Source organism: Molossus molossus, unplaced genomic scaffold, assembly GCF_014108415.1.
Source record: "Molossus molossus isolate mMolMol1 unplaced genomic scaffold, mMolMol1.p scaffold_m16_p_6, whole genome shotgun sequence".
NCBI lineage: Eukaryota > Metazoa > Chordata > Mammalia > Chiroptera > Molossidae > Molossus > Molossus molossus.
In genome coordinates this window covers 56,737,702-56,881,880 of record NW_023425399.1, presented here as the reverse complement: position 1 = coordinate 56,881,880, position 144,179 = coordinate 56,737,702, and the positions used below count along the sequence as shown (strand labels likewise).

The following is a 144,179-nucleotide window of genomic DNA, read 5'->3' as shown; positions in this document are numbered from 1 at the left end:
AATGCTCACACAGCCCTATAGAACAGGTACTCTTATGGTCCTGTTGTCTAGAGAAGAATATTAAGGTACGGAGAGGTGAAGTAACTCATTCCAGGTGACATGCCTCAAAGGTGGTAGAGCCCAAATTTGAACCCAGGTCGTCTAAAACCAGACTCCAAGCTCTTGAAGAACACACTTTAAGACAGAACATTCACAACCCCCATCCTGAGGAAAGAAGATGTTTGTAAAGAAAATAGGACATTGGGCACTCATTAGAGAGATGGGCCTCAAAGAACAAAAGTTCAGGGTCTTGTCTGACTGCCAGGCAGTCCTGCTGTACCTCCTCTGGAAGTGAGAAATCAGGCAAGCCCATCAAGCTCCCCAACTTTCCAGTTCCTCTTGGAAATGGGAGCCTGACAATAGTACCTGTCAGGGTGCTGCAGAGGTTCAAATACCTCAGGCATTAAGGGGTATTGTACTCACATCCACAAGGGATTTTAAAATTGCCTAATTGAGTGAGCAGGTAAGACTAGGGATGGGACTACAGGCAGAGGAAGCCTGGGCAACAGGACCTGGGAGCAGCCTTTGGTAGACAGGAGCCCAGAGTAGTGGTCATGAGGGGGATGCTCGATGACAGGGGTGGGCCTGCTTTGAGTCTCTAAGGGATATTGACCAGAGTGACGCAGAATGATGCCCGAGACATACAGATCTAGCTCAGAGGCTCACCAGCAGTGTGTGCTTGACATGTTTGACTTCTCTAGGTCTCAATTTCTTCATTGTAAAATAGAGAAGAAACATTCCAGCTCCACTAGAAACCCTCTTGGCTGCACACTGCCAACAGCTATAAATCTGGGCAGCTCACTCAGCTGGTTGTGAAATCCTTTTGTCTTAATCTCCCCCTACTCGCAGAGTTTCTGTCACTCTGATGCTGTTTCTTAAGGATAAATCTGAAGCTCAAGTCTTTGAAATAATTTCTATTTCTGCTGGAAAGCTTTTAGGGGTTAGGTTATTTATTTTGAAATGCAGAAAAATGCCCCGCTGTATCTTGGGGCTGAGTTTTCATGTTTATTTTACCTAGATCATTGGTGGGTATATTCTAATCCACACTGGCTTCTTTCATTTGTAATATTTTTCCCCCTCTGGAACCTTAGTTTACAAATTGCAACCATTTTCCCTGGCTGTTTTGGCTCAGCAATTAGAGTATTGGCCCACGGACCAAAGAGTCATGGGTTTGATTCCCAGTCAAGGGCACATGCCTTGGTTGCAGGTTCAACCCCTGGCCCAATTGAAGTCATGAGGGAGGCAATCAATTGATGTGTCTCTCTCACAAGGATGTTTCTCTCTCTCTCTCTCTTTCCCTTCCACTCTATCTAAAAATCCATGAAAAAATATCCTCAGGTGAGGATTTAAAAAACTACCAACAAAAAACCTATTATTTAAAAAACAAAAAACAACTGCAACCATTTGTTTTGCCATGTTAGATGTGGTGGGGTCACCCAGTTTTTCATTCTATAGACCATTGTGTTCTACGTTCCGGATGTTTGTCAAGTTCATCTCTCACTTTCACTGGTCCAATCATTATTCCAATATTATGGCTCAACTTTGATCCTTCCTGTCTATGTGTTATGAATTTGGGGACTTTTTAAAAATCTCATTAAATGACATTCAAGAATCATTGACATTTTTATACAACAATAATGAACACACAGAAAGAGAAACTAAAAAATCGCATTTACCATTGAAATAAAAAAAAAAATTAAGATACCTAGAAATAAACTTAACCAAGGAGGTAAAAGATCTGTTCTCAGAAAACTACAGGACACTGAAAAAAGAAATAGAGAAAGATATTAAAAAGTGGAAGCATGTACCATGTTCATGAATTGGAAGAATTAACATCATTAAAATGTACATACTATCCAAGTAATCTATAGACTCAATGCAATCCCCATTAAAATACCAATGACATATTTCACAGATCAAGAACAAATATTCCAAAAGTTTATATAAAACCAAAAAAGACCCTGAATAGCCACAGCAATCTTGAAAAAGAAGAACAAAGTGGGAGGAATCACAATTCTGCATACGTATCAGGTTATACTATAAAGCTATTAAAATCAAAATAGACTGGCACTAGCACTGGCACAAGAACAGGCATATAGATCAATTAAACAGAACAGAGAACTCAGAAATTGACCTAAGATATTATGTTCAATTAATATTTGACAAAGGAGGCAAGAGCATACAATGGAGTAAAGACAGTCTCTTCAATAAATGGTGTTGAGAAAATTGGACAGTTATGTGTAAAAAAAATGAAACTAGACCACCAACTTACACCATGCATAAGAATAAACTCAAAATGGATAAAAGCCTTAAATGTCACTTATAAAATCACAAAAATTCTAGAAGAAAATGTAGGCAGCAAAATCTCAGCCATCACATGTAGCAGAATTTTCACCTATACGTCACCTAAGGCAAGAGAAACCAAAGAAAAATTTAATAAATGAAATTAAAAGGCTTCTGCACAGCAAAAGAAACCAGCATCTAAATGAAGAGTGAAACCACTGTATAAGTGAATATAATTGCCAATGATACATAAGATAACAGAATAATTTCCAAAATATATAGAGTACTTATACAACTCAACAAAAGGAAGACAAAAATCTAATTAGAAATGGTCAGAGGACCTGAATAGACTCTTTTCCAAACAGGACAACAAATGGCCAAGAGACATACAAAAAAATGCTCAAGGAAGATGGCGGCGGGCAGGATCAGAGGGAGGGTGAGTGTGTGAGAGTGAGTGAGAGTGAGTGGACCTGAAGGTGGATGACCAAACCCAAGCAGTGCAGAGCCACAGAGCAAAAAGTTCCTGTGCTGTGGACGGGAGCAGCTGGCTACCTCAGTAAACGGCCCTTCAGGGCACTTTTCCCTGCGCCATAGGAAGGTCCCACCATTTTGGAAGATCCTGGGTCTTCCCTGGGATGAGGCAGTGGGAGTGGCTAGGGCCCAGCAACCTGAGCCCACCAGCACACCTGGCACCATCTGAACAGTGGACACTCTGTGTCAACACAGACTGGTACACAGTAGTGGAGCTCCCAAGGTGCTGATCACAGAAGCCTCAGACAGCCTGGAGCCCAGCACCATCCCTCATTGTAGAAGCCTGATCAGAGTCCAGATATAACCCCAGCAACAGAGGCTGGGGAGCAGATATCCATCCCCAGGCAACAGAAGCACAGACCAGCAGCTAAGACCCATCCCCAAAAATTACAGCAAAAGATGAGCAGGACTTGAGCCCCACCGGGCAGTAGCACTACCCAGCTGCCAGCAGCAGGACCTGGAGCTCCACAGAGGCCTGTGCAGTCCAGTAGCTCACAAGAGCAGTGGGAAGCCTGAGCCTGAGAGAGACTGGTGCAATCCAGCTGCCCGCCCTTGGGAACTGCAGGGTGTGGGGGAACTAGAGAGGCCTGTGTAACCCAGTAGGGACTGTGCCATCCAGTTACCCACGGGACCTGTGAGGTGCTGAAGCACCAGAGAGGCCTGTGCGATCCAGCAGCCCATAACATAGGTATAGAGCGAGGTCCACAAAGGGAATGTGTGATCCAGTTACCTGTGGGACCTGCAGGGTGTGGGGGCATCAGGAAGGCCTGTGAGACACAGCTACGCACAAGATAGGCATAGAGGATGTGAAAATGGAGGAGGAGTGAATAGAAGCTACACAGATGATCTCCCAGGACCAAACGGGAATTACAACTAAAGTAAAGACAAATCCTCAGAAAAAAGCAACAGAAAAGCAGCAAGACCAGACTATATAACCAAGGACACGGTAGGATCTGCGGAGGCACCAGACGGTGGCGGGCTGGGAGCCCACAGACAGCAGCAGTCTTAGCTGTGAGCAGCAACCTCAGGGAATAAAGGCCAAGCTCACTCCGCAGCCCAGAGAGCCAGGACAGAGCACTAAAATGCCATAGCCACTTACCTGGGGGATACGGCAGAGGGAGGGCAGACTGGGCTGGAATTCTGTGGGGACACCCAGGATTTGGAGGGCACTCAGAATTTTTGCTGACTTGCAGCCACAAAGGACGATGGCCAGTGTGCTCCTTCACAGAGCTGTGGGGAAAAGCAGTAGCACCCGCCCTCTGAGATTCAGCCTTTCCCAGGTGAGGCAAAGAAATGCAAATTGAGGCTCATTAATAACCAGCATCTATCCCACCCTCTGGAAATCTTCTTATGCAGAACACCAGGCCTACATTCCAAGGAACTGAGTAACTGAGACTACTAGCCTCCAGGAAAAAGATAGAGGATAACTGAACCCTTCCTGGGCTTGCAAATCTACCCAGGAAAGTATGACTTGACAGTGGTGTTTAACATGGACATACCCATGCTCATGCAAACCCAGTAGAGGGAGCCAAAAACACCAGAACACCAACACCCACAGGGAAAATTTGGCAGGCTCCAAAACCCACTGAGATAGCCAAAATGGTGAAACAAAGAAACAAATCCCAAATGAAAGAACAAGAGAACTCTATCGAAGATGAGATAAATGAAATGCAGTTCAGCAAATTATCAGAGGTAAAGTTCAGAACCATGATAGTGAGGAAGCTAAACAGCATCAGTAAGGACATCAGCACCATGAGTAAAGATATAGAAACAATGAAAACCAATCAAGTGGAAATAAAGAATGGCATAGCAAAAATTAAAAACACATTGGAAGGACTAAACAGCAGAGTAGAGAAAGCTGAGGACTGGATCAGTGGATTAGAAGACAGGGTAGAAAAAATCAACCAATCAGAAAACCAAAGGGAAAAAAAAAACAATAAAAAAAAAAAAAAACAAGAAGATAGCTTAAGAGAACTGTGGGACAACTGGAAATGTAATAACATTCACATCATAGGAGTCCCTGAAAAGGAAGAAAATGGGAAAGGTTTAGAGAATATATTTGAAGAAATAATGACAGAAAACTTTTCTAACTTGGTGAAGAAAGAAGGCGTTCAAGTTTAAGAAGCACAGAGAGCCCCAAGTTAGAAGAACGCTAATAGGCCCACACCAAGACACATAGTAATAAAAATGCCAAAAATTAAAGACAAAGAGAGAATCCTAAAGGCAGCAAGAGATAAGCAACAAGTTACCTACAAAGGAAACCCCATAAGGCTCTCAGCTGACTTCTCACAAGAAACACTACAGGCCAGAAGGGAGTCCCATTAAGTAATCAAGGTCATGAAAAACAAGGACTGAATCCAAGACTACTCTATCCAGCAAGGCTACCATTCAAAATAGAAGGTCAAATAAAGAGCTTTCCAGACCAAAAAAAAAAAAAGGCTAAGGGAATATTTTAACACCAAACCAGCACTGCAAGATATGCTAAAAGAACTGTGGTAATTAGTAGAAGAAATAGAAAGAAAAATAGAACCACACTAAACAAAAATGACTAAAAATAAGTACATATCAATTATCAACTTGAATGTGAATGGTTTGAATGCTCTGATAAAAGGAAAATGGAGTAGCTGACTGGATAAGAAAGCATGACTCACATATATGTTGTTTACAAGAAACCCACCTCACAACAAAAGACTCACGTAGGTTGAAAGTGAAGAGATGGAAAAAAATCTTTCAAGCAAATGGAAAGAAAAAAAAGCTGATGTATCAATACTCATATCTGATAAAGTAGATTTCAAAATGAAGGCCATAACTAGAGACAAAGAAAGCCACTATATAATATTGAAAGGATCTATCCAACAGGAAGATATAACCTTGGTAAACATATATGCACCCAATTTAGGAGCACCAACATATATTGAAAATTCATTGGATGACTTCAAAGGAGAAATTGATAGCAATACAATCATAGCAGGGGACTTTAATACCCCACTGACATCACTGGATAGATGTTCTAGACAAAAAATTAACAAGGAAACACACTCTAAATGAAGCACTAGATCAAATGGATTTAACAGATACCTACAGAGAATTACACCCCAAAACCACATAATTCACATTCTTCTCAAGTGCACATGGGACATTCTCAAAGATAGACCACATGTTAGGGCACAAACTCAGTCTCTACAAGTTCAAGAAGACTGAAATCATATCAAGCTTCTTTTCAGATCACAATGGCATGCAAATAGAAATCAATTGCAACAATAATGTGCATAGACATTTGAAACATGGAGGCTAAATAGCATGTTATTGAACAATGAATGGGTCACCGAGGAGATCAAGGAAAAAATTAAAAACTTCCTGGAAACCAATGAAAATGAACACACAACAACACAAAATCTATGGAATGCAGCAAAAGCAATTCTGAGAGGGTATTTCATAGCACTACCGGCCTAACTCAAAAATCAAGAAAAATTACTAATAGACTATCTAACCTCACAACTTAAAGAACTAGAGAGCAAACAAAAAGAAAACCCCAGAGAGAGTAGAAGGAAGGAAATAGTAAAGATCAGAGCAGAAATAAATGACATGGAGACCAAAAAAAAAAAAAAGTTCAAAGATCAATGAAACAAAGAGCTGGTTCTTTGAAAAGATAAACAAGATTGATAGACCCTTTGCTAGACTCACCAAGAAACAAAGAGAATGAACCCAAATACACAAAATCAGAAATGAAAGAGGAGAAATGATAACTGACACCACAGAAATACAAAGGATTGTTAGTAAACATTATGAATAATTATACAGCAACAAATTTGACAATCTAAGCAAAATGGACAAATTTCTAGAAACACATAGTCTCCCAGAACAGAACCGGGAAAAGATAGAAAATTTGAACAGACCAATAACAACAAAAGAAATTTAAGAGGTAATCAAGATTCTCCCAGCAAACAAAAGCCCAGGCCCAGACAGCTTCATGGGGGAATATTACCTAACAGTCATAGAAGAACTAATACCCATTCACCTCAACTATTTCAAAAAATTCAAGAAGAAGGAAGACTTCCAAACTCATTTCATGAGGCCAGCATAATTCTAATCCCAAAACCAGAGAAAGACACTACAAAGAAAGAAAACTACAGGTGAATATCCCTGTTGAACATAGATGCCAAAATTCTGAACAAAATACTAGCAAATCAAATCCAGCAAATACATCAAAAAAATTATTCACCATGACCAAGTGGGATTCATCCCATGAATGGAAGGCTGGTACAATATTCTCAAATCAATAAATGTGATATACCACATAAACAAAATGAAAGATAAAAATCACATGATCATATCAATAGATGCTGAAAAACCATTTAACAAAATCCAGCATCCATTTCTGATAAAAATGCTCAGCAATCTGGGAATAGAGAGATCATATCTCAACATAATAAAGGCCATATAAGAAAGACCTACAGCCAACATCATGCTCAAAGGGCAAAAATTAAAAGCATTTCCCTTAAGAACAGGAACAGCACAAGGCTGCCCACTATGGCCATTCTTGTTTAACATAGTACTGGAAGTCTTAGCCACAGCAATCAGACAGGAAGAAAAAATAAAAGGGATCCAAATTGGAAAGGAGGAAGTGAAACTATCATTATTCACAGATGACATGATACTATATGTAGAAAACCCCAAGGACTCCATCAAAAATTTACTAGACTTAATAAATGAATTTGGCAAAGTAGCAGTATACAAAATTAACATCAAGATATTGATGCCATTTTTATACATCAATGATGAACTCACAGAAAGAGAAACTAAAATAACAATTCCATTTATCATTGTGGCAAAAAGTTAAGATACCTAGGAATAAACTTAACCAAAGAAATAAAGGACCTATTTGCAGAAAACTACAGGTCATTGAAAAAAGAAATAGAGGAAGATATAAAAAGTGGAAGCACATACTTTTTTTTTATGGATTGGAAGAATTAACATCATTAAAATGCCCATATTACCCAAAGCAATCTATAGATTCAATGCAATCCCCATCAAAATACCAATGACATACTTCACAGAACTAGAACAAATACTTCCAAAGTTCATATGGAACCAAAAAAGACCTTGAATAGCCACAGAAATCTTGAAAAAGAAGGACAAAGTGGGAGGATCACATTACCAGATTTCATGTTATATTACAAAGCCACTGTACTCAGAACAGCCTGGTATTGGCACAAGAACAGACATAGAGACCAGTGGAACAGAACAGAGAACCCAGAAATGGACCCAAGGCAATATGCTCAATTAATATTTGACAAAGTTGGCAAGAGCATACAGTGGAGTAAAAACAGCCTCTTTAATAAATGGTGTTGAGAAAATTGGACAGCTACATGCAAACAAAAATGAAACTAGACCATCAACTTACACCATACACAAGAATAAACTCAAAATGGATAAAAGACTTAAATGTGACTCATGAATCCCTAAATTCCTAGAAGAAAGTGTAGGCAACAAAATTTCAGACATCATACGCAGCAGATTTTTCACTGATACATCACCTAAGGCAACAGAAACAAAACAAATAAATGAAGACATGGAACTAAATCAAACCAAAAAGCTTCTGCACAGCAAAAGATACAATCATCAAAATGAAAAGGCAACCCATTGTATGGGAGAGCATAATTGCCAATGATACATCAGATAAGTGGTTAATTTCCAATGTATAGAGATTGCTCATACAACTCAACCAAAGGAAAACAAAGAAACCTATTAAAAAATGGGCAGAGGAACTAAATAGACACCTCTCAAAACAGGACATGCAAATGGCTAAGAGACATATGAAGAAATGCTCAACATCACTAATCATCAGAGAGATGCAAATTAGAACAACAATGAGGTATCACCTCACACCTGTCAGAATGGCTGCCATCCACAAATCATCAAACAAGTGTTAGTGAGGGTGTGGAGAAAAGGGGACTCTAGTACACTGCTGGTGGGAATGCAGACTGGTGCAGCCACTATAAAAAACACTATGGTGTTACTCAAAAAACTAAAAATTGAACTGCCAGTTGACCCAGTGATCCAACTTCTAGTGATTTATCCTAAGAAGGTTGAAATACCAATCAGAAAGAATATATGTACCCCCATGTTCATAGCAGCACTATTTATAATAGGTAAGATCTGGAAACAGCACAAATGTGCATGAATAGATGAGTGGATAAAAACACTGTGGTACATATACACCACGGAATATTATGCAGATGTAAGGAAGAAAGATTTCTTACATTTTGAGATGACATGGAGGGACCTAGAGAGTATTATGCTAAGCAAAATAAGCCCATCAGAGACAAAGAAGTATCACATAATCTCACTTATTTGTGGAATATAATGAACAAAATAAGCTGATGAACACAATAGACCCAGAGACATTGAAGTAGGGAACAGACTTACAAACCTCAGAGGGAGGGATGGGTGGGAGGGCAGGAAGAGACAAGCCAAAGAACTTATATGCATTTATGCATAACCAATGGACACAGACAACAATATTGTGAAGGTTGGGGGGTGGGGGAGGGGTGATGGGACCAAGGAGGAGTATCAAGGAACATATGTAACAAAAACAAATAAAAAAGAAAAAATCTCATTAAGTAATGAAATCAGCCATTTTCTGATATTTACTTGTTTCAAGCAGCATATATATTAAAAGAATTTCTTTCCCTTGCTGCCACTGAATCATTAATTCAACAAAGACTTGTCGCTGGTACTGTGTTATGCCTGAGACAGGCCTTTTCCAAGTGACTTCATCAGTGTTTGTGGCTTTTTTCCATGTTTTTGCCAGTGACTTTCAAATTTCTATATCCTGCCAGGATTTCTCACTGAATCCCAATCTTTTCCATTCAGCCACCTGCCTGCTATCTCCACTTGGTTACCATTCAGACAAAACCAAACCTCAGTACCCTCCAACCCCAGCAGTCTCACCCCTAATACTTGTGGAACCCGGGGCACCTTTTCTCTCCCCACCCCAGCTCCTTCCAGAGTTGCAGGGCCTTGCCCAAATGTGCATGACACCCAGGGCTGAGCACAAGTTCTGTACATCATACATCTGTCCCTGCAAACAGCACCCCTTGCTTTTCCCAGGCTAAGGAGGCACACCCCCATAGCACAGGGCCGTTTGGGAGGGTCAGGGCTGGGGACAGGCTCCCAGTTGTCTGAACAGGGAACTCTGGGGTCCAGAAACCTGAGAAGTCACCCTCAGCACTTTCTCTTCTTGGCCCAGCAGTGGTCTAGAGGCCTGTCACCTAGTCCAGCAGATTCTCTTTCTGCCTCTCCCTTCCCCAGTTCCTGGGGCTTGGTCCAAGTCACCACTCTCTCGTCCTAGGACAGAGCAGCACCTCTTCCCACACCTACTCCGGTCCACTTCAGTCCATCTGATTTTTGAAAAGTTTTTATTAGATTAAGTCTTTCCCACTTCAGCAGTTTCCTTTTGCACTTGGAACTACATGAAGACTCCAATCCCTGTGGCCCCACCACAACCCTGCTAACTCTCAGCTCCAGATCACTGGCCACGATGGATGCAGCACAGCCATCATCCCCACAGCTCCTCCTGTTCAGATATAGAGACTGCTCCTTTGTCCCTTGAGTCTGGGCCGGACTGTGACTCACCTGAGTCCACAGAAAGTGGCAGTAAGTGACACTGTGTGACATTGTGCTGCTCTGAGCTTGGACTTACCAGGCTTTGCAGCTTCCTCTCACACCCCTGTCAGCTGCCCTGGGACAGGCTCAGGCTAGCTCTGGGGAGCAGAGACAAACTCTCTCACACAAGACCTCCAGGGATCCCCAGCTCCAGCCCACCTGCCAGTTGACCTCAGACATGCCAGTGCACTCAGGTGGGCCCAGCCAGAGAACCACTTGTCAGAACAATGCCCAAATTGCTGATCCAGCATTGTGAGCAAAACCAGTGATCATTGTTTTAAGCACTCCATTTTGGGGTGATGTGTTACAAAGCAAAAACTGTCTGACACTGTGGTGTAGTTCCTCAAACTAACCAAGGCCTTCCCAACCTTTGGGGCTGCACAGGAGCTTTCCCACTGAGGTCCAGCTTCACCCTGATCATGCCAGCCCAACTCCAACTCAGCCTTTACACTTCTCCTTAAACACCTCTGTAAAAAGGCCTCTCTCACCTTCCTCTGTGTCAGCTCCCTGTTGTCCCTCTTCTTGCCCCTTCTGTTCCTTTGTAGCCCCATCTTCCCTGTCATTACACACACCTCTTACCTTCCTCCTTTCATCCTTGCCCTCTCCAGGACTGTAGGTGGTGAATGGAGGTCCTTCCCCCTGGTGCCTTCTATTTCCTCCACAGTCAGGGTGAAGAGAGCAGCTCAGGCAGGACCGCCTATTCTGTTCTTCTGACTCACTATATTTCATTCCTTCATTCAGATTAACCTCCCTCTCTGCTGTTGGGCTGTAGCTTCATGGGGACAGAGACCATCTCACACCCCCGCCTCCTACCACATGCCTGGCATATCGCAGGAGCTGAATAAACAATTGCTGAGTGAATAAATGACTGAAAAAATGATCTAGATCTGAATCCTCAACATGGGAATGCATGGGTGAGCTGGAATCCTGCTAAGTGACAAGCATGCCCCAGGGGCCTGGAAATGAGCGCACTTTCAGAGCCCAGAGCTCTCTCACCATGTGCTCTGGTCCTTCCCAGGTGCTCAGGTCAAAATCATCTCTGAGGCCCTCACAGGCTCCTCTGCCTCATGAACCATACCCAGTGTGTTACTCACAGTGTATCTGGGACTCGGACACTATTCATCACATACACTGCTGCCTCCCTGCTTCACCATCAGGTCCTCTTTGTCCTGGATCATTGCCATAGCCTCCCAAAGGCCATCTGAGAAAAGTTTTATTATTCAGCATTGTCTAAAAAAACAGGTTGCAGGAAAGTATGACTAGGATGATCCCATTAGTGAAAGGATGCAAGTCCAGGTGCAAAACTGAGAGTTCTGAAGAGATTGCAGGCAGGAGGACATGGTGGCTGGTGAAGGGGGACATCTGTGATGACCACCTTCATTTGTATCACTGGGATTTTTACACTACAAAGTATTAATGCATTTTCTGACTTTTTAAAATTATTATTAATTTATTTTTGTTACAGGTGTTTCTCCTTTTTCCCCACATTGATTCCCTCCTCCCTGTCCCCTCCCACCCCGTCCCCAGTTTTGTTGTCTGTATCCATTGGTTGTGTACACATGCATGTAAGTTCTGTGGTTTATCCCTTCCGTCCCCCCACCTCTTCTGAGAAATGTCAGTCTGTACCCTGCTTCTACATCTCTGGGTCTATTTTTTTCATCAATTTGTTTAGTTCACTATATTCCAAAAATAAGTGAGATCATGTGGTATTTGTCTTTCTCTGCTTGGCTTGTTTCTCTTAGAATAATACTTTCCAGGTCCCTCCATGTTGTCTCAAAGGATAAGATATCTTCCAATTGACCCAGTGATCCCACTTCTAGGAATATACCCCTAAGAAGCCTGAAACATCAATCAAAAAGAATATATGTACCCCTATGTTCATAGCAGCACTATTTACAATAGCTAAGATCTGCAAACAGCCCAAGTGCCCATCGGTAGACAAGTGTATAGAAAAACTGTGGTACATATACATACTGGAATACTATGCAGCTATAAGAAAGTTTTGGGTTTTTTTTTAAACAGTGTTCTGAAGTGTTTGTGAGACCATGGTTGGGTGTGGAGTTGGTTCACATTGGGGTTGGGTTAGGTTTTGTTACTATTGGTTTAAGAAGTGCTGTGGCCCTGGCCGGTTTGGCTCAGCGGTTAGAGCGTCGGCCTGCGGTTCCCACTAAGGGCGCGTACCTCGGCTGCAGTTTGTCCCCGGCCCTGGTTGGTTGTGCGGGTGGCAGCCACTCGATGTGTTCCTTTCACATCGATGTTTCTCTCTCTCTCTCTGTTTCTCTCTCTCTCTCTGTTTCTCTCTCTCCCTCCCACTCTACCTGAACAAAAAATGGAAAAATGTCCTCGGGTGAGGATAAAAAAAAAAAAAAGAAGTGCTGTGGACATCAAAGTTACAACTAAACTACAGAACAACCATCATTCAAAAACGCCTGAAACCAAGCTGAATGGAAGTCCTACAACTACGAAATTAAAGCAGCAGCCACATTCAGACTGGTAGGAGGGGCGGAGGCGCGAGGGGCAGGTACCACACCCAAGTGTGGTGGATAAAAATCAGGAGGCTACCTCAGTTAGGAAGGTCCTTCCTGAGGACTGAGGGGTCCCCGTCCCATACCAGGTGCCCCGCTCAGGGTTCCAGTGCCAGGAAGAGAAGTCCCCATAACTTCTGGCTGGAAAAACCAGCGGGAACTGAGGCTCAGGGAAGCTGAAGCGGCTGGAGCCCTAGGCAGCTCCCTAAAGAGCCCGCGCACAAACTTATCGGACTCTCTCCCTCTAAGCTTGGAAGGGAGGCAGCTCGAGGGGCACCAGAGTCATACAGGGAAGAACTGAGCTGTTTGGCACTGGAACGAGGGCTGGAGAGGGGACTTCCTCCAGGACAACCGTGCTGTAAGAGGCCTTGGTTCCTTTGGTGAGCCCTTCCCGGGGTGGCAGACAGTCGCCATATCTGGGACTCCAGCAACCTGGCTCACACTGATAGCCCCACCCTGGTGACTCCCTGAGGCCCCGTCCCACCCCACCCAACTGTCAAGCCCACCCAAGCTGTTGCCACTTGCTTAACCATAGGATTGGCCTGTCTTGGATCCTGCTTCAGGTTTTTCCTAAATTCGTTCAAACGAGCAGCATCTGGTCTCACCGAGCCCCATACTTCTCATTAAGTAATACACTGAAACAAACACAGGGAGGCAGCCAAAATGAGGAGACAAAGAAACAGGTCCCAAGTGAAAGAACAGAACAAAACCCCAATAAAAGAACTAAGCGAAATGGTGATAAGCAACCTAACAGATACTGAGTTCAAAATACTGCTTATAAGGATGCTCAATGAACTTAGTGAGAACCTCAGTGAACTTAGGGAGGGCCTCAAGAGCATAAAAAAGGACCAGTTAGAAATCATGGATACACAGTTAGAATTGAAGGAGGCATTAACTGAAATAAAGAATAATTTAAACAGCTTCAATAATAGAGTACGTAAATCCAAAGAGCAAACCATCGATTTGGAATATAAGGAAGCAAAAAATGCCCAATCAGAACAGCAAAAAGAAAAAAGGATCCAAAAAAATGAGGATAGTGTAAGAAGCCTCTGGGACAACTTCAAGCATGCCAACATTCACATCTTGGGGTGCCAGAAGGAGAAGAGCGAGAACAAGAAATCAAAAACCTGTTTGAAACGATAATGGCAGAAAACTTTCCTAACTTGGTGAAGGAAACAGACATACAAGTCCAGGAAGCACAGAGAGTCCCAAACAAGATGAACCCCAAGAGGCACACACCAAGACACATCATCATCAAAATGCAAAAGGTTCGAGACAAAGAGAGAATCTTAAAAGCAGCAAGAGAAAGGCAGCTAGTTACCTACAAGGGAGTTCCCATTAGGCTGTCAGCTGATTTCTCAAAAGAAACTTTGCAGGCCAGAAGGGAGTGGCAAGAAATATTCAGAGTGATGAAAAGCAAGAACCTACAACCAAGATTACTCTATCCTGCAAAGCTGTCATTTAGAATTGATGGACATATAAAAACTTTCCCAGACAAGAAAAAGTTAAAGGAGTTCATCACCACCAAACCGTTATTATATGAAATGATGAAGGGTCTTTTTGAAGAAAAAGATAAAATGTATGAACAAACAAAATGGCAATGAATACATATCTATCAACAATGGAATCTACAAACAAAATGAACAGGTAGAACAGAAACATTCTCATAGATACAGAGAACATTTTGTTGGTTGCCAGCTGGGAGGGAGGTTGGGGGAATGGGTGAAAAAGGTGAAGGGATTAATAAGTACAAATTCATTGCTAGACTGACAAACCTCAAAGGGTAAGGGGTTGGGGGGGTGGGAAGAAATAAACCAAAGAACTTATATGCATAACCAATGGACACAGACAATAGTGTGGGAAAAGGTGGGAGTGGGGAGGAGGGGGTCAATGGGGGAAAAATGTGGAACATCTGTAATACATTTTACATCCAACAATAAAGATTAAAAAAAAAAAAAGAAGTGCTGTGATTTGAGTTAGAAGACTGGGGTCTGGTGATAGGAATGGCGTTGGCACTAAAAGGCCAGCAGGGTAGGTAAAGACGCTTTGGATTAGTTAGTGTTTGGGGACAATGGGGTTCAAAATGTGAGCCTGAATCAACATTTGAAATAAATTTGGATTCTGATGGAGCCAAGGCTAGGAAGGGCTGGAGTGAGGTGGGAGTTTGAGATAGGGTGTAGATTTCCCAATTAAGTTTGAAATCAGGTTAGAATGTAAAGGTGTGTGCCTTTGGCCAAAGAACTGCACAGGGTTTGAGGCATCCCCATTCCCAACCCCACCGCCCGAACATCTCCCTGCGGCTTTCTGTTTCCCAGGGAAAGAGACTTCTTCGGAGTTCACAATCCGGTATTCTGCAGCAGCGCAGACTCCTGACACCAGGCTCAGTGCATGGCCTCCCCAACCCACCCTCTGCCAGTTGCAAGCGAGCAGAGTCAAAGTCGTGGCAAGGCTGTTTGCTCGGTGAGCTAGCTGCGCAGCGTCCTTTCCTCTTGTTTACAAGCCTGGGTCACCCGGGAACTTTTCATCGCTGCCTCCCACAAAAGATCCTCTGAAGTCCGCTTTGGTAGGTCAGAAAAGGCATTCTAATCACGCACTCAAACTGGTGCAGGGCGACACCCCGTGGTAGATTCCGACAGCGCACACCCACCCATTCCCCTTTTCCCCATTCTTCCATTTATACTGCACCCACACCTATAATCTGCCCACCATACATCATCTATGCATATCATCCATCCACCCATCCATTGCAGGCCCTCACATCCATTCACTACATAGTAACTCATTTATACATACACTTTCTACCCATTCACCCATCCACTCATCCTTCCACTGGAATTTTCATCCTTTCATGTAAATATTTATCTTTCCAGGCACTATCAGTTCACCATCCACTATCCATTGATTCATTTGAAAAAATATCTATGAAACACCTTCTGTATGCTAGGCCCCAGCAAAGCACTGGAGTCACGGGGTCACAGAACAGTTCTTATCCTTATGGGACCTATAGGGTAGCAGAGGAGACATACCCACAGAGGCCCTTGTGAAATGGCCATAGTGCTCACAGAGCTGTATGAGAATGTGTTGGCCTAGACTTGAGAGTCAAGGCTGGCTAAGTGAGCAAACAATTTCTAAGCTGAGATTTAAAAGTGGCTGGGATGAGCCAGGAAAGGAGAAGGAAGGAGGCCAGAGGCCAGATCCCTCTCAGAGTTTACCTCAGAGTGGATTCTGAGCAGAGGGTGTGGAAGAGTCAAGAGAAGAGAAGCCGAGAAGCCAGACATATAAGCCCTTCTCAGCCCCTCAGAGGGCTTGGACATCACCCCAGGTACCTGTGCCACAAAAGAGTTTCTTCTCCTTTTAAACTATTTTACTTTTTACATAAATAATACATTTCTAGAACTTCATTGTACCAAATACAGACCAGTAGGAAAAAAAGAAATAACCTATAACCCTGCCACACAGAGCTAATATTGTGGTGTGTATGCATATATAGAGATATCCTGTGCACCCATAGGGCAGCCTGTGCTGTGTTCCTCAGTGCTAGATGGTAGGGTGACAATGAGCAAGGCCATAGCCCCTGCCTCAAGGTCTCATAGATGACCCACTGTGAGGATGTCTTGAAATGGAGAGTTATGGGTATAGTAGATGCCATTGGGGACAAATCTATCATCCATTCAAATCATCCTATCCCCTTGTTAACACAACTGAATGGTGTCTAGTCACCTGCCCTTGTCCCTGGGTCCACATGACCCAAGACAAGGTCTCCCACAGCATTCCCATCTCTATGCCTACATTGTCTTAGGCATGCATAAAAAATATTTGTGCTAAGCAAGCATGACAAGAAGTACTCTGAGGAGCTTCTCAATACAGTGATACCTCGGTTCTCGAACATAATTCGTTCCAGGAGGACGGTCGAGAACCGAATTGTTCGAGAACCGAAGCAATGAAACCCAATAGGAAAGCATGACTCCACAAAGCGTGACTCTCTCTCTGCACTCACACTGATGACGCAAGCAAGGCGCGCTGGGCCGAATGAACGCCATTCGGCTCAACTCGGCTCATCTCGGAAGTTCGAGTTCCAAATATTTGTTCGGATTCCGAGACAAAAGTTTCTCGAATCTCCATTTGGTCGAAAACCGAGGCGTTCGAGAACCAAGGTATCACTGTATATGAGGTGATATTGCCTTATCATTTAAGTCATTTCTTGTGGAACTTTCTGTTTCTTGTATCAAAATGCAATCTAGCCCAGCCAGTGTGGCTCAGTGGATTGAGTGTTGCCCCATAGACTGAGAGGTCATTGTTTGATTCCTGGTCAGGGCACATGCCTAAGTTGTGGGCTCAATCCCCAGTAGGGGGCATACAGGAGGCAGCTGATTGATGTTTCTTTCTCACATCAATGTTTCTGTCTCTCTCTTCCTTCCTCTATCTCTAAAAAATCAAAAAGATATTTTTAAAAAATACACCTAAATGATGTTAGGAACTATTGTTGATAAACTCCTTGTGCTGGACTCTTGAAGGTAAATGACACCTTCCTGTGGGGCACAGTCCAGAAGATGACACCCTGCCACCTCAAATCTCCTGTCACAATGGAAGGAATGTCTTTCCCTCTCATATCTGGACCCTATCCTCTAGCCTCCTCAGCTCCATGGCCCATTCTTCTTGCCCTCTTCCTCTCTCTCTCTCCTGTCTCTTTTCTTTCCTCTATGCACTGAAACATAGTCTAGTCTCAGTCCCTCTTCCTTGCTGACCACAATGCCAGTAAGAACCAGGGGGACCCCCACCCCCTCCCCACTCCACCAGAAGTCTGTGGAACCCAAGCGCTGTAGCACCACCTCTGATCCAAGGCTAAGGCAACTTTCCCACTCAGTGTGCTGTACCTCTCAAGCTTTGCCATCTGACCCCTGAGCTGTGGCATTGGGTCTGGCTTTGATAACCTAGTTTCCACACTGTGAGTCAGTGCCAGCCTTGCCCTGAAGGGAGCAAGATAGGGCCTTGGCCAAGACCCTCATGTGTCCTCCTTCTCATCACCCATACACACTCTCCCCACCACCAGTATTGCCTGAAACTTCTCTCACCCAACTGCCATAAGTCTATTTGGCAAATCCAATGAATACTTTCCAATTCTTAACCATTGGAGAGCAGTTCTTTTTAGCATATATATTAAGATATAACTCACATACCAAAAGTTTTACCCATCTAAAGTATATTTAATAAACTCACAGAGTTGTGCCAACATCATCATAATCTAATTTTAGAAACTTTTATCAGCCCAAAGAAAAACCTACATATCCCTTAGCTGTCACTTCCACTTTATTCCAAACATCACTCCACCTACAGCCCCTGGCAACCACTAATCTGCATTCTGTCTCTGTGGATTTGTTCATTCTGGAGATTTCATATAAAAGAGAATTAAAGATACGGGGTCTTTTGGGACTTTCTTCTTTCACTTTGCATAATGTTTTCAAGGTTCATTTATGTTGTAGTATTTATCAGTACTTCATTTACTTTCATTGCCAAATAATATTACATTGTATGAGCCATGTATGTTTTTTTATCCATTTCAGTTGTTTCGACTACTTGGCTATTATAAAGAATTCTATTATGAATATTTGTATACAAGTTTTTGTGTAGACATTTGTTTTCATCTTTCTTGGAAATATACCTAGAAGTGAAATTGCTGGATCATATGGTAACTCTCTGTTTGACTTTTCAGGAAAATGCCTGGCTGTTTTCCAAAATAACTGCACTATTTTACATTCTCACCTGCTGTGTATGAGGATTCCAATTTCTTACAACCTCATCAACTAGGTATCTGTCTTTTTTATGATAGTCATTCTAGTGGATATAAAGTGATACCTCATTGTGATTTTGATTTGCATTTTCCTAAAGATTAGTGAAGCTGAGCATGTGCTTATCAGCCACTTATATATCTTCTTTGGGAACTATCTACTCAGCTTCTTCACCAAATAATTGGATTATTTGACTTTTTTTTTTTCCCCAATACTCACCCTAGGACATTCCTCCATTCATCTTCAGACAGTGGGAAGGGGAGAGAGAGAGAGACATCAATGTGAGAGAGACTCATTGACTGGTTGCCTCCCACAGGACCCCAACCAGGGCCAGCACCAGGAACTGAACTGCAACTGAAGCATGTGCCCTTGACAAGAATTGAACCCGTGACTCTTTGGTCCATGGGCCGACGCTCTAACCGCTGAGCCAAACTGGCCAGGACTATTTGCGTGTTTATCACTGAGTTGTAAGAGTTCATTCTATGTTCTAGATACAAGTCCCTTGCCAGATACACATGCCTTGCAAATATTTCCTCCCATTCTTTTCACTTTTTTGATGACATTGTTTACAACACAAAAGTGTTTACTTGTGATGGAAGCCTGAACTATCTATTTTTTTTTCTTTTTCACTTGTGCTTTTGATATCAGAGCTAGCTAAGAAACCATCTTGTAACTCAAGGTCACAAAGATTTACTCCTGTGTTTCCTTCTGAGAGTTTTAGCTCTTTCATTTAGGTCTAGTTCATGTTGAGTTAATTTTTTTTTTTTTTAATCCTCATCCGAGGACACTTTTCCATTTTTTGTTCAGATAGAGTGGGAGGGAGAGAGAGGAAGAGAGAGAGACAGAGAAAAAAACACCTACATGAAAGGTACATATCGAGTGGCCGCCACCCCCACGACCAACCAGGGCCAGGGACAAACCGCAACTGAGGTATACGCCCTTAGCAGGAACAGAACCGGGGTCTCTCTGGACCACGGGCCTACGAGTTAATTTTTGTGTATGATATAGGGTGCAACCCAACTTCATTATTTTGCATGTAGATATCCAATTGTTCTAGTACCATTTATTGAAAAAATCAGTCTCTCCCCACTGAATTGTCCTGACACGCACTTTCTTCTTTAAACTCTCAGTGCCTGTGACTTTCTAAAGAACAAGCTTGCTGTCTTTCTTCCCACCTCTTTGTCCCTTCTTTCCCTTTCTCCTGTGAGACTCTTCTTCTCCCAGGCTGTCCTCTTCCCATTCAAGATATCCTCATGGCAAGCTCACTCATGACCTTCAAACTACACTCTCTTTGCATCTTAACCCCTGCTCCAAGGATGTCCTGCAAGCACCTCACATGCAGCCCACCTACAACCTACCTTGCTTTTTCCCCACCCTTACTGCCCATGCCATTGCAGTCTGCAGAAAGAGTTCCCAGTGGCTGGGAGTGGCTTGGTGAAACAAGGCCTCAGTGAAGCCACTCTCCTCCTAGCAGCTTCTCTCTAGAAAGGAAGTCTGAGCACACCCCCCTCCCACCCCATTCCACAACTCAGCAAATGTACTCAGGCTGCCTGCATCCAGTCACCTCCCCTGACCCTACAGCTAGTTCCCCAAATGTCACTTGTATCAGCCTGTCTTCATCCTAACTACCTCCACCCAATGTACGTCAACATTATCTCTTCCTTGGAAATGGCTTTCCAATGTCTCTCTCCAACCTTCCCATCCTCTCCATGAAGCTAAAGATGGAACTAAATACCAAATCTGGCTGTGGCTTTGCCTTCTTTGTGCCCTATGGGGGCAGGGAAATAATGAATCCCCACCCCGCCACTAGAACTGCTGTTTCCCTCCCACCACTGCCTTTGTCACCACTTACCCTATACCCAGGCTCACAGGGTTACTTTTGCTCCCTGGACTAAGGCTCAAAAACTTCCATGCTCCTCTAATTTTCTTACTCATGACCCTATATGTGTTTAAATCATATGCAGCCTTTAACCCAGTCCAGATAATGCTATCCCCAGGATGCCTTCCCTAATGATTCAAGCCAACTGAATCTTACTTTGGGTTCCAACATCTTTCTTACTATCCCACTCAACACTTTCTCTTGCACTGTAGTCAAATGTAGAAGCCAAAGGCACCCATTTTTCCCCTAGATGCGAATCAAATGATTTTCCCATCTGAGTTGGCAGAAAAGCAGTCTGATGACCATGACATAAAAAGCATGCCAGGCCAGAATACCACAGGGCAGGTGAGGGCACTGGAGTGGGGAGAGACCTCTGAGAGGGGGATAGAATGGTGCGTCAGACTCATTTCCAGGATTTAACAGCTTCCCCTGACACAAGGCAGACTAGGACTCTACAGGGACTAATGGTTACATATAGTTGGTAAAATGGAAGCAGGGAGCATGGTCGATACCACGCTGAAAAGCCCTGATGTGAAAACCACAATGAGATATACCTCATACCTGCCAAAATGGCTGTCATCAAAAAGATAATAACAAGTCTTGATGAGGATGTGGAAAAAAGGGAACTCCTCATTCACTGTTGGTGGGAATATAACTGGTGAAGTTATTATAGAAAACAGTATGGAGGTTCCTCAAAAAATTTAAAGTAGAACTACCATATGATCCAGCAATTTCACATCTAGGTGCTTATCCAAAGGAAATGATAACACTAACTTGAGAAGCTATGTGTATCCTCATGATCAATGCAGCATTATTTACAATAGCCAAGATATGGAAACAGCCTACGTGTCCACCAATGGACAAAGAAAGTGGTAGAATGGAATATTATTCAGCCGTAAAAAAGAAGGAAATCTTGCCATCTGTGACATGGATGGACCTGAAGGCACTGTGCTAAGCGGAATAAGTCACAGAGAAAGAAAAATAATGTATGATCTCACTTATATGTAAAACCTAAAAAAAAAAAATCAAGTTCATAGATACAGAGATAAAATTGGTAGTTGCCAGAGCTGAGAATTGGGGAATGAAACAAAATAAATGAAGAGATTCAAAAGGTACAAACTTCCAGTTATAAAATAAATAAGTCCTGGGATATAATGTACAGGATGATGACTATAGTTAACAACCCTCTCAGACCATAATATAATATTAACAGACAAGCATTATTTGAGGCCCAACTAAATGCCAGGCTCTGTGTTAACCACACAACATCCCTCTCATTATTAGCATTTCCACTTTATAGGTGAGGAAACTGATGACCAGAACACTTAAATAACTTGCCTAAAGTCATATAGCCAGTGAGGGACAGAGCTGGAATTTGGACCCGGCCCAGACTGATGCCACTGTCAATCCTCTTAGCCATCATGCTCTCTTGCCTGTCATGGATATCAGTCAATCTTCTGTCTGGAAAACAGAAGCCCTTGAAGAGTTTCAGAGAGCGATTTAATACAGGGAATTGGTTACACACTTGATGGAAGTAACTAGATGCCAAAATAGGAATAGTGAAGCCATCATAAATTAGCAAGAACATTCCCAAAAAAGTAGGGGAAGGGAGGCAGGGTAAAAACAAAGTCATAGATATAGGGTTGGGGTCTAGGTAGATGAACAAAATGTAACCTTAATCTATTCATTCTCAGGGCTTGGCCAGCCAAAGACCAAAGTATGCATGATGGGTTGGAATGCTGCCCAAAAGAGTGTCAAAGAGTGTCAATGGGTTGGAATGCTGCCCTGAAATTGTCAATAAGTTTATGGCCCAAGTGTGAATGTGTTTGTTATGTATCTCTGCTGAAAACAGCTGAGGGGCAGCTGGAACAGGAAGAATGCTGCACTTGGCTGAAAGCTCAGCAGAGATGCTATCTCAAGAACTTAATTACCTAAAACACCATGTAACCTGGGGAACTGCTAAGGGAATAAATAGGGCTGCATCCAGATATCGGGAGCATTTGCTGCCTTGCAATGTTCCCTTGCAATGCTCCCCCTCACTCCAGGCCATGTCTGCTTGTAATTCATTGCATTGCAACAACCCCCAACAGGCCGAGAGTCCAGCACATAGAGTCAATGCTGCAAGAGTAACCTGAGACCTGGTGCAGTAAAGAACAGGCACAAGCTGCTTGTCCTGCTGGTAGACTGCCTGTACCTCTGAACACCCTTCCTGTGTTTCAAAGGATCCCCACCCCCACTGTAGAAACTCTGTTTCCCACCTCCCTTACAGCTAGGGTGGAGGCAGTGACTCTAAGTCTCTTACCTATAAAACATAAGGTACAAGCAGGTGACCTAGGTTCTGCCTGTCAGAATTGCACTGCCAGACCCAGAATCACAGACACAGTGTCTCCACAAGCATGCAGTTGCAGCTGGCTTTGGGCTCCATTCCTGGCTACACCATCTCCCAGCCTGGTTTCTCATTCCCCTGCAGATTCTGGGATTTTCCATATACTTTTCCCCTTTAACTAACTGTAGCTGATTTCTATTGTCTGTTCCCAAAAACCCTGACTAATGCACCTTCTTCAAGGAGGAAAATATAAAATCATAAATACAAATTTCCCTTTTAAGAAGATCCTCAGTTTGGCTGGCCGGTGTGACTCAGTAGATTGAGCATCATCCCATAGAGTGAGAAGTCCCAGTTTGATTCCCCATCAGGGCACATGCCCTGGTTGCAGGCTCAGTGCCCAATGGAGGGTGTGCAGGAGGCAGCCGATTGATGTTTCTCTCTCACATTGATGTTTCTATCTCTCTCTCCCTCTTAAAAAAAAAAAAAAAAAAAAAAAAATCAATAATAAAAGAAGATCCTCAGCATTTCTCCCAAACATTTTATTATGAAAAATTTCAAACTTCAAACACAGAGAAATATTGAAAAAAAAAAAAAAATGTAGTGAATACCCACATTCCCACCACTTGGATTCTACAATTAGCACATCACATAGCTACCCATCTAGTTATGGCTCCATCATGCCATTTTATGATTAAAATTAGCTTTTAATCTGTACATTCATGTTGCTAGTTAGATTTGTTAGGCTAAGATTAAAGTTCCAAAGCAGGACCCATTTTCTAGATGGTTTTCTTTTTAACCTTCTAAATAACTGACAGCTAAACCAAAGACAAAACACACATTGACCAGCGAACTTATCTTATTATGAACTATACCTTTGGACTGCTTGGGCTTTTTTCAAAGTGTATGCATAATTGTTTTTGAATAATTGCATAAAATTATAGAACAATTCCTGGTGAGAGGCAGTGTGTGTCTGGTTAAGAGCAAAGATGAATTCCCCTGCCAGTGAATCCTGTCTCTGGTGCCCCTGGCTCTGCTGGGCACATCTGTCAACCTCACAGTGACTCAGTCTCCTCCTTTATGTGAAGGTGATGGTAATAACAGGACCTACTTCCCTGAGAGGTCTGAGGTAAATGGGCTCCAGCACAGAGAACAAATGCCTGGCACACAGAAATACTATGTAAGGATTCATGGAAAATTCACAATGGTCCATAAACTTCCTGTGGATAACAGTAAATTGGAAGTATGCCCAACAACTTTGCTCTCTTTGGGTCACCTCTTTTCTAAATTCATAAATGTCTCATTAGAACTTCTGGTGCTTGAGAGAAATAATTTCAAAACTGTTTGCTTTCCTACCTCAGTCACTAACTAACAGAGTACTTGTTGAAATCTAACTGTAGTGCACAGCATTCTGTTCTGTGACAGTCAGTAGGGAAGTAGGACTTCAGAGACAGGCAAGGGCTAGATCACTTAGTATTTTGAGTGACAATGTAAGGAGACTCTATCCTGGGGGTTAGGGGAGACACTTGTCTGTTTAGGGTATTTAACACTGGCTTCCTTAACAAACACTCCCCCATGCATATATGCACACACGCGCAGGTGTGCACATGCACAAATCATATATGTGGCTTAATACAATAAAACTCCCTTCCTCCCTGGATACAAAGCCTATTGTGGATACTGCTAGTGGAATGCTGTCACTGCCAGTGGGACACTATCCTCCAGTGGTGATTCAGGCATGCCCACTCCTTGCACCTCTGGAACCCCTCCACATTCCCTCCCCTGGCTCTACCAGAGTTCCTGCAGTGGGACTGATCTGCCACCCACTACAACTGCAGTGGGCAGGGCTAGGCCCTGCTGGCGTTCTCACTGGCACCACATGACTAGCCTGCAGACTGCTCTAGAGACCCCTAAATGTCCTTGAAACGACAGAGTCCTGACTCCAAACAGCCTTTATCTATCCATAAATCCCCTAAATACATGGGAAAATCTGTGACCATGATCAGAATTTAAGGAGAGTTCTGCTGCTTTTAAGGGACATAGGCCCAGAGTTTCGGAAGACCCACAATAGCTGGTGAATCTGGAGGATGTAAAGTGGATTCCAGAACTTTATAACCTCATCACCTCTCCTCTGTTTATTGATTGTTTATTGACAGAACTTGTTACTCTGCGTCTTTATACTTCGTCTCATGCACCCTCTGGAGCAATGGTTCTCCAACCTTAGCTAGCTTGGGAATCACAGGGAGGGCCTGCTACACCTCAGTGCTCCACCCAGTGCTTCTGCTACAGGAGCCGGTGAACATTTGCTTTTCTAACAAGTTCCCAGCTTTCTGAAGCTATAGGTCCCAGGACTACACTTTAAGAAGACCCTTGAGAAAACGTGGTCTACTCTGCAGAAAGGACCACAAGCATATGAAGGCGCATTTTGATCAATGAATCAGGGAATGAAAAAAAAACGGAGGAGAGTGAATATAATGAGTGACAGAGGAAAGAAACTTCTGTTCTCAAGACCCGATCTGGGGTCGGGTGCGGTCCTGGCGGCTCCCCTGGAATTGAAGTAGTAGGACTCGGGGCCTCCAGGTACCCCTTGCAGCGCAGAGGCCCCAAGCCAAGGCGGCCGGTCTCCACGGCTTTTGTGACGTCATGATCCCGGCCCTCATAAGAATGGTTGCCATGGCGACGTAAACCAAAGGCCCGGGCGCTTTGAGTCTGGAACCGTGGCGCCGAAGCTTCGGATCAAGCTCGGGTGCGTGGGAATGGTGGGTGCGCGGGGCTGTGATGTGGGCATGCGGGGTTGGGGCGTGCTCCGGGTCAAAACACAAGACTCCTTTGCAAGGTTCTCCGCACTTCCTTCCGTATCACTGTACTTGCTTTATCACTCACCTAGCCATCTCTCTGTCCCAGGGCCAGTCTGCACTTCCCCGCAGAGATGGGGTGGGGAGTCCAGGTCTTACTAACCCGTGCCTGTCTGGCACCTGGATTCCTGTCCGTGAGAGTATAGCAGGAATGTGGCAGGAAGGGCTCATGCTTTAGAGTCAAGGAATCAGGCTGGAATCTCAGCTTCTGCCCTTCCTGGCTGTGTGATTTTGGACACCTCTCTCTAAATCTCTGCATTGTTTCTTCTTTTGCAAAATGAAACACATTCAATGTTAAGGACATGCCAGGTACTTTGATAAGCGCATGAGCTACAAATCAGAAAAGACACCTGTTCTCATGCAGCTTATATTTAAGGGGGAAATAGGCAATAAACTGATTTTTTAAAGATAGTGAGTAATTGCAGAGAAGAAAATAAAGTGAGGTCTTATGGGGATGCAGATAAAGAATCCACTTTAAATGGGGTGATGAGGAAAGGCTCCTCTGAAGGGGTGAACTTTGAGTTCCAATCTGAAGAGACAGTGTGGGAGCTGGGTATGAGAGGACATTTTTTATGTTTGCTGAGGAGACAACAATAGCAGACCATGAAGCAGACCTCGGTTGGTTCATTCTAGCAACAGACTGAACCAAGTCAGGGAGGGGAGAGAGGATGGGATGTAGAATAGGGAAGAGAAAGGGAGTTGCAGGTGTTGGCCACATGGTGAACCCTCAGAAAATGGCAGCTGTTCTCAATCACCCAGAGGGAGGGAAGCTGTGGGCCTGGAGACCATCTGGCTCAAGCAATGTGTCACTCCTCAGGTTGGAACCTCCTTTAGCCAAAGTCAAGTTTTGCAGCAAGCCGTGTTCCTCTGCAGGGATGTCCAAGGTCCTGTCTACTATCGTCTCCAAAAACACATACAATAGTAAGTACCCAGCTGGCATGGGCTATCTCAAAGATCAAAGACAGCCTTAAGAGCCTGGGACAGTGAGGTCTAGACTTATCCCAGGGTTCAGGTGATTCTAAATCAAACCATGAGGCAGAAATCAGTTTGCCAAGTTTCCTAAAAAACCCATGTACTAGTGTCCTAAGATTGCTAGAACAAAGTACCACCACAGACTGGTGTCTTAAACAACAGAGATTTATTAGCTCATGGTTTGGGAGCTGGAAGTCCAAGTTCAAGGTGTTGGGTTCAGCCTCAAGGGTTGGCTCCGAGGGCCATGAGGGAGACTCTGTCCCATGCCATTGTCTTAGCCTCTGTTGGTTTGCTGGCAATCTTTGATGTTCCTTGGCTTGTAGACTACAGTCTCAGCCTTTATCTTCACATGGTGCTCTGCATTTATGTGAGTGTTACAAATTTCCCCTTTTTATTAAGGAGAGGAGTCATACTGAATTAGGCACCCATACTACTACAACATGACGTCATCTTAGTTACATCTGCAACTACCCTGTTTCCAAAAAGGTCACATTCTGAGGTGCTAGGAGTTAGGATGTCAAATATTCACAAACATTAATTTTGTGGAGATGCAATTTACCTCATAACAGGCCTTGAGGAAGGTGCCATCGTGGAGGTGGGCCTCTCTCAGCTCTCCTACAGCCAGGCTACAGGACTGAGCTCAGAGGACGTACCAGCTGGCCTCAGTTCCTTGTGTGAAACATCTGCCTCCCCACCTCCAAAAAGTCACACACAGGCTTCCTGACACTCCCACTTGGGGTGGGGGCTACAGAGGGAGGCTGCTGAGGCACATCTGGAGCTGCTTGGGCTGAGGCAGGCAGACCAGGCGATACCATCTATTGTCATATACTCTCAATAGGCTTTAGCTTTTTATTTAATGTGGTTTTTGATTTAATTTAATTTAGTGTATTCAATAGGTAAAATATAACCATGGTTCAAAATTCAGAAGTGTGTTCAAAGCCCCGCCTTGTGAAAAGCCTAGCCCACCTGTTCCCAGACACCCAGTGTCCCCTCTTCAGAGGCAGCCAGTGTCAGCAGTGTCTCTTGTATCCTTCCAAGTGTGCACATGCTCCATGCACATACAGCTAGGAGTTCCTACACTTTCAGTGTTTAGAGTAATCCTGTGGTGTAGATGTATCCTAATTTATTTAGCCAGTCCTCTGTTAATGAGTATTTAGCTTATTTCAAAGAGTATGCTCCTGTCAACAGTTGTCCCCACATCACACTTGTGTGCTCAGTCTCTTTCATTCATGCTACTCCAGAGGAAATTGAAAAATGAAGAAAGGCTAAAATAGGGTTACCAAAAAAAAAAAAAAGAGAGAGAGAGAGAGAGAAAGAGAGAGAGCGAAAGCTTTGCAATTTACAGATAACATACTAACTCAAAACACACACACACGCACACACACACACAAAAAACATTGCAATATAATTGCACTATCACAAGACAATTGAAGACTGTATAAACTATACTGACTTATCCTGTGGTATCAGGAGGGTGCCCTGTGACTCTCAAGATATTGAGTATATCACCTCCAAAGGAGGTGACATGCAAACAGGAGACCTCCCTGAGATGAGTATCCTGGTCTGGGTTCAGGGTCTGTGCATTTGGGAGGAAACTAGGCCAGGCAGGTACTTCTGAGCTGACATATTCAGGGCATTGGCAGGCCAGAAGGGCGGGGGCACTGAGCTAGGTAGCCAAGTGAAGTTGGCCTGGGCGGGAGCGCACTGGCCAGTGGCTCAAGCCAGGAAGATTGCTGAGCCTGAGGTTCTGGGTTCAACTGCATGAGCCAGGGGCAAAAGTGGGGACCAGGAAGACTCCTAAGCCCTGGAGGTATGAGGGGTTTGGGGACACTGAGCTCCAAGTCTGGGCCAGGTACAAATATCATGTCTGGACCCCAGCCCCAACTGGAGGGCTGAGGGCAGAGGAGGGGGATCAGGGCAAAGACGTAGCTAGAATTTGACTCAGAGGAATGAGCTCTGGGTTTGTTCTTCATCCAGAAACACTTAAGTGCCAGTTGTACATGGGCACTGGGGATTCAGGGAGAGTAAAACAGATGGAGTATTCCCTCATGAGACTTAAAAACAACCAGTTTATATTTACAACAGCCAAAAAGGGGTAGAAAGGAAAAACAACTGGAAGCTTTGAACAGGAGGTGGGATAATTTAAATGGGAAAGACAGTCAGGGAAGGTCTCTAGGAGAGGTGACATTTGATACCTCACTAACAGTCTAAAGCAGGTTCTCAACCTTTCTAATGCCATGACCCTTTAATACAGTTCCTCAGGCTGTGGTGACCCCCAACCATAAAATTATTTTTGTTTCTACTTTATAACTGTAATTTTGCTACTGTTATAAATCGCCATGGGAAATATGTGTTTTCCAATGGCCGTAGGCAACCCCTGTGAAAGGGTTGTTTGACCCCCAAAGGGGTTGTGACCCACAGGTTGAGAACCGCTGGAAAAGATAAAAAAGAAGAGCATCTCTGTTGAGATTGTTGGAAGGGTTTAAGCAGAGAGAATGCCCAGTTTCTAGTTTTTATGACTTTCATGACTAGGGGCATCATTCCCTATGACACAGGCAGAAGGGTTGGTTCGCTCACAGCCTCCAAGACACCAGGGCAAGGCCTTACCCCTCATGCAGAGGACAGAGGAAGGACCCTTGATAGAAACATTGCCCAGGAAGAAGAGCCAGGGAAAGCTCAGAGCTGACCCCAACCAAGGCTTCCCAGTCAGGGCTGATGGGTGCAGGGACTACAGGACATGCATCCAACTCTGGCTCTCAAACCTTCAGTACTCCATCCCAATTCAGAGCCAGTTCAGAAGACCTGGCCTGCAGTTGGTCCCTCCATCTCTAGGACTCCTGACATCTAAGCTGGAACCTAGCCTGAGCCTCATAGGGGCAGGAGGAGTTGGTGTTCATTGACTGGCTGAATTTATTTCTCAAGAGGCCAGGCTATGGGTACTGGGATGGGGGAGGAAAGGCTCATCCTTGTTTAAAAAGCCTCTCTCTCCAGGTGCAAATACTGAGCAGACATGTGTGCTGCCCCTCAAGTCCACACTACCCATGCTGGAAGCATCAAAGAAGGATGTAGGGTCCACAGAGACTTCTTAACCATGTAGATGCCCAGGCCTTCCCTCTGTGTGACTCTGGGATGGGGAAGGGATAGATGCAGAAGTTGAACTTGCCTATTTTAAGAATTATGAATTTTTTTGTTTTGTTTTTTGCTTTTCAAATCCTCACTCAAGGACACCTTTCCATTTATCTTCAGATAGAGAGGGAGGGAGAGAGGAAGAGAGAGAGAGACATCGATTGGTTGCATCCCGCACGACCCCAACCAGAACTGGGACTGAACCACAACCTAGGCACATGCCCTTGACTAGGATAAAACCCACGACGACTCTTTGGTCAGTGGGCTGACACTTTAACCACTGAACAAAACTGGCCAGGGCAAGAATTATGGTTTTAATTTACCCAAACTTCATCTGGGGAGCTGCCATATTGGGCTATTTGAAGCCCACCCTAGTGGCCACATGGACTATTTGTCAGGTACTCTTACTAGACCACTATTAGTCATTTGGCTGATGTTTATTGAGCACCTACTATGTTTCAGACACTGTGTTACACTGGTGGTGCAGAGGTCAATGAGACAGAGGTGGTACCTGCTCTCAAAGAGTTTGCAGAGATGAACAATAAAAGTCTCTCTCCTCTGTGCCCACTCCTGCCACTCTGGCCACCTGTGTTTCTTGGGATAGGCCAGGCACACTCTCCTTGGCATCTTGGCACTGCTGTCCCTCTGCCAGGAATGTCCTCCCCCTAGGTTTCCTTGTAGCTCCCTCCCCTCTTCTCTTCCTTCAAGAGTTTATTGAAACATCACCTTTCAGTGAGGCCTCCCCTGAACATCCAACTTAAAATCTGGAGCACCCTACACCTTTCTCTACTTTCCTCTTCACTCTTCCCTGATTCAGTTTTCTGGTTAGCACTTCCCACTGTTGACCTACCTCACCTTTTTTTGCTTATCTTCTTTCTCTCTCTCTCTCTCCCAGTAGACTGTAAACTCCCTGGGGCAGGGGTATATGTCTGTCTCATGTGCTGCTGTCTCCCCAGAACCTGGCACATAATAAACCCTCAATAGAATTCTGTTAGTCTGAAAGCCTTTCCCAGAGATCAGGAATAAGAGATAGATGACTTCTGTTCCACTCTGTGCTGAGAGTAGTAGCCAGAGCATTTAAACAAGGAAAATAAAAGGCATCCAAATTGGAAAGAAAAAAGTAAAACTCTCTCTAATCACAGACAGCATAATCCTACATAGAGATAATCCCAAAGGACTCACAAGAAAGCTACTAGTGAATTCAGCAAAGTTACAGAGTATAGATCAACACACAAGGATTAGTTGCATTTTTATACACCAGCAAGGAACAGTCCAAAATGAAAATTAAGAAAGCCATTCCATTTACAATGAAACCTAAAAGAATACAATATCAAGGGTGATACCGTAAGAGATAGCAGAGTAGGAAGACCCAGGAATCGGTCTCTCCACCAGAACAACTCGAACTGGCAGAATCCAGAATAGGAACTCTAGAGTCTAGTTGAACACACAGTGTCCAGAGTAAAGTTGATAAAAAGGCTGGTAAATTTCAGCATTTTGTGGAGAAGCTTCCAGCCTCAGTGGGGAGAGTGACCACATTCCTATTGTGGCTTTCTGGTGCCTTGTCCTCCCCAAATTGGGGGTATATGTTTGATTTCTGAGGGACTTCATTGAGGTTGGTCATTATTTCAACCCCCAAAGGCTAGAGTGACTTCCCTACTACATCTTTCCACAGGGATTTAAAGAGATAAGATCTTCCCTCCCCATCCTTTGGGAACCAGACATTTAAGGAAATCTTAGACAGGAGATTAATATCCAGAATATATACAGAATTCCTAAAACTCAACAACAACAATCAAAACCAAAACAACTGAACTCACAAAACGGGCAAAGGATTTAAATAGACATTTCCCAAAGACATATAAATAGCCAATAAGCACATGACAAAATGTTCAATATCATTATTCACTAGAGAGGTGCAAACTAAAACCATGATTATATATCACTCCATACCTACTAGGATTGTTAATTTAAAACAAAACAAAAAGACAAAGAGTAACAACTCTTAGTGAGAATGTAGAGAGATTGGCACTCTCCTGCATTACGGGTCAGAATGTAAAATGGTGCAGCTGCTGTGGAAAATAGTATAGCATTTCCTCAAAAATTATACATAGAATTACCATGTGATCCAGCAATTCCACCTCTAGAATGAAAGCAGAGATTCAAGCACATATTTGCACATCCTTTCTTATAGCAGCATTATTCACAGTGGCCAAAAGGTGGAAACAACTCAAATCCCCATTGACAGATGAATGGATAGACAAATGTGGCATATCCATACAATGAAATAATATTCAGCCTTTAAAAAGGAGGAGATCCTCCGCGGCCAGTGTGGCTCAGGGGTTGAGCATCAGCCTATGCTCCAGGAGGTGTCCAGTTCAATTCCTGGTCAGGGCGCATACCCGGGCTGCAGGTTCAATACCCAGTAGGTGGCATGCAGGAGACAGCCAGTGGATGTTTCCATTATCATCCATGTTTCCATCTCTCTCTCTCCCTCTCCCTTCTTCTCTCTGAAATCAATAAAAAATGTATTTAAAAAAGGGGGGGGGAATCCTGATACATGCTACAACATGGTTGGATCTTGAGGACAGTGTTCTGAGAGGAATGGGGTGGGTGCTCTTGTCCATCACAAGCCACAAAAAAATGCCAGGCAGACAGTCAAGCTTATGTCATCTGCTGTGCTTAGCTGGGGCCACACAAATACAAGCAGAAGTTGTGAGTGGGGTGAGTGTGAGCACATGTGTGTGTATATATGTATACAGATGTCTGTGTGATATGTATGCTACAGTATGGCTTATGGTGAGGGGAGGTACTATCTTCTCTCTCCATACTTAGCCAGGAAAGAGGGCAGCAATATGTTTCTGAAGATCTGAGGGGGATTCACAAAGGAGGCTCAGAAAGGGAAGAAAATAGGCCAATGTTTGACATTGAGGAGGTTAGGCCCTTAACAGGAGAGAAGGATAGGGGAGGCAGGGGGAGGGTGTCCATGCCCTGCTCCTGGGCTGCTCCCTGCTTCCTTCCACTTGTGTAAGTTGGCATTGCTGGGATTTCAGTGGCAAGCAGCATGATTCAGGGCCCATTCCTTCCTTCTGCTATGCTCAAGATTGGAGGGGAGGTTAAGTGACTAGGCTGAGTTGCCTGCAGGTATAGTATGGGTAGCCAAGCAGAGGCATATAGGCTTGCTGTGTTTCCTGCACCTGAAGGCTGTGAAGGAATGTTTATACCCCCTCCATGTACATCTTTGTTTTTGCCAAATCATCTAGTATTTATATTGGGTACCAGGGATGCTGTAGGCACAGCTGTGAACAAAACCACCCTCATGAGGTTTAGATTCTAGGGCTAGGAGACAGAAAATGAGCAATGCTAAGATGATTCAGATGCCTTCAGATATGGAGATATAAACTGAGAACGAAGTAAATTCAAGTGGTGTTGCACTGACATGGGAGTGTCTTTGATTGGGTGTCATGGAGAAGACCCTTCTGTGCATGCAGCACTTGAGAGAGACAGAGCCCTAAGTGCAAAGGGACAAAGGAGGTGCATTCCAGGTAGAGGAGCAACCAATGGAAAGGTCCTGGGGCAGGTGTTGTTGGGCCTGTGTGAGGACCCCAAGGAGGCTGAGTGACCAGAGCAGAACAAGGGAGAGGGTGGTAATAGAGGACAGGGCAGAGAGGTCTCAGCAAGTGCATCTCGTAGGGCTGCCAGGCCCTGGTGAGGAGTGGGACTTAATCTGTGACCTCACCCTAAAGTGCTGTGGTGCCAAGTTTCTTCATTTAACTCTAGGTATTGTAGATCTTTCACTGTCTGTACACATTCGTGCTCCATGCTTTTTAAAGATTGCAGAGATGCCCACAGTGTGACATAGCAGCAGCATTCACTGGACCTCTCTCTACTGCAGGCTAATTCCAGTGTTTGCTTTTCCCAACAGTGCAGCAGCAGACACCTATACAAGCATTGCCCCCTCTCCCCCATTTCATGTCTCTGGGATAAAATACAAGAAGTGTCTTGGGGGTCAAAGGACTTGAAAGTTTATTATTTGCACAGCTACTGATTAGTGAGACTGCATGAGGACCAAGGCTGGCTGCTTGGAATGGTGCCCAGAAAGCAGGACTTGCACAGAGCACAGAGTGGCAGCTAAAGCTGGTTTCTCTCCCATCTTGCTGCTCTGCTGACCTCATGGTGCTCTCCTTAACAACCTCTGCCCAAGTCTCCAGTCTTAGTCACATGGCCAAACCGAGTGGGAGGAGGCCAGGAATGCAGTCCTTATCCTCTTGTTGTGATGGAAGGGAAAGCATGGAGATGGTTCTCTGGGACCCCATCCTGGTGGTGCCCGCTCCCTGCAGAGCCCCATCCTAAAGACAGGGCCAGACTCACCTTTCTGTTCCAATACCTGGGCTACCTAGTTTCTAGGCCAGCACTGCCAGTGGTTAGGGGCAGGCAGGGCACTGGATCCCAGCTCCACCTCAGATAACACAGTCCTCTGAGTCTCATTTTCTTCATTTTTCTCTGTTGCTGAGAAAGAAGGAGGATGCAGCATGTACAGAACTTAGCACATGGTGGTGTAAGCTCCGGTGGTCCTGTAGGTGGGCTGCCCACAGGAGCCAGGCTGGTTGGTTGAACTTGAGCAGGTAGAGAGGGGAAGAGGCACTCTGGGAAGAACTGCAGGCAAAGGGACAAAATTGGGCTTATGGGGGGTGGCCACGCCATTAACTAGAAAGGTAAGTTGAAAACAACCACAGAGGCCTCATACACCAGGCTGGACCTCAGTGAGCAGTGGGCAGTCACTGAAGGCTTGGGAATAAGAAATTACCCTGATTGGTGAAAGGAGAGCAAGCAGGTGAAGACCTAAAGCAGGGCAAGCTAGGTGAGGGACAGGAGGTAGGGTGGAGGGCAGGAGAGCAGCTCTCTGGGGATGGTGGAGCAGGTTAAGGGTGGAGCTTGCAGCACCCTTAAGCAGAGCTTGAGGTGCCTGCCGGATCCCCCATAGTATGCCTGGTGGACCATTGGTGCTTTAGGGAAATTCTGTAATACTAATTTGGGACTCATCTAAATAAAATGACAAACTGGTGACAGCCACACCACGTCTACCTACTCAAGGTGCTGCTTCCCCTCAGCTTCCAAGCTGCTACACTTCCTTCCTGCCTCTGCTCTCTGCCCCTTCTCAGTCAACCCTGCAGACTCCTGCTCAGCTGACTGATCCTAACCCGCAAATTCCCTAGCTGTAACTCTTCAGATTCTAAGGATCTTTTTGCAGTCCTGATGCTTTAACACTGCACTTCATCGAACTCCATACTCATACCTAGCTGCCTGCTCTGCAACCCCTTGAGTGTCCAGTGGCATCGCAAACTTACCACAAACCTCTATCCCTCCCCGCCTCTCAGCAGACATTTCATCACAAATTGTCACCTAAGTGCTCAAGTCAATAACCTGGGAGTCTGCCCTATCCCTCTCTGTCCTCATAGACATCCAAGGCCCAGCACATCCAACTCCCCACCAGCTGTCACAAACCTAGTCCCAGCTATGACAACCTCCAAGCTCTTAATATTACAACTGAATCATGTCATTCCCCTGCTCACACCCTTTGTGTGATTTCACATTGCTCTTACAATCTAACCTAAGGTCTTTCTGTAGCTCACAGGGCACCAGCCACCTCTCTAGCCTCATCTCCCCAACTCCCTAAGCACTGTTCAAAAAAGGGATAACCATACTAACCTATCTGCTTTTTTTTTTTTTCTTTTTTTGCCTCAGTGACTCCATGTCAACTTCCCTCAGGTCTCTGCTCAAATGTCCCGTCTCACTGAGGTTCCCCCTACTTCCCTATTTACCAGAACATCTCTCACTTGCCTTTTACCCTGCTCCATTTTTCTGTATAACATGTATGGCCACCCAATACTCTGTCTTATTTTTGTCTGTTACCTGACTAGAATGTTGACTCCCTGAAGATATTCCAACACCTACAGCAGCACAGACACCTAGAAAGTGACTATAAACATTGGCTGGGTGGAGGCTGAGTAAGCTTTCATCATACCTGATCCCACTGGTCACAGATGGCCAGAGTCCCTCAGCACCACATTCCACAGGGCAAGCGCAGAGAGGCCTGGCTTCTCTCTTGATGTCACTTGGTTAGGTGCTGGCAGATGGTGATGAAAGAGATGAGTGTGGTTCCTGTTGTTTTAACATATAGGTTTTATTATTATTCAGGTTTAGGGAGGCCAACAGATCAGGAGATGACTGTTGTTGTATTTACCCACAGACCCCTAGAAGCAGGATGGAGAATATAACACAGGGCAATGCAAGGAAGCACCAGGGTGCTCAGGAGGCAGAGGGAGTAGGGGAACTGTGGGCAGAGCCTCGATTGTGTTTTTTCTGCAAGGAATAAATGAAGCAGGATGAGCAGATTTAGGATTGACTAGTTTAAATAATTTGGGGGCTCTAAGGCATAAGGCTGTCCCTGGTATGGGGGCCCTCTTAGATGATGACTACCACAAAGGACATAAACACATTATCAGTTTTGTGAATCATATTTTTTAATGATTTGCCACGCTGCTGAGGTTGGGGGTCAAATTCACCGAGAAGAGGAAGTTACAGAAGACAGAGAGTGGCTTAGATGAGGGTGGGAGTAGCTGAGGTGAGAGGGATGTGGATGGAATCTGTGCTTTTTAAGAGAGAGTCTGGGATTTGGTGCCTGATTGAACATGGGCATAGAAGAGAAGGGAGTGTCAAGATGACTCTGTCTCTTAGGTAAGAATACCTGTGAATCATGTGCTATTTGCTGAGGTGGCAAAGAGCAGGGGAAGATGAGTCTGGGGATAGGTGAGGTAGATGTGCACAGATATGTGTGAGAACAGCCAAGTGGAGACTCAGAAGAAGCTGCTGTTGATGGAGGTGTGGAGGTAAGGAGAATAGATGGGAATGTCAGTGTTATCAGCAAATAGATGGAAACTGAAGTCATGGTCCTCAGAGAGAGAGAGAGAGAGAGAGAGAGAGAGAGAGAGAATGGCCTGGGCACAGCCTGAAGAACACCGCCATTTGGAGATACTTGCAAAGGAGGCAAAGAGAGCAGCTGGACAGTCCACATGGGAGCCAGAGCCCAGGGGAGAAGAAGGAGCACATCTGAGGGGCAAGTGGCCTCCACCAGAGTGAATGGAGTGCTAGCAGGTGGGTGGGGTGACAGAAGCCAAAATTCCCTGGGTGAGGGGTGTCTAAAGGAGGCTAGTGGAGACGGTGACTTTGGCCAGCTCTCAGGGGGTGGCTGTGAATGACAAGGAGTGACACAGCTGTCAGAAAGGGCCCAAGCAGCTGGGAAAGTGTCACCACCACTAGAATCCCAGCAGGACACAGGAGGTTCTCGTAAGTGGAGTAATTTGAGGAAATTTTGTTCATTGATCTTAGCCTATTGATAATGTTAATCTAAAAACAAAAGGGTCTTTCAAAGAGAAAGGCAACACCTATTTACAGAGATCAATAAGAATTGCTATTTAAAAGTACTAATTCAGGCAGAAGCCTAAACAGTATTCTGATTAGGAAACAAAGGCATTGGATATTTATGAGAAAGTGAGGAGGAACAATTACATCAACAGAAGGAAGGCATTTCTATTGGTGCAGATAAACTAACATAGTGATATTTCTTTTTTCCATTTTTCTTCAGATAGAGTGGGAGGGAGGGAGAGAGAGAGAGACAAAGAGAAACATTGACATGAGAGGGACACATCAACCGGTTGCTTCCTGCACGACCCCGACCAGAGTCGGGGACAAACTGCAACCAAGGTACGTGCCCTTGATTGGAATCGAACCCGTGACTCTTTGGTCTATGGGCCAAGGCTGTAACTGCTGAGCCAACTGACCAGGGCTTAATTATAACAGTTTTTAATTTTCAGTCCTATATTCATCTACTTTCTTATAATCTTTGTAAACAGTCTTTTTAGCGCACAATGTTGTTAAGGTCCAGTCCAAAGTTATTTTGCTGTTTCTAACATTCCTAAGGTTTGAGGCGTAAGACACTCAAGGCATTTCCTCTGGGATGGCAGCTCTGGCTTCATTTTAAAGTGGCCCCATTTATTTATTTATTATTTTGACAATGACCAATGTATTGGCTGGACCAGCTTTTGTGATTCTTCTGTTACAAGATGCCCTTCAGCAATAAACTTTGGGGGAAAAAAAAGGTTTATTACTTAGAGGACCTGGAAATTACCCTGCACACCTGGGTCCACACAGTGAGAAGAGAGAGAGCTAGAGAGAGACAGAGAGGCTAGCCCTTTCATATAAGGGACTGGGGCTTTGCTTTTATTGGGGTTCTGGGTGGGGCCTAGGGTTTGAGGGTTCACTCTTTATTGGTGAATTTAAAACATAAGAGCAAAAACATAAAGCAAGGGAAGAGAAAACAACTAGCCCAAATGATCAACTATTGAACTCAACCAAGATCTCTAAAGCAGGAGCTTCAGGGAGGGAGGCAGCCTGGCTCTAGTCTCCTTGGTGACAACAGGTTTGAGATGGAGGCATCTTTGAAGGGGATGCCTCAGCCATCAAAATTTAAATCAAGCACTTGCGTTATAAAAAGGGAAAAAAAACAACTCTCAGAGTTTATGGTACAGGAGCCCTAAGGAAGGGGCTATTTAGGGATGGGGAAGCACTGAGGGGTTGTGCAGTATTGGTAACAGAGGGAGCCATGCCCACCCCTGGGTCTGAGAGGACAAAAGGAGAAACCAGTTCCCAAACCCAGAAGTCATGGCTGTATGAAGAGGACCACTTGGTGTGGAGTAGCGCAGTTTCCAGAGAGAAAGGCAGCCGCTGCAGCACCTGGCAGAGAGCTGAGTTCCTAGACCCTGACCCATCTTTCCTTTTCATGCATCTCCTGCTGCTGCCTTCCAGAAGGTAAGGACCACAGCTGCCCTTCCCTACAGTGAGCTCAGCACAGGGCAAGGGAGGGGGAAATGAATTATATGGTACAGTGAACACATATATTTGGAAACAGAATTAATCAGAGAATTTCATGTTAGGGATCAAAGTTAGTAACCAGAATTAGAATTTTAACTCAAATGCAAATTCAAATAAAAGTCTCCAAAAAACATTAGCTTTTCTCTCTCTCTCTCTCTCTGCTTTTCTCCCTCCTTCCTTCCTCCCAGTTACAATTAGTTAGATTCTGTGGACAAGGTTAAATGCCAAGCATCAGGCTTGGGGTGGGACAGGTAAGTAGTGTTCAAGGAGTTCTCAAACTTTAATGTACATTCAAATTGCCTGAGAAGCTGGTTGGGATGCAGACTCTGATTCAGTAGGTCTGGCGTGGCCTGGAACTCTGCATTTCTAACCAATTCCAGGAGATGCCTGAAGAGCCTTTTTGGATCTGGAGGACCTACCTGGACCCAGAGAGAGAAAGAGAACAGCTTTGAAGAGCAGAGGGCCCAGAGATGGAGGGGAAAGTTTGTGGAGTTTGTGCAAAGGTTGATCCTCTGCTGAGATGGTGGCAATGGGTCAAGGAGGCCAGATAAGGCCTCGCCAAGGGTGATGACTGAGCTAGGGAAAGGGCACGTGGTCTGGAGAAGTGGGAGATAGGAGGGTGCTGGCAGCAGGGAGGTGTGTAGTTAAAGCATAAAATCCCAGAGTAAAAGAGAAGGATGGTTGAAAATGGGGTCCCCCTGCAGTGTCCTGTCCCTCTTGCAGCTGGAGGCTGCAGCCCCAGGAGTACAGAGAAAATGGCTCTGAGGAGTAACGTAGAGAAAATAGCTGGGGTGGGGTAGAGCAGGTTAGCAGGAGGCCTGAGAGGCAGCTTGCTCAAAGAGTTGGCAGGCTTCTCTGGTTTCCTCTGTAAGCAGCAGAACCTTCTCTGTGCTATGATTCAGAAGGTGTGAGGACCTTCTAATGCTCAGAGTTCACACTAGATCTCTCCTTGTCCAGAAGGGTATGTATTTTATCACTTTTTATGAGGTTATTTTGCACCCAGCTCACCTTTTCCTATTTCTCCCGGAGAATTATTTTAAAAGTAGATTTATGTTTTTAAAACTTTTTAATAAAAATTTTAATTTTGTTAAAGCACTAGAAAAAACAAATAAATTTTAAAAATTTAACCTTCAGCCCTGGCCGATTTGGCTCAGCGGTTAGAGCGTCGGCCTGCAGTCCAGAGAGTCCCGGGTTCGGTTCCCGCTAAGGGCACGTACCTCGGTTGCAGTTTGTCCCCGGCCCAGAATGGGTCGTGCGGGTGGCAGCCACTCGATGTGTCCCTTTCACGTCGATGTTTCTCTCTCTCTCTCTCTCTCTCTCCCTCCCACTCTATCTGAACAAAAAATGGAAAAATGTCCTCGGGTGAGGATTGAAAAAAAAAAAAAAAATTTAACCTTCAGATTCAGAATGCCTTTTTAAGCTGGACACAAAAACCCCACAGTATCTCACTAAACAAACATTAAAATGTCCTGTAAAGAAAAGACATGATAAACAGTCCAAAGATAATTGACAAATCGTCTCAAGGAAAAATATTTTTAGCAGCTCTGACGAATGAGCCAATGTCCTTTAATAGATAAAAATTCTTAAGAATCGTTTAAAAATTACAACATCCCAACTAAAATGGGCAAAGGACATTAACAGAAAGGAGCAAAGGGATAATTAACATCTGAAAAGGCAACACAATCACATTCACAATAGGAAAATGCAAATGAAAACTGAGATGCCTGCCCTGACCTGCGGGGCTCAGAGGTTGGAGCATCGGGCTGCGCACTGGAGAGTCGTGAGTTCGAGTCTGGTCAAGGGTATGTACCCAGGTTGTAGGTTCTATTTTGTGCCCTGGTTGGGGCACATGCAAGAGGCAACCAATCCATCTCTCTCTCCTGTGTTCTCACTCTCTCTCTCTCTCTATCCCCCACACCCCTTCCCTTCCACTCTCTCTAAAAATCAATGGAAAAAATATCCTCTGGTGATAATTAACAAAAAAATTTAAAAATTAAAATTAAAAAACAACAACTGAGATACCATTTATCAGATTGACAAAGTTCCTGGTGTGTAAGGAACAGTCCAACTCAGCTTAGTGATGGAGAGTGACCATTGTAGAAGTTTGGAAATAACTTCAGGGTCCATCGGGGACTTATTAAGCAGTAATGAATCTTGTGCATGAACAGATGTATTGTTTGAACTTTTTAAAATTGTGGTAAAATACACATAAAATGTAGAATTTTTATTTTTAAGCATTTAAAGCATTTTCATGTGTACAGTTCAATGACATTAAGTACATTCACATTGTTGTGTAACCATCACCATTGTCCATCTCCAGAATTATCTTCATCTTGACTCTATACCTATCAAACATTAACTCCCTATTTTCATTTCCCCAGCCTCTGGTACCCACTATTTTACTTTCTGTCTCTATGAATTTGACTCCTCTAAGGATCTCATATAAGTGGAATCATACAGTATTTTCCCTTTTGTGACTGATTTCTTTCACTTAATATGGTGTCCTTGATGTTTATCTATGTTTAGCATGTGAGCAGATGCATTTTTAGTGAAAAAGCAAGTGGCATCTAAGTATGTTTATGTATAAAATATCTCTGAGTAGATATACAAAAATCTGTGTGCTAGTAAGGGCTTCAGGTAAGGATTTATCATATCCACACATCAAACATGCATTATTAAAAAAAATTTGTTATGTATATGCACTGCTTTTTCAATTAAGAAACAATTAAATTTCACTAGGGTCTCAACATTTTCACTAGGTAAGAAACATTCAAACCTATTAGAGTTTTTGTGAGTTTATTTAAGCCAAACTGTCGACAATTGCCAAGAAACAAAATCTCAACAGATTGAGATAATGCTCTGGAGAATGGCAGTTTTCCACCTTATTTTATACATAACAATCAAAAGAGAAGATTCAAGTGAGTTACATGAAATCCATTGGTGATAGCTTAGGGAGGTGGGAGAAAGCAAAGGGAGAAACCTCTGGGATTGGATGAAAAGTAAAATGATAAACACATACATCTTTTACATAGTGAGTATAGGACAGTTAACAGTCAACGATTAACTCAATAACAATGAGGAGATTTCTGGTCTCTGCGGAGTGGTGCCTATGCTTTTAGGGATCCAGAAAAAAAGAAAATTACTTAGACATTCCAAAGATGTGCTATCATAGATGCAAAAAGACAATAGACAGGCTCAGTTAAAGTAAAGATTGACCTTTGTCATGGAAGATGCCGGCCTAGGACATAAACTGCTTTTAGTTCAAAAGTTTTCATTTCAGACCATCCTTTGTGGTTACTTTAGTTCCCTGAGTTTGCAAGACCACCATGCAGGCTTGCCATGCAGGCTTCCCCTGCATTTGTCAGGTTAGCATGTGGCCCCTTTCCATCCACAAGGGGTTTAGTTTGTTTGCTTTTGGTCTATTTAAATTAAAGTGGTATATTCTGATGTTTATGGTACGTTTAATTAAAGTTTACTTCCTATAAATCTAATCATTTAGTCACTAAGAAAGATAGTTAGAAAATAATAAAGATTCAGCAACCTGTACCCCTGAGTTCTTCACAGGCCTCATCATTCCCTATAGCCTCAGCCTCCTTCCCCTTTACCATTATATGTGCTGCCTGGCCCTGAAGGTATTTAAGTTTTCAGCCCCAGATCCTGACCTTCCTGCCAGTCCTACAGGACTCCTCTCTTCCTCAGTCTTCCCACACCCCATGACCCATCTCCTCAGGGCCCAGCCCTTAGTAGTATACTACCCATCTCCCAGGCCCTCACTTTCCCTCCATCATCCCAGGTCACCCTCCCCAGCACTGGTCCAAGAGAACCAGCTCTCTGAGCTTTCCACCAAAGCATATCTCTATGCTCTCCAGCAGCCCCCACCCCATCTGCCCTCTGGGCTGGCTGCCCTCCCAGGCTGGCATACACTGGAATCTCCAAGCTACAAAAGATTCCTGAGTTGAAGTTGGAGGAAGTATGGGATCAAATACCTCCTTCCTTCCCTATGATTATCAGTTGAAGAGAGAATAAAGAAATAGGAGTCTCTGATGTTCCAGCCCTAATAAAAGAAACTCAGCAGCTCTAAGCAAAAGCTCTGGCAGGGCAGAAGGGAGACACTTAGGGCCCCTGACCTCCCTATAATAACCGTGTGCTGCTCTTCAACAACACATTGAAGGAAGTGAAAGGGAAGACATTTTCTGTGTGCCAAGCATATGTTCTAGGAATTTTGTGGCCATTTTCTGGCACAGTTCTTACAACTTCCCAGCAAAGTCAGTGTGATTATATCAGACATGGAAACTGAGGCTCAGAGAAGCTGAGAGACTTGCCGAACCCACTCAGCAGGCAGGTGAGGGTGCTGATGCTGGAGCCCTATAATGTCTGTTTCTCCCCAGCCTCATGCTGTATTCACAATTATCACAAAATATGTCATTTGGCTATGGTCCTCACTTTTGTGTCTCCCCAGAGAACAGCCTGGAATCCACAGACAACAGTTCTTCAATCACTGAAGAAACAAAGAAGCATAGGAAAAAAGGTACCTCTGGAGCCAGGAGCTGAAGTCCCAGGTGGTGGGGGGCACACTCTCTCCTTCAGCTCCAGATGCCTTTAGACCTAGTCTTCAATATGAAGGGTAAAGGTAATGTTTTTGTTTCCATCAGTAAATGGGTTACTGAGACCTGAAATAACAGGAACATAAAGTAGGATATGTTTCCTTCAGTAATAGGAAATGTGGGAAACAGTCCATGGCTCCATGAGGCTCTACCAATAGCAGTTCTACAAAATCAACCAGGTGACCATATCCTAAGTCTTTCTTCTCCACTGTCTTTATCTGTAGGGCTTTCAACCACGAGGTTGTCACATGGTCACAAAATGGCTGTTGCAGCTGCAGCCATCACATCCTATTCCAGACAGGGAGAAGAACCAAAGAGAGGGGCAAAACTGCCCATCTTCCAACTCAGCCCTCCTTTGGAAAAGATCTTTCCCAAAAGCTCCATCCAACAGTTTCTGAGTACATTTTTTTTTGGTCACAGGGCCATAAGTATTTGCAAGGGGGGCTGAGAAGTATAGCTTTAGAACTAGGTACATGGCTGCAACCTACTAGGAGAAGAAGGGCAGGCAGCTAACTGCACATGCCTCTTCCTCTGAGCCCCTGCTTTGTTACTCCACACTTTGGATTCCTGGACTCCCTCTTGGTTTCTGTACTGCTTCCACCCACCCCGAGACCCCTGGGCTTATAGGCCAGTCTGGTCTTTCTGCAGAGGTGTGCAGATGCAAGCATGTTCCCTGTGCCTATCTTTCGCAGTCCAAGCTTCCACCCCTCAGCCCACCCTGCCCACAATTTTATCTTTCTTTTAATTATTAAAATCTAAACCTGCCCAGAAATAGAGACCACTGAACTCACATGTCAGTCACCAGATTGGGCAGTTGACAAGTTTTGCCACATTGGCTTCATCTATCTCTTTTCTCCTTTTCTTTTAAGTCTCTGCCAAAATATGTTAAAGTAAAATCCAGATGTGTCATTTCATCCCTATATACCTCAATGCACATTTTTCAAAAATAAGGACATTTTCTTACAAGCTCTCAATGACATTAACCAGACCATCATCAGATTTACCCAATTATCTAAGAAATGTCTTCCTCCAGAAGATTTGTTTTAATTGGGATTCAAATGATACAGAAACATCTTCCATCTCTTTTAATCTAGCAAAGCTGCTCCCCCACATCCTTACATTTTCTGTACCTTGAGTTGTTGAAAAGTGGTGCTAATTATCCTGAGAATGTCCTTTGTAATGTGTCTGCTTCCTGATGCTGTCGTTATAACTGTTTCTCTGTTCCCAATATTTCTTTTAATTGGACACTAGATGTTTGATAGGATGAATCCATGTTCCGCTTTGTCTGCAGACTCTTTCCTATGTGGGCTGTGTACTTCCTACCACCTTTCATAAGAAGCCCACATATCCAGCTGTCTCCCTGTTGGCCATCCTGCAATGGTAGGTTCTGGTGATAGCCACCTGACCCTCCATCACAGATCTCCATCAGCCATTCACCCAATAGTTTCTTCTACCTATGGGTGCTTGTGCTGAGCTGGTTGTTAAACTAAGGGTGAGGGGTCTGGGTTTGGGATTTGTTCGGTTTCTTCACTGAAATATAATTCATATACAGTGAAAAGAATAAATCTCAATTATACAGTTTGGTAAGGTTTTTAAAATTTTTATTGATTTTTAGAGAGGAGGGCGGAGAGAGGGCTAGAGAGACATCAATGTGTGAGAGAAACATCAATTAGCTGCCTCCTACATGTGCCCCGACCAGGGATCAAACCTGCAACATGGCTAGGTGCCTTGACTGGGAATCAAATCTGCCACCTTTTGGTGTGTGGGACAAAGCTCCAATCAACTGAGCCATACAGGCCAGGGCCAATTTGATAAGTTTTGACAGGTGTATATAAATTCTTACCCTCTACCCATTCATCATCTAGAACATTTCCATCTGCTCAGTTCTCTTTTCCCCAAAGATGGCCAGTGTTCTGCTATCATAGAATCATTTTATTCATTCTTGAGCCTCACATAAATGGAATCACTCAGTGCTCTTTTGGTCTGGCTTTCTTCACTCAACCTCACGTCTGTGAGACACATGCAGCAGGAGTCCCTTCTCTGTTGTTGCTATGTATATTCTGTTGTGCACATATGCCAACAATGTATTATTCTTTCTAGAATCGATGAACATTTGAGTTGTTTCTGGGTTTTAGCTTCTACAAATAATAGTGCTATGAATATTCTTGCACATGCTATTTGGGGGACATAAGCACCCATTTCCCCTGGGTGTATACAAAATAGAGGAATTGCTGGTCTTTAGCAGATACAGCTGGACAGTTTTCCAGGGTAATTATGCCAATTCACAATCACACCAACAGGTGTGAATTACAGTTTCTCCACATCCTCTCCAAGAATCGGCACTTGGTTGATCCATTTAATATTACCTGGTTATTTGGATATGTATCTTATGTTCCCTAGTGACCACCTAGGGTGACTACCTGTTTATGGGCCATTGATGATTCTGTGTTGTAAAATGCCTGTTTCTGTCTACTGCTAACTTTTCTATAGGGTTGTCTGTCTTATTTTAATGATTTCAGGGAGCTCTTTATATAATCTGGATATAAGTCATTCACTAGTTTTAAGCATTGCAAATACTTTCTCCTACTTTGTGAATTGGGTTTTCACTCTCTTACTGGTGACTTTTAGGGAACAAGAATTCTTGATTTTAATGCAGTTCAATTTAACAAGCATTTCCTCGTGGTTAGTCCTTTTTTGCATCCTTTTTAAAAACTATTTGCTGACCCCCAAGGTCATGAAGGTTTCTGTTTATTGTATGTTCTATAAGCAATATTTTAATTCTACAATAAGATCTATAGACCATTCTAATTGATCTAACTGCAAACATTTTGTTTTTAGATTTTGAATTTTCTGCTGTACCATCATGTCATCTTGAATGACATTATTTTTCCTTTCTTTCCAATTCTATACCTTTTATTTCTTTTTCTAACCTTGCTGCAGTATCGAATAGTGCAAAGATAGGCAAAAATAGGCATCCATGCCTTGTTCTTGATCTTGGTTGGAGGTGACATTCAGTATTTCACCTAGATCTTTCTTATACATACCTGTATGTATTTTCTATTGCTGCTGTGACAAATTATCACAAACTCAGTGACTTAAAACAACACAAATGTGTTATCTTTACAACTTTTGAGGTCAGAAGACTGATATGAATCTAACAGGGCTAGCATCAAGGTGTCCCACGGCTGTGTTCCAATTAGAGAAAAGGATTTGAGAGAAAATCCTTTTTCTTGCCTTTGCCAGCTTCTAGAGGCTGCTGGGACAGGAGACCGTTACGGGTTGGCTTGGAGAGAGGGTTCTTGTCCCATGCCTATCTGTGATTTTCTTTTGCACACTGACTTTGGTTCTGACAGGCTCCAGGAGAGACTTCCAAAGAGCCCCTCTGTCAGCCTCAGGAGGCTAAGGAGGTAGATGGAGATAGTAAACTGGGCACATGGCTTCCCCCAACCCTTCCCACCTTCCCACAGTCCCCTCTCAACTCTCAGAAATGACGTAACAGATTTAGAAATGATGGACAGCTCTGGACAACAAGAAGAGGGTGACACCGGGGAGCGGAAACTGATAGGGAGCTTAGGGGGAGGGAAGGCAGACAGGGTGGGGTTAAGTGGGGGACAACACAGCTCCAGAAGGAAGGCACAAAGGGATGAATGGCTCTGAAAGGAGTGGGAGGGGCCTGAACAGAATGACCACAGCCAATTCCTTCCTCAGACCTCACTTCACTCTCTCACTCCTGTTCCTGGCCAGCAACCCAGGGCAGAGGCATTTGCCCTAAATTCAGAATGGTGAGGACTAAGCTTGGTCAGAATGGTGGGGCAACTGAGAGTCTTTATGTCCCCAAACTGGCTGGCAGCATACATGGGCTGCACCTCCCAGTCTCCATCAGAGAAATTATGATAGTTAGCAAGCACTGAGCATTATCATTGGCCAAAGTAAAGACTTTACATGACTTAATTTTCTTAACAACCTATGAGGTGGGAATTATTCTTACCCTTAATAAGGAAACTGAGGCACAGGGAGGTAAGAAGTTCACCCAAGGCTATGTAGCTATACTCTATGTGGAGACTGGCTCCAAAACCAAAATTTGCATTTGCAGTCACGTGAGTAGGGCTGTTTACTATTAATGTGAAGAATGACCCACAATCAAGAATGGCAACCATTTGAATCAAGAATGGCAATCATCCCAGAAGTGCAAAATTAGTTTAACATTTATAAACCAATCAATGTAGTATACCCCACAAGAGAATGAGAGAAAAAATTATATGATCATTTCAATAGATGCAGTATAAGTATTTGATAAAATTAAAAACTTATTTTGAATAAAATCTTAGCAACCTAGGAATAGAGGGGACTTCCTCAATCTGACGAAGGGAACTGAGGTGGGCTGAGCAATGGCTCCCAGAGATGTCCATATCTGAATCCCCAAGCCTATGACTATATTCTCTTATATGGTAAAGGGGCCTTTGCAAATGTGAGTAAGTTAAGGATCTGGAGATGGGAAGATGATCCGTGATTATCCAGATGGGGGGGGGGGTGCACAATATAATCACAAGGGTCCTTATATGAGGGAAGCAGGATGATCAGAAGCAGAAGGAGAAGGTGTGACATGAGAAACAGAGGTTAGAGCACAGGCTCTGTTCCCTCCTCAGCAGCCAGGCTAAGAATTGACTGAAGGCCTTCTGGCTTCCTCCCATCAGCTAGGCAAAGGAGCAGATAATCTTTATTCTCATTCTTAGCATAGCTCAGACAGGAGTTTTTACAGGATTTAAGACTTATGGAAAAGAATAGTACAGAGGTGTTGTAGAATGCCCATGAGTGCTGGGCTTTTCCATGATGCAGTCTCCTCAGGGCGGACTGCAGGTGAAGCCTCCTCGGCAGGACTGTCTGAGTGACATGCTAGGTTCCCTTTGGAGAGAGTACCAACTCCTCTCTCTTACCAGTGTTCACTTTGCTCACTTGAGTGACCTGAAGTCTGCCAGTCTCCACTATACAGTTCCTTTTTTCTTGTTAATAAGTATATTTTGCAGAGGTATTTTGAGGCTATCATAACTTCGAATCCCTTTAACAGTGCCCTCTTTTTGCTGATGACGGTGAAAAATGAGATAGACCTCCCTCCGGAAGGCTGGTCAGCATTGTCTCTGAAGCCTGGAAACTGCCTGCAGCCCTTGGCCTCTAGTCTCCCTTTGGAAAATCAGTTCCCCAAAACCCATCAGTGGTGGTCAGTGATGTCCTCAGGACTTCTGGGTGCTATGAATTGCAATGCACACCGTTGCGAATGCACCCTGATGACATGGTATGTCACTGCAGCCCTTAATGTTTCCTTACAAGATCCACAAAGAATTAGTAATTTCACAGAAAACTGCTAATGGTAAAGTGTTTGTTTGTTTTATTTTAAGGAATATATGGAATTATTTAAAATGTGTGTTGAGCCCTGTCCTGTTTGGCTCAGTGGTTGGAGCGTCGGTCTGCGGACAAGAGAGTCCCGGGTTCAGTTCCCGCTAGGGGCACGTACCAAAAAAAAAAAAAAAAAGTGTGTTGAAAAGTACTGGAAGAAAATACCCCGAAAAATGTTAACCAGCAGCTGATTCAATGCAAAGTGTTGTTGTTGTTGTTGTTGTTGTTTTAAACTACATTTTCTTTCACCTTCAATAATTTGTTTTGTTTTGTTTCCAATGAATCCTGTTTATTTTCAATCAAGGATAGGGGGGAAAGCAACCATATTTTTAAGTCCCTCGTTTGGTGCCTTTTGGCTTCTGCCCTCCCTGAGACCCTCTGAGCTGAGCTGTAGGGACCTCTCCCTAAGCCCTGGGGGTAGAAGTAGCAGAACTGGGATCCTTGGTAGTCCTCACCTCCCCAGGCCTCAGGCCCTAGTCTTCCACTGGGAGGCTGGTGGAGACTCCTGAAAAGACAAAGCATATTCACCTCGAGTGCCCACCTCCCACCCCCATGCAGGCAGGCACCTCAGCTCTGTAGTCAGCAGGCTCTTGCTTCCCTCCTCTACAGAGTAGAGGTTCCTGAGATTTTAAATGAGAGATGACAGAGGACCAGGGACAAAGCAGATGTCTGAGACACAGGAGGGGCTGTGTTCACAAGGTCTCTTTCAGATGCCAGGGACAGAAGCCCAAATTCCAACTAGGTTAAAACAGACAGGTGAGTTTATGAAGCTGGAAGGTCCAGTGGTGGACTTCAGGCACAGCTGGACCCAAGAGAACATTTTCCACTTGCTCCTGCTTTCACTGAAGCATCCTGTACTGGTCTGGGTGGGCACCGGGACTCCAGAGGCACAGATCTCAGCTTGGAAGAGCTGGCTCATCTCTCCAATGAAGTATCTCTCTCCCCAGTGTCTGTGATTGTTCCTGACCATTCAGCTAATCCTTTCCATATGTCTGGGGATGTGGATTTCTTCCTGCTCAGAGATCAGAAGCGGAATAAGTCTCACTCAGTGAGTATCCAGGACCAATGCCTGCCCCCAGCTCTTGCTTCCCTTACACAAGCAGCAGCCAGCCAGATTTCCAAAGAGCATTTTCCTCAGGTCACTCTCTCACTTTAGAATTGTTCACTATTTCCCACAAAATCAACTCGAAACCCTGCCTGGCTCTCAGGTCTCTGACCTGTCCCACTGTCTTACCCAATTTCATCACCACTGTGCCTGGGCCTTTGAAGTTGCTGTGGCCATAGCCTTAGCTATCACACTTTTGCTTCTGCTGTCCCTTGCATGAGATTCCGTCCCCTCTGGGGCTCTCCTTGGTCTTCAAGGCCCATCTCAGATCTCAGGGATGCTCTCACTTCCCCCAGGAAATTGCCCCACCCCTGATTGCTCTGGTCTTGTACAGTCCCCTGGTTGGAATCCTTAGAGGCTAGATATGCACACAGATACACACACATGTACACATACACATATGCACGCCCCTCAACAGTACGTGGAAGTCCTAGGGCCAGCTCTGACCCCAAGGCTATGCCTTGTCTCCACCCCAGCATAGTCTCTCTTGTCTCCCAATCCCAAGAGCCCATGTGCCCAAATAGCCCACTCTCCCCATGTGCACGCATGCGTACACACACACACACACACCTGCCACAGCATGGCTGGCCAAGGCAAGCAAGCCTCACTGCAGCCAGGCTTGGGGAGAGCTCACCTGGTGCCCATTTTACCTGGAAGTGGCCAGCACAAGCCATATTTCTGGTCATATGCTCATGGCCAGTGTTGTGGGCTCCCTCCTGGACTGACTCTGTGACCCCACTTCAGGGCTCAGAGTCTGAAATTCCTTAGAGCAGTGGTTCCCACTACAACTCCAACCAGTAATGATACCCCAGACCTCTGGCCTAGAAATTCTGAGTAAGACACCATCCATCATTGTCCCTCCACTTGTGCCATGCTGTGTACACTCATGCCCTGGAAGGAAGAGTTCATGAAAAGCCACACTAAATAGCTCACACTTCTCTAAAGCCTCCAGAGTAGGGAGATACTGCAAAACACACACAGATTTTTCTCTGACCTTGGCTTAGAGACCTTTCTCTTTCCTCACCAGTGCAGAATTTGATTTTCTTCTCCTAGCTTCGCCCTGCTTCAGGGTTATCTCCACCTTCCTCCAAAAGCCCCTGCAATCTCACACTCCTCCCACACCCCAGCAGAGACCACCCCCAACCTCACACTCCTTTCCCATGTCCCAGCATAGCTCCCCAACCTCCAACTTCTCCCCGCACCCTGCACCACAAAGCCCCTCAACCTCGCCATGACCAAAAGCAACTGCCCAATGTTTTCTAAACACAGTTCTGCCACTGGGATTGTAGAAGGTGACATTTTCTCAATTTTGTTATTATACAGGGATGTACAAACTAGTAGCCTCACATTGGATCCTGCCACAGCTAGGTTTCCCCTAAGCAGCATTCTTTAGAAGCTGAATTGGGTTTTGCACCTGCCAGGCCTAGCAGGAAATAGAACCCACCCAGGAAAGGCCAAATGAAGAGTTCACATGAGGCCTATCTAATGGGGTGGGCTGTGATGCCCAGTTTATGAGGGATGTGGAGACCCCCAGGGTCTGAACAGCAGAAGGGACTGGGCACCCCAGCAACCATAGATCTGAACTAGGCCTCTGGAAGAATGAGCTCCCCCACCCCCCATCCTGTGATCCCCCCAAGAGAACAGCTGGAGCCACAGGCCAGGGCAGGGCAGAGAATAGGTGGGGAGGCACAGATCCCCAATGACAACACAGCCTCCAACTCTGAGGAGCTTGCAGATCAAACTCGGGTTTTCAAGTTTCTTTTGGAAACTCAAAAGATCTAGTTTCTCTGAACTTTGGAATGTCAGATTTAGCAAATCACAATACAAGGCACTCAGATTCAGTGTGAATTTTAGATAAACCAGGAATCATCTTTTAGTGAGTGTGTCCCTTAACTACTGATCCAGAATGCTCATGTAACCGGTGGGCAGCCTGTTCTTCATCTGGCTGCCCTCCTGCACCCAGCTCTCCAGAGGTCGATCCTGCCCACTCCCTCTGAAACCAGGGCAGTTGTGCACAGGACCCCAGGGGACTCACACACACCTACAGCTCCATAGCTTTTCCCCCCGCATGTGACACATGGGCACACCCCTCCTCTACCCCCCGCCGCCCAAACTAAGTGTGGACCACCTCAAATCCACGGGGCAACGCAGAAGGAAGGCAACTGGACCCCGCCTGACCTACTTGCCCCCCAGGAGAGGGAGCAGAAGAAGAAGCTGCGGGTGCATCAGAAGATGACCTACTCGTCCAAAGTGTCAGCCAAGCACACCAGCTTACTGCGTGAGCTGCAGCTGGAGGACAAGACAGAGGACCAGGAGGCATGCACAGAGGCCGAGCAGCTTCACGCCTTCCACGAGCACACTGCCTGGAAGCTCTCCATGACCAAAGGTGCTACTCCTCCCTCCCCCACATTGGATCTGCGCTCCCCACAAGAAGGCAGTGTTTTAAAAGTACTTGAAGGGGAAGGGCTGCAGTGCAGTGGGGAAGAGGGTCTTCTCTGACTCCTGCCTCCAGTGTCACACAGATCAATTCCAGACGAAGCGCAAGTCTAAGAAGAGCCTTTGAATCCCAGTATCGCATGCATGCTGAGTGTTGACTATGCGTAATGAATGCAGGTTGTATAAATATAGGCATTTAACTTGGAGATAGAGTCAATGTAGAATGAAATTGCCTGGCTTCAGCATTTAATGGCTGCACTGTCCTGGGCAAGTTCGCTAACTCCCTTGCATTGCAGTTTTCTCTCCTGTCTGATGACAGTAGCAACCTCATGGTTGTGCAATTCAACCTTGTTTGACACTGCACGTAGTGACAAAGAACTGTGTGTGTGTGTGTGTGTGTATACTTTTATCAATCCAGATGATAAAGTATAATATTACTAAGCTAGAAAGAAATAGTTGGGATCAGAGAGTTCTGGAATCCCCAGGACTACAGGTGTACTGGATGTGAATATGAACATAAGGAGACCCACAGCCTCCACCCAGATACCCATGGCTTGTTCTTTGGGGTAGGAAGCTCTGCGTTTGCTTTGATATTTGTGTGTCGAGCTCTGCAATGGGGGGAGCAGCACAGAATGTGTTTTCTTTCTGCCTTCACCCTTTATTCCTAGGAGAGGCAGGTGGTATCTGGATGGGGAAGCCTGGACCCAGTGTGTTTGAACACAAGACTTGTCAGTGTCCCAGTTTTGGCTTCCACTGAGGAGCTGGCTCCTTGAGGGCAGGACTTCCCCAGGGTAGATCAGAAAGGCAGGGGCCTAGTGGGCTCACTGCCAGGCATCTAGACTTAAAACGACTCCAGCAGCACACCAGCTTATTCTGGAAAGGAGATGATTTGAGAGACAAGACAGAGAGCCACATGGTTCTGCAGTTGTTTCTATAGTCCCTGGGCTCTCCAAAATTGGTGAGTGTCTAGGTCTTCCTTTCCAGAAAGGCCAAGGAAAGAGGCCTCCACAGCCCTTGGCCCCACTGGACTGCCTCTCTGCTTGGACTCTGGAAGGTCATCCAGAAGCCCACCTTAATTTCCTCTCACCTGGTTTAAACCCTGACAGTGTAGACTTAGCTGCTGCCCAAATTGGGCCCTGGGGGGTTAGGGTACCCCAAGTTGAGATAATGCTGCCCCATTTTTCTCTCAGGTCCTGGGCAATAGGCCTTTTGTTATGAAGTCCAGTTGGGTGAAAGTTTCAGGGTAAAAATGTCCAGTTTCACTTCAGGTGAGAGGAGTAGACAGCGAGAGGCTCTGCCCATCTGGACCTGCCTCTGGGCATGGAGACACAATACCTCCACAGAGCGTCCCTCCTTTTGCTATAGGCAGGCTCGTTCTCCCATGGTCCCTGTAATAACCTGGGGCTTACAGCATAGCACTGCACCAGGAGCAGCTGACCAACTCCCCATTTCTGACTATGAGCCCATCCTCAGTTGTGAACCTGGGTCTCTTCCACTGCCCACCCCATCCCCAGATGCCTCCCTTCTCTCATTGCAGAAAAGAAAGGGGAATCTGATAACATAAACAAGTACATCAATCAGAAACGACAAATGTTCCTCATCCAGGTAGGCCCATCTGCTCCCATGTAGGAGACCTGGGTGGGCTGTCCAGTGAAGAGTGTAATTCCTACTCTGGTGGCCCTCAGTATGCCCTGGATATGAAGCGGAGCGAGATCCAGAGGCTGGAGATGCTGGCAACTAAGGAAGAGGCAGAGCTGGAGCTGGCTGAGAAGTCCCTGGAAAAGGATTCAGCCCTCTTCGATGAGTTCCTCAGGGAAAATGACCGCAGCTCAGTGCAGGCCCTGAGAGCGTGAGCCTGTGGCCAGAGGGGCTGTCTGGCCGTGCCCCCAGGGTCCTCTGGGCCTATGCACACCCACCCAACCAAGCCTGGACCCAGCCTCAGCCCCTGCCTCCACCCCTGCTCCTGACTTCAGACCCCAAACCAGGCCCCTTGTAGCTCTCCCATCTCCAGCTTGGCCTGAGGGCAGTTTGGACACCCCTCTTTAACACTCTGAGATTAGCTCCCTGCCCCCACCCCACCCTCCAGGGCAGAGAAGGAGACCAAAGTGAAGATGGAGAAGATCACTGAAATCCGAGATCTGACCACCCAGATCATGAACATCAAAAGGTAAAGTCAGAGGCAAACTGGGCCCAGGCTGGCCTGCTCACATTTTTTTCCATCACTTCTCCCTAACCAAAGGGTATTACCCCACAATGCAAACATCATTTCTCACTGAGCCCTAAACATCCCAGGGCTTTGAAGCCCTGCAGGCTGATGCCCATCTTACAGATGAGGTGACTGAGGCCAGGAGAGGTTCACTGACTTTCCCAAGGCCACAACACCTAGGACACACATGAATCTGAGGCTTCTGGGCTCCACCCTGGGGATGGGGGCAAGACGGAGTCCCTGAGGGCTGTCACTATGGAAGGTATAACCCACATTGGTCCCTGCAGGTTGGGTGTCCTCTCCCGGGCACAACAGTGCTTCTGTGCCTGCCCTTCTTGGCCAGGGTGAATTGGGGTCCCTTCTTGAGGGGCTTCCCAGGGGGCAGAGGCTGACCTCACCTGTGACCATCTGTCTCCTCCCCCGGTTTAGTGAAATCTCCAAATTTGAAGACACGCTGAAACATTACAAGGTCTACAAAGATTTCCTGTACAATCTCTCGCCCAAGGACTGGTTAGAAGAACAAGAGAAGAAACACTTGGCTTTCAAACATGCCAAGGAGGTCGCCAAGGCCCCCAAAGAGAACACTCTGTTCTTCACACAAGGGGACAAAGGTAGCAGAAAAGACAGGTCCCTGGATGCATCTATACCCTGTGCCCAGCCAGTAGAGGCCTTGGAGGGTGTCCAGGCTGCAGGCTTGGCCCCTTCCATACCCTGCAGAGCCCCAGTTTGGGGCACCAGCTGCCCCTTAGCCACTCGTGGCTCAGGACAAGCACTTGCTTGGGGAAGTAGATCTGGCTCTCAACTCAAACCCAAGGGGCTTTTCTCCTATGAACCTGCTTCCTTCTGCCACTGAGGAGTCCCAGGGAACCCTGTGCCCCCAAGCAGTGTTGCTGCAGGCCTAGTTCCAGCCAAGGCCATCAGGGACTCCTCCCTTGCTTCCTGTAGGACCAGAGATCAAGGGCAAGATGGGCTCCAGAGGTATGTGGCAGCTCCAGGCTGGAGGGGCCCCACCCTGGATTGGTGCAACTAGAAACTATTCCTCTGCTTCCTCCAGAGGGGCAGGGCCCAAGGAAGCCCTGGAAAATGCTGCATTTGATACGGGCAGGGCAGATTCTGTCCAGTGCCATCAGCCTCCAGCAGGGCAGTCAGCCCAGCGTGAGTGACAGGCTGGACCCCAAAGGGTGAGTGGGTTTGAGGGAACCGAAAAGGTGGCTGGGGCCTGGTGGGGGTGCTCTCCAATAGCTCCAGGCCAGGGGTCCCCAGAATGGGCCCAGATTCTCTGAGGGGGGAGAGTGTGAGGAGGGGCTATTCCCAACCTAGAGGATATATAGTCTGACTTAAGCTGGAAAATCAAGAGATTTCTAAAAAAGGTTTGTTTCTACCTGATTCAGTAACCTTAAGGCTGGAGTGGCCCACTCAGGTGTTAATAGACTAGTCAAATATGAAGAGGGCAGCCAGGTAGGCACACAGAACAGGATGGCACATGCCCCATGCCAGCCCTCTGTGGCCAGGGAGTGCTGGCCAAGGGGCCAGAGCTCCAGAGCTGTTCAAGAGAAGCCAGAAGTCTAGACTTCTTTATACAATTACCCAGGTTTAAGGGTAACAGTTACTTTCAAATCTTCTAAAAAACACAATGAAAGACAAACAGAAACTCCAAACAGATCCGTGGGCCAGTGCAAACCTGTCCCTCCACTCCTTTACCTGCAAGGCCAGAGATGCCCCCAACCTACCCTATCTGGTTCACATGTTCAGCTGCTGGGTTACATAGTCACTCCTCCACTGAAATGTTCATAAAAGTCACAACTCTGTAGAAAGTGTAAGCTGAGAAGTGTCAACCTCCCCGTCTCAACACCCCGAACCTCCTGCTAGGCCGTTGGCCCAGGGATCCACAGGGAGCGCTGCAATGAGTTTTATTATTTCCTGCATGTCCTTTCAGTTGTTTCTAAGCAAATAGTATGTTGAACCATATAAAGTTGCTGTGTAGTCAAAAAGAGTATGGGCATGTCTTACGATTCCAACTAAACACAAGCAAAGGCAATTTTCTTATGCCTAACCTTCCTTTCACAAGGGAGCCAACCCTGCAAGTCTCACTATTTCTCCATTAGCAATATTGCCAAGGGGTCTAGAGGCAGTCCTCCTTAGCCAGGGTTCAAGTTTCCCTGGTGGTCTGTCTAGCCCCTGGCCTCTTGATGTTGGCTGCAGTAAAATTCACAAGATACAAATATGGAGCAGGGCACTGAACACAGCATTGCATGGCTGTCTGGCATTGGCCTTCACAGTGCCAGGGCCAGCACTAGGGTGCTCACCTGTCCCTGAAATCTGGATCCCTTCAGGCCAGAGGGATGAAGGCCTGGGGAGCCATGTGGGGAGCCGGAGCAGGCAACTGGCAGGCCTGGAGCTGGGGCAGAGAAGTAGAGTTTGATTGGCTCGTGTGATTGAGGGGCTGGTGAGTCCACAATCTGCAGGACAGTTGGCAGGCTGTAGATCCAAGGAAGCAAAGCTCCCACTTGAGTCCAAAGGCAGGGCTGGCAGAGTTCCCTCTTTTTGGGGACGAGGTCAGTATTTTTCTATTGAGGCCTTCCACTAATTGGGTGAAGCTCACTCACATCATAGCTACTTTATGCAACCTACTTATTTAATTATTAATCTCATCAAACACCTTCACAGACACATCTAGAATAATATTTGACCTAGCCAAATTGACACACAAAATCTACCATCATAGCAGCTCAAAGCTGGGTCTCCTAGCCATGCAGAATCATCCCAGTGTCTGACAGCTCCGTTAGTCATCCTGGAGACTAGCTGAAGGCCAGGCCTCTTTCTGGGCAAGCTCCAGCTCTAATGACTTTTGTCTTTTATATAACCCCTCCAACTCTCACCTCTGGGACAGCCATGTACCTCTCAGACACCTGGATTTCTGCCTGCAATGCTCCTGACATGCCACACACAGTCCCTCTGTTCTCCAGCAGTGACCAGTGAACATAAGAGAGATCTCCTCCCTCCCCAGCCAGCCCCCAGTCCTCACATTGCCCCATCCTCTTACCACCCCTCCCTCAGGTACTCCCTACACCCTTGTTCCTCCAGCTCAGCCACCCCAAACTCTAGCACTTTCTGGAGGGTGAGGAACCAGGCACAGAGCAGCCAGTTGGAGTTGGCACCCTGGGCTCGGGCTCCACAGTCCACCCTTGGCTCCAGGGCCTGCAAAGGTTGGGAAGTTTCTGCACAGTGGTAACATGATCAGATTTAGGTTTTCTTTACTTTTTTCCTCTTACTTTGAAGTGTTACTAATATCACAAAATGAACAAATCTTAAATGAACATTTGGCTTTTTACACACATACATAAACTCATGTGACCATACCCAGATACAGAAAAACATACTCAATGTCCAGAATTCTGATGCCCTCTCCCAGTTAGACCCCACAGTGGAAATTAACCACTGTTTAGATCTCTATCACTCTGGGTCGCTTTTCTATTCTTGAACTTGATGCACTTAAAACCACAATGCACCTCTCTGGGTCTGGCTCTTTTCACTTCGCACTTGCCTGGCTTTGTGTAGCCACAGGCTGTTCTTTGCTCCTGCTGTTTCATATCCTGCTGGGGGGAAAAGCCCCCATTGTCTTTCTTGGTCACTCTCCTACTGGTAGCCGTTTGAGTTATCTCCAGTTCTTGGCTACTTTGATTAAAGCTGCTACCACATTCTTGTATTTTCTATCTAAGCATGTTTTATGCATAAGCACTATTTCTATGGAAATAGAGGTGGAATTTTTGGTTCATGGGGTAGGCATATGTTTAATTTGAGTAGCTTCTGCCATACAGCCCTTTACAGTGGCTTCCCTGTTTTACACTCTCGCCAGCACATGTGAGAGTTCCAGCCTCCCCACTTCATCAAATTGTATTGTCTGTCCCTTTCATTCCAGGTGTTCTGGCAGGGTTGTTTTAAAATAGTGTGTATTGGTAGAAAATTTGAGGTTTAGTGAGGCCAACAGATCAGATGACTGCCAATGAAAAAATAGTTTGTTACAGTTCCCAGAGGAAGAGGCATGCCATGCCCTGGGACCACCTGGGGAAACACCAGGGTGATCAGGAGGCAAAGGGAGCAGAGGAACTATGAATAGGAGCCCTTATTCTGATTTCTGCAGGACGGAAGAGGCGAGGCAGGGTAAGCAGGTTTAGGATTGGCTGGTTTGAATAATTTCAGGTCTCTGGGGCATGGTGGCTATCCCAAGTTGTCTGGTACCCAGCTCTGTGTGATGAGATAGCACCTCCAGTGTGAGAGCTTGGGATGTGGGTTCTAGGTTGGTTGCTTTGCACTTGAAAATCACATTCAAGGATGTTCATCCCTCCAGAGTCAGCATGGCCCCAGAAGTCAAAATATCAGAATACAGAAAATCAAAGACAGAGTTAATACAGGGGTGAGGTGGTATCTCATGATTTTAATGACAGTTTCACAATGAAAAATATGACCATTCAGATATCCTCCTTTGTGAAAAACTGTTCAATTTTTGTACCTTTTCATTGGATTCTTAGCCTTTTTTTTCTGGTTTTCTATTAGTGCTTTATATATTGATTCCAGTCCTTTATGTAATAAGCAAAGTATAAGTATCTTTGTCCAGTTTTTTGCCTTATTACTTTTTTTAAACCCTCAACCGAGGACATTTTTGCACTTATCTTGAGATAGAGCTGGAGGGACAGAATGTGGGAGAGAAACATCGACGTGAGAGAGACACACTGAGTGGTTGCCACCCACATGACACCAACTGGGCCGGGGACAAACTATAACCAAGGTATGTGCCCTTAGCGGGAACCGAACCCAGGTCTGTCTGGTCCATGGGCTGACACTCTTAACTGCTGAGCCAAACTGGCCAGGGCTCTTGCCTTATTACTCTTAACGTTATCTTTTGAGTACAGTTTATCAATCTTTGCTTTTATTATTGGTGTATTTTGTGTCTTTCTTAAGAAATCTTTGTCAACCATAAAGTCACTAAAATAATCTTCTGTTTTGTTCTGTATACTTCATGGTTTATCAGCTTGGATGAGTGGGGATGGAGAAAGTGGGTAGCTCGGGAGCCCAAGAGTCTTCCCCCCTTCTCCTTCTCAGGGTCTATATCTTCCACTCATCCCTTTATGTGCTCTGTCCTTCCCTCTCCACAATGACCTGGCAACCCCTCCCATGGTTCTGTCTCCCACTGTTTCCTGAGCTCCAGGCCCCTATGGATGTCTCCCATTAGATGTTCTCTACACTCAACCTCTCATATCCCAAACTGATACTTCTCAGACTAGAAGGAAACCCAAGCACTACCAATTTACAAGCTCATGTTCATCTTTAAGAATGGTCATACCTTATGGAGAAGAGCAGCCACCTTTGGTGGGCCAGGCACATGCCATAGGTTAACTCTGATCTCTGAAACCCCTGGCAGTGGGGGCTGCTATTTCCAGTTCAATGTTGAATTGAGGCTCCAAGAGGTTAGATAAGCATGCTTCCTCTGCGTAGGTTGCCCCTTAGACCTAGAGCTCTCATTGTAAGGTCCCATGTTGGGACAGTCACTGAGAATAGAGGTCTGGGAGAACACTTTGGGCCCCTCCACCTATTAGCCATGTGACCAGGCCTCTGAGTAAAGTTAGGTAGGGTGTGATTGCACATGGCACTTAGCCAAGAGGTCAAGCGGGGCCTAAAGTCCAGCCCACATCCCAGGCTATGTCCATCTGTAGGACAGATTCTCAAAAGCATACCTCATGGGCCAACAATACCCTGCAGGTGACCTTGGGCAGGTGACCTGATTTTTGAGCTGCATGTTCCTTATTTGTCAACTGAGCATCAATGTGTATACAATATGAGGCCCTGGCACAGTGAGTACTTAGTAGCTTCTCCTGCAAGGCCCTGCATTTATTTATCACTTGTCTACTGCAGGTAGGTCAGGGCCTAGCCCTAGAGTGTCTCAGGCCTCAGCCTAGGTTCCTCTGGCTGTGAGCCTGCCCTGCCCATTCTTCAGCTACCAGAACCTGCAAATCCGAGTAACCTTGGGCAGTGAGGGGGCTAGAGCAGGTGCAGAGGGTGGTAAAACAGGTCTGGATGTTGGGAAAATAGGCCCCATGCTGAATGCTCCAAGCCCACACAGTCTTTTCGGTACCCCTGAGGGCTGCCCAAGATGATCTCTGCTTCTGTGGGGTGCTCAGGGTCAGTTGAAGATGGCTGTGTCACAGGATAGCTATGAGGACCATCAAGGACAACTGCCATGGCCAAATCTAGATAAAGGATATGGGCAGAAAGGCCCTGAAAGTGGCTTTTTAAAAAAGGATGACAAATGAAGAGGGGAAGCCCCAGTAATGGGAGCCACAGGTGCCAAGGCCCTGAGCCAGAGCTGCACCTAGAGAGACAGGAAGGTAGTCGGCAGGGCAGGAGCCGAGTAACCTTGGGCAGTGAGGGAAGTGAAGGTTGGAAGGGTGACAGGGTCCCCACAGCTCCTGGGTGGAGGCCAAGTTTTATTCTAACTAGAGAAAGATGAGTTAATTGAATTTTGTAACTATCCCCCTGGTTGCTGTGACAGCTGGGGGATCAACAGGAAGCTGGTGCCACCACTTGGGTAACTTGTGTGATGGACAAGGGGACAAGGGTATAGGGGTGGAGAGATGCTGTAGACATGCCAGGAGTCTACACCACTGGGGTGGGGAACAACAGCCCAGGCTGAGCTCTGGCACCCTGAACCCACATCTCTCCACAGGTCCAGCTCTGCCCTCCCCATGCAAGAGGACCCAGACAGTGATGAGGAGGTCAGTGGTCCCATTCTTGGCAGGGCTTGTGGGACCCAGGGCCCCACCACTGCACTGCCGGGGGCTTACCCCCCCCCCCATACCCCCACCCCACACAGCTCTGGTTGCAGGAGCTGGAGCTGTATTTCACGGAGCCACAGCAGCTCCTGGATGTCTTCACAAAGCTGGAGGAGCAGAACCTCTCGCTGATCCAGAACACACAGGAGATGGAAGAGACCTTGGAGGAGCTGAGCTTCACCCTGAAAAACACCCAGATCCGCATGTAAGTCTTGAATGGGGCTGCCTAGGCCAGTGAGGAGTAGGCTCTGCCACTGGTTGTGATCCTGGGACCTCCACAGCCACTGGGAGCTGGACTGTAGCCCCCCCCCCCCCTCCTCTCTGTCCATTGCCCTGGCCCTTCCCTGACTTCTAGTTTCTGGAAAGTTCCATTTGAAGTCTGTGCCTGGCTCTGGTGAGAATATGTGTTCTATTGGGCAGGGAAGCTGAGGGTCATGGGATCCCAGGAGAAGCCTGGGAGTAGGTGATGTGGGTGGAGCCACACCAAACTGGTCCATCCCCACCCTAGAGCAGTCTATAGCCAGAGGGGCACATCTTAAGAATCTCTCATCCCAGGTACATTCAGGGGAGCTGGACTAGGCAGGGTCAGGTGGGGGCACTAGGTAAGGCCTGTTGGGAACAAAGAATTCACTCCCAAACTCAGACTGAGCACCTATTCTGGGTCAGGCCTAGGTCTAAGCCCTCCAAGGATAATATAAGGCCCTTTCTCACTGAGCTGACATTCCATGGGGCAGACAGACAACAGATGGGCCCACAGATTTGACTTGTAGTTACTGACACATGCTAGGAGGAAAATTAAGAGAATGATATGAGCAGAGGGCTAAAGTGGAGGGTGGCACAGATTGATGAGGGCAGGGAGGATTTCTAGGGAAAATGTCATTTGAGCCAGGCACTTCTTGAGTTCTGGGAAGCCACATGGTGATCTGATTAGAGGGTGCCAGGCAGAGGGAAAGCAAGTGTAAAGACCCTAAGGTGAGAGCTAGCTCAGGCTTCAATATCCCACAGAGAAATAATGTTCCTGAATACCTATGTCCTTTTGGCCCATGTCCTGCTATGGAGAATAACCTATGGGAATTTCCAGACTTATGTGAAACTACCAGCTCTCAGGCAAGTTTGTGTTTCCCATAAAGCTGGGAGGTGGCAGAGACACACATAGAGATGAGCTGGGGAGAGGCAGGTAGCCTCCCAGATTCCAAGAACCTGGTAAGAGGACACATCCATGCACACATACACCTCATAGAATCCTGGAGGTGTTGTTCAGTGACTGGGCTTCAGCTAGTTGAGCCACTTCAACAACTGAGCCATACTGAACACCAATGCTTTATTTCCAGGGAAGGCACAGCTTATATGTGTTTAACTTCCATGAACTCAACTATCCTTCCAAAGGAAGATACAATTTTTAAATATACAATAAATAAACCATCTAAATAGGTCTATCTATTGAGGAAATTAAATTAATAATTAATAACCTTCCAAAACCAAAAGCATCATACCTAGATGGGTTCACAGATGAATTCTACCAAACATTTTAGGAAGAAATTATATCAATTCTGTACAATCTTTTCCAGATAATAGAATACTTCCTAACTCATTTTATATGACTAGTATTACCCTAATACCAAAACCAGACAAAAACATTACAAGAAAACTACAGATCAGTATTTCTTATATACATAGATGTAAAAATCCTTAACAAAATACTGAATTCAACAATATATAAAAATATTTCTATACCATGACCAAGTGAGATTTTCCCCAGATATGCTAGGCTGGTTCTGCATTTGAAAATCAATTTGAAAAGCAATCAACAAGCTAAAGAAGAAAAATCACATGATCATATCAACAGATGTAGAAAAAGCATTTGATAAAATCTAATCATTCACAATAAAAACTCTCAGTAAATTAAGAACATGGGGGAACTGCCTGAGCCTGATTAAGGACATCTACAAAAAAACCTTACAGTTAACACTGTTCTTGAAGCTTCCTGCTAAAATCAGGAACAAGGCAAGGATATCCTCTCTCTATATTTCTTTTTAACATAACTGGGAGTCCTAGCTAATGCAATAAGATAAGCAAATTAAATAAATGGTATACAGATTGGGAAGGAAGAAATAAAGCTCTCTTTGGAGATGACATGATTGTCTCTGCAGAAAATCTGAAAGAATCAACCAAAAAAAAACACACCCCTCCTAAAACTACTAAGCCACTGTTGCAAAGTTACAGAATACAAATATACCAAAGTCAATTCTTTCCTATGTATCAGCAATGAACAAGTGGGACTTGAAATCCAGACACATGGAAGTAGGGCACAGACTGACATCCCTCAGAAGAGGGGATGGGGGGTGGGGGGGTGGGAAGAGATAAACCACAGAACTTATATGCATGTATGCATGACCAATGGACATGGACAACTAAGCCGGGGACAGGGTGGAGGGGGGGTGGGGTGGGGGGTGCCAATGGGGTAAAAAGGTAAAATATCTGTAACAAAAAAATAAATAAAAATTCATTTAAAAACAAAAACAAAAACAAAATACCATTTACATTAGCACCCCAGCTAATGAAATAATTAGGTATAAATTTAACAAAAAATGTACAAGACAATAGTAAGAAAATGAGCAACCTAAGTAAAAAATGGTCCGAAGACCTTAACAGATACCTCATCAAAGAAGATATACAGCCCAGCTGGAGTGTCTCGGTTGGTTGAGTATTATCCTGTGCACCAAGAGGTTGCCAGTTCAATTTCCAATCAGGGCACATGCCTTGGTGTGGGTTCGATTGCCGGTTAGGGCGAGTGCAGAAAGTAACCAATCAATGTTTCTCTTTCACATAGATCTCTCTCTCTTTCTCTCTCAGCATGTCCTCTGGTGAAGATTAAAAAAATAAAAGACATACAGATATACAGATGGCAAATAAGTATATGAAAAGGTGTTGAAGAGCAGATGTCATTAGGGGACTGCAACCTAAAACAGTAAGATAGATAACTACTGTACACCTATTAAAGTGGCCAAAATCCAAACTGGCACCAACAAATGCTGAAGGATGTGGAGCAACAAGAATTCTCATTTATTACTGTTGGAAATGCAAACTGGCACAGCCACTTTGGAAAAGTTTCTCATTTTCTTAGAAAACTAAACATAATCTTAAACATATAATAAAGCAATTATGTTGCTTAGTATTTACCCAATGGAATAGAAAACTTATGACCACTTAAATACCTGCACATGGATGTTTATGGCAGTTGTATTCATACTTGCCAAAATTTTGAAGCAACCAAGATGTCCTTCCATGGGTGAATGGATAAACTGTGGTATATCCAGATAATGGAATATTATTCAACACTAAAAAGAAATGTTATCAAACCATGAAAAGACATGGGGGGTATACCTTAAATGTATATTACTAAGTGAACAAAGCCCATCTAAAAAGGCTATGTACATACTATAAGATTCTTAACTATTGGATATCCTAAAAGGCAAACCTATAGAGACAATGTAAAAATCAGTGGTGCCTAGTCAGTTTGGCTCAGTGGATTGAGCATCATCCCATGCACCAAAAGGTCATCAGTTTGATGCCAGATCAGGGCACATGCCCGGGTTACAGGCTTAATGCCCAGTAGGGGGTGTGCAGGAGGCAGCTGATCAATGTTTCTCAATGTTTCTATCTCTCTCTCCCTCTTCCTTTCTCTCTAAAAAACAAATAAAAACATATATTTTAAAAAATCAGTGGTTCCCAAGGGTTAGGGAGAAGGAGGGTGAATACGTGGAAGACAAGATTTTTAGGGCAGTGAAACTGCTGTGTATATTGTAATTGTGGATACATACATTTTTCAAAACATATAGTATGTATAATACCAATAGTGAACTTCACGTACACTATAGACTTTGGGTGCTAACAATGTGTCAGTGGAGATTCATCGATTTTCACAAACACACCACTCTGGTGCAGGATGTTGATAGTGGGAGAGGTGGGGGTGCAGAGGGAATTTGGAAAATCTCTGTACTTCTGCTTAATTTTGCTGTGAACCAAAAACTGCTTTAAAAAAAGTCTCTATTTAAATACTATACACAACAGTTAACGATCAGTTTGTTCCAACAATGGAAGAAAAAGTGGCTGTTAGAGACAGTGTACAAAACAATCCCAGGAATGTTCACAGCAAAGTTATTCATACTAGCCAAGAACTGGAAAAACCCTACATAACATTAAACATTTTAAACATTATATATATTTGGTATTTTAAAATTACAGTTGATGTACATTATATTAGTTTCAGGTGTACAGGCATAGTGATTATTATATAACTTACAAAGTGATCACTCCAATAAAGCTAGTACTCATCTAACATCATATATAGTTATTATACTATTACTGACTATATTTCCTATGCTGTACTTTTACATCCCCATGATTGTTTTTATAATTGGCAGTTAGTACATCTTAATCCCTTCCTCTTTTTCACCCATCCTCCAACCACTCCTATCTGGCAGGCAACCATCAAAACGTTCTCTATATCTATGAGTTTGTTTCTCCATTATTTTTTTAGATTCCAGATAAAAATGAAATTACATAGTATTTGTGTTTCTCTAACTTATTTCACTTAGCATAATACACTCTATGTTCATCCATGTTGTTGCAGATGGCAATATTTCACTTTTTTATGGCTTAGTAATATTCCACTCATATATTGATAGACACTTAGGTTACTTTCATATCTTGGCTATTGTAAATAATGCTGCAGTGAACACAGGGATGCATGTGTCTTTTCAAACTAGTATTTTGGGTTTCTTCTGATAAATACTCAGCAGTGGAATTGCTGGGTCCTTCTTTGTCTTTTGTTATAGCCTTTAAGTCTGTATTGTCTGATATAGGTATTGCTATTCCAGTTTTTCTTTGTTTTCATTTGCATTAAATATTTTTTTCCATCCCTTTACTTTCAGTCTGTATGTTTCAGTGTGAAGTGGGTCTCTTGTAGGCAGCATGGATCTTCTTTTCTTATGTATTCAACCATCCTTTTGATTGGAGCATGTAATCCATTTGCATTTAAAGTAATTATTAATAGATAAGTCATTATTACCATTTTATTATTCATATTTTTCCTCTTTTTGTTGAAGTCCATTTAACATTTCTTTTTTTTTAATTTTAAAATAATTTTATTGATTTTAGAGAGAGAGGAAGGGAAAGAGATAGAAACATAAATGAGAGTGAACATCAACTGGTCACCTCCTGCATGCCCCCCACTGGGGATTGGGCCCACAACCTGAGCATGTGCCCTGACCAGGAATCAAACCAGTGAACTCTTGGTGTATGGGTCGATGCTCAACCACTGAGCCACACCAGCCAGACTAACATTTCTTGTAATACTGATTTAATGGTGATGAATTCCTCTACAGTGTTTTTTGTGCTGCTGTAAATGTAATAGTTCTTGTGTTTTCCTTTAGATTGTTCTTTATTTGTGTATAAAAATAAACAGATTTTGTTGACTTTGTATCTTGCTACTTTGCTAAATTCACTCATTAATTCTAACAGCTTTGTTGTGGAGTCTTTAGGGTTTTCTACGTGTAAGATCATATCACGGGCAAAGAGAGATAATTTGACTTCTTCCTTTCCAATTTAAATAACTTTTTATCTCCTTACCTAATTTCTCTGGCTAGAAGTTCCTGATCTTAAAGGAAACACTTTTCAGTCTTTTACCACTGAGAATAATGTCTGCAGAGGGTTTCTCATATATGGCTTTTATTATGTGGAGGTAGTTTCCTCCTATTCCTATTTTGTTGAGTGGTTTTTCATGAAAGGGCACTAAATTTTGTCAGATCCCTTTTCTGCATCAATAGAGATAATCTTGTGGTATTTTCCCTTCATTCTATTAATATGGTGTATAACCTTGATTTTCATATTATGAAACATCTTTGCATTCCAGGAATAAGTCCTACTTTGTCATGCTCTATAATCCTCTTAATATGCTGCTGCATTCTGTATGCTATTATTTTGTTGAAGTTTTTGCATGCATATTCATAAAGGATATTAGTCTGTAATTTATTTTCTTGTGGTGTCTTTGACTGACTTTGGCATCATGATTATCCATGGAATGAGTTAGGAGGTGTTCCCTTTTCTTCAACTTTTAAAAAAATGTTTCAGAAGGATTTGAATTAGATTTTTGGTTACTGAATCAATATCCTTACTAGTTACAGGTCTATTTAGATTTTCTATTTCTACATTTAGTCTTGGTAGATTTTGTTTCTAGTAATTTATCAATTTATGTTATCCAATTTTGGGGTACAGTGTTGTTCATAGTACTCTTATAATTCTTTTTATTTCTGTAAAATCAGTAGTGATATCCCCATTTTCATTTCTGATTTTAGTCATTTGTGGGTTTTTTTTTTTTTTTCACTTAGTCCATCTAAGCTAAAAGTTTGTCAATTTTAACCTTTACAAATAACCAATTGTTTTCCTAGTCTCTATTTTGTTTTTCTCTTCTAATTTTTACTACAGTGATACCTCGGTTCTCGAACATAATTCGTTCCAGGAGGACGGTCGAGAACCAAATTGTTCGAGAACCGAAGCAATGAAACCCAATAGGAAATAATGGAAACTGGATTAATTCGTTCCAAGCCCCAGAAAATGCCTATTTACTGGCCTAATTTGTATATAATATGTAGAAAAACATAAGTCTCAACAAGAAATTAAAGTGTACAGTATGTCTAAGGGTTAAATTCAGTGTAAAGCGTGACTCTCTCCACAAAGCGTGACTCTCTGCACAATGCGTGACTCTCTCTCTGCACTCACACTGATGACGCAAGCAAGGCGCGCTGGGCCGAATGAACGCCATTCGGCTCAACTTGGCTCATCTCGGAAGTTCGAGTTCCAAATATTTGTTCGGATTCCAAGACAAAAGTTTCTCGAATCTCCTGGTCGAATACCGATTTGGTCGAAATCCGAGGCGTTCGAGAACCGAGGTATCACTGTATTTCTCTCTGATCGCTTTGAGGTTTTTTTTTTTTTTTAGAAGTTCTTTAAGTTGAGCCCGGCAGGTATGCCTCAGTGGTTAAGCATTGACCTGTGCACCAAGAGATCACTGGTTCAATTCCCAGGCAGGGCATATGCACAGGTTGTGGGCCCAATCCCCAGTGGGGGGTATGTAGGAGGCAGCCAATTGATGTCCCTTCTCATCAGTGTTTCTATCTCTCCCTATTTCTCCCTTCCTCTCTCTCTAAAATCAATAAAGCAAAAAAAATTTTTTTTAAAACTTCTTTAAGTTGTAAAGTTAGGTTGCTGACTTCAGTTCTTTATGTGTTTATAGCTATAAATTTCCCCCTAAACACCACTTCTGTGTCCATAAGTTTTGGTATGTTGCATTTTTTTTCCCATTTCTAATTTCTTTCTTATTTCCTTCAGCATTTATCTCCCTCACTTTTAAAGGACAATTTTGCCAGATACAGAATTTTTGGTTGACAGGTGTTTTTTTGTTTTTTGTTTTTTCTTTTTCTGTTGAGTACTTTAAATATATCAGCCTATTGTCTTCTGGCCTCCAAAGTTTCTAATGAGAAATCAGCAGGTAACCTATTGCAGATCTTTTATATGTGATGATTTTGCTTCTCTCTTGCTGCTTTCCAGATGCTTTGGCTTTTGATTATCCTATGATAGTTTGATTATAATATGTCTCAGTGTGGGAGTTCCTTGTGCTTCTTGGATGTTTAGACTCATGTCTTTAATCAAATTTGAAAAGTTTGCAGACATTATTTCTTCAAATATTTTCTCTGCATCTTCCTCTATCCTCTTTTCCTTCTGGGACATTCATGTGTATATTGGTCCTCTTGATGGTGTTCCACAGATTCCTTAGGTTTTGTTTTCTTCTACTTTTTTTCTTTTTGTTCCTTTGCCTTGATAGTTTCCATTGTCCTATTTCAAAAACTGGTGATTCTTTCTTCTCCCTGTTCAAATCTGCCTTTGAATCCCTCTAGTGAATTCTTCATTTCAGTTATTGTACTTTTCAGCTCCGTATTTTTAAGGCTATTTCTTTATTAATATTTCCATTTTGTTCACATATTGTTTTCTTGACTTCCTCCATATCTTCTTCTAGTTCTTTGAGCATCTTTTAAAACAGTTTGTTTTAAAAAACTCTTTGTAGTATATCTGCCATCAGGTTTTCTTAGGGACAGTTTCTGTTGATTTTTTTTCCCTCTGAGTGGGCCATACTTTGTGTGCCTTGACTTTTGTTGTTAAACACTTAGCACTGGGATGTAATAATGTGGGAACTCTGGAAATCAGATACTCTCCCTGCTCCATAATTTTGTTTATTGTTCTTATTTGAAAGTTGTAGGCTGCCTCTGTGTTGAGCCTGAGGTGTAAAACTTAAGGTCTTTTTAGGTCTTTTCTAAGCCTTTCCCTGGGCATGAACAGTCACTTTCTAGTTTTCCCTATAGATACTTGTTTTTTAATGTCCTTGGTCTTTAATATCTGCCTTTCAAAAGAGGGAAAAAAAAATGAAGAGGGGAAGGGAAGAGCACCAGCCCTTTAAATCACTTCAGCCAAGGTACAGGAACTTAAGATAATGGGAGGAGGTATAATAACAATGGCTGCCTTCCTGCAACTCTGAGATGAGAAGCACCAGTCAATGATCAGAGAGCAGATCCCCAATATTTGGAGGGCAAGGGTCCTTTTTGCCCACTGTAGCTCCCACAGGCTATACAAGATGCTCCAGGAAACTTGCACAGCTGTCTGTCACTTGACTGGGAGTTGTGGCTGGGTAGCTGTTATTCTTCTCAGAGTTTAAATAGACTGAAATTAACTGCAATTACTTTCCAGGCTTCCCCTGGAGTTGCAGGCTTCGGTACTCCAGAATTCCAAAATGGTTGTATCAGACAGATACTGCGAGTGCAACTGTTGTCAAGGAAGGGAGACTGATTCCTAGTGCTACCTATTCTGCCATCTTCCTCTATTTCAAAATACTTTGTTTTTGTTCTTTTTGCTGCTATTTTTGTTGAAATACGGTAACTCTCTTTTGTTTGGTCTTTTGAATGTTATTTACATTTTGTTGTGCTTGTTTTTGTTTTTTTCCCTTTACCACTAGTCTGATAAACTTGCTGGTTATGTCCTCAGGTATTTATAAATGAATCCTCTTCCTTGTTACCTTTAAAAAAAACAAAAAACCTTCTTATAACTTATCCAATTCAGCCCAATGGTTCTAAGAAAATTTCAAATATATAACTATATATAAAAGTAGAGAGAATAGTATGAGTCCCCAACCCCATCACCAGCTTTAACAGTGATCAACTCATAGCCTATCTCCTTTCACCTAGACCCCACCCACTTCTCCATCTTTCTTATTATTTTTAAGCAAATTCCAGGCATTGTATCATTTTCCTATAAATATTATAGTAGATACTTTTTAAAAGGTAGGCTTTTTAACATAATCTCAATACCATCATCCTATCTTTATTTATTTATTTCTAATCCTCACCCAAAGATATTTTTCCATTGATTTTCAGATAGAGTGGGAGGGAGGGAGAAAGGGAGAAACATCGATATGAGAGAGACACATGGAATGACTGTCTCCTGCATGACCCCAACCAGAACCAGGGATTGACCCACAACTGAGGTATGTGCCCAGAATCAAACTGGTGACTGTTTGGTCCAAGGGGCCAACATTCTCTAACTGCTGAGCTAAACCAGCAGGGCCCATTATCATATCTTTAAAAAACCAGCAATCCTTAATATTTAATATCCATAATCCATAACATGATTGCATTTTTAAGCTGTTAATTTGAATTAGAATCCAAATTAAGATCATATTCTTCAACTGGCTGTCTTTAAATCCTTTTTGATCGCCCTGGCCGGTGTGGCTCAGTTGGTTGGGCATCGTCCTGTGCACTGAAAGATTGATGGTTCAATTCCCAGTCAGGGCACATGCCTGAGTTGTAGGTTTGTCCCCAGTGGGGGCTGGGCAGGAGACAGCTAATCAGTGTCTCCAGCTCAGTACTCCTCACACTCAATCTTATGGACTCAGACCTCGGCCCCACACCTGGGGGCATGCAGCCTTGGGGCCTATTATGGGGCTGTAGCCCTGTGGTGGTGCATGTGACCTAGTGGGCAAAACAGCACTTTGCTTAAGATTTTAAAAATGTCAGCAGGTTCCAGCAACAAATGGAAAGATGCCACAAAATCATCATGGGTGTAGGGAGCCACCTCTGGGCCTCCCAGGCACTACTGGCGGAGTGGCCCAATTTCCATACAGTTATTGAGACCAGGACATGCATGCAGCTGCCTGTACTGGGTGAAGCCATACCAGTCTTAAGAGCTGAGATTCCAGCTTGGGAAATCCCAACATATAATGGTCAGTGTCTGCCAAGATTGTGAAAGTTTTATTATTTTTAAAAAATTTTAGCCCAGCCAGTGTGGCTCAGTGGTTGAGTGTTGACTCATGCACCAAGAGATCACTGGTTCGATTTCCAGTCAGGGACACATGCACAGGTTGTGGGTCCATTCCCCAGTGGGGGCCATGCAGGAGGCAGCCAATTAATGTTCTCTCTCATCGATGTTTCTCTTTATATCTCCCTCTCCCTTCCTCTCTCTCTAAAATCAATAAAGAAAAACATTTTATTGTATCATTTCAAAGTTGATTGTTCTAATTCCATTCTTAAATATATATCCAAGAGAACTGAAAATATGTCCTCACAAAAACCTATGAATGTTAATAGCAGCATTATTCCCAACAGCCAAAAGGTAGAAACCACAAGTCCTTCAATGGATGAGTAGGTCAGCAACGTGTAGCCTGTCCACTCAATAGACTACTATTGTGATCATAAGGAATAAAATTCTGACATATGCCACACAAAGTGGATGGACCTTGAAAACACTGCACTGAATTAAAGCCAAACAAAAAAGGCCACATGTATGAGTTCATGTTTATAAAATGTCCAGGAAAGAGATACAGAGGAAGAGTAAAGAATAGGGAATGACTGCAAATGCATACTGGGTTTCTCTCTGTATGAGAAAATGTTCTAAAATTAGACTATGGCAATGATTGTGTAACTTTATGAATATACTAAAAACTGTTTTTTTAATGTCAGTTGTTAAAGATTTAAAGTTTACCCCTGCATCTCACAGTTCCTTTCACCCCTGGGTATGCAGACACTTTGCAGTTATGGTCCCTTAATCCTCAGGACAGCAGCAGGAAGGTCAGGTTCAGAGAGGTGAAGTGCCTAGGGCTACACTGAGTGAGCAGGGCCTTGTTGCTCCCCCATCCAGGGATAGGGAAGTCAACCAACTGAAGCAGTGGATAACCACATTGATGATGGCCATCACCAAGGAGGAGGAGACCGCTGCTGAGCTGGAGCTCAAAGCCCGAGTTTTCCATTTCGGCGAGTACAAGGGCGCTCAGGAGGTAAGCCCCTAGATGGCAGCCAGCAGGTGGTGGGTGTGGAAGAAGTACAGGTGGCCACAGGCTGGCAGTGGGGTGCAGGGGTCCTATTTTAGGCACCTGCTGGGAGGAGGTCCAGTGCCTGGAGCTCTGACAGCAGAAGAGCAAGCTCTGAGATTCAGCTTTGCTCTGGGCTGCCATAGCCCCTCGTCATCTCTAGGCTCCATGGACCTGACCATGGGGCACCAGCTAAAGAAGGTCCTTGGTCCCCAAACCCAAGGCACCCCATGTGTTTCTGCTCCATGGCTGTTCATCTACCCAACACACCTTCTTCATTCCTTCCTTCATTCAACAAATAATGTCTGCTTCTTAAACATGTACAATGTACCCAGTAGGTGACCCTGCTGGGAAGTAGACAGGCACATCCCCAGGCCAGGATATGAGAGTGAGAATTCTGAAAGCCAGGGATGTTCTGGGCAGTGGGACTAGAATTTGGCACATACTTTTCTTGATAGCATCCCCAGCTTCCTAATTCATCCAAATTGCTATTGACAACCTACTGTGTGCCAGGCACTGGGCTAGGTACATGTGGGATGCCACAACGAGCAGGCCAGTGTATTCCTGTCTTTTGCTAGTCATCACTGGGCTCTAGCTGTGCCCTGTGCCTGGCTTAAGCCTTTTTGCCTGCTGTTCCTCATTTATTCCTCAGGCCCATTCATGTGTTGGGGGGAGGGGCTAACTGTTTTCTGAATGTTAGAACAGACTCAGAGAGAGGGGAGTTCATCAGGCCAGAGCCACACAGAAATTAGGTCACAAGATGTGGACCTGTGGGGAGCTGAGATCAGTGCAGGGGCAGTAGAGGGGGGGCTCCCAGGAGAAAGGGACACATTGAGACAGCTTGGGGAGGGGCTGAAGCACAAGCATGAGCCCCAGTGGGGACCAGAAAAGAGCAAGGGGGTGGAGAGGTCACAGCTCTGGCCAAGAAAAGTCCAGGTGTCCAAGATCTGTTTTACCCAAGCTTCCTGAGTGCTCACCTGTGCCAAGCAAGGCCTGGGAGGTCAGCCATGCTGTAGTGAGGGCAGACCATGGAGTAGGGGTGGGCACAGGCCCAAGTGAGCCTGCTGATGGACTGCCTGCCTCACAGGACAAGCTGCTAGAGAGCCTCAACTGCAAGGTGCTGGATGTGTACCGGCAATGTGTTGGCGTCCAGCAAGAGTCCAACCTGGGCACTGTGCAGATGCTGACCATCATCGAACACCAGCTGGATGAGCTGCTTGAGAACCTGGAGCGTGTGCCCCAGGTCAAGATAGAGCAGGCTGAGAAAGCCAAAGAGAAGGAGCGGCGCCAGAGGTGAGGGCCCAGGCTGTCCTCCAAGAACTCTCGAACCAAAGGGATAGGAAGGACCCTGGTTCTCCTGCTGGGAGACCCAAAAGCCGGGGCTCTGGGAGGAACTGGAGGAGACACTAAGCTCAGCCTCAATGAGGGAAGCTCCTCTTGTCTTGTGGAGTCAGGGAGCCCAGGAGTCAAAGTGAGGTATGGCTACCACAGCCTTGCCTCCAGAAACAAGGGCCATTTTTCTGGCTGCATTGGAGGGAAAAAGGCTGGCACTGCCAGAGACCAGGGGAGGGGAGGGCAGAGACTCTGGCAGTATCTGGGGAGCCCAGAGTTTAGTGATAGCATCAGAACATGGGACACAGGTGGTGTGGGCCCATCCTCTGAGAGGAGGCCTGAGAAACTCCCCATAGGCCCAGTGCAGTGCAAGTGAGTTCCAGAGACCATGACTCCTCTGGCCTGTAGGCTTCCTGGTTCACTAACTCCTGTGCAGAGCCCCGAGACACAGCCATCTGTAAGCAGCCATCTATCTGCCTTTCCCATAAGCCCTTCCTCTGTGATCTTGGTACCTTGTTCAGGGCAAACACTGGGCAAAGGTTTGAGGACCACAATTACAAAGGGATGGAGACAACACTATTAATCTTGCTAAAGTCTGGGCCTTCAAGGGTGACAGTGGAAAAGCCATAGGCATTTGGATCACAGGAATAAGGATTTAAAAACCTAGAATTCCTGAAGATATGAGATGATGACTCTTAGATTGTCTCCAGAGCTGGGATGCCCCTGCAAGGAGCAGAGAAAGGAAGGGTGGAGAAGAGTAGGCAGTTTTCTCAGATGAGGGCAGGCCATGGCCTGAGGTCTATGTAGGAAGAAGCTGAGAAGGGGATTTGGCAACCTCCCCTGGCTCCCCTAATCCTTAATCCTTCTCTTGCTGCCACTGCCACCTAGACTCCGGGAAGAGAAAGCCAAGATGCAGAAGCAGCTGCAAGAGGAGCGTCTGCAACGGGCCCAAGCCCGGGCCCAGGCTGAGATCAAGAAGAAGGTGGGCAGGGCTGCCCTGGGGAACTACGGCTAGGGAAGGGTTCCACAACCAAGCACACTGGGGCTGGGAAAAACAAAAGGCCTACAGCTGAGTCTGTTTCACCAAATCCTTTGCAAATGCTATTGGAGGGGTCCTGGGGCCATAAGAGCAAGGCCAGAATACAGCAGGGTCTCCCATTCCTGGGCCTACTGCTGGTCAAGGTTGCCCTCCCCTTCCTCCAGAAGCCCTCCCCTGGGACTGCCAGCTCCTCTGTACACATTCCTTGTCAGTGACTGGCCTGGTCATGCCTTCCCATACCTGCCCAGGTGCAGGCCCTCAGCTCAGAGAGAACATGAACAACTCAGCTACCCACAGTCCCACTACACAACCTATGCCTCAGGCCAAGCTCATCACCTGTCACAAAGGTCCCCCTGATTGCTGTGTCCCCAAGGCCTCTACCTCACAGTGAATGGACAGGATCAGCCAGTTGCCTCTGGCCCTGGCAACAGGAGGCATGGTTTCTAATGCAGGCCCAAGCCTGAACATGGCCTGTAACGGACAAAGGCAGATGGGCTTTCCCTGGAATAGACCAGCACTCTCCACTCTGTCCCGTGGGAAATGATGGACACTGAAGGGTCACCATCGCAAACCCCACAGCAAGAGATGGGTTCTTTGTGTTTAGCCTGGTATTTCCCATCTGTGTTTCCAGGTATTCCCTCTGACCACCCACACACTTCTAAGGGCTGGCACCCCAGGGCATAGGCTTTAGCGCTGGACAGACATTTCTGAGTTGGCGCAGCAACTCCAGCCCTCAGCCTGCAGCTGACCAGAAGTGACCAGAGGCTGGGACCGTCCACAGGGCTCTACAGTCCCAGCTCTCCAGCCTCTTGGCAGAGGTGTGGCCTCTCAGCATCTAGGCAGAACCTCTGGTACACTGAGGCCACAAGCAGTGGGTTACTGTCTGCTTCCTCTGCAGAGAGGCAGAAGGTTGGTGTTCCGTTCCCGACCCCCGGCCCTGAAAACCAAGGAGGAGCCTGAGAACGAGCTGCTGGACAAGGAAAAGGAGGAGCAACTGTTCTTCTTCACCTAGCCTTCACAGGTGCTGGTCTGGGTGACGGCACAGGAAAGACAGAAGCAGGAAGCAAACAGGGCTACTCCTCATGGTCTCCTGCTATATCCTTACTTATGTGAAATAAACTCCATGACTCTTTGGTGTCTAAGGACTTTTTAAGGAGGTAATCCATATTTCCAAATGCCAACACTCATCTTTAATCATTTAACCCTAAGCAAATGTTTGAGGGAAGGAGCCCATCTTGGCTCCCATCTAAAACAATGGCTTTAAGAGACAAAAGCCAATTCCACACTGGGGTGTAGTGTGGGGCTAGCCCCAATACAAAGAAGTAAGCAGCAAGCTGGGTAGATGGAATGGTTGTCACTACTCACTGAAAGAAAGTGATTTCAACACTAGACACACAATTCCTTAAATTAAGTCAAGAGAAACCTCAGTGCGAAACTAGACAAAAACTTTTATTATTCATTTGGACTAGGGGTTGGGTCCATTGCCAACAGGGAACCTCAGTGCCCAGAAAACTGACATCCAGTACCAATCACTTTATAGTAAACATTCACTGGGGGACATGTGGGAGAAAGGTCCAGCAATATGTCTTCCTTCAGGAGGCCAGTGCAGTGTGGCCACTCTGGCAGACAGGCCTAGCTCCTTGGAGAGGGAGGGGATTTCTGGAGGACCTGGAGGCTGAGGTGCCAGATGGGCACAGAACTTTAGTTTATCACACAGCACAGAGTTCTGCATGAGCCATTTATAAATGAGGCCCAAACTCTTCGGGTGGAGAAGCACTGAGCAGGAGCAGATGGCACCTCAGAACAGGACAGAGAGAGGAATTGGTTGAATGCTGGGTCACTCCTAAAGGCCCAAGTCTAAAAACCCAAGAAACAAAGAAACACAGAATGGGCAGAGTTTGAATGATTCCAAGTCTCAGAACCAAAATAGCATCTTAATAAACACACACTTCAAAAGGCATAAGACACACAGCATTTCTGAGTGATTGTGTCCAGTCCACTACCAATTAACAAATAAATATGTTCAAGATTATTAACTCATCTCCTTTTGCAAAACAGAAGTTACTCTGTAAAAAATGTGGTGACATAATATGCACATCTTAAACCTCAACAAAGACATATACAAGCCATCATTACTGTCCTACACATAGTCTATAGTATTTAGAACATTACTTTATAAACCACTGTCAAATTACTATTAAACATTAGTACCCAAATACAGAATTTGGAAAAATTATTTTCAATGTTTTAATTCTATTATCCCCAAACTATGAGCTCAAAATTTGGTCTACACAGAGGGCTCCCGAACAGGGCCCCCAATAAGCCCACTTCACCCTCAGTATTTTCTGCTCACACCAGCAGCCACCTGGTCTGCCAGAACATAAATTAGAATTTGGCTTCTTGTGACAAGCCCACTTCTGGCCCCACAATGTGACAAAATCAACACCACTACGAACACCATTCAAGGGGTTAGGAAACAGCCTGTTACATAGCTTTCAGAAAGGGAAAACAGTTTTTAGATCTCTCAGGGCAAATGCTGAAACACCAAAGCTGAAAGACATCATCTGATTTTACTACAGATAAAAGTTGTATTTGACTAGGAAACCTGTACTCTATTTCTTGCACAAGTTTATTCTCTCTCTCTCTCTCTCTCTCATTAGCTATTTATTTATTATTAATCCTCACCCAAGGATATTTTTCCATTGATTCTTTTTTTTTTATTCTTTTTTTTTTGAGACAGACTGAAAAGGAAGGAGGTAGGGAGAGGTAGGAGTGACAGAGAAATATCGATTTGAGAGAGACACATCCATTGGTTGCCTCCCCCACAACCCTGACTGGGGCCGGGGATGAAGCCTGCAGGCCGACACCAGCCAGAACACAAATCTGTTTTTTAAAATGAAACTGATGCTCCATGACTCATATCGAATGGGACAAGGGATGTGCATACATAGGCACAAGTACAGAAGAGGGGTGTGCTTTGCTAGGAAGGCAATCCTTGCCTCACTGAAACACTTTGCTTAAACAAGGTCGTTTTAAATAATATAGCCCCTAACTAGTTCCTGATAGAATGTAAGAAAAACATTTTCAATAAGTGTACTCAAAAGTCTCTGAAGAACTAGGCTGGCCTTCTGAGCAGACACCAAGTGGGTTCTCACCCAGGCCTGCAAGACCATGTAACAGTCTCATGGGGACAGATTGGAGGCGCCGCCCTTGGGTCCCCTAGGTAGAGGGCTGCTTTCACTGTAGGTCCTTTGGGTTGATAGTGCTGCCTGTGCAGTGCGTGTCCTCAGGCCCAGCAGCCCCTCCAGCTGCAGGAAGCACCTCCTGCAAAATCAAGCAGAGTAATGAGGGGGGCAGAGTAGGGGGCTGAGGCGGTGCAGGACCACCTCCTAGGAAGCAGCCTTACAGCCGCTCACCAACTAGCAGCCTAACCTGTGGGGCCAGCCAGTTGGGTGCTTCTGACTTTTCTCAGTTAAAAATAACTTGTTTTCCCATTATTTTAAACATATGTGCCTTGAAAAAAAAAAGTAAATATAATAAATATAAAAAAAAAAAAATCAATACTGTGTTATAGGTTTCCTCAAAAATAAGACTGTCCTTGTTTAACTTGTAACCCCTTTCCCTCACTTTGTGTGTGGGAAGCATCTTTCCCAGTTACTAGGCATCATCACTGGCTGACCAGGCCTCTAGCTGCACCATCATCACCCGTCTCATCCACCTCTTCCTGCTAGAGAAAGTTCCTACATCATTAGATTTGAGATTATGATGACCAGCTTTTGGCTATTTGTATCCTACATGATTTCTTTAGGAGTGGTCTCATGAGTAGGAACACCAGGCAGAATGTATTAAACACTAATAAGGGTTTCTGGCTACATGGTACCAAACCACCCTCCAATTTACCCCCACTCCAGCAGTCTGGGAGCTACTACCTCCACCCCCACCTTGTACCAGAACTTTATTCAATATTTACTTTTCACATTAAGGAAAATGTTTAATGGCCCAATTTTAATACAAGAAAACTAAAATTACTATTTGTATGTATTGAAAAATACATATTTAAGCCTGTTAGAAATTTAATAAGCTACTTTCACTATTTTACATCAAAATCTGAATTATTGCTATCCATACCCATCTACAGTAAGTTTAACCACTTACTTAAGCAAACTATTTAATTTGTCTGGGTCTGTTTTTCACAGGTTAAAAACTAACTTCCCACAGAAGAAAGTGACTAGAATTTCTCTATATAAAATATTTTTTAAAGAGTATTTTCACCTTATTTACAAGTAGGAGCTACAATGACAGCAAATTTGAGCTTTAGTCTTAGCTTTTATTTCATGGCCATTCCCCCACCTTTTCTAGAAAGTGGCAAACATCCCGGCAATCAACCCAATGAATCTCCGCCCAAGGCCTACCTCAGTGACCAGCCTCAGAAGCTGGACGCTTCATGACAGCCTTACTAACAAACCCAAAGAACTGTAAGGCATCAGACCTGGAGGACAAAGACAGGCAAACCAATGGCAAACAGGGGGTGGGAGATGGAAGGCTGCGGGCTGAGCACACACGGCAAGACTCCTTCACCTGAGGGGTTGTCCTGGGGAGGCAACAGCACACATTTTATTAACCAGCATGACGGCATTCCTTACCTCAGCCTGAGGAGGTCTGTCAATGTGATATGCAGAACTGGTCCCACCCATTGTATTCCAGGCAAGGCACCACCTGGACCCAAGTGAGGCCTGAGGACCCAGCAGTAATTGGCATCAGGGGCTGGGAGCTGCTTGCTCCTCTTTCTGGTCCTCATTCTCTCACCCTGATCCCAGTGGACTAAGCTGGGCCTAAACTACCTGCCATCTGGCTGCTCCTTCCTCCCAAGCCCTTCTTCTGGAACTTTCCCATATGCTCCTACACTCAAATACCTCTCCTCAGTCCAAGTGCCAATTTCTCTCCTGTGGGTTGTTCTTGAACTTGGATGGAGGCTCCTCGCATCCCTCCCCAAGTGTCCTCACTGCTCTCCAGCAGCCTTCTCTGACCACACAGGTAGGCTCATCTCTGCCCTGAATCCAGCTTTCAGTCAAGCTGGGACTAGAGAGATGAAAGGTCTTTCCAAGAGGAGGCTACCAGGCCTCTAGTCGTCCAATTTGGAAAAGGGTCACTGTTTAACATTTCACCTGTTTTTCATCTGCGTGTCCAACCCATGGGCACCCACAGCCCCCACCACTCAAATCCAGGTGCCACCGTCACCATCAGCATTTCTGTGTCAAGCCCCGAGCATTATCATTTCCATTTTATATATGATAAAATGGAGGTCCCGAAGTGCTTCAGTAACTTGCCCAAGACTATGAAAGATTAAAACCCAGGTTTCTCTACCTCAAAGCTGACATCTTTAACTGGGTGTTTCTTAGAAAATAAGCCACTACTTATTTTCCAGCTAGCTCCTGTTTTGCCAGTGGTACCAGCTTCCCTGCACTCTCCATTTCAGAACCTTCAGTCCTTCCTTTCACTTCTGACCTGCTGTCTTCGGCATGTTCAGAAGGTTTGGGCTGCAACCCACCCTATCTCCACCACCTCTATCTTGGGGGAAATCTTTCATTTCTCTTCAGATAAGTTCTGCCCTCACAAAATCCTCACATCAGCTTCTGGTTTGCTACAACAGCATGGTGGTTCACTGGGCCTGTCTTCCCGGCACTCCCTGGGCTCTGCCCAGGCCATTCCTACCTCTCTTTCCCATATCTGAACCCTACAAACTCTTCACAGCCAATGTGGTCCTATCTGCTTTGTGAGCCTCTCCCAGGACTACAGACCCCACAGACAGGACTACCCTCCTACCTCTTTCAGATCAGCTCAAGACTTGGATGTTCTATGACATCTCTAATTGTACCTCCCTGGCCACATGGTGCTCTTTGGCCCCAGAGTACTCAGGACACAGAAGATTACTCAGGGAAGAGGTAGCATGTAATTGGCTCCAGTCAAAGGGGCGTATTCTCAGTTTTTAAATCTCTTCTACCCTAAAACCCAAATTACTTTACTTCCCTATTTTGGTTCCTCAAAAATGAGACTGAAAATAAAGGTATACACAGAGGTATGGAGACACATGTGTCCAGTGAGCGTTCACGGACTGGCTGCCAGCTGCAGAGGTCTGCTGGGCCCTGGGCACAGTCTAAGAGGTGTCTGGCCTTGCTCTTGAGGGGCTCAGTTTGGTAAAGAAGAAAACAGGGAAAATAAAAAAATAAAAAGCTAGCACCTTTAATAAGTAAAGGTTACATCCTCTGGTGTGCTACCAGCAATCCTCAGAGATGGGGGTGACCAAAGCTGCCTGAGGAAGCCCCTTCAACCCTGTAAAAGAGAAGTAGGGTCTGGGAGGGGCAGATGGTGTGAGAGCCAGGTGCCACAAAGCATCCACAGGAGTGCAGTGCCTGTCTGTGGCCAGCCTCAGGTAGCCCGAGCAGCTGCATGACAGCTAGAAGGGGCCTTGAAATGGAACAGACACATGTATACACCTCACAAGACTCCCAGCGAGGTACAGAAGACAGACCACATGGGGAAGAGGGAGACCAGATATACAAAGTGAGTTCTGACACTGATGAGTCCATCTTAATGAGGATAAAAGCTTGAACGAATGGACCAGTGTGGATGGGACAAAAGGAAAAGCTGGGGTTATGGAGAGATCATTCAGGATATAAAGCAGGACTTGAAATGATGGTGGAAAAGCCATTCACTGAGGAAGGCGCACTCAAGAGACATGAGACCTGAGGCCTTGCCCACAGCTCTCACCTGGACATCTCTGTGGCCTGTCTCCTCCCAGCTCATGATTCTTTCTCTGGACCGCATGCCGACGCTCTAACCGCTAAGCCAAACCGGCCAGGGCCCAGCTCATGACTCTTACCTGCAGTAATTGGACCTGAACACACTGTACCCCAGCTTCTGGAGCTGGTCTTGGCAGAGCTCCACCAGGCACCACAAGGTTCCCACACAACCAACTGCTCTGGCTTGCATACAAGTGAGTAGGACTGACTTTGCCACCTTTCATTTTTCTCTGAGTAGACCCTGAGGCTCCTAAAATGAAACAAACCAACAATACACTGTACATTGTGCTGCTGTTCAGATCCCTGCCTTCAGAGGCCACAATCTGAAGGAGACAGCCTTCCCATTACCTGTCACTGCACAGCCCTACAAAATTAAAATTACTGAACAGGGATTGTCACGAGGTAAGAGGTGAAGAAAATAGAAAGATTAACAAACATCAAATGTATCTTTTGGACAGACAACTATCAGATCCTAGTTGCCCATTTTTTGAAGGAAGAGACTCTTCCTTACCCTCTAACTTCAACAGCTCTAGGCATGCAGGAGATCTCTGAGACCACTGAGCAAAACTAATCACTTGAAGCAGCAGAATCATAGAAAAGGAAGAGAAAAGAGAACAGGTCATTGCATTTATTCTTGGGCACCTCGGCACATGCTAAATGGCTGCCATATCGTTCAGGCTATTTCTGTCCAGCTTCCTTTACAAAAATCATCACTTCACTGGTTTTAGAAAGACAGGCTTTAAAAAAAATTAAGTACAAAGAACAAAAAATCCTGACACTAAGAAAGGGTTTTTCTGATACTCACATGATTTGTGAGCAGCAGGAAATCCCAGGGGCAGAAACCAATGGCCTAGATTCAAAGCCTGGCTCCACAATTGAACAAGCAACCTAAACTCTAGCCTCAGGGTTCTCTACCTGTAAAATGGGACTAATAGTCCCTACCTCAAAGTTTGGGGAGGACTAAACAAGTAAATATGTGATAAACCCTACCGATGACTCCCTATACAATATATTTCCATTCAGAACATCTGAACATTCACCATTAAAAAAAAATCTCTGCACAAAAAAGGGCAAGCTAGCAACAGTGCCTTGTGGCAGTTTTGATGCCCGCATTAATCTACACAAGATGGATGCTTCCCTAAAACCAGCATTCTGAAGTGTCCTGGGTTTGGTGCTCTGGAAAATTATTCTGTGTGTGTGTGTGTGTGTATGTGTGTGTGTCTGTATGTGTGTATTATTGACATTAGAGCAAGACAAAAGAACAGGGAGAGATAGAAACACTGATGAGAGAAACATTGATTGCCTGCTTCCTGCACGTCCCACACTGGGGATTGAACTCACAACCCAGGCATGTGCCCTGACTGGGAATCAAACTGACAACCTCTTTGTGCATGGGACAATGATCAACCAACTGAGACACACTGGCCAGAGCTACTCTGTTTATTCTTATACACACCCTATGTCATGCACCCTGGTAAAAGTCTGGATGAGGGATATGACTAATTTTTTGGAAAGCAAAAGGGCAATTATAAAAGGTAAAGTGGACAGGAGAACCTGCAGAACTCCTGGGCTCAAACACATTTCAATTTTAGGTACAATTACACATGGAAGGTGATGATCTAAAAGCGGACTTCTTTAAAACTATCCATGCCTGCCTCCCCCATGAAAGTCTTCCCATATATCCAAGGTCCTGGAAACCAGGTGAACAGTGCCCCATTAGCACCCGTGAGAGGCTGCAAGGGAAGAAGACAGTGCAAGGAGAGGGAGTACCTGACCCCCACAGCATGCCAAGTGTCTATCTTCCCAGAAGGCAGCCTCTAGTCTCCCTGCTCAAGAAAAAAGAACACCTTTACCTGTTGGAGTCATCAAGGCAGAGTATTTTGTTACATGATCACATGTATCCCTTGCCATCTGGAATTACGTCATCAACATTTAAGATGACCAAAAAGTAATTATAGACTCCCTGAGTTAGTTAAGCAAGCCCATCTACCTATGGGTGCTTAAAGACATGCTAAAGCAAATGAGAGGTCTCTAGATAAAAATCCACTATGACAACACAACAGTCTTCAGTAGTAAAAGATGCAATGGCACTAAATGCAACATGACCAAGTTGATTAATAAACCAATCAAAAGACAAATGAAATATGCCTTTTTTTTCTTATGGTGGAACTTCCCAGTTACAGAGCAAGGTGTTTTTCACACTGAAATAAACCTTTCTTAATATTCTCAACCTTCATCCAAACGCTGGTTTGTGCTAGGTAAGTTTAAACAATAGGGAAAGAAGTGTAAAACCAACCAGCAAGGAAGTTACTGGTAAATAGATCTAAAAAGTGAGCTGGAGTATGCAGCCAAGTGACCCTGAGCTCCCACTGACTCCAGGAATGGCAGTACAACAGGATATCACAGGTCTCATAGAGCCACTATGAGAATTAAGTAAGGTCAGCAGCACAGAGCCTGGCTCAGACAAAGCACTGCATAAACAACAGCCCTATCACTGTGGAGACCACCTGAAGATGCCCCTATGCTGATAACTACAAAAGAATTCAGTGCCAAGCCAACACAAGTACCCATTATCCTCACTCCTGGGGAGAGATGTGCACTGAAGATGATTTGGGCACGTGGACCCTCTATTCCTCACACCACTGGCTCAGAAACCTCACTTTGCCCCACCTGGTATTTTGGGGGGTAGTCCTGATAACTTTGGGGTTACGTGAGCTTTCTCTACGGGGGTTCTTCACTGAACCACAGAACACAACAAACTACTAGAGTAACTATTTTCCCAATTCTCCTAAGGATGGGAGATTGACTCATTATATATCATGGATGGTGGAGGGTACTGAGGTTTAATTCTCTCACAGTTCCTGATGTGTTTAGTCCTACACAGCTATTAAAAAGATGTACTCTAGAGAGATCCAAGATGGCGGCAGAGTAGGTAGAAACCACACTAACCTCCTCCCAGAAGAAGCGGGAATTTCAATTAAATTACAGAACAATCATCCTGAATAACCAACTGAAGACTAGCTGAAGAGAAGCCTCATAACCAAGGATTTACAAAAGAAGCCACATTGAAACTGGTAGGAAGGATGGAGATGCACTTGTGGTGGTTGAGGTTCAGAGGAATATCTCACCAGAACAGGGTTCTCCCGGGAAGTGCAGGGTCTAAATCCCAAGCCAGTCTCCCGAGCCCAGAGCACCAAACCAGGAAGAGGGACCAACATAACATCTGGCTGTGAAAAGCAGTGGCGTTTCTGTCTGCTAGAGAAAAATGACTAGAGACATAGACATCTTCTTAAAGAGGCAACATATATGATTTCATTTTCAGCCACTCACCCTGAGCTCTGACAAGAGGGAGGAAAGAGCAGACTAGAGACACATGAGGAAAGTCTGGGGTTTGTGGCTCTGGAGAGAGAGCTGAGCCACCAGCCACCAGGTTCCTTGTGCTGAGTCATTCTCCCATACCACAGATGCCATTCTTCTAGGGTGGAGCACTCACTCCCCTCCATGTGGCATCAGCCTGGGGGAAAGCAACTGCCCTACTTTCTGGACTCTCCATCCCTCACTCTGCAGAGCTTACACCCTAATGAGGAGCACAGCCAGAGTCTAACAGTAACAGCCCAACAGGCAGCCAGTAGGTGAAGGCAGACCTCTGGTGCTTTGAAACTTTTGCTAACCTGCCCTCAGGCCTAGTGCTGGTAAAAGCAGGCCTTGGTGCACAGCTTGGTCCTTTCTGTGCACACCCAAGCTCAGAAGAGCCAGCTACAAACTGTGGATTGTGGAAAGATCCAAACTAGTTGTCCAAAGCTAATCACAGGCAGTGTCTGACACTGGCCTATACCAAAGTCCTGCCCAAGAGGCTCAGAACCAACACAGCCAGAGGCCAGCTTCATACAACAACAGAGCAGAATCCAATAAGCTTCACAAGCAGCATATACACAAGGAGATCTTGGCAGGCACTAAATCCTGCTGAGGTGAATTCCGCTTCATACAATCAGCACCTGCACAGCAGTTCACATACCATGGCTGGTGTTGAACATCACTGTCAGTCAGTCTGAGGGTTGATCCCTGGCACAAACAGGCCAATAGCAATCAAGACTCAATTACAATTGAAGGGACATACACAAGAAACATTCCTAGAGAACTTGGCTCAGATGACCAAGGAGATTGCAACACTGGGTCCTACCAAACACTTACTACATAAGGCCACCACATAAAGACTAAAAGTCGTAACAGATCTACCTAATACATAGAAACAAACCCAAAGAGGCAGCAAAATGGAGAGACAAAGAAACAGGCCCCAAATGAAAGAACAAGAGAATTCTCCAGAAAATGAGCTAAATGGAGGGACGCAATTTAGCAGAAACAGAGTTCAAAGTAACAGTTATAAGGATGCTCAACAGCCTGAAACATGACATAGAAACCATAAAAAAGGACCAGTCAGAAATGAAAAATACAGTATCTGAAATAAAGAATACACTGGAAGGAATAAACAGCGGTTTGGATAAAGCAGAGGCTCAAACCAACAATTTGGAGGACAAGGTAGAAAAAAAAACACCCAATCAGAGCAGCAAAAAGAAAAAGGAATTAAAAAGAATGACAATAGTTTAAGGGGCCTTTGGGACAATATGAAGTGTAACAACATCCTCATCATAGGGTTATCAGAAGGAGAAGAGGGAGAATAAGGGACTGAGAAACTATTTGAAGAAATGATGACTGAAAACTTACCTTACCTGGGGGAAAGAGAAAGACATATAAGTCCAGGAAGAACAGAGTGTCCCAAATAAGATGGACCCAGACAGGCCCACACCAAGACACATCATAATTAAAACATCAAAGATTAAAGGCAAAGAGAAAATCTTAAAAGTCACAAGAGAAAAGCAGTTAGTTACCTACAAGGGAGCTCCCACAAGACTTTTAGCTGATTTCTCAACAGAAACATGTTAAGCTAGAAGGGAATGACATGAAATATTCAAAATAATGAAAAGCAAGGACCTACAACCAAGAATACTTTACCTAGCAAGGCTACTTTTAAAAATGAAAGTGAAATAAAGAGCTCCCCAGACAACAAAAGGCTAACAGAGTTTGTTAACCACCAAGCCAGCATTATAAGAAATGTTAAAGGGCTTGTTTTAAGAAGAGAAGAGGAAGAAAAACAAAAACAAAAAAACCTAGGAACACAGTTAAAAAAATTAAATGGCAATAAATACATACCTATCAATAATCACTTTGAATGTAAATGGCTTAAATGTGCCAATCAAAAGACACAGGGTAGCTAAATGGACAAGAAAAGAAGACCCATATGCATGCTGCTTACAAGAGGCCCACCTCAAAACAAAAGATACACACAGACTAAAAGTAAAGGAATGAAAAAAGATATTTTACGCAAATGGCAAAAAAAAAAAGTTGAAGTAGCAATATAAATATATGAGAAAATAGACTTTAAAACAAAGGTTATAGTAGGAAACAAAGGAGGACACTACATAATGATAAAAGGAGCAATCCAAAAACAGAATATAACCCTTGTAAACATGTATGCACCCAACATAGAAGCACCTAAATATGTAAAGCAAATCTTGATGGACATAAAGAAAGAGACTGACAGTAATACAGTCATAGTAGGGGATTTTAGCACTCCATTGACATCAAGGGCTAGATCTTCCAGACAGAAAATCAACAAGAAAACAGAGTCCTTAAATGACACACTAGATAAGACGGATTTAATAGATATCTTCAGAGCATTTCACTCCAAAGCAGCAGTTTTCAAGTGCAAATGGAACATTTTCTATAATAGACTACATGTTAGGACACAAAACAAGACTCAATAGATTTAAGAAGACTGATATCATATCAGTAATCTTCTGGACCATAAAACTGGAAATCAATCACAAGAAAACTAAAAAATACACAAAAACAGGGAGGCTAAACAATGAATGGGTTAAAAATGAGATAAAGGAATAAATAAAAAGACAGGAAAAAATGGCGGCGGAGTGAACAGAAGCTACACAGACCATCTCCCAGAACCAAACTGGAATTACAACTATAACACAGACAAATTGACGGGAAAAAGCAACAGAAAAGCAGTCTGGAGGACCATATAACGAGGGACACTGACTCCATCCCGGTAGGCTTGCGAAGACGCCAGACGGGGGCTGGGAGCCCATGGTGGGCAGCTCGGCAGCGGCCTTAGCTGGGAGCAGCGCCCTCGGGTTACACTCCCAGGCGGCTCCACAGCGCAGAGCTGTGACAGAGACTGAAACAGCCACAGCCACTTACCTTTGGCTCCGGCAGAGGGAGGGCACACTGGACTGGATCTGTGTCGGGACACTCAGGATCTGGAGGGCGCTCAGAGCTTTGGCTGAGTGCAGCCACTCAGGACAGTGGCCACACTGCTCCTTCCCAGGGCTCTGAGAGAGGCGGCAGCCCCTCCCTCGGAGATCCAACTCCACCCTGTGGGCCACTGAAGTGCTAACTGAGGCTCACTAACGACCAGCATCTGCCCCACCCTTGGGAAATCCCCTTGTGCTAAGCACCTTAGCTTTTCAATCAACTGACAACCCAAAACGCATAAAGTAACCTAGACTGCTAGCCTCCAGGCAAAAAGCTAGAGGATAACAGTACCTTTCCTGGGCTAGCAACTTTAACCAGGAAAGTAAGACTTGACAGTGGTGTTCAACGTGGGTCCTCCCTCGCTCATCTAAACACAGGAGAGGGAGCCACAAACAGCAGAACACCAACACCCACAGGGAAAACTTGACAGGCTCCAAAGCCCACAGTGATAGCCAAAATGGTGAAACACAGAAACAGAAGTCAAATGAAAGAGCAAGAGACCTCCACCAAAGATGAGATCAATGTGGAGCAATTAGGCATGTTAACAGAGCTAGAATTCAGAGCCATGATCTTGAGGAAGCTGAACAGCATGAGTAAGGACATAGAGACACTGAAAATAAGCCAATTAGAAATTAAAAACCAACAAGAAGAGATAAAAAAATGATATATCAGAAATGAAAAACACATTGGAAGGTTTAAAAAGCAGAGTAGAGGAAGCTGAGGACAGGATCAGGGAATTAGAAGACAGGGTAGAAAAAAATCAACCAATGAGAAAAACAAAAGGAAAAAACTATTAAAAAACAGGAAAACAGCCCTGGCCGGATTGGCTCAGCGGTTAGAGCGTCGGCCTGCGGTCCCGAGAGACCCGGGTTCGGTTCCCGCTAAGGGCATGTACCTCGGTTGCAGTTTGTCCCCGGCCCTGGTTGGTCATGCGAGTGGCAGCCACTCGATGTGTCCCTTTCACATAGATGTTTCTCTCTCTCTCTCTCCCTCCTGCTCTATCTGAACAAAGAATGAAAAAGTGTCCTCGGGTGAGGATCAAAAACAAAAACAAAAACAGGAAGACAGCTTAAGAGAACTATGGGACAACTGGAAACGAAATAATATTCGCATCATAGGAGTCCCCGAAGAAGAAGAAAATGAGCAAGGCATAGAGAATACAGTGATACCTCGGTTCTCGAACATAATTCGTTCCAGGAGGACGGTCGAGAACCAAATTGTTCGAGAACCGAAGCAATGAAACCCAATAGGAAATAATGGAAACTGGATTAATTCGTTCCAAGCCCCAGAAAATGCCTATTTACTGGCCTAATTTGTATATAATATGTAGAAAAACATAAGTCTCAACAAGAAATAAAAGTGTACAGTATGTCTAAGGGTTATATTCAGTGTAAAGCGTGACTCTCTCCACAAAGCGTGACTCTCTCCACAAAGCGTGACTCTCTCTCTGCACTCACACTGATGACGCAAGCAAGGCGCGCTGGGCCGAATGAACGCCATTCGGCTCAACTCGGCTCATCTCGGAAGTTCGAGTTCCAAATATTTGTTCGGATTCCAAGACAAAAGTTTCTCGAATCTCCTGGTCGAATACCGATTTGGTCGAAATCCGAGGCGTTCGAGAACCGAGGTATCACTGTATATTCAAAAAAAATAGTGACAGAAAACTTCCCTAATTTGGTGAAGGAAGAAGGCATTCAAGTTCAAGAAGCACAGAGAGTCCCAAGTAAGAAGAACCCAAACAGGCCCACACCAAGACACATAGTTATTAAAATGCCACAAATTAAAGACAAAGAGAGAATCCTAAATGCAGCAAGAGATAAGCAACAGGTTACCTACAAAGGGAACCCCATAAGGCTCTCAGCTGACATCTCACAAGAAAAACTACAGGCCAGAAGAGAATGGCATGAAGTAATCAAAGTCATGAAAAACAAGAATCTGAATCCAAGACTACTCTACCCAGCAAGGCTATCATTCAAAATAGAAGGTCAAATAAAGAGCTTCCCAGACAAAAAAAGGCTAAGGGAATACATTAGCACCAAACCAGCACTGCAAGAAATGTTAAAAGGACTGCTGTAATTAGCAGTAGAAACGGGAAGAAAAATAGAACCACACTAAACAAAAATGACAATAAATAAGTACATATCAATAATCACCTTAAACGTAAATGGATTGAATGCTCCCATAAAAAGACACAGAGTAGCTCATTGGATAAGAAAGCATGACTCATCTATATGTTGTTCACAAGAGACCCACCTCTCAACAAAAGATTCACATAGGCTGAAAGTGAAGGGATGGAAAAAAATTTTCCAAGCAAATGGAAAGCAAAAAAAAGCTGGGGTAGCAATTCTCATATTTGATGAAATAGATTTCAAAATGAAGACCATAACTAGAGACAAAGACGGCCACTACATAATATTGAAAGGATCTATCCAACAGGAACATATAACCTAGATAAACATATATGCACCCAATGTAGGAGCACCAAAATATATTAAAAATCTTCTGGAGGACTTCCAAGGAGAAATCGACAACAATACAATCATAGCAGGGGACTTCAACACCCCGTTGACAGCACTGGATAGATCCTCTAGGCAAAAAATTAGCAAGGAAACAGAGACTCTAAATGAAGCACTAGACCAAATGGATTTAATAGATATCTACAGAGAATTACACCCCAAAACTACAGAATACACATTCTTCTCAAGTGCACATGGGACATTCTCAAAGATAGACCACATGATAGGACACAAACTAAATCTCTACAAGTTCAAGAAGATTGAAATCATATCAAGCATCTTCTCAGATCACAATAGCATGAAACTAGAAATCAATTGCAACAAGAACATGCAACGACATTTTAACACAAGGAGGCTAAATAGCATGTTATTAAACAATGAATGGGTCACCGAGGAGATCAAGGAAGAAATTAAAAACTTCCTGGAAACCAATGAAAATTAACACACAACAACACAAAATCTATGGGATGCAGCGAAAGCAGTTCTGAGAGGGAAGTTCATAGCACTACAGGCCTACCTCAGAAAACAAGAAAAATTTATAATTGACTGTCTAACCTCACAACTTAAGGAATTAGAAAGCAAACAAAAAGAAAACCCCAGAGCAAGTAGAAGGAAGGAAATAGTAAAGATCAGAGCAGAAATAAATGACATAGAGACCAAAAAAACAATTCAAAGGATCAATGAAACAAAGAGCTGTTTTTTTGAAAAGATAAACAAGATTGATGGACCCTTAGCTAGACTCACCAAGAAACAAAGAGAGAGAACCCAAATACACAAAATCAGAAATGAAAGAGGAGAAGTAACAACCAACACCACGGAAATACAAAAGATCGTTAACAACTACTATAAACAACTATATGGCAACAAATTCGACAATCTAAGCGAAATGGACAAATTTCTAGAAACACAGTCTCCCAAAACTATTCCCGGAAGAGATAGAAAACTTGAACAGACTGATAACAAGGTAGGAAATTGAAGAGGTAATCAAGATTCTCCCAGCAAACAAAAGCCCAGGCCCGGATGGCTTCACGGGGGAGTTTTACCGAACATTCAAAAAAGAACTAACAGCCATTCTCCTCAAACTATTTCAAAAAATTCAAGAAGAAGGAAGACTTCCAAACACGTTCTATGAGGCCAGCATAATTCTAATTCCAAAACCAGAAAAAGACACTACGAAGAAAGAAAACTACAGGCTAATATCCCTGATGAACATAGACGCCAAAATCCTGAACAAAATATTAGCAAATCGGATCCAGAAATACATCAAAATAATTATTCACCATGACCAAGTGGGATTCATTCCAGGGATGCAAGGCTGGTACAATATTCGCAAATCAATAAACGTGATACACCACATAAACAAAATGAAGAATAAAAACCACATGATCATATCAATAGATGCTGAAAAGCATTCGACAAAATCCAGCATCCATTTCTGATAAAAACGCTCAGCAATGTAGGAATAGAGGGATCATATCTCGACATAATAAAGGCCATATATGAAAGACCTATAGCCAACATCATACTCAATGGACAGAAACTAAAAACATTTCCATTAAGAACAGGAACGAGACAGGGATGTCCACTTTCGCCACTCTTATTTAACATTGTACTGGAAGTCTTAGCCACAGCAATCAGACATGAAGAAAAAATAAAAGGGATCCAAATTGGAAAGGAGGAAGTCAAATTGTCATTATTTGCAGATGACATGATATTATACATAGAAAACCCTAAAGACTCCATCAAAAATCTACTAGACTTAATAAATGAATTTGGCAAAGTAGCAGGATACAAAATTAACGTCAAGAAAACGACGGCATTCTTGTACACCAATGATGAACTCACAGAAAGAGAAACTGAAAAAACAATCCCATTTACCATCGCGCCAAAAAAATTACGATACCTAGGAATAAACTTAACCAAAGAAGTAAAGGACCTATTTGCAGAAAACTACAGGTCATTGAAAAAAGAAATAGAGGAAGATATAAAAAAGTGGAAGCACATACCCTGTTCATGGATTGGAAGAATTAACATCATTAAAATGTCCATACTACCCAAAGCAATCTATAGATTTAATGCAATCCCCATCAAAATACCAATGACATATTTCATAGAACTAGAACAAATACTTCAAAAGTTCATATGGAACCAAAAAAGACCCCGAATAGCCACAGCAATCTTGAAAAAGAAGAACAAAGTTGGAGGGATCACAATACCAGATATCAGGTTATACTACAAAGTGACTGTAACCAAAACAGCCTGGTACTGGCACAAGAACAGGCATATAGACCAGTGGAACAGAACTGAAAACCCAGAAATGGACCCAAGGCAATACGCTCAATTAATATTTGACAAAGGTGGCAAGAGCATACAGTGGAGTAAAGACAGCCTCTTTAATAAATGGTGTTGGGAAAATTGGACAGCTACATGCAAAAAAATGAAACTAGACCATCAACTTACACCATACACAAAAATAAACTCAAAATGGATAAAAGACTTAAATGTGACCCGTGAATCCAGAAAAATTCTAGAAGAAAATGTAGGCAACAAAATTTCGGACATCACACGGAGCAGAATTTTCACTGATACATCACCTAAGGCAACAGAAATAAAGGAGAAAATGAACACATGGGACTACATCAAGCTCAAAAGCTTCTGCACAGCAAAAGAAACAATCATCAAAATGGAAAGGCAACCCACTGTATGGGAGAACATCATTGCCAATGATGTATCAGATAAGGGGTTAATTTCCAATATATAGAGAGTGCTCATACAACTCCACAAAAGGAAGACAAAGAACCCAATTAAAAAATGGGCAGAGGAGCTGAATAGACACCTCTCCAAACAGGACATACAAATGGCCAAGAGACATATGAAGAAATGCTCAACATCACTAATCATCAGAGAGATGCAAATTAAAACAACAATGAGGTATCACCTCACACCTGTCAGAATGGCCGCCATCAACAAATCATCAAACAACAAGTGTTGGTGAGGGTGTGGAGAAAAGGGGACTCTAATACACTGCTGGTGGGAATGCAGAATGGTGCAGCCACTATGGAAAACAATATGGTGTTACCTCAAAAAATTAAAAATTGATCTTCCATTTGACCCAGTGATCCCACTTCTAGGAATATACCCTAAGAAGCATAAAACACCAATCAGAAAGAATATATGTACCCCCACGTTCATAGCAGCACTATTTACAATCGCTAAGATCTGGAAACAGCCCAAATGTCCATCAGTAGACAAATGGATCAAAAAGCTGTGCTACATATACACAATGGAGTACTTCGCAGCTTTAAGAAAGAAAGATCTCTTATCCTTTGAGACAACATGGAGGGACCTGGAAAGTATTATCCTAAGTGAAAGAAGCCAAGCAGAAAAAGACAAATACCACATGATCTCACTTATATATGAAATATAATGAACATAACAGTCTGAGGAATACGGTAGACCCAGAAACATGGAAGTAGGGTACAGACTGACATCCCTCAGAAGAGGGGGTGGGGGGGTGGGAAGAGATAAACCACAGAACTTATATGCATGTATGCATGACCAATGGACATGGACAACTAAGCCGGGGACGAGGCGGAGTTGGGGTGGGGTGGGGGGTGCCAATGGGGTAAAAAGGTAAAATATCTGTAACAAAAAAATAAATAAAAAATTCATTTAAAAAAAAAAAAAAAAAAGAAATAAAAAGATATCTTCAAACAAACAAAAATGAGAAGACAACTCCAAAATTTATGGGACACAAGAAAAGCAGTCCCAAGAGAAATTCATAGCATTCCAGGCCTATCTCAAGAAGAAAAAGCTGAAAAAAAAAAAATCTAAGTTTATACTTAAAGGAACACGTAAAGGAACAAAAAAACAAAGCCCAGAGTGAGTAGAAAGAAGGAAATAATAAAGATTAGAGCAGAGCCCTGGTCAGTCTGGCTGAACAGTTAGAGCGTCTGCCTGCAGACCACAGTATCCAAAGTTCGGTTTCCGCTAAGGGCACGTACCTCAATTGCAGTTTATCCCAGGCTCCAGTTGGGGTTGTGTGGGTGGGAACCAGTCGATATGTCCCTCTCACATTGATGTTTCTCTCTCTCTTCCGCTCTATCTGAAGATAAATGCAAAAATGTCCTTGGGTGAGGTTAAAAAAAAAAAAAAAAAAAAAAAAAAAAAAAAAAAAGATCAGAGCAGAAATAAATAAAATAGAGTCTAAAAAAAAAAACACTATAAAAGATCAATGAAACCAAGAGCTGGTTCTTTAAAAGGATAAACAAGATTGACAAACTTTTAAACAGACTTATCAAGAAAAAGAAAGAGAGGACCCAAATAAATAAAATCTGAAATAAAAGAGAAGAAGTAACAACTGGCACCAAAGAAATACAAAGGATTGTAAGAAAATATTAAGAATGACTATATGCCAACAATCTGGAAGAAATGGATAAATTCCTAGAAATATACAACCTTCCAAAGCTGAATAAGGAAGAATCAGAGAATCTGAGTAGACATTACAACCAGTGAAACTGAAGCAGTAAGCAAAAAATTCCCAACAAACAAAATTCCTGGACCTGATGGCTTCACAGGTAAATTATACCAAACATTAAAAGAACTAACACCTATCCTTCTCAAACTCTCCCAAAAAATTCAAGAGGAGGGAAAACTCCCAAGCTCATTTTACAAGGCCAGCATTATCCTAATTTCAAAATCAGATAAAGAAACTACAAACAAAGAAAATTATCAGCCAATATTCCTGATAAACATAGATGCGAAAATCCTCAACAAAATATTAGCAAACCAAATTCAGCAATACATTAAAAAGATCATATACCATGCTCAACAGCAATTTATGCCGGAGTTGCAACACTGGTACAATACCCGCAAATCAATAAATGTGATACGCCACATAAACAAAATGAAGGATAAAAACCAAATGATCCTATCAACAGATGCAGAAAAAGCACCCATTTATGATAACTCTCAGCAAAGTGGGAATAGAGAGAACATACCTCACTGTAATAAAGGCCATATATGACAAACCCCCAGCCAACATCATATTCAATGGGTAAAAAACTATAAGCATTTCCCTTAAGAACAGGAACAAGAGAGGGATATCTGCTTTCACCACTTTTATTCAACATAGTACCAGAAGTCCTAGCCACAGCAATCAGACAAGAGGAAATAAATGGCATCTAAATTGGAAAGTAATAAGTAAAACTTATTAATTGAAAATGACATGATACTGTATGTAGAGAATCCTAAAGATTTCACAAAAAATTAATATAAGTAAAGTAGGAGGATGCAAAATGAATATCCAGAAGTCAGTTGTATTTTTATACACCAATAATGAACTATCAGAAAGGGAAACTAAAAATAAAATCAGTCCCATTCACAACTGCTTCAAAAAGAATAAAATACCTAGGAATCCATTTAACGAAGGAGGTAAAGAAACTGAAGGAGATACAAATAAGTTTAAGTATATACCAGGCTCGTGGATAGTAAGAATTAACACCATTAAAATATCCATAATACCCACAGCAATCTATAAATTCAACACAATCCTATCAAGATAATAATGTTTTTTCCACAAAACTAGAACAAATATTCCATAAATTTATATAAAACCACAAAATACCCCAAGTAGCAACAGAGATCTGGAGAAAGAAGAAAGTTGAAGGAATCACACTACCTGATGTCAAACTATACTACAAAATTCAAACCAACATGATACTGGTATAAAAACAGACACAAAGATCAGTGCAACAGAACAGAGAGCCCAGAAATAAACCCATACTTTCATAGTTAATTAGTATTTGACAAACGAGGGAAAAACATACAATGGGCTGAAGACAGTCTATTCAATAAATGGTGTTGGGATAACTGGACAGATACATGCAAAAAAAAAATTAAGCTAGACTACCTTTCTACACCATATACAAGAATAAACTCAAAATGGACTAAAGATTTAAATGTTAGACTTGAGACCATAAAAATCCTAAAAGAAAGCATAGGCAGTAAAATCTCAGACATTTCTTACAGCAGATTTTTTTTTCTAATATATCTCCTTGAGCAAGGGAAAGAAAATAAAAATAAATAAACGGGACCACATCAAACTAAAAAGTTTTTGCACAGTAAAGAAAACCATCAACAAAATGAAAAGCCAACCCAATGAATGGGAAAACATATTTGAAAATACATCTTATAAGGGCTTAATATCCAAAACTTATAAAGAACTATTAAACTCAACAACAACAAAACAAACAATCCAATTAAAAAATGAGCAAAGGACCTGAATAAGACACTTCTCGTACGAGTACATACAGATAGCCAATAGACATATGAAAAGATGCTCAACATCACTAATCATCAGAGAAATACAAGTTAAAACCACAGTGAAATATTACCTCACACCTGTCAGGATGGCTATCATCAATAAATCTATAACCAGTATTGGTGAGGATATGGGAATGCAGACTGGTGCAGCCACTGTGGAAAGCAGTATGGAGTTACCTCAAAATATTAAAAATGAAACTGCCTCATGACCCAGCAATTCCGCTTCTGTGAATTTATATGAAGAACCCTGAAACACTAATTCGAAAGGATATATGCACTCCTATGTTCATTGCAACGTTATTTACAATAGCCAAGATCTGGAAGCAGCCCAAGTGTCCAGCAATAGATGAGTAGATAAAACAGCTGTGTGATACATTTACACAATGGAAAAGTACTTGGCTGTAAAAAAGAAGAAAATTTTACTTTCTGCAACAGCATGGATGGAGCTGGAGAACACTATGTTAAATAAAATAAGCTAGTCAGAGAAAGACAAATACCATATGATTTCACTCATATATGGAATTTAATGAACAAACTGAACTACCAAGCAAAATAGAGACAGTCTCAGAGATAGAGATAGAGAGCGGGCAGACAGCTTGGGGGTGGGAGGACTGAGCACAAAGGACAAAAAAACAAACTCATGAACATGAACAACAGTATCATGATTGCAGGGGAGCAGAAGTTGGGGGTGGAAGGAGGTGGAGGAGGGTATAGGAGAGATAAATGGTGATGAACAGAGACTTGGGGTGGTAAATACACAATACATACATATATTGTGCTGTAGAATTGTGCACCTGAAACCTGTATAATTTTATTAACCAGTGTCACCCCAATAAATTTAATAAAAAGGGGAAAATACACTATAAAAATATATTTATTCACAATAAAAATTTTTTTTTAATTTTATTTTTTTAATCCTCACCCAAAGATATTTTTCCCATTGATTTTCAGATAGAGTGGGAGGGAGGGAGTGGGGAAGAAACACTGATGTGAGAGACACACATCAATTGGTTGCCTCCCGAATGACCCTGACCTGGGCTGAGGATCAAACGGCAACCGAGGTCCATACGTGACCTTGACCAAAATCAAACACATGACTCTAGTCTGTGGGCCAATGCTCTAACCGCTAAGCCAAACTGGTCAGGGCAAATTTTTCATTATTAATAGTAAAAAGGAAATAAAAACATGCATGTGCCATTTCTTCAAAATTAATGTGTGTATACACATAGGAAAATGTTTAACATCAAAATGTTGGAAGTGGAATTCTCTGGGTGGTGGACCTGCAGGGGAAAGTGCATAAAAAATGCACCTTTATTTTCTCTAAAGAGTAAACCAACATTATCAGAACCATTTACTGAACACTCAGTCCTTTGCTTAATAACTGTGTGCCATACTCCAGCTGTCCTGATGTGTCCTTGCTGATCAGCTCTCTTCCAGGGTAGCAGCCAGACTTTCATCACCAGCATTCCTCCAAGAGCCTAGATCACAGCACAGTAGTCTACCCATCTCATTGTTTCTTTTTTGACGCCTACATGGAGATTCTCCCTAAATTATTTTTCCAGATGAACTTAAAACTGACAGGTTTAGTTTTATCTTTTAAGTTCCTTTGGAATTTTAAAGGAACTGAACAAAGATGTAAATTAGTAAGAACTGAGTATTTGTATCCAAAGTACATGGTAGGCCTTAAGCAGGATCACATTCAGGCCCAGTATATATTTGTCACTGGTGATCCCAAGACGCTTTATTACTTTTATTGCCATTATAAGATCTACTTTCTAAAATCTTTTTTTCTTTACTGATTTTAGAGAGAGGAAGGGAGACGGAGAGAGATAGAGACATCAATGAGAGAGAACAGTGACCGGCCCCCTCCTATATACCCCACACTGGGGATGGGGTCCACAACCTGAGTGTAGGCCCTGACCAGGAATCAAGCTGGCGACCTCTTGGTACATGGGTCAACACTCAACCACTGAGCCACACCAGCCAGGCATGAGATCTATTTTTCATTAATTTCCTCTGATTAATAGAAAAGCTACTAATATGATATATACAATTATTCATTATACAATCAGTTCCCTATTTATTTTCTACTTATTTGATTCGATTCCCTTGGGTTTTTTAAGCCTGATCATTCATTTCTTCCTTTCTATTTGATTCCTTATTTTTCTCTAAATTTTCTACAAGTGTCCAATATTATTGTACTGTTGGATTGGCTGCTTTTTCTCAAGGTTGTAATATGAACACATCTCCCCACTGATATTGTTAGTCTGACTTGCTCTCCATTATTAGGGAAATGTTTTTGGTTCCCAGTTAATTAAAGTTTGTGATTTTTTAAAAACTCAGCAATGATATTTATTGGCTGCCTTTTTTTTTTTTTTTTTGGCATTGGAGAAGAGAATATGTTCTCCCCTGGTCTTCTTTTATTTTTATTTATTTACTTACATTATTTTTTAAATTGGTTTTTTGAGAGAGAGAGAAACATTGATGTGAGAAAGAAACATCAATCGGCTGCCTCCCGCATGCCACCTACTAGGGACTGAGCCCACAACCCAGACATGTGTCCTGACCTGGAATAGAACCAGGACCTCTCAGTCCATGGGACAACGCTCAAGCCAGTGATCCACATGGGCCAGGCACTTCTGTGCAATTGTGTACCTGTGTTCTTCTGAGCAGAGTGATGTCATCAAAACATAAGTATGGAGAAATTTTGGATTCTTTAGAATTTATATTTTTCGGTATCATTTCTTTTTTTTCCTTATTCTTTTTTTTTGTTTACAATATTCATGTACATTTTTAAAACCAGGGCAGGCTTTAGGACACAGTGCATCCCTGGGTACCATCAGCAACTTGGGACCACCAGACCACACATCTAGCAGAGGATGGTGGGACAGGTTCCAGGAAGCAGGGATGGCATGTTTACATGGAGCAGGGATTCTGCCCAAGGGCAGGGTACCTAATTTTGTCAGCTGAGCTCCCAGGGTCAGGGACCTGAAAGTATATACACACAAAGTCCTGTTACAGTCTTCCTTGCTTTGCTCCAACAAAAAACATTAAATGAAGGTACAAAAGGAGATGTGATCATCAGAACATACATTTAATTAAATCTATCACTGGGGCTCACAGCCCTGGAGTGAGTCCTTGTGACTGTCACAACCACCTAGATGGGCAGCTCCTGTATTGTCTGTTTCTCTTTCACAGAGGAAGATGTTGCAGCCTTGCCCAGGGCCACAGCAACCAGAGGAGCAGACCTCAGCCCCCATTCCTGACTCCAAGATTGGTGCTCTGAATCCTCAGACACTGACACTTGGAGCTGTCATCACGAGTCACATCATCAGATCCACATGGACATCATAACTTGTATGTGTGGCAAAGCCAATCACAATTTTTTGGTTAAACAGAGCCTCCTCCTTACAAGAGTTAGAGGCTTGCTAAAGAGGGCTTTCAACTGGGCTGCCAGGTTCAGGTATCCATGCTCAGTCACTCATCAGCAAGAGAGGAGTACCAGAAGGGAACACAGGTGTCTACAGAGAGCCGGGATATGCATTCAGGTAGGGAACAACACAAGAAACTGTCACAGGAAGGCCTAAAGTTAACAAAAACAAAAGTTAAGTGACAGCTCAGTCAGCAGAGGACAGACCTGTCTGACCAGGACTGAGAGAATCCTTGCCATCTGCTCATGGTACAGGTACAGGTAACTCAACTCACAACCCCTTCATGGACAGGAGTCACAATTCTCTACACCACAACAGTAAGGTCACAGCCACCAACCCCTTTTACCTTGCTTCAAGAGATCTCCAGCCTTCAAAATCACAGCTCAAGTCCAGGGGCAAAAACAAATCTTGGGCCCAAGGGAGCAATTTATCAGAGAGGAGTATGGTCTTGCCCAAGAGTGTACCACAAGAGGCTCACTTTCTGAGCAGCTGTCCAAGGAAGGCACTATACTTACCCTAACCTGAAGGGCTCTAACTCCGGGCAAGTGAAGGTCAGCACAGAACAGGTGGAGCACACTCATCCCTCATCTAAAGCAAAGACCACAGCAGAAGCCCCCACCCACGTCAGCAACAGTCTGAAATCCACTTTCCTCCCCCACTGCAAGCCACATCTGCCCCACGGTGCCTTTTGGTCCACAGGGTGTGAAAAGTCCCCTGAGTGATTCTGACACATTTTCCTTCATACCACCAGGGCAGTGTGGCAGTGTTTCTCCAGCTGTAGTCAAGACTCCTCATCCATACCCATCAGAAGGCGGCGCTTCATGACACCACTCAAATTCACAAACCACATTGTGCTTTCAGGTCCAATGTCCACATGAAGGTTACTAGAATTCTCTTCTACTGCTTGCTGTAACTCCCTAGTTAACTAAGAGCCACACCAGGGTATTCCTCCTGTTCTCCTCAGCGTGTTCTTTCTATTCTCATCATGGCAGCAACAGGAAGAAATGGGAGCAATCTTGTGACTCACATGTCCAAAGATTTTTGTTTAAACGTGAAAAACAGTACATGTGTATATTATAAAAAATAGATCACTGACTTAATTTCAGGGCTCAATTCAACCCAATCATTCATTCCAACATTTCAGCTGCATGGAATGACCAGTGGCACCAAGCACACTAGTATCACCTCGCCCTCTGCACATATGCCCATCTTCCAGTGTTGGACAAGCTCATCAGCAAGAGAGGGCCCATGCTAAAGTCAAGGAGCCACAGAGCTGCCCCTGACCCATGCTACCAGGCCCTTGCTTACTTCCTATGACTCTCACCCCTACCCCAGTTTCCTAGGAAAGGAAAATATTTCTAGACCATACATCACAGTTTATGGGTGAGATACCTGGGGAGCCCTCCCAAGTGCCTCAGGTACAACTTAAGAAACCTCCACTTGTGTGCTCCAACCAGGGGGCACAGATGCTCTAGTTTTCAATATTTAAATGGGGGGAGGAGGCGAGATTAACATTCATTTTTAAATTACATAATTACTGTACTTTTAAATGCAAAAAATGAAAATGATTTAAAAATCCATAAACTTAAGTCAGATAAAAATACTACCTGTGCATTAATATATGTTCTACCATTTTTGTTTCCATACAAATACATATACAAACATGTCTATCAACATACCCTGCTTTTTTAAAAACATAGAGTTAGCAAAAATACACAAAAAATGTGCAGTTTTACTAGTGGACATTTGAGTTATAAATATTTAATAATGCACAGTTCTCCACACAGCAAGTGGCATATGTACAGTACATTTACCTATTTCCTGGAGATAAATTTCAAAAATATTATTGCAAGGAGAAGGAAGATGGCAGCCGGAAGGACTGGAGAGGGGATGAGTGTGTGAGAGAGTGAGCTAGTGTGTGAGAGAGTGTGAGTGGACGTGAAGGTGGATGACCAAACTCCTGCAGTGCAGGGATGAAGAGCAGAAGGTTCCCGTGCTGTGAACAGGGAACAGCCAGCTACAGTGGTAAGCAGCTCTTCAGGGTGCTTCTCCCTTCACCGCAGGGAGGTGCCACCATTTTGGAAGATCCCAGGTCTTCCATGGGAAGAGGCAGTGGGAGCGGCTAGGGCCCAGCAACCTGAGGAAACCAGCACACCTAGTACCATCAAACCAGTGAACAATGTCTGTCAACACAGACAGGTGCACAGTAGTGGAGTTCCCAAGGAGCAGGTCGCGGAACCGCAGACAGCTGGGAGCCCAGCACCATCTTCCACAGTAGCAACCCGATCAGAGTAGAGATACACCCCCAGCAACAGAGGATGGAGAGCAGACATCTATCCCCAGGCAATAGAAGCACAGACCAGCAGCTGAGACCCATCCACAAAAACTGCAGCGAAAGCTGAGCAGGAGTTGAGCCCCACAGGGCAGCAGCACTCTCCAGCCGCCAGCCGTGGGACCTGGGGCTCCAGAGAGGCCTGTGCTGTACAGCAGCCCACAAGAGCAGTGGGAAGCCAGAGCCCTAGAGAGACTGGTGCATTCCACCTGCCCCCAGTAGGAACTGCAGGGTGCAGAGGAACCAGAAAGGCTTGAGTGACCCAGCAGGAACTGTGCGATCTAGTTACCCATGGGACCTGTGGGGTGCTGAAACACCAGAGAGGCCTGTGCTACCCAGCAGGAACTGTGTAATCTAGTTACCTGCTGGACCTGCAGGGTTCAGAGGCACCAGAGAGGCCTGTGCAACTCAGCTGAGCAAAATAGGCCTAGAGAATGTGAAAATGGAGGCAGAGTGAATAGAAGCTATACAGATGATCTCTTAAGACCAATCGGGAATTACAACTAAAATAAAGACAAATCCTCGAAAAAAAGCAACAGAAAAGCAGCAAAACAGGACCATATATATAACCAGGGACATTATCAGCATCTGGAGAGGTGTGAGAGAGTGGCAGGCTGGGAGACCACAGACAGCAGCAGTCTTAGCCGTGAGCAGCGCCCTTAGAGAAAAAAGACCAATCCCGCTCTACAGCACAAAAGCCTGGACCATGTGTTAAAATACCCACAGCCACTCACCTGGGGGCTACGGCAGAGGGAGGGCAGACTGGGCTGGAACTCTGCAGAGACAACCAGGATTTGGAGGGCACTCAGAGTTTTTGCTGAGTTGCGGCCACAAAAGAGGGTGGCCAGTGTGCTCCTTCACAGAGCTGTGGGGAAAAGCAGCAGCACCCGCCCTCTGAGATTCAGACTTTACCAGGTGAGGCAAAGAAATGCAAATTGAGCCTCACTAATAACCAGCATCTATCCCACCCTCTGGAAATCCTCTTATGCAGAACACCAGGGCTACACTCCAAGGCACTGAGTACTAGCCACCAGGAAAAAGATAAAGGATAACTGAACCTTTCCTGGGCTTGCAAATCTACCCAGGAAAGTAAGACGTGACAGTGGTGTTTAACATGGGCCCATCCAGGCTCATCCAAATCCAGTAGAGGGAGCCACAAACAACAGAACACCAACACCCACAGGGAAAATTTGGCAGGCTCCAAACCCAATGAAATAGCCAAAATGGTGAAACAAAGAAACAAATCCCAAATGAAAGAACAAGAGAACTCTATTAAAGATGAGATAAATGAAATGCAGTTCAGCAAATTATCAGAGGTAGAGTTCAAAGCCATGATCGTGAGGAAGCTCAACAGCATGAATAAGGATATCAGCACCATGAGTAAAGATATAGAAACATTGAAAACCAACTAAGTGGAAATGAAGGAAGACATAGCAGAAATGAAGAACACACTGGAAGGACTAACCAGCAGAGTAGAGGAAGCGAAGGACCGGATCAGTGAATTAGAAGACAGTGTAGAAAAAAATCAATCAAAAAAACCAAAAGGAAAAAATAATTAAAAAACAGCAAGATGGCCCTGGCCAGTTTGGTTCAGCGGTTAGAGCATCGGCCTGCGGTCCGGAGAGACCCGGGTTCGGTTCCCGCTAAGGGCACGTACTTCGGTTGCAGTTTGTCCCCGGCCCTGGTTGGTCGTGCGGGTGGCAGCCACTCGATGTGTCCCTTCACGTCGATGTTTCTCTCTCTCTCCTTTCCTCTCTCTCCCTCCCACTCTATCTGTACAAAAAATGGAAAAATATCCTCGGGTGAGGATAAAAAAAAAACAGCAAGATGGCTTAAGAGAACTGTGGGACAACTGGAAATGTAATAACATTCAAGTCATAGTAATCCCCGAAGACAAAGAAAATGGGCAAGGGTTAGAGAATATATTTGAAGAAATAGTGACAAAAAACTTTCCTAACGTGATGAAGGAAGAAAGCATTCAAGTTCAAGAAGCATAGAGAGCCCCAAGTAAGACGAAACCAAACAGGCTCACACCAAGACACAAAGTAATTAAAATGCCAAAAATTAAAGACAAAGAGAGAATCCTAAAGGCAGCAAGAGATAAGCAACAGGTTACCTACAAAGGAAGCCCCATAAGGCTCTCAGCTGACTTCTCAACAGAAACACTACAGGCCAGAAGGGAGTGGCATGAAATAATCAAGGTCATGAAAGACAAGTATCTGAATCCAAGACTACTCTATTCAGCAAGGCTATCATTCAAATAGAAGATCAAATAAAGAGCTTCCCAGACAAAAAGAGGCTAAGGAGATATAGTAACATCAAACCAGCACTGCAAGATATGCTAAAAGACTGCGGTAATTAGTAGAAGAAATAAGAAGAAAAATAGAACCACACTAAACAAAAATGTCAAAAAATAAGTACATAGCGATTATCATGTTAAATGTGAATGGTTTGAATGCTCCGATAAAAAGACACAGAGTAACTGACTGGATAAGAAAGCATGACTCATTTATATGTTGTTTACAAGAGACCCACCTCACAACAAAAGACTCATATAGGTTGAAAGTGAAGGGATGGAAAAAAATCTTTCAAGCAAACAAAAAGCATAAAAAAGCTGGGGTAGCAATACTCATATCCGATAAAGTAGATTTCGAAATGAAGGCCATACCTAGAGACAAAGAAGGTCACTACATAATATTAAAAGGATCTATCCAACAGGAAGATATAACCTTGGTAAACATATATGCACCCAATATAGGAGCACCAACATATATTAAAAATATTCTGGAGGACTTCAAAGGAGAAATCAACAGCAACACAATCATAGCAGGAGACTTCAACACCCCGATGATCATTGGATAGATCATCGAGACAAAAAATTAACAAGGAAACACAGACTCTAAATGAAACGCTAGATCAAATGGATTTCATAGAGATCTACAGAGAATTACACCCCAAAACTTCAGAATTCACATTCCTCTCAAGTGCACATGGGACATTCTCAAAGATAGACCACATGTTAGGGCAGAAACTAAGTCTCTACAAGTTCAAGAAGATTGAAATCATATCAAGCATATTCTCAGATCACAATGGCATGCAACTAGAAATCAATTGCTGTAAGAACATGCAAAGACATTTAAAAACATGGAGCCTAAATAGCATGTTACTGAACAATGAATGAGTTACCATGGATATCAAGGAAGAAATTAAAAACTTCCTGGAAACCAATGTAAATGAACACACAACACATAATCTATTGGATGCAGTGAAAGCAGTTCTGAGAGGCAAGACACTACAGACCTACCTCAAGAAATAAGAAAAATTTCTAATAGACTATCTAACATCACAGGTTAAAGAACTAGAAAGCAAACAAAAAGAAAATCCCACAGCAAGTAGAAGGAAGAAAATAGTAAAGATCAGAGCAGAAATAAATGACATGGAGATTAAAAAAACAATTGAAAGGATCAACGAAACAAAGAGCTGGTTCTTTGAAAAGATAAACAAGATTAATGGACCGTTAGCTAGACTCACCAAGAAACAAAGAGAGAGAACCCAAATACACACAATCATAAAGGAAAGAGGAGAAATGATAACTGACACCACAGAAATACAAAGGATTGTTAACAAACATTATGAACAATTATACGGCAACAAATTCGACAATGTAAGCGAAATGGACAAATTTCTAGAAACACACAGTCTCCCAAAACTAAACTGGGAAGAGATAGAAAACTTGAACACACCAATAACAACAAAAGAAATTAAAGATGTAGTCAAGACTCTCCCAGCAATAAAAAGCCCAGGTTTGGACAGCTTCACTGGGGAATTTTACCAAACACTCAAAGAAGAACTAATAACCATTATCCTTAAACTATTTCAAAAAATTAAAGAAGAAGGAAGACTTCCAAACTCGTTTTATGAGGCCAGCATAATCCTAATTCCAAAAGCAGAAAAAGACATGACAAAGAAAGAAAACTACAGGCCAATATCTCTGATGTACATAGATGCCAAAATTCTAAACAAAATACTAGCAATTCGAATCCAGCAATACATCAAAAAAATTATTCACCATGACCAAGTGGGATTCATCCCAGAGATGTAAAGCTGGTACAATATTCTCAAATCAATAAATGTGATACACCACATAAACAAAATGAAAGATAAGAACCATATAATCATATCAATAGAAGCTGAAAAAGTGTTCGACAAAATCCAGCATCCATTTCTGATAAAAATGCTCAGCAATCTGGAAATAGAGAGATCATATCTCAACATAATAATGGCCAACATCATACTAAATGGGCAAAAACTAAAAGCATTTCCCTTAAGAACAGGAACAAGACAAGAATGCCCACTTTCGCCACTCTTATTTAACATAATACTGTAAGTCAGCCACAGCAATCAGACAGGAAGAAAAAATAAAAAGGATCCAAATTGGAAAGGAGGAAGTGAAACTCTCATTATTCACAGATGACAAGAAAACCCCAAAGACTCCATCAAAAATTTACTAGAGTTAATAAATGAATTTGGCAAAATAGCAGGATACAAAATTAACGTCAAGAAATCAATGGCATTCTTATACACAAATGATGAACTCAGAGGAAGAGAAATTAAGAAAACAATCCCATTTATTGCGGCAAAAAAATTAAGATATCTAGGAATAAACTTAACCAAAGAAATAAAGGACCTATTTGCAGAAAACTTCAGGTTCTTGAAAAAATAGAGAAATATATAAAAAAGTGGAAGCACATACCTTGTTCATGGATTGGAAGAATTAACATCATTTAAAATGTCCATACTACCCAAAGCCATCTATAGATTCGATGCAATCCCTATCAAAATACCAACAACATACTTCACAGAACTAGAACAAATACTTCGAAAGTTCATATAGACCCAGAAAAAGACCCCGAATAGCCACACCAATCTTGAAAAAGAATACAAAGTTGGAGGGGTCACATTCCCAGATTTCAGATTATACCACAAAGCTACTGTAATCAAAACACCCTGGTACTGGCACAACAGGCAGCTAGACCAATGGAACAGAATAGAGAACCCAGAATGGACCCAAGACAATATGCTCAATTAGTATTTGACAAAGGGGGCAAGAGCATACACTGGAGTAAAGACAGCCTCTTTAATAAATGGTATTGGGAAAATTGGACAGCTACATGCAAAAAAATAAAACTAGACCATCAACTTACACCATACACAAGAATAAATTCAAAATGAATAAAAGACTTAAATGTAACTCATAAATCCATAAAAATCCTAGAAGAAAATGTAGGCAACAAAATTTCAGACATCATACACAGCAGAATTTTCGGTGATACATCACCTAAGCAACAGAAACAAAGGAGAAAATGAACACATGGGACTACATCAAACTCAAAAGCTTCTGCACAGCAAAAGCAACCACCACCAAAATGAAAAGGCAACCCACTGTATGGAAGAGCATAATTGCCAACGATACATCAGATAAGGGGTTAATTTCCAATATATATAGAGTGCTCATAGAACTCAACAAAAGGAAGACAAAGAACCCAATTAAAAAATGGGCAGAGGAACTAAATAGACACCTCTCCAAACAGGACATACAAATGGCTAAGAGACATATGAAGAAATGCTCAGCTTCACTAATCATCAGATTAAAACAACGAGATACACCTCACGCCTGTCAGAATGGCCGCCATCAACAAATCATCACACAACAAGTGTTGGAGAGGTGTGGAGAAAAGGGTACTCTAGTAAACTGCTGGTGGGAATGCAGACTGGTGCAGCCACTATGGAAAACAATATGGTTTTACCTCAAAAAATTAAAAATTGAACTTCCATTTGACCCAGTGATTCCACTTCTAGGAATATTCCCTAAGAAGCCTGAAACACCAATCAGAAAGAATATGTGTACCCCTATGTTCATAGTGCTATTTACAATAGCTAAGATCTGGAAACAGCCCAAATGTCCATCAGTACACAAATGGATAAAAAAGCTGTGTTACATATACACAGTGGAGTAGTATGCAGCTGTAAGAAAGAAAGATCTCTTATCCTTTGAGACGACATGGAGGAACCTGGAGAGTATTATCCTAAGCGAAACAAGCCAAGCAGAGAAAGACAAATATCACATGATATTACTTATTTGTGGAATATAATAAACATAACAGTTTGAGGAACAGGGTAGTCAGAGACATGGAAGTGGGGTAAAGACTGACAGTCCCCAGAAGAGGGGGTGGGGGAGAGCGATAAACCAGAATAAAATTATATGCATGTATGCATGAACAATGGACATGGACAACAAAGCTGAGGACAGGATGGGGAAGGTGGGTGAGGGGGGTATCAGTGGGGGAAAAAGGAGAAAAAACTGTAACAAAAATAAATTAATTAAATAAAAAAGTTATTGTAAGATTGAACAATGCATATTGAACATTATGCATATTTTCTGGTTCTTGAAAATATTATCAAGTGACATTCCAAAAATGTCACACTGCATCCCCAATGAGGCTGTCACCAGTAAAGTATGTGAATACACTCCCTGCACACCCATGCGGGCTCTGGGTTTCCTCTCTCACCTTTGAGGGCCAAAGGAACTCTGCTGACTGTAGACACTTCGTTATTTGTCAGCAGCCTTCTGAGCAGTGATGGGTCATAACCCACACCCATATTTTTTTACAGGATTGGTCATATTTCTTATCATTTCGCACTGTTTCTGCTTATTTAGAAACCTTTCAATGTTAAGTGATCTTCAAGGCCTATGCCTCTGCTTCCCTATGAACCCTCTGAGCAGTAAGCAAACTCGGGAGAGCGGCCTCAGTGGCCCAGATGCAGAAGGGTCCAGTAATAACAGTCTTACCTTACAGGGTACTTGAGGATTTAATATGAGCTAATATACATAAAGTACACAGAAGAGAACAAAGTACTGGCTATTATTACAGCTTTCCATGCTTTTAAAAAACCTTAAATCTCTCATCTTTGTTCTTTATCTTGTAGTCAATTTTTGTATTTTTTCCCCCAAAGACCATCACTATTTGCCAATAATCAGAAGAGCCACCTTTGTATACACAAAAAGAAGTGTGGTCTTGGATGTGTGTCTGTGTGCATTGTTCTGGTGTCCTGACCTGACTATGGGGCACCAGCACCACCAGTTTTAATTGTTGGAGCTTATGAGATGTCCTAACATGCACAGTGCAAATCCTCTATGCTAGTTTTCCCATGTTTCCTTAGGAATCCTTGTCCAGTTTTTCACACATTTGCTCTGAACTTTCTCAAGAATTTCAAATGGAGTTGTATTAAAATACCATGGGAAGAGTTAGCATGTCTGCAATGACTTCTCTCTTGAAACCCACAGTTATCAGCAACTCTGTTGGCTCCACCTTCAAGACAGGCCCAGAATTTATCCACCTCTACCCACTGCTCAGTCGCCACTGTATCTCAGCTATTCTCATTTTTTGCTGGAGAGTCACAAGAAACCTGACTGCTGTTTTTACCCCTAACATCCGCCCCCTCCCCAGAAGAGCAGCTGGAACATCCCTTAAAAATATTATATCACTTTTCTAATTATGCCTCTGATGTTTTCCCATCTGATTCTGAGGGAAAGCCAAAGGAGGCCCTAAACAGCCTGGCCTCCCACCAGTTCTCTGATCACTTCCCAAAAACTCTCCTGTGGGCTGACTGGCTCTGCCAACAAAGGCCTTTCCACTGACAACGCCCTCCAGTCTCAGGTGCTCATCAGGAGTCCCTTGCCCAGATCTATCCATGTGCTCCCATCCTCACCTCCTGCATGTGCCAGAGGCCTCTGTGAGAGGCCTCTCTACCTTTTTAAATGTGAAAACCATCACAGACCCTTTTCCTTGTTTTTGTTCACATTTACCATGTGATTTACTGTTTTATCAAAGGCTCCAATCTCACCCCAATCCCAATTGGAATGCAATTAGTGGTATTTGTGTTGTTTCAGACACCCAGCAGGGATGTGTACCAGAAAGAAGGAGTCACCCTATCTCCTTTTCTCAGTCAAATTTTAAGTCTCCTCCATTCAGGTCCTACCCACTTGTAAAAGTTTCTCCTGGATATTCTGTAATTTTTGTTGCTATTGTGAATGAGATGTTTTCTCCATTGTAGTTCCTAATTAGCCACTGCCACACAGGACACTCCAGATGGTTATACATTTGTTTTATAACTGGCCACTTAAGTATCTTTTAAGTTCTAATCGTTTTTCAGTTGTTTTTTAGGAGTTTACTGTATGTTTCCTCCCTATGGTTCTTATTCCTCTTTCTTGCTTCATTTCAATGTAAGTGGTAAGAACCTCCAGAATAAAATTAAATTTGGTAACAAAAGTAATTCTTGCATGCATGTAGAATGCCTGTTAACTTACCATTAAGTATGTTGACTCTTGGTTTGGACTACAGAATCTTTACTACATTCTATTTCCATCAGTAATGGATCAGTAATTTTAAAAAATAAATACAGAATAGGTTGAGAAAAATAATAAAGTTCTTCACATACTTAAGGTGATAAACTGAGTGGCAACATTAAATCATCCTCAAGCTCCAGGATAATACCCCACTGGTCAAAATATTAGATTAAATACACTGCCGGATCCTATGTGAGTTTTGAGAATAGTTCCATCAATTTTCATAATTATCAATCTACAGCTCTCCTTTTGGGGAGTATCCTTGCCAGACTTTGGTATCCAGATCATGGGGAGTCTCTCATTTTCCACAAAAGTTCTAGAACAATGGCTACTACACATGTTCCATGGACAAGTAGAAGCTGTATTATCAACGGGCAAGCATGAGACTCTGAAATACTAACATCACCCACAGTTGTTGCTCATTTTTTAATAATGATGATTCCTGTTTTTCCTGAAAAATGTGCATTTTGTTGCAAGTATTCCAATTTATTACCATAGAATTTACATGACATCTATTTTCCACGCAATCTGAAATTTACTCATGCTTTCTTCTTGGTAAAATTGCTCAGAGGCAGAAACTGACAAGTTAGGGGCTGCATCCACATATGGATGTTGTTTGGTCTTAAAAGAATAATTTTTAAACATCTAAATAGGTTATCACACATAAGCATCAAAATCCAGATTTCTGATTCTTCTTTAGATTTGCTCTTTTTCCATCTTGAAAGAACACCTTATTCTACATAGCTTCCTTTCTCTCTTTTTTTTTATCCTCACCTGAGGACATTTTTCCATTTTTGTTCAGATAGAGAGGGAGGGAGGGGGAGAGAAAGAGAGAGAGAGAGAAACATCGACGTAAAAGGGACATATCAAGTGGCTGCTTCCCACACAACCCCAACCGGGGCTGGGGACAAACTGCAACCAAGGTACATGCCCTTAGCGGTCTCTCTGGACCGTGGGTTGACGCTCCAACCATTGAGCCAAACCGGCCAGGGCTCCTTTCTCTTATTTAATAGAAAAGCATCCAAGGCATATACTTGCAACTGGCAGCTACGTCCCCTACCTTTCCTTCTTAACAACAGTAAGTAGCTGAGATTAGAGTGCTTGTGAGCACTTTACCTGTATTATCTCACTGAACCCGCACAAGAATCCAACATAGCTGCTTTTACCATTTTATAAGGGAAAAAAAAAAACTGAAGCACAGAGAAGCTTCTTGCTCAGAGTTTGAACTTATAACCACATGGCTATCAATTTTTTTTCTAGAAGTATTTGTAATTAGCTTTTATTTCTTCTTTAACCCAAGGGTTTGGTAGGTTTTCTTTTGTTTTACAAGTAATTTTTACTTTCTATTTTACCACATTATGGTAAAAAACATATCCTGTCAGGCATGGCTTTTTGCCTAAACTTTGTAATGCTTTTCCTGATGGCCTAAGTTGTTCGCTTTAATTTCTATAAATATTCCATAGTCATGAAGTAGGATCTACTCAGTCAACTTTACTAATTCCATTGTAAACACCTTTCAAATCTTTTTCTGCTCCAACTCAAATAATGAATTAAATTAACTACTTCGGATACTGCTAGGTTTTTATTTATCCAACTCTAGATTTCCATCAGTTTTTTCTATTGTTTGATATTATTAGCTTTCATTAAAATATTAGCTTTTCACATAAAAATATTCACGTAAATGGTCACAAGTCTTATAGTTCTGCTATTGACTATATGTGAACAGCAACTTAAAACAAAAAATCTTCTCTGCCCCGAGTACTCTTCTTAAATTGTATGCTTCTAGTACTAGTAGTATTAACCCCTGCTTTGTGATTTTTGCTTGTTTTTCTTTTGTTTTCTTATCTTAATTTTAACCTTTCTAAATATTTCCATCCAGCATGTGTCTCTTCTAGATAACACAGTTGGGATTTTGCCCTATGACTCATTAAAAGAAAAAGTGAGGGGAGCCCTGGTCAGTGTGGCTCAGTTGGCTGAGCATTATCCCATGCACCAAAAGGGTGCCAGTTCAATTCCTGGTCAGGGCACATGCCTAGGTATAGGTTCGGTTCTTAGTTAGGGTGCATGTGGAAGCAACCAATTAATGCTTCTCTTTCATAGTGATGTTTCTCTCCTCCCCATCCCTCCCCTCCAAAATCAATAAAAACATTTTTAAAATAAAGTCAGGAGAATCACACTTATTTACACTTTTACTGTAAATGAGTATGACTTCCCAGGCATGTGGGTTTTGCTGTTTACTGTTTCTTCCAATAAGCACTGTATTTTCCTTCATTTCCCATGTCCTTAGAAAGCAGAAAAAAAGGCATACATTTACAATTCTGAAATTGGTTACATTTTTCTTTTAAAGTGTATTTTGCTATTGGCTTCAAGAATTAAAATTTCTCTTTACTTTATATTCTTGGTATATTTTGAGGGAAGAACTTCAATATTGAAGATAAAGAATATGGCACAATTTTATTATCTACACTCAATAGCAACCCAATGGAAAGGGTCTTAGATTTTAGACCCTGTATCTTATTTTTCAAAACATTTCAGATTGCACATTTTCTAAGAATCGGCATATACACTTTGAACTTTAGTACACTGACAAAAGAAGTCCAGACTGTGTTTAAATTATTTAATTCCACCAACAGTCAGCCCTGTTATCCTGCAACTTCACTGTTCTTGGACTTACTACACACCACAATCTCCTAATCGCAATCCCAAAAGCTACATTTTGCCCCCAAATTTGGTGCCAAAAATAATTTGGCAGTAACACCTGGCCTGAACTCTTATGAAGCTACTTATGGTCTTAGCTGATCCCACTTAAGTGAATATATTTCACTGAAAAGTGCCAAAGCAATAACTAGGTATGTTAACAAATACAGAACATGTGTGCCATATTTCCATTCTAAAATGTGAAATAGTTTATATTCAAAACACAGGTAGTGTAGGTTAACATATTCTACTGATATATAACGTAATAATATAGAACATAAATACACCTCCCAGCATCATGTGCTGAGGGAGCCTAGATGCAATGATACCCCTGGTAGCAAGGATCAACAAGCACACCCAGAGCCCGGACCTCAGTTTCTGATAGCACTCTCCAATAAAGGAACAAGACTCCTTGGGGAAGTGGCAGACTCCGGGACTGAGCTAGGGATAATACAAGATGAGCTTGGTGGTGCCAAAAAGTAAGAAAATGTGCCCCCAAACACCAGGAAGGAGACATATCACAGCACAAGAGTCCAATCAAAATAACTGCACTCCCCACCCCCCCAGTAAATGGTGGTGGAGTGAATAGAAGCTCCACATACCACCTCCCAGGACCAAACAGGAATTACAACTAAAATAAAGACAAATCATCAGAAAAAAACAACTGAAAAGCAGCTGGAGATAACCCATATAACCAGGGACAGAAAGAGTAAGTCAAATGGAGCTTAGTAGGAACTGCGGAGGCATAAGAGGGCAGGCTGGGAGCTCATGAACAGCAACTGAGGACTGTTTTATCTGCAAGTGGTTCCCGCTGAGGAAGCAGGGGTTTTAAAAAGCACAAAATCAACTACAGCCACTAACCTTGTGCTCCAGAAGAAAGAGAGCAGACTGGAATGACACTGTGTGGAGGGAGTCCAGGGCTCATGGCTCAGGAGAGAGCTTGAGGAAAGGACACTGGCAGTTTTGTGCTGAATAACAACCACCCTAGACAGTAGCCATCTTACTTGAAGATCCCCTTACCAGAGCCCAGGGATGAAGCAATGGCCACTCCCTCAGGAATTCAACACCGCCAGGCCAGGCCAGGCCAGAGAAATGAAAATTGAAGATTCTTAACCTATAGAGTCTGGCAGCAAGCAAGTGCCCCAGCAACTGGAAATCCTTTTACAGTTGAGGGATTTTTCATTCAGCTGAGGGCTACAAATCCAGGCTCATCAAGTGACTGAGACTAATAGCCTCCAGGCAAAAGCTAGAGGATAACTGAACCTTTCCTTGATCTGTAAATCTACCCAGGAAAGTAACACTTGACAGTGGTGTTTAACACAGGTCTTCCCACACTCATCCAAACCCAGTAGAGGAAGCCACAACCAGCAGAACACCAACACCCGCAGGGAAAATTTGGCAGGCCTTAAAAACCTACTAAGACAGCCAAAATTGTGAAACAAAGAAACAAATCCCAAATGAAAGAACAAGATGTTTCCACAGGAAAGAGATAAATTAAATGGAATTAAGCAAGATATCAAAGTAATAATTACAAGAAAGCTCAACAGAACAAGTAAATAGCTCAACAGCATGAGTCTAGATATAGAAACATTGAAAATCAACCAACTGGAAATGAAGAATAACATAGCAGAAACAGAGAACACATTGGATGTAATAATCAGCAGAGCAGAGGAAGCCGAGGATCGGATTGGTGAATTAAAAGACAGGGTAGAAAAAAATCACCCACTCGGAGAACCAAAAAAACCCCAGGAAGACAGCTTAGGAGAATTGTGGGACAACATGAAATGTAACAACATCCGCATCATAGGAGTTCTGGAGGAAGAAGAAAATGAGCAAAGGTTAGAGAATATACTTGAGGAAATAGTAACAAAAAACTTCCCTAACCTGGTGAAGGAAAAAGGCATACATGTTCAAGAAACAGAAAGAGCTCCAATTCAAAAGAATCCAAAGAGGACCACACCAACATACATCATACTTAAAACACCAAAAATTAAAGACGAAGAGAGAATCCTAAAGGCAGCAAAAGCTAAGCAACACATTACCTACAAAGGAACCCCCATAAGGCTAATAGCTGACTTCTCAACAGAAACACTATAGGCCAGAAGGGAAAGGCATAAAGTATCAAGGTCATGAAAAATAAGGATGTGAATCCAGGACTACTCTATCCAGCAAGGCTATCATTCAAAATAGAAGATAAAATAAAGAGTATCCCAGACCAAAAAAAGCTAAGGGAATATATTAGCACTAAACCAGCACTGCAAGAAATGTTAAAAGGACTGCTGTAATAAGCAGAAGAAATAGTAATAAAAATATAACCATAATAAACAAAAATGGCAATAAATAAGTATATATCAATAATAACCTTAAATGTAAATGAATTAAACACTCTGATCAAAAGGCACAAGTGGCTGAATGGACAAGAAAGCCTGACTCATATACATGTTGTTTATAAGAGACCCACCTCACAACAAAAGACTCACATAGGTTGAAAGTGAAGGGATGGAAAATTTCTTCCAAGCAAACAGAAAGGAAGAAAAAGCTGGGGTAGCAGTACTCATATCTGATAATTGACTTCATATCTGAAAATAGGCTTCAGAATGAAGGCCATAACTAGAGACAAAGAAGGCCATAATATAATATTGAAAGGATCTGTCCAACAGGAGGATCTAACCTTGGTAAACATATATGCACCCAACACAGGAGCACCAAAATACATTTAAAAACTTCTGGAAGACGTCAAAGGAGAAATCACCAGCAATACAATCATAGCAGGGGAATTCAACACCCCACTGACATCACTAGACAGATCCTCTAGACAAAAAATTAACAAGAAAACGGAGACTCTAAATGATGCACTAGTTAAAATGGATTTAACAGATACCTACAGAGAATTACACCCCAAAACTTCAGAATTCACATTCTTCTCAAGTGCACATGGGACATTCTTAAAGACAGACCACATGTTAGGACACAAACTAAGTCTCTACAAGTTCAAGAAGACTGAAATCATATCAGGCATCTTCTCAGATCACAATGGCATAAAACTAGAAATCGATTTCAACAAAAACACACAAATACATTCAAACACATAGAGGCTAAAAAGCATGTTATTAAAGAATGAATGGGTGACCAAGAAGATCAAAGAAGAAATTAAAACCTTCCTGGAAACTGCCCAGCCAATGGGGCTCACTGGTTGAGCATCGACCCATGCACCAAGAGGTTGCCAGTTTGATTCCCAGTCAGGGCATATGCCCAGGCTGTGGGCCCATTTCCCACTGGGGAACATGCAGGAGGTAGCCAATCAATGTTCTTTCTCATCAATGTTTCTGTCTCTCTTTCCCTCTCCCTCTGAAATCAATAAAGAAAAAATATGGAAAAAAAATTCCTGGAAATCAATGAAAATGAACACACAACATCTCAAAATCTATGGGACGCAGTGAATGTGGAACTAAGAGAAAAGTTTACAGCACTATAGGCCTACTTCAAGAAACAAGAACAATTTCTAATTGACTTTGTAACTCTACAACTTAACTAGACAGTAAACAAAAAGAAAAACCCAGAGCAAGTAGAAAGAAAGAAAAGTAAAGGTCAGAGCAGAAATAAAAGACATAGAAACAAAAAAATTCAAAAAAAAATTCAAAAGAGCAATGAAACAAAGAGCTGGTTGTTTGAAAAGATAAACAAAATAGATGGACCCTTAGCCAGACTCACCAAGAAACAAAAAGAGAGAACCCAAATAAACAAATTCAGAAACGAAAGAGGAGAAGTAACAATTGACACCACAGAAATACAAAGGATCGTTAACAAACACTATGAACAACTATATGCCAACAAATTGGACAATCTGGGTAAAATGGATAAATTTCTAGAATCACACAGTCTCCCAAAACTGAACTAGGAAGAGATAGAATACTTGAAGAGACCAATAACTACGAAGGAAATTGAAAAGATAATCAAGAAACTCCCAGCAAACAAAAGCCCAGGCCCAGACAGCATCACAGGGGAGTTTTACATTACATTCAAAAAAGAACTAACACCCATTTTCCTCAAACTATTCCAAAAAATTCAAAAAGAAGGAAGACTTCCAAACTCATTCTATGAGGTCAGCATAATTCTATTTCTAAAACCAGATAATGACACTACAAAAAAAGAAAACTACAGGCCAATATCACTGATGAACATAATGCCAAAATTCTTAACAAAATACTAGCAAATCAGATCCAGCAATACATCAAAAAAATTATTCACGATCACCAAGTGGGATTCATCCCAGGGATGCAAGGCTGCTACAATATTTGCAAATCAATAAATGTGTCACACCATATAAACACAATGAAAAATAAAAACCACATGATCATATCAGTAGACAATGAAAAAGCATTCAACAAAATCCAGCATTTCTGACAAAAGCGCTCAGCGATGTGGGAATAGAGGGACCACATCCCCACACAATAAAGGCCATATATGAAAAACATACAGCCAACATCATACTCAATGGGCAAAAACTAAAAGCATTTCCCTTAAGAACAGGAACAAGACAGGGATGCCCACGTTCGCCACTCTTAACATAATTCATAAGTCTTAGCCACAGCAATTAGACATGAAGAAAAAATAAAAGGGATCCAAATTGGAAAGAAGGAAGTGAAACTGTCATTATTTGCAGATGACATGATATTGTACATAGAAAACCCTACACACTCCATCAAAAATCTGAGATTTAATACAAAAATCTATGAAATTTAATATATGAATCTGGCAAAGCAGCAGGATACAAAATTAACATCAAGAAATTGATAGCATTCGTATACAGCAATACTGAACTCACAGAAAGAGAAACTAAAAAAATCCCATTTACTAATGTAGCAAAAAAACTAAGGTATCTAGGAATAAACTTAACCAAAGTACAGGACTTGTTCTCAGAAAACTACAGGACATTGGAAAAAAGAAATAGAGGAAGATATAAAAATGTGGACGCATAAACCTTGATCATGAGTTGAAAGAATTAACATCATTAAAATGTCTATACTACCCAAACCAATCTATAGATTCAATACAATCCCCACTGAAATTCTAACGACATTTCACAAAACTAAAACAAATACTGCAAAAGTTTATATGGAACCAATAAAGACCCCAAATAGCCACAGCAATCTTGAAAAAGACAGAGAAGTAGGAATCACAGCACTGAATATCAGGTTATACTACAAAGCCATTATAATCAAAACAGCCTGGTACTGGCACAAGAACAGATATATTGATCAATGGAACAGAACAGAGAACCCAGAAATTGACCCAAGACACATGCCCCAGGTTGTAGGCCTGATCCCCAGTGGGGGCATGCAGGAGGCAGCCAATCGATGTTCTCTCATCAATGTTTTTTTCTCTCTCTCCCCCTCCCTTCCTCTCTCTCTAAAATCAATAAAGGAGAAAAAAATTAAAAATAAGTAAGTGGTGTTGAAAAAATTGGACAGCTACACGCAAAAAAATGAAGTTAGATCACCAACTTATACCATACCCAAGAGTAAACTCAAAATGGATAAAAGACTTAAATAACTCGTGAATCCATAAAAATCCTAGAAGAAAATGTAGGCAACAAAATTTCAGACATCACACGCAGCAGAATTTTCACTGATGCAATGCCTAAGGCAAGAGAAACAAAGGATAAAAATGAATACATGGGACTACATTAAACTAAAAAGCTTCTGCACAGCAAAAGAAACAAGCATCAAAATGGAAAGGAACCCACTATATGGGAAAGCATAACTGCCAACGATAAATCAGATAAGGTATTAATCTCCAAAATATATAGAGTACTCATACAACTCAACAAAAGGAAGACAAAGAATCCAATTAAAAAACGGGTAGAGGATCTAAACAGACATCCTCCCCAACAGGACATACAAATGACCAAGAGACATATGAAAAAATGTTCAACATCACTAATCAACAGAGAGATGCAAATTAGAACAACTATGAGGTTTCACCTCACATCTATCAGAATGGCTGCCATCAACAAATCATCAAAGAACAAGTGCTGGCGAGGGTGTGGAGAAAATGGGACTCTAGTACACTGCTGGTGGGAATGCAGACTGGTGCAACAACTATGGAAAACAATATAGTGTTTCCTCAAACAATTAAAAATTGAACTGCCATTTGACCCAGTGATCTAGGAATATATCCAAAGAAGCCTGAAACACTAATCAGAAAGAATATATGTACCCCTATGTTCATAGCAGCACTATTTACAATAGCTAAGATCTGGAAACATCCCAAATGCACATCAGTCGATGAGTGGATAAAAAAGCTGTAATACATTTATACCAGGGAACACTATGCAGCTAGAAGGGAAGGAGGATCTCTTATCCTTTGAGACAGCATGGATGGACCTGGAGATTATTATGCTAAGTGAAATAAGCCAGGCAGAGAAATCAAGCATCATATGATTTCACTTATATGTGGAATCTAAGGAACAAAATAAACTGACGAACAAAATAGATTCTCAGACATGGAAGCGTGAAACAGACTAAGGACTGAGAGGAAAGATGGCAAGAAGGGAGGGAAGAGATTAATCAATGAATATATGCATAACCCATGGACACAGACAATAGGTGAAGGCCTGGGGTGGGGTAGGAGATGGGTGGAGGGCAAACTGGGGAAAATGAGATACATCTGTAATACTCTCAACAATAAAAATTAAATAAAAATCAAAAACAGAAAATTATTGAACCTAAGAGTAGTCTTGGAGACCATCAAACTTGCAACTAGATGTAAGAAGTGAGGGTGATCTTACAGACCCTTGAGATTTGCACAGCATCTCAAAGTACCTACCTAAAAACATATATTTATTAATTACAAAGGGAAATTAGTAACTTCACAATGGAAAAACCCGGCAGACAATACCTTAATCCAGTGATCAAGATGATCATAACCTGTAATTATATACTGATTACATGTACCTTGATACGATGCAACTGCAACGAGAAATACACCTCACTTTGGCTCCAGAGGGTACATAATTCCAGTCAAATCAAGGAAAAGCATCAGACAGACCCAACAGAGGGGCATTTAACACTAAGGAACCAGCACTCTTCACAGGCATCATGAAAGGCAAGGAAGGGTTGAGGAACAGACACAGACAGGAAGAGTCTAAGACATCATTACAACCAAATGCAGCATCGGATCCCAAACAAGGTCCTGGAACAGAAAAGACACTAGTGGGAAACTAGTCGAATCCAAATGAAGTCTGTAGTCCATAATCATGAGTTAGGTCAATGCACCACCAATGTGGGGGAAGCTAATCTGAGGGGACGCTGGGTCAAGCCACAAATGGAGGACACAAATAAGTGACAATATGTATGAAATAGTGCAAGTGAGGGAACCATTTTTCTGCAGACTCTAAAGTTCTGGCAAAATAAAATGTCTGAAGGGACAAACACAGCCCCAAGAATTCTGGAAAAGGGACTGTGGACCTATATTTACATTCCTCTATCTCTCAGCTGGTTACATTACTTCAAGAGGGCTTTCCAAGGACAGTATGTGAGTGGCAAAAGGTGAGCCTTTGCACTTAATGAAAATTCTTCTGCTGCTTTCACATATGAAGGCCGAATACTTGGCAGGTTCCAGATTTCTAGTTTCCATAAATATCTATAAAATGTTTAAATCAATGGTGTATAAAAACACTTTGACCACTACTGTAAGATGCTAAGAAACCTGCTTATTATTTTGAAAACTGATAAACAAAAAGATTCAAATATTTATCCTGACTTTGCTATATGAACTGTATCAGGGTTAAAACAAACAAACAAACAAAAAAAAAACTGATGAGAAGCTGCTCTTTACAGAAGTATTCTAGCTAGTAATGAGAAAGGAATGACAGAATATCATCTGTCTGCAACCCCTAATAGATCCAGTCACTGGTCATCAATAACTACTAACAACACAGGACAAACCACCAGAAGTCAAGACACCCTTGAAGAGCCCTCCAGATGCAAAGAAGTTTTGCTAATCCCCTTCCCCCGAAGATGCACACTTCAATCAGATCAAGCCTATAGATGTAATTACTAATTTACAGGAAACATATAAGACAGAAAACTGTTAAACTACATTACACTGATATAATCATCAAAATTCACACTGGCCAGATTCTTCAACAAATACACAGGAGAGATGAAAGGAGAAACCTATAAATGTAAAAGAAACTGAAGAAACATGCCAATAGATAGTAACATATGAACCTCATTTGGATCCTGATTCAGTTATTAAAAACATTTATGGGATTTGAGACAAAAGTTGAACACTTGCTAGATATTGATATTAAGAAAATAGTGTTAATTTTTAATGAAGCGATGATAGTATGATTAAATTATGGCTATGTTTTCTTAGTGTCCCTGAAAAGATATTAAAGATAATGCTGAAATATTTTTTAAAATATATAAAATATAAAACCACATCTATAAATGCTTCTCCAAAACAATGTATTATATACTTGAATGTTTATAGTATTTTTTTCCCCTTCAGGCTGAGATAACCTATCAGGTTAAATAACTTAGCATTTGGTTTCCTTCATTAACTTTGCCTAATATATGCTGAATTCTTTCATTCTATGATCACCACCACCACCACACTTTCTTTTATTATTGTCTCTAAAAGTCCTACTTTGGTATGTTGTGAACTGTGGAGGTAACCCTTCCTCAGTCACAATAAACACTGACATGTACAACATTCCTCATAGGACAATATTTGCTTTAAGAGAACTGATCAAAAAATGTGAAGTTATTACTATTTTAAAGAGAAAGCCCTATATTATTAAATGTAGACATATATAAAATTACACTGCTAATCCTACATACCCCCACATTTTAAAAATACATTTTAGATAAATATAAAAAACAAATAAAATATATAAATATTAAAAATAATTCAGTTACCTTTACAAAAGAATTTACCATTTCCCTCTTAATTCTATTCCACTTTCAAGATGGATGGACAGATAGGCGTGTGAGGCTACAAACTAGCAGGTCTTGTTGGGTCCACTTAGTGCTTTTTAAAAATTCAAAAAGTTGCTGATGTTTTAAAGCTAAAAGATTTAAACAAAACTCTAAACTGAGTACCCATAATGCCTCATGCCACCTAGGGGCTGGCTCTGGGGACAGCAGCAGTCCGTCCTCAGGGTCTTCTCAATGCCAAGCTCAAGGGCCAGCAGCCATGTAGCATCAGATTTCTACCTCTACTTTTCTGACATCTGGTTTGCTCTGCTCTTCACTTTGCATACTACCTGGTAATAGACACTGACGTTTGCAACAATTAACTTTCACTCAGCTTTCGTTAAGTAAATAAAATATGTCCATACTGATGCTGGGAATTTTGCCAGTAACTGATTTTTCTTAAATTCACCTAAAACTAAGGAGCTGATAAAAGGGCATTTTGAACATAAAGTAACACAAATAACATAGAAACACCCATTTTATGTGTTTCTTCTGTCCCTAATTAAGCCCCAAAGTAACTCTCGGTACCCTCACTTCCCCAGCACTATAGCATACACAGCCTCACCTGCATTGTTCCCAGTTCCTTTCTTTTTTTTCTTGGCTAGATGAATGGCTTGGGAATCAGTTCTTGCTGAGCCCCCACTTTCCTGAGATCAAAGAAAAGGGTGTCAGTCACTTGACCCAAACAGCAAAGGGAGGGTAGCAAAGAAACTACTGAAACGTAGTTAAGTCTGCTTCCTGACCAGAGTAGAGTCCAATACCGACAATCTCCAGCAAAAGCTCACCGACAATCAAATGCTACATCCAATTATAGTGATAGCTACACAAAATCAGAGTTGGAACAATACACATAATTTTATTATCCAGAGAAGCTAAGTTTATTCCTCCAAAGTCTAAAACACTGAAATCTTTTACATAGAAACTGTTAAAAATTAATTACATACTTCTCTGCTGTCTGAAACAAATAACCAGCCTTCCCTCAGTGACTCAGGAATAATCCACTGCAGAATGAATTCACTTCAACATTTTTCAGAGCATACCACACAATACTTGTATGGCAGACCTAGGGAGGTCCAATTTCATATACCCACTGCAGAGGCCGCTCTGGTGGCAGGTGGTCAAATCAGTATCCTACACACTAAAACAATAATTGGTTATTGAATTCAGGAAGTTTATTTACTGAAGGAGCCAAACAATATTTAAATAGGACTTCAACTGCTATAAATTTGTGAATGTTTTATAAAAAAGAGTTTAATACTTCTACAAAAAGAACAGCCCTAAACAGCTCATGGCATACCTGTAACCCATTCACCACACACCATCTGTGCTCAGAGAATCGAGGCTGCCCAACGTCACACAGCTAGTGAGAAAATGAACAAGGGGTCAGGATCAAGGTCATGGTGGCTCCTCCTGCCTCCACCCACACTTAGGTCTCTGATGATGCAGTGAGACCAGAGAATGACTGTTTCCCGAGGCAATGAGGCCCTGTACTCAGGCACTGACTCCCCACAAACCTCTGGGCCTTGGCCATTCCCTTCCTAGCCCAAGCACCTGCACACCTGGCAACTGCTGCTGCTGCCAAAGCAGAGGTTAGCATATGTGGCTATGTCCCCAACAACAAACAAGACACCAGAAGAGGCTTGACAGAGACAGAGCTTCTCTCAAAGACATAAAAGCAATCTCTATGGTATATGAGTTAATCACATCCCTCAAAACTGATCCTGAAATAAAGGACTCAGCTTTTTAAAAATATTGTGGCAAAATAAGATTTAACGTTTTTAACACTATCACCCTCAAATTTAACCTGTGCCGCAAAGAAAAAAAACTATTTGATCATTCCCATCTGAACCTGAAGAAAAAGTCAGATTCCCCAAAGAATCTTTAAATTATTTTTAAATAATATTAAATGTGCCCGGCCGGTGTGGCTCAGTGGTTAAGCACTGGCCCATGCACCAAGAGGCTGCCAGTTCGGTTCCTGGTCAGGGCACATGCCCAGATTTTAAGCCAAATCCCCAGTGGAGGGTATGTGGGAGGCAGCTAATCAATGTTCTCTCTCATTGATGCTTCTATCTCTCTCTCCCCTCTCCCTTCCTCTCTCTCTAAAATCAATAAAGAAAAAAAATTTTTTAATTATATTAAATGTATAACTGACAAATATAATTAAAGTATATTGACTGTTGAGCCTCAAAACTGAAGAACTACTCATAACCCTCCAAAAGCAAAGGTTCACAAACCACTCCTACCCCCCTTAATTCTAGTTTTTTTTTTTTAAATTGTTTTGCATGATTTTAATGTTTCCATTTAAAGACAGTTGAAGTCACAATTCCTCTTCCTCTGGTTATTAGTAAGTCCAAGGACTTGTTATTACGTGAAAAGCACAAAGGCAGACTATTTCAACATTATGAAATACTCTCAATTTTTTTTCAAGAAAAGAAACATATTATTACACAATCACAGAACTCAAAACCACCTTAGAAATCATCTAGCCAATCCCCCTTATTGTAGAAATGAGAGTTTAAGGCTCAGACATGTCAAGTGATTTGCTCAAGATTGTAAAAACTAGTCAGAGTTCAAACTCAGGATAAGAATTCAGATTTCCAAACTTGTAGTCCAGGGCTCCAATCTTTCGCAAAGAGTAGGAAATGTCTGCACATAAATGATTCATCCAAAACATCCTCAAAATTGAATGTAAGAGAAGTAAGCTATGTGGTAGTGACTGAATATAGCACTTCATACCAAATAGAAGTTGCCAGTCCCTACACTGAGGCCCGTGTCTTTTTGAGGACTGTGCTGTTCTGGAAGGCTGGAAAACACAGGCCGGGGCACCTCTCTGTTTTGTTCTTGCTGCCTGACAGCATTGAGGCCAGGAGGTGAGTCTGTTTCTACTTTGATTGAAGCCAGCAGTTCTGGGACACTGGTGTTTCCCAGTGGGGTGCTTGAAGAGGTCAGTGTGGTGGTGTTCGCTGGTAAATTGCTGCTGGAGGTCAAAGTCTGTGGGTCCTGACTCAGGTTCTTCACAGGCAGAGCTACCAGACAGTCTAATGCTCCTGCACTTACAGCCTGCACATCATCCATATTGAAGTCGCTTTGCTGAAGAACTGTGGCTGCTGTCCCAAGAACAAGAGGGCTGTCCAGACTTGGAGGAATGTCACTGTGGGCCACCAAGACCAGTGGGTCCATTGGCCCTAAGGAACTATTATTAGGGAGGTTCCCTCCGAGAGAGGAGCTCACAGAAGTTACATCAATAGTCAGGATTCCAGAGGTGAGCGCCTCATCCGAGGCTCCCGCTGCACTACTGCCATCAGTAGGTGCATCAGAGAAAAGCGCTGCCAGGTCTATGTTGTTGAGCTCACTTTGGCCTGGATTGCCTAGTTCACTGCTGAGTGGAAGAGAACTCGGAGCTCCTACCTGAGGGAAGAGATCTGAAAAAGGGAATGAATGCACTAGTTATTTTATGCTTAGAAGACTAAGAAGTTTTATTTGTACTCAAGATGTTAGGTGACCCATTAAGGCAACATCTACTGCCTTCTTCCTGCTCCTCCTGCCTGGCACATTGAAAGTGACCACACACTGAACAAAGGCAACATGATGACATGTCAGGCATTTTATATATGCTGTCTCAAATCCTCGAGCTGAGAGGGATTTCTCCAGATGGAGTAAATGACCTGAGTCTAAATATTTTCTTAAGTCACATTAATTGGTACAGGACTTGATTCCGTGTTTTTCTGGCTTTGAACCCTGTACTCTTTCTGCTGTACCACAAGTTACACCTGAAAAGACTGTAAAACTTTCCATGGCCCACCAATCTTCAGAATCAGGTAAAAGGTGAATTCTGGTTCTGAGGATAATTTTAGAATAAGCTTGGATCAGCTCATGTCTCATCAAACTCTAGGCCCCACTCCACAACTAGCTGCCACTACAAAACAGGTTTGAGTCACTTGGAAGTGATCAGTGGCAAAAAATTTGGTCTGTGTACCCCAGCTCTAGGGAGCTGCAGAGAACTGAGAGATTAGGTCCCCCAGGCACTTTAGAGATGAACTCCCTTCGCCCTACCACCATTGTATTCCTGACCTCTAACACTCCTCCACCCAAACCCTACTATGATCATTTTGAGGATGCAGAGTCTGTCTGTCCATCTTTGTTCCTCAGTACCAGGCCTTTAAGCAGCATTTAATAATTATAGTAGAAACAATTTTAGTAGATCCCTCTTCACTTAGTCTTACTTACTGGTCCCGATACTCTAATTATTTAATCATTTGTTATCCAATTAAGTAACTTAAATAATCAGAAAACCCTTGGGGGAACATTACTACAATTTTTTAAAATTTCAATGAATATTCAAGTTGGGGGTTTATACACAAGTTCACCCAATCATCCCAAATCTGCAGCCAAACGAGGACCTGATGTTATTCTTTCTTTTGTAGGCTAATGCTCCAACCGCTGAGCCAAACCAGCCTGAGCTGATGTTATTCTTTCGTAAGAAATTCCTACCTGCAGCTTCTAGAATGTGCCAGGGCCCAGCCAGAGGGAAAAGGCTCTCAGTTTCTGGCTCTATTGATCCCATAACACCAACTAACTAATCCCAAATTGATACTTTCTGGTTGTGGACACGAGGTCAGAGTGCCTATTATATTTCTCATGCAAACCTATGAAAGAATCTACTCTAGAAAGCCCCAAAATAAAATAAAATGAAATAAACATTTGAAATATATTTTCTTTAGTTGTCCTATTACTTCAAAGTTTAAAACTAGAATCAATATATTACTGTTTCTTCATTAAGTATCTCTTAATACCAATAAAACATTTTGAAAAAAAATGGCAGTGATTCTTTGGAGAAATTAAAAATAATAATTCCCTTGACAATCTTGAGGATCCAGCTCTCTATGAAGAGATTAAGTATAATAATTTTAGTGTAAATAGATACAAATTTGTTCATAAATTTCCTATTTAGCACTTTATTAATTCCACAGATATTTACTGGAGACCTGCTATGTGCAAGAACTAAATATTAAAATCACTAAAAAAAACATTAATTAATAGAGCATGTACAATATGGTTCCAATCATGACCTTGGCCTCCAGCCCTTCTTTGCCTATTTGACCTCAGGCAAATCCTTTCATTTCCACTTCAGCCTTTTTGTCAGTGACTGAGTGATGAGGACCACACCCCTCCGACCCCAATCCTAGGACCACTGTAAGGAGGAAATCAAACAGCTAATCCAGGGGCAGCATAGCCCCTAGCAAAATCGGCCCACAATACATAGATGTTCCCAAGCATCTATTTCTTATGAGGTGAGCACTGGGTCAACACCTGGTGTTCTACCCCTAACCTGTGGCAGGGAAGAATGACACAGGAGTAAGTCAATGTCACATCGTAAATGTGGAACCTGGAAAATAAGCACTAAAGAAGCACCTGAAAGGTTCTCACACCCAGAGAGTAAAGGGTGCTGTTGCTGACTTTCAAAAGATCCAGGCTAGGAAAGGGGAAGGAGCAGAGAGGCCAGGTGCTTATATCACAGAAAACCAGCTCTGAGCTGGGCAGGAGCAGAAAGGCAGCTTCTTTAAATACAAAGCTGAATAGCAATCACTGTTACAGTCAAAAGAGAGAAGTGACCACACTAAACAGGATTAAAAGACAAAGGAAGGGCACAAACATTCACTGAACTAAACTACTCATCAAGTTCTGCTCTAGGCACTTTAACAAGACTTATCATTCTGAGAACCACTCAAATTCTGTGTTTGAAAGATGAGAAAACCAGGGCTGGCAGACCTGTGCCCTGCCTAGGATCACACACTGGGAAGATGGCTGAGCCCCAAGATGGGTGCTACCTGTCACACAGGTGGCAATTAGCAGGGCCTGGTTAACAACACGTTCAGGTAACTCTATAGCTAGCCAGGATTTCACCAGCCAGGACCTGCTAGGCACCGCAACCCCACCAATGCCCCAGAGAGCAGGGTGATATGAACGCTCTAGGGGAAGCAGCTATGTGGCCACCCAGACCCCTCAACATCCTGACTATAGGACTGTGCATGTAGCCTCAAGAAGCAGGATTCTAAGTTCCATGCCACCCTGTAGCCAGATAAACAAGTCCTCATGTGCCCAGACTCCCCCTCTGGAGCACTGTCATGGTTCCCTCAGTTCTCACGCCCCTGCCCCATCCACGTCCTAAAACACAACTGTGAAAACTTCTTGTTTTCAAGGACTTTTCTCAGCAGCAGAATGGACAAGAGGAGACAGAAGGGTGTGTTCAGAAAGAACCATGGGACTACCCTGGCTGGTTTGCTAAATGGTTAGAGCATCACCCCGTGGATCACAGAGGCCCAAGTTCAGTTCCTGCTAAGGGCATGTACCTCAGTTGCAGTCTGTCCCCGGCCCCAGCTGGGATCGTGTGGGTGGCAGCCACTAGATGTGCCTCTCTCACATCAATGTTTCTCTCTCTCTTCCTCCCTCTCTCCCTCCCGCTCTATCTGAAGATAAATGAAAAAAAAAAAAAAAAAAAGAACCACAGTACTTAGAAAGAGGAGCTGAAGAAGATAAAAATAGTGTAGGAGCAGGCTCAGAACTTAAGACAGAGGTCACAGAGGGATAGATTTAGGAGATATATGATAGGAAAAACCAACAATGTGGAATACTGAACATTCTTCAAAGTAAAAACTTCAGACAAAGAAGGTATAGGGAGACAGAGGCAAGAAGAGGCAGTCGAGTACAAAAGAGGCCACCAAGCTTGGCAGCCATGGTCCCTGGGCTAGTAAGATCTCACTGCACTAGATTATCTTAACCTAGGCTCAGGCAGCTTCTGAAAGGAGCTAAAGAAGGAATGGCATCCTTTCGCTTCTCTGACACAGATCGAGCATACTCATCCTTGTAGCTCCATGAGAGACATAAATCAAGCCAACCTGGGTGCCGGCTGTGCTGCCTGACCACATGTGCCTTCATGCTGTGCTTGGAGGTGAAGAGTCTATTACAGCTGGAGACCGGGCAACGGCTTTTTGGAGCAACCACGTCCTGCAGGTGTTTCTTGGAGTGAATGTAGAGACTGCTACGAGCAGAAAACCTAGCACAGCACCCTGGAACAAAGAGAATGATGTGTTAAATCCACAGATTGCCAAGGAACCAATGCTAACATTTCCTTGTCATATCAGAATCATGGGACAATGCATGACCATGCTTTGGGACACTGGAAAAGGACATACTCTGAATACCCCTTAGAAAAGCATCCTAAGAAATTAAATTTGAAAGCAAACTCTGATTTTAAAAGGAAATTTGAAGTTCACATCATTTGTGTATAAGATGTGTGACCATGGACAAGTTAACTCTGAGCCTGTTTCTTCACCCATTACACAGGGCTGCTTGGATAGATTAAGTTAAATTAAGTGTTAAACTCCTTAAATGTTCAAGTGCTAAAAATTTATACTAATGATCTCTATTAAGCTACTACTATAAAAACAACCATAATCCTATATGGCATTTTTAAGGTTAGAAGCTATCTCAACAGATCACCAAGGCCAACTCCTCTCACTTTACCACTCAGAAACTGATGCCCAGAGAGACCAAGCAAATGTTCTTAAATTGGGGACATGAGTGGAGTCTGGAGCTGGCAATGCCTTGCTAACTACTCAACTGCTTAACCAGTCAGTAAGACCACAGACCTGCACACAGATCAGAGGAAAAACAAGACATTAAAAAATACAGCATCTTCCTTCATGCCCTGATTTTCCACCATTGGAGCTCTACACCTGGGGAAAAACAGGGAAGTGGGGTTTTTGGTAGCTCATGACCTGGTAGGGACATGTAAACAACCAGCTGTCATAACAAAGGGCAGAATAAAACCAGCTCTAGTGCCATGACATGTGCTGGAAGCAGAAGAAATAACACACCTCCTAAGGGGATAGAGGAAAGGTTTCAGGAGGCAGGTAGCATGTGAGGTGATTAGGCTTCAACAAGTGGTAGGGATCAGCCCTAGCAAAGCAAAGGGCATCCAGGCGAAGGGAACTGCCAAGCTAATGTATGGATGCCATGAAGGGCATCAGTGCCAGCTGGATCCCATCTCTTGCTCAGTTTCCTGCTAGTGTATGGCATTATTTATCCTTTTGGAATCTCCTTTTTCTTTTCTGTAAAGTAGGAATGACACCAACCTCCCAGGGGTTATGAGGACTAAAGGAACCAATACCAACCTACAGAGTACTCACACTGTGCCTAACAAAATGGAAACGAGAATCATTACATTGTGCCAACATTTGGAATGGCGAGATGAAGCCTGGAGGAGGGCCATTACAGGAAAAGAGGCTATAAAGATAGGATATGGCCAGATGAGTAAGGGTTCTGGCTGCCTCTGTGGAGTTTTCAACTTACTTCATTTTCAAACAAAGCTTCAAACTTATTTCCCAATCAGGCTCATAACAGAACATTTGGAAAACAATAGAGAAAAGAGACACTGTAGTTCTCACACCCAGATGCCTGCTGTGTTCCAAGCACTGTGTAGGCATACCCTCTATCCTCTATCTGCCATGCTCCTGACCCCTTTTCCAGCTGAGAGTCCTCAGCACAGATTTCTAGAGGCAGCTCATGGAGCAAAGGCACTGAATTACACTTTCAATCAGACTACTTTCCCAAGGATAGAGGTCAACCACAATGGGGACATCTACTATATTCTCGCCAGCAGTGAGTTCCATTTTTTTAGAAATATTTGCTAATTCAACAAGGAACAAAATATATTTCATTTTAATTTGTATTTCCTTAGATAACCAGGAGTGTAACCATTTTTTCATGTTAATGGCTTTCTTTCCTATTTACATTATCTACTGAGATTTGTGTCAGTTCTTTACAAATCAAATATATTAATAAACAACAACATACCTTGACACCAAGTCACACCACCCAGGGGAGGGGCGAAGCAGTCCCTCATGACAACCTTCCCTCCAAACCCCCAACTGCACAAGCATCTGCTCAGCTCACATCATGGTGCATAGTGACCACACAAACATCTGCCAACCTCAACTCCCTGTGAGACTCCGCAACATCAGAAAAGGTCACCTACTCCATCACACATGCTCTGGAAAAGCTCCCATCCCATACATGTTTGTCCTCGGTCCCTCACCTATCCTTCATCATACATGTTTGCTGCTGATGGCCCTCTATCCTTTCCTCCTCCTCCTCTTACCATAGAAAAGGCATGCAGTGGTTGTTTTTAACTTTTTATTATATAACATCTACAAAAGCAGAGAAAATGGCCTAATTAACCAGACTCAAGAATAATCAGCTCTCACCCAATCTGAAAGTGGGCTCTGGGATCCCTCCACCAAGCTCCTGCCCTTTACCACCACTCCCCGAGAAGAGCACTCTCAACCAGCCAAAGCCCCATCACCCCTCCCATTACCTGCATTCCTCTACCTCTATCATTGTCAGCAACTGCCCTCTCCTCTTTCCTTCAACCTCTAAAAGAGGGATGGACAGTACAAGCCATCTCCACCCTCACCTTAGCCCACCTCTCAGGTACCAGAGCAGAGCTCTGCCCCAGCTACAACACTGAACCTCAAACCCTGCTCCAAAGCGGGGAGACCCAATGACCCTGCCTTCCAGAGGAGCCCCCACACATTCCTCATCAACCCGCCACACCTCAGCAGTTGGAACTGATTCCCTTCCTTTCCCAAACATCCTACTCTCTTAGCCTCAGTGCCACTAACTCGACCACTCTTGCCATTTCTTCTGAGGCTCCTCCCAGGGTCCTCCTCTGCTTTTCACCTGAATTTGTGGCAGTCCCCAAGGTTTTGTCCTAGACCTTCTTTCGTTAATAACAATCATAACAGCAGTAGGTGACCTTTTCTGATGGTTTATATGTGCCTTAACTAAACCTACTAATCAACTGAACTCTCACAACAACTCCATGAGGTTTTATTACCACTTTAACGATGAGAAAAAGAGGCACAGAAGGCTTGAGCTGCTTGTCCAAGGTCACAGAGCCACTTAAGGGCAGACAGACCTGGGATTTAAATCTAGCACTCACACTCTTAATCACTACACTGCCTCTCTTCGATTTGCAACTGACACTTGAACAATGCAGTGTTAGGCGGGTTGACCTCCTATCTAGTCGAAAATCCACGCATGACTACAGTCAGCCCTCCAAGTATGCATAGTGTCAACCGCAGAGTTGACTCTTGAATAACATGGGTTTGAACTCTGTTGATCAAATGAACTGCAGTCAACTGAAAAAATATCTGCATGTAACTGGACTCATACAGTTCAAACCCATGTTGTTCAAGGGTCAACTATACACTGTTCCTTGAGAATTAAACCCATTTCTATGTCTTAAATGATTACTGGTATGCTGCCTGCCTCACTCCAGCCCACCTACTCACCAAGCCCCAGCAGTACAGCACTTTGCCCGCTGAGTATCTGCATTTGGAAGACCATAGGTACTTAAAATGCAGTTATGTCCAAACCAAACTCCTTTTCCTGCAACTCCCTGCCCTATATTCCCTCTCTAAACTGAGATATTGACCCAAACTACTGCCTCTCTCATAACCCTCATCTTCCAAATTCCTCACCAAGCACTGTTAATTCTAACCCCTATCTCTTTCATCTATGCCTTGTCTCCCTTCCTACTGCCAAACCCCAGTCAAGGCATCAGACCATCTCTCCAGGAAACCAGACTGAGCCTAAACTCAGATATGAGCCCATCACTCGCCTGCTCCAAGCACTCAAAAACCTGCTGTTCCTATGGCACTGGAAGACCTCCCCACGTTGGCCTTTCTGCCACTCCCACCCCTGGCTAGCTCTTCCTCATTCTTCAGCTGACTGGGAGGTCATTCCCATGCCCTAGAGACAGTGTGGGTGACTTCTACATGTTACCTGTTTATCTGTCATACCCCAACAGAGCTATGATGAAGAGAACTGTGTCTTGGTTAAACTATCTGTATTACATTCATTACCTTATAGGAACTAATTTCAGCTTCAAATGGGTCTTTATTAACTCCTTTTCCAAATAAGAAAACTTAGGCCCAGAGATCACCAACTTAGGGAAGGGTAGAGCTAGGATTCAAATTCACAACTATAAACTGACCTGGCTCTGCCACCCCCAGTGCCTCTGCAACACTAGAGTAAGGCCAGCACAGCCAAAAAAAATTCCTAGTACAGTATTACCTTTTTAGAAAGCCAGCCTAACTTTACTATTGTCTAATCACAGCATCATTCACATCCATTTACTGAGTCCATGATGTGTGCCAGATGCCAAAATAGGCATTTTTCACGTTATTTCACCTAATCCTCACAAGTGCCCTGCAGGGCCACCAGTCAAACCAGGTCTGATTCTGAAGTCTATTCTTTCCAATACAGTACTCCCAAGATACAGCAATTAGCTAAAATCCAAGTAAATCTAATACTACAACTTACACTCACCTTGTCTTTAAGCAATTAAAACTTACCTTTAAACAGCTAAAAATTACAACATCAATGTGGACATAGTGCTAGTTTATAGCTCAAAGTAACGTATTAAATTCTACCTTCCACAGGACACTCGAATGGCTTTGTGCCCAGGTGGGTGATGCTGTGGCCTTTCAGATGCTCTGCTCTCGTGAATGACTTCCCACAGCCTTCAACAGGGCAGGTAAACCTCCGATCGTCATCATGTTTCCTGCCAGAACAGAAAGACATGACACTAATTACTCACACAACCCAGAGGTGATTTAAAATTCTGTAAAATATACCAAACTACCAACTCTTTGCGTTAAAAAATAATAATAATAACCAGTACATTTCAGAAAATCTTAATTATATCTCTAGCCCACAATCCCACAAGGGCAGATTGCAGTTTAGCCACCCTGTAATTAGAAATTCTACTTTAATGACCTAGTTGACCCCAGAGTCAGATGCAAAAAAATCAGTGCTGCTTCAATCTAGAAACAGCTAAGTCCCAGAGTATTGATAAAACTGCTTTCACTGTTTAGGAATCCCAATAATAAACAAGTTTTCCAACTCACAGAGGGCAACAGGAAATGTGCACAGAAAATCCAATGCAATGCTAAAATGATCTTCTCAAGTCCATGCATAAACACTGTCTTTTCCTGAGTAACATTTTTATATTAAACCCCCCAAACCCCAGCTGTACAAATGTAGACAAACCACCCAAGCTCTTAGTCCCACTGCAAAACAGAAGAACATCAAAGTCAGAGTTGTTGTGAAGATTAAATGAGATACAAAGAAGTGTTGAGCATCACCTTCGTGTAGGCTAAGCCCTTCAAGGTCATCATTATCACCATAGAAAGTTTGTACTGACATGAGGAAAACTTATTCCACACAATAATTTTCTTAAAAATATAGAATTGTACATAAAGGGTACCAATTAAATTTAAAAGCAAGTATACACAAGAAAAAACTGACTTTAGGTGATCAGATTCTCATTTAGGTGATAAGATTCTCATTCTTATAGCTTTCTGAATTTTTCAAATTGGGTTTTCCAGATAACTTTTAAATATCTACAGATAGTTTATCCAGTAGCGTCTGCTACTAAGAAATAATTCATTCATTTTCAAAACTCATAATTCAACCAAAATGTATAGATTACCTTTTGTGTCTCAGGAGTTTAGACATGCTGGTAAAGGTCCAGCCACAACTGTCAGAGTCACAAATAAAAGGTCTTTCACCTTAGAAAAGAAAAGGTTACACCATATATTATAAATGCAAGCTACTACAAAGGCAAATCTTGGGTCCAAATGACATTGCATTCTCTAGCTCATTACCTGTATGACTCCTCAGATGGATTTTCAGGCGACAAGCTTTGTCATACTGTTTGCTGCAACCAGGAAAGGAGCAGGAAAAGAGCTCCTGTTCTCTGAAGTGGGCACGGTTATGGGAAAACAGAGCACTCACCGTGATGAAGGTCTTCTCGCAGCCTGAATAAAGAAAACACAAACCTGCTCACTGGAGTGGCAAAAATCACAGAAGGCAGCTACACTAGCCACCATTCAGGAAACTGCTGGCACCGAAGCAGACTAGGAATAAAATGACTCAGAAGCACCTCTGGTAAGTTACTACCATTGACATCTGGCTTTGTAATAGTTAATGTAGGGGTGACAAAGGCAGCCAACAAGCACACACAAGGCACCTGTTTTGATGTGACTTAGAGATGAAGGACCTGATCAAAGAAAAGTCCTCCAGTCACAGCCATCTGCTCCCGGTTCTGTGGCACAGATTTTGTATACATTTTGTGAACTCAAATGTTAATGTTGCTGGTGTGAGACCCATGAAAATCCAGTGACAAATTAGGTACTAAAGAACAAGACTTTGTTAGGGTTGAGCTGGAAAGGGCCACAAACTATTGTAATATCTGAGACTTTTTAATCCTTTGGAGCAATACTACATCTTCTCTACTTATAAATGTACCCCTGACATCCTCTGCAACTGGCAGCCCCCACCTCTGACATCTGGCTTCTCTTTTTCCTTTTGCCCATTTCCTCAACGCTCCCTGCTCTGTCAAAGGAGGTTAATGGGGTCATCTTCACTCACATGGTCTTTTCCATAACCTCCATCTTCAGCCCCCAGTTGAGCCACCAGCCAAAGGGGCCTACCTGAGCAAATCCTAGACTCCTTCGACAAAAACATCACATACTCAAATAGGGTAGAAAATATCAGGCATAGAGGCTCTTCTCAGACTCTTTAACATGCTACCCTAGTGCCTGTAAACCACCCAGTAAATACACACTGCACAGCATCACATGAAAGTACTGGTCCAAGGAACCCTGTTCCTCCTGTCCACATTGAACTGGTAAAATACCCTCTTTGCCATAAATCTCCTCGCCCCCCTCCCCTACACACACACCCCACCTTTCTCTGTTTGGGGCTTCTGTATAGTCATACACTTGGTCAGGTAAATCTGAGCATGCTGAATGTCTGCCTACATGAGAATGAACCACCCTCCTCCCATCCATAACCCAGCTCTTTATTCTGCCTCTGCATCTGCCGCCTCACCATTCCCAATGACACTGCCTAGATCAGCCCTAAGGAAACTTATATCTGAAACATTTCTTGGGGCTTAACTGATCCCTCTCCTGCTTCTACTCATCTTGCAAACGGACAACCCACTGATCATCTAGCTCAAAACCAAGGCCTTATGCCCTAAGGCAGGCTGGATCCCTCATTTTCCTACTACTAGACTCAGAATCATGCTCTCTGCATTTTACTAGGAAGCAGTCTTCGGCCACTGTCAGATTTCCAGAGTGTATGACTGAAAAATGTTTCTAATCAGTGGTCTAAAGCCATGTTCTCCACAAAGACGGACACACAAAACAATCTACAGCATGTAGGAAGAAAACACTAGATTTGTTTTTCATTTCACTCTTTCAAAATCCCTATACTTGAGTATATTTTATAACATATACATTAGGAGAACACTGAATGTATATAACATGCCAATACACACGTGGGGCTCATGCCAGGTGTATGCTTGCCTTGTTTTAATGAATTGATGGTGGAAGGTCATTCACTCTCTGCTTGGCCCTCCCACACTCTCACCACAACCCATATTCCCTGCCTTGATTTTACCATCTGCAATGCCTCTACCCCACTTCCCCCAAGCCAACTCCTTCCCAGGAAGGAATCTTCCCTTCCTCCCTTGAGGCACTGTCTCTATCTTAGAGCACCTACACCCCCTATCCTGGTAAAGAGTTTACTGTGTTGAAGCCTTATTTTTCACCGCTGCAGGCAATCACTGTGGAAAAAGAACCACCACTGGATTTCTTTTCCACATTGGTCAGCCTCAGTCACTTCATCTATAAAATAAGGATAATTTTAAGAACTTGACAAAACTGTGAAGTCCAAAGAAAAGAAGAAAAGGCAAAGAATCTGTGCTACACCCATCTGTTTTTCCTCCAGCACTGAGTGTATGCCCCACATATATCTGAGGAGTATTTCTAAAGGATGAAACGGAGGAAAATAAAGACTTGCCTCATAACAAATCTCTGGGACGATGCATTATTTCTTTTACTAACCAGAAGCACCTTCAAAAAGATCTGTTGCCACCACCATGGGAAAGGACAACTGTGATTATTTGTGCTACCTCAATGTTGTAATCCCCACAGCAATGCAGGGTTCAGGTGCCCTGGGCAGAACTAGAACACAAACACCAGACACAGGAGCGTTTCCGTTATCACCCCTCATACTTGGCCTACCGAGTTTAAACCCTGCACAGCCGACGCACCCACTCTGAACGACTGAATTTGGACCTGGGGCCCAGGAATCCTCTCCACCCACTGCAGCCCGCCCGCAGGCCCTGGTTACCGGGAAAGTCACACTTGTAGGGCCGCTCGGGTTCGAAGTGGCTGCGCTGGTGGGAGCTGAGCTTGGCTTGCGTAGGGAAGCGCTCCGCGCACACCTCGCACTTGAATAAGTTCTCCTGCTCGTGGCCCTTCATATGCGCCTTGAGGTTGTACACCGTGGTAAACTTCTTGCCGCAGCCACCCACCGGGCAGCCGAAAGGCCGCAGCTTGTCGTGCGACTGCAGGTGCCGCTTAAGCTTATAGGAGGTGGTGAAGGCCCAGCCGCAGCCGTCCAGGGGACACTTGAAGGGCCGACGACCCTGGCTGCTGCCGTGCGTCAGCAGGTGCACCTTGAGCTGATGCTTCTTAGAGAAGGAGAGCGCGCACTGAGGTTCGGGGCAGCGATAGCCAAGCGTGCCGGGGCCCAGGGGCCCGCGGCGGCCCTCGGCTGGACTCGCGGCCTCCTCGGCTGGCTGCACGGGCGGGCCCCGGGGCGACAGGCCGGGTGGCGGCGGCTGCGCGGTGGTCAGGGTGAAGAGACCGTGGTCGAAGCGCACCAGCAAGTCCTGGCTGCTGATGGTGACGGTGTTCGCGAGGGCCGCGCCACTATCAGGGGCGGAGCCAGCGCCGCTGGAGCCCTGCTGGGGCCGGCCAACAGGACTCACGTCGACGCCGGACTCGGCCTCCTGCCGCCCGGAGGCCTCGCCCGCGGCATCGCTCGGCGCTTCCAGCAGCACCACGAAGGAGTCGCCGCCATCCTCGAGGGGCGGCGGGCTCGGCCCGGGGCCTGCCGCCACTTCCCGGGCCTCCCCTCGCCCCGGGCCCGACCCGCCATCTTTGGGACCCCGCAGCAGCAGCAGGCGGCGGCGCGCGGGGCCCAGGCTGGGTGGTGGCCCTGGACCTCGGCAGAGTCGGCTGGGGCTGCCGCCGCCGCCATGTTGGGCTGAGCGCGGGGTCGGGACGGCTAGCAGTGCCGAGAGATCCATCTTGGGCCCAGCCGCGGCGTCGTAACCGCCGCTCAGAGGAAGCGCGGTTCGCCCCACCCAGGCATGCGCGACGCCTTGTGGCTGCCCCGGCCAGTCGGCGCCAAAGCCCTGCGCCCAGCTTGGCCCGGAGCCGCGCGTGCGCGTGAGCCACGGGGCGGGGCGTGTGGCTTCTGGGGCTGCGTGACGTCAGGGACACGCCCGTGTGGCCCCAGGGACCTGGATAGAGATTCCCCTACCTCTCAGGGGAAACAGGCTAGCCTTTTTCATCTGGGTAATGCGTTAATAATTGCAGCCGCCAGCCTTCACACTGACAAGTGTGCGAAAACTGAGGCATAGAGAGATAGATGGAGGACCCTTGCCAGAGATCTCACAACCAGGAGCTGGGAGAGCCAGGGTTGGAACACCTAGTTCCTCAGGCAGCTCGCAAACTGTGAAGTGTCCCATCACTGGCCTGTAGTCATAGACCTCCTTGCAGAGCCCTTTCTTAGCACCTCCCTGACTAAACCCCTGTCTACACTTCCAAATACATGTTCAAACTCTATTTCACTTCTGCGTTCTTAGGAAAATAACTCCATACCTGGTCTTCAGCCTCCATGCACCATCCCCTCTACTCAATCTATTCTCTACAAGGCAGACTTCTGTGATCTTCCAAAAATGCAAATCTAATTATGCTCTTCTCCATGCTCCTCATTTCTTTGATGGCCTTGCTGGTATCACCCTCAATGCATACCTCTTTGTCCTCATTTCTCACTGCATTAGCCCTTACTCTACAATCTCACTGCCCCCATCTTTTTCCCAGTTCTTCCAACTGGCCAAGCTAGTTCCAGCTTCAGACGCTTTGCACAACTGGTCTTTGATTCTTCTGGAAAATCTTAGCTGGCCTTCTAATTCAAAGTACACCCTTACCCAGACCCTTATTCTCCACTTCTTCGTTTCTTATTATAGCTCTTAATTGCAGTTGTTTTTATTTGTCCCTTTCCTTGATAATTCATTGCTTGTGTCTCCTCTAGAATGTAGACTCCTTGAGGACAAGAATTGTGTCAGTCCTGTTCAGATCTGTATGCCCAGAGGCTAGTAGCACAGACTTTCAGTAAATACATATTGATTAGGTGAATGATTTACTATGAAAAGTACTTTAAAAATAATATACGTTATTAATATTGAAAAGACTGTGGTACATTTACGCAATGGAATACTATGCAGCTATAAAAGAGAAAGATCTCTTACCCTTAGAGATGGCATGGAAGGGACTTGGAGAGTATTATGCTTAGCAAAATAAGCTAGTCAGAAAAAGACAAGTATCACATGATCTCACTTATTTGTGTAATCTAATGAACAAAATAAGTTGTTGAACAAAACAGATGCAGAGACATGAAAGTAGGGAACAGACTGAAAAAAACTCTTAGGGAGTATAGGGGTGTAGGGGATGGAAAGAGATAAGCCAAAGAACTTGTATAGATATAGGCATAACCAATGGACACAGACAGCAGTGTGGTAAAGGCAGGGGGTGCAGAATCAGGGAGGAGGGTGTCAATGGGAGGGAACATCTGTAATACTTTCGACAATAAAGATAAATTTTTAAAATAATAATATTGATAAGAATAGGAGACATTTTTATATGTATATGTATGAATTTATGCCTAAAATGTATAGTTCCAAGACCAATCAAAGGAGGAAAGAAGAATCTTTTCAACAAATGCTACTGGGACAATTGGATATCCATATGTAAAAAAAAATTAATTAATTAATTAATTTGGACCTCCTACCTTACACTATACACAAAAGTAACTCAAAATGGATCAAAGACCTAAATGTAAAAACAAAGATTATTAGGAAAAAACACAAGTGTAAATCTGTGTGATCTTGGATCAGGGAATGGTTTCTTCATTTGAAACCAAAAGTACAAACAATAAAAGAAACAAATTAGGCTTAACCAAAATTAAAAACTCTTTGGGTCAAAGAACACCAACAAGGAAGTGAAAACACAACCCACAAAATGGTAGAGAAATGTGCAAATCATATATCTGATTAGGATCTACTATCCAGAATACATTTTTAAATCTCTTACAACTCAACAACAAAAAGACAAGCAACCCAATTTGGAAATAGACAAAGGATTTGAATAGACATTTCTCCAAATAAAAAATACAAATGGTTAATAAACACATGAAAAGATGCTCAACATTGTTAGTCAGGAAAATGCAAATCAAAATCACAATGAGATATAGCACTTCACACTCACTAAGATAGCTATAATTTTTTTTAGTAGAAAAGAATAAGTGTTGGTGATGATATGAATACATTGGAATCCTCATACATTTTTGGTGGGAATTTACAATGGTGAAACCACTGTGGAAAAAATGCTTTGCAGCTCCTCCAAAAGTTAAGTATAAAATTTCCACATGACATAACAATTCTATTCCTAAGCATATACCCAAGATAAATGAAAATACATCCACACAAAAACTTGCATGTGAATGTTTACAGCAGCATTGTTCATAATGCTACACAATACCAAGTCCATCAACAGATGAATAGTAAATTCATAAAGGCAGGAAATAGTAGTTGCCAGGGTGTGGGGAAGAGGGAGAATTAGGACTGACTGCTAATAGCTGAAGAGTTTCTTTTGGGGACGATGGAACTGTCCTGGAATTAGACAGTGGTGATGGTACAGAACACAATGAGTATGCTCACATTTAAATGGGGGTTTTTATGTTCTGTATGTCTCCACTAAAAATGTATTGTTAGGAAAATAAATTATGAACATTCTTTAGCAGGACTTGTTTGCATAGGAGGGAAAACTATGTATGTTCATGTGCTTGTATATCCTTAGGAAGTTTCTACAAAGATACACAATATACTGCTAGTACCTGTGACTATTTATGAAGTGGAATGGAAAAAGGGTACTTTCACTTTAAACTTAACTTCCATTGGCATTATTTGATTTTGTTTAAGATCATGAGTATTTTTCAAATAACTTTTATAATTAAATATTTTTTTGTTATAGAAAACAGTATGGCACTTCCCCAAAACAACTAAACCTAAAATTACCATATGACCCAGAAATTCCACTTCTGGGTATATTCCTCCAAAAATTGAAAACAGGAACTCAAACAGATACCTATACGTCCATGTTCATAACAGCATTATTCACAATAGCAAAAAGATGGAAGCAACCCAAGTATCTGTTGACAGATGAATGGATAAAAAAAATATGGTCTATCCCATATAAGGAAATATGATTCAGCCTTAAAAAGGAAAAAAAAAATCTTCCCTGGCTGGTGTAGGTAAGTGGTTAGAACATTGGCCCGTGCACCAAAGGGTTGTGGATTCGATTCCTGGTCAAAGGCACATACCTGGGCTGCAGGTTTGATCCCTGACCCCGGTTGGGGCACATGAGGGAAGCAACCAGGCAAACATCTCACATCGATGTTTTCTCTTTCTCTCACTTTCTTTCTCTCTGCCTCCCTCCTCCCCTCCCTCCCACTCTCTAAAAATCAATGGAAAAATTATCCTTGGGTGAGAATTAACAGAAAGAGAGAAAGAAAGAGAGAAAGAAAGAGAGAAAGAAAGAGAGAAAGAAAGAGAGAAAGAAAGAGAGAAAGAAAGAGAGAAAGAAGAAAGAAAGAAAGAAAGAAAGAAAGAAAGAAAGAAAGAAAGAAAGAAAGAGAGAAAGAGAGAAAGAGAGAAAGAGAGAAAGAGAGAGAGAGAGAAAGAGAGAGAGAGAGAGAGGAAGGAAGGAAGGAAGGAAGGAAGGAAGGAAGGAAGGAAGGAAGGAAGGAAGGAAGGAAGGAAGGAAGGAAGGAAGGAAGTTCTGACACATAACAACATGAATGAACCTTGAGGACATTACGCCAGGTGAAATTAGCCAGTATTTGTTTGCATTTAGGGAGAAATTGCCCAGCAGTTCTGACAGACTGAAAGACATCACTGTGGAGTTGGCATTACCAACTAAGCGTATAGGACTTCCCAAGTTCTGGCAGGAGTGGGGATGGGCTGGTGTTGAAAATTCCAATGTGTGTTTTTTATTATTTGTTTGTTTTTTCCCAATACTATCAAGCAATTAAGTCAATTCAGACACTGTCTACCTGGAGATAGAATCAGATCCCACAGGTTAAGGGCTAAGTGCTACAAAGACTTCACCTCCCACCTTTAGACACCAGTTGCAAGTCTGGGTTGTCACCTGTGCTTCTGACTGACTGGCAATGGATTCAGAGTTTCCATAACCTCCTTCCTAGGGTTTGATCAATTTGTTATAGAAGCTCACAGAACTCAGAAAAACGTTTTACCTATTAGAGTACCAGTTTATTATGTTAAATGTTGGCATAAGTGGATCCATTTAAAAATACAGTCAGGACAGCTATTTCAGAGGAACTGTCTTGGTTTTTGAAACTTTGGAATGTTTGAACTTGGCAAAATAACTTTCGTGTGTGTGTGTGTGTTACATGCAGTTGAGTTGGCTCCAATTTCTGGCGACTCTATGAATGAGTGATGTCCACAATGCCCTGTCCTCAACAACCCTGCTCAGCTAGACTGTCTCCCTCTCTGCAGACATGGAAGGGAAGAGGTGAAAAGTTTTCCATAGCTTTTTAGAGACCCATCCCCCAATTTCTTTCTTAATTCTCTGTTTAGGATGAACCATTTTGAAGACTGTAATGGGCCCAACTAGGGACTGAGCTAAAACCAGAAACTAGTGAGAATAAGATACATGGTTGAAGCTGCTCTGCTTCACATAGTAAGGTCATGGGGGACTCCTAGTGTGGAGAGCCAGCAAATGTGGTGCCACCAAGAGAGCCTGCTCTAGGGGTAGTATCTCCCTGATTCTCTGTGTGGCCCTGTATGTTTACAGGAAAGGGAGCAGGTCC

General features: G+C 43.1%; 2 protein-coding genes across 10 annotated transcripts; one reads left to right on the top strand and one right to left on the bottom strand.

Annotated features, from left to right (window-relative positions):
* Window positions 1–36,815: 36,815 nt before the first annotated feature.
* On the top strand, window positions 36,816–76,277 carry CFAP100 (cilia and flagella associated protein 100). Its single transcript, XM_036245941.1, has 16 exons — window positions 36,816–36,874; window positions 43,304–43,443; window positions 49,858–49,958; window positions 52,209–52,401; window positions 53,989–54,056; window positions 54,137–54,300; window positions 54,538–54,618; window positions 55,087–55,268; window positions 55,603–55,652; window positions 55,714–55,838; window positions 61,379–61,427; window positions 61,538–61,689; window positions 72,726–72,861; window positions 73,982–74,187; window positions 75,115–75,208; window positions 76,164–76,277. The coding sequence occupies exons 1-16, from the start codon at window positions 36,816–36,818 to the stop codon at window positions 76,275–76,277; spliced, it is 1,914 nt and encodes a 637-aa protein (XP_036101834.1).
* Window positions 76,278–77,093: 816 nt separating this feature from the next.
* ZXDC (ZXD family zinc finger C) lies at window positions 77,094–139,329 on the bottom strand. Of its 9 annotated transcripts, XM_036244254.1 has the most exons (11): window positions 138,351–139,329; window positions 135,815–135,967; window positions 135,640–135,718; window positions 134,579–134,709; window positions 129,977–130,147; window positions 125,817–126,502; window positions 124,378–124,440; window positions 123,646–123,727; window positions 82,146–82,315; window positions 79,755–79,856; window positions 78,439–78,589 (listed from the first exon to the last, which is right to left on the bottom strand). In XM_036244254.1, the coding sequence occupies exons 1-11, from the start codon at window positions 139,312–139,314 to the stop codon at window positions 78,503–78,505; spliced, it is 2,688 nt and encodes an 895-aa protein (XP_036100147.1). In that variant the 5' UTR covers window positions 139,315–139,329; the 3' UTR covers window positions 78,439–78,502. The 9 variants fall into 9 exon arrangements, with proteins under 9 accessions (XP_036100153.1, XP_036100147.1, XP_036100151.1 ...); XM_036244255.1 differs by lacking the exons at window positions 78,439–78,589; window positions 79,755–79,856 and adding an exon at window positions 81,575–81,595; XM_036244260.1 differs by lacking the exons at window positions 78,439–78,589; window positions 79,755–79,856; window positions 82,146–82,315 and adding an exon at window positions 77,094–77,122.
* Between the last annotated feature and the right edge of the window lie 4,850 nt (window positions 139,330–144,179).

Bases quoted from the DNA above. Each gene is read 5' to 3' on its own strand.
- CFAP100 (XM_036245941.1), top strand. From the start codon at position 36,816: ATGTGTGAGAACAGCCAAGTGGAGACTCAGAAGAAGCTGCTGTTGATG. The intron at 43,444-49,857 runs GTACCTCTGGAG...CTCTCTCCCCAG, and splicing joins AAAGAAGCATAGGAAAAAAG to TGTCTGTGATTGTTCCTGAC. The intron at 61,690-72,725 runs GTAAGTCTTGAA...TCCCCCATCCAG, and splicing joins AAAAACACCCAGATCCGCAT to GGATAGGGAAGTCAACCAAC.
- ZXDC (XM_036244254.1), bottom strand. From the start codon at position 139,314: ATGGATCTCTCGGCACTGCTAGCCGTCCCGACCCCGCGCTCAGCCCAA. The intron at 135,968-138,350 runs GTAACCAGGGCC...TTCTTTATTCAG, and splicing joins CTACAAGTGTGACTTTCCCG to GCTGCGAGAAGACCTTCATC. The intron at 130,148-134,578 runs GTAGAATTTAAT...TCTTTGTTCCAG, and splicing joins ATTCGAGTGTCCTGTGGAAG to GGTGCTGTGCTAGGTTTTCT.